Below are 144179 nucleotides of genomic sequence, written 5' to 3'. Positions count from 1 at the left end.
CTCAGTGGTCAAGAACGATAGGCCGATCTGCTAAACAGTGGGTGTGCAGGAGCAAAATGCATTTTCAGTCAGCGCCACCTGTCATGCAGGCGTGAATTAGCCAAAAACAGTCAATCGTTTTCATGTTCAGTGTGAAAGCACCATTCGTCTGGGATTCGCTTCACTTTATTGTGTCACACTCAGTGTGAAAGAGCATTTAATCGTACGGAATTCAGTATTTACTCCACAATCTTGTAAAAAAGCTATTTTGTTTAACTGTGTAAGTATATACTGTTGTTTCACCATTACATGCACACACTGCTTTCACTTTTGCCTACTTTGAGGTGTTCTAGATTATCGATTAATCTTAACCTTTTGATTATTACTGTTGCCTGTGTTGTTACTGTAGTTATTATGAATGCGTTAGCACACCCTTTTGGGTTAATTTTAACCCAGCAGCAACGGTTGATTTAACACAAACCAGCATTGGGTTCGTCTCCAGAATCAAAATGACCTAAACTGAGCTGTTTTTAAACTAGCGTTGGTTGTGCATTTGCAAATTGTTTTTTGCAAATATAAATTATGTTATGAGATGTGAAGGACAACACAGAGGTGAATGAAACTCATTTCATGACACTTGAATTTTGCGCTGTTATCTGACCTCATGCATAATGCAGCGCAGTGATTAGATGGAAATGAATAACGTGAAGAAACTCTCCGAATCTAAACGACGTGAACACACTCTCCTACCATCAGCAGCTCTTTATGCCTCGTGATATGCTTCAGCTGGGGTTTTAACTGAAAATACTGGTAGTTTAAAAGTGTTAAGATTTAAAATATTAAAAATTAAAAACAAAAAAACAGACTTATAACAGTAAAGAAAGCACTTATTTACATTTCCTTTCTTCCTGATTCAATTTAAAATAGTTTAGTCCTGATTTCTGTTGTTACTCTGTTGTTAAACAAGCTAGGCGCTCAATGATCTAAGGCACTTCAAGCTATTTGCTCTTTTTTCTTTCAGAAGCCAACGTCTCCCGAGTCACTTCTTGTTTGGCCTGTCATATTGGAATATAAAAATATGGAAGGGCCTCTTTTCAAGACTGCCAGAGAAGGACTGCAAGCTGTGCGCAAGGAATCGGGCCACAGAAATCAGGAGAGGATTTTGCTGAAGCTTACAGTGATATAATACACTGTCCAGGGAGGAGCTCATGTAGGGTTTGAGGTCCAGCCGTGGTTTGCTGGAATTCAGCTCCTGATATTTCCCTCCATCTGTCATGTACACAGATAAAAACAGACCAACACTGGCCTCACAATCTCATATGAAGGTCCACAAGATCATCTGAAACAAATCTCTAATTCATTCAAGTGCGTTTCACAAAAAAAAAAAAACTATTTCTGTCTTTTTACTTTCAAAATTGTATGTTTAATTCAATGTGTTACTTGCAGTTTCTTTGTAATTAGTAAAATTAACCAATAATTTCTGAGTGAATTTTTTTTTTTTGTACAGTTTTTAGTGTTCTGCCCTGAAATTATGACTGATGTAGACTTATTGCTATCTTCAATAATGATGTTGTATTGAGTCGATCAATGCACACATAAAAATATTAATTTGAAGAGTTTTAAACTAGAGATCTTATTTAACATTAAAATTAATACATAAAATAAGCTTTGTTTTGACAGACAGAGACACAACCTATAGTTATTTTCTCTAAATAAAGTTAAAAACAAAAACTAAGTGTGACATTTTTGCGAGTTTGTGACATTTGTAAAGTTTATTTAAATTAAAAATCTGTTATAAAAGTTCATAAATGATAAACCAAAACACTAGCCTAATAATTAGCACTTTATACCTATTAAATATTACAATTATGGTTTTCAAAATGCTGAATGGCTATATTAGTCATTTGACCCTCAGAAACTGAACCAAAAAAAAATCTATTTAATTGGAGCATCAGTATTAGTACTAATGAACACTTAAATATATTCACTGGGTATTTAACCTTTATGATTAATCACAAATAATCCTGATTAATGTCTTATAATAATAGGCCAAATGACCTTTCAGCCACCTGCATCTCAGGCAATGACAGGTAAAGTGGGGTTTCCCAGCAGAGAGCTGAATCATAATGAAGAATATACTCATAATCCTCAAAGGATTACAGCAGTAATCTATAATAAGGCTCATCATAACACAGAGGAAGAATTTACAATTACTGGACGTGTTCCAGGAAATGAGATGGCTTTAAAACTAATTGTTCAAGCTTACTGTAGTTAAACTCAGTCAGTTCGATAAGTTGGCCAAATTATGTGCAAACTTTTAAAATGATCTCTAATTATTCAAAATGATATGGAACGCTGTCTGACTTTGCAGAAAGTCGATTTAAAAGTGGCAGTAACCTCATGTCTTTCCACTCAAAACAGAATCCATTCACTAGTGATCTCTCCCTGCTACTGACAACCGGCTTAGATACACATTTGCCCACAGCTCTACTAATGCAACGAATCATTATCAAATCAACTCACATTTCCATTCTGCAGAATTATATCAAATAAATAAATAAAAGCATACTAGGAATGCATGTAATTAACTCAATGCATTCAGGTCCAGTTTTACCCAGAAGAGATTTCTAAAAACTGGATAGTTTTCAGCATGGGAACAAAACTTTGCAAATGCATTAAGACTAGGGTTGAAAAGGGACGGAAGCTTTGCAATCCAGGAGTTTCGGAAACTTTGCAGGATTTTTTGGAAACATTTAAAGAAAATTTTCCACCCCTTTGCAACCGTAGTTGAGACCTTCAATGTACACACCCCTTTTTTGTCAAAGATAATAGTATAAATATAGCAAATATAGCCATGTACACACTCTGCAGATAATTTCAGTAATTCATGTGAGTGATAAACACATTCTACAAAAGAATTAACTCTGTTATGATGCATGTATCATGCATCAGGGACTTGTCTCTCTTTTGTATGTGTTTTGCAAGAAAATGACAGGGAAAGAGGTGCAAATTTTAATTGCGACCCCGGACCACAAAAGCAGTCTTAAGTCGCTGGGGTATATTTGTAGCAAAAGCCAACAATACATTGTATGGGTCAAAATTATACATTTCTCTTTTATGCCAAAAATCATTAGGATATTAAGTAAAGATCATGTTCCATGAAGATATTTTGTAAATTCCCTACTGTAAATATATTAAAACTTAATTTTTGATTAGTAATATGCATTGCTAAGATCTTCATTTGAACAACTTTAAAGGTGATTTTCTCAATATTTAGATTTTTTTGCACCCTCAGATTCCAGATTTTCAAATAGTTGTATCTCAGCCAAATATTGTCCAATCATAACAAACCATACATCAATGGAAAGATTATTTATTCAGTTTTCAGATTATGTATGTGTGTTTTGACAAATGTAAATGTACCCTTATGACTGGTTTTGTGGTCAATGGTCACAATTAATTCACACATTTTGACAGGTCTGTCTCTCTCCACAGTTGTGAAAATAACTAAGATTTAGTTAAGAATTTGTGGTAACACTTTATTTTAAGGATCAGAAATTAGACAGTAATTAATTACTAATAACTGCATTTGTAAGTGACTAGTTATGGACGTGTATGCCATTACAAGCTATTTACAAGGCCTTTATTGGTTGTTGTCGTATTTTTGTCTTATAGACCCTTTATACTTGCTTCTGTCCTAACAGTGTACTAATTAGCTAAAAATAAAAACTAATAGCTTGTATTGTGCAAATTACACACTTTATAAATTCTTAGTACACTGTGTGAATGTGTAGATAAGTATGAAATAAATATAGAATAGACATTTCATCACAGACATTTAAATTCACTGAAAAACACTGATGTTACACAAAAACAAAGTCTTTCTAGCAGTTGTTCTTTACTAACAAATGATTTATAAACTGTATTCCCCATTCCCTGAATTTGTTAATAGCTAACAAGCACAATTCTCACTAATAAATGCAGTATTACCTCAGATTATGTTCCCTGTTCTAAAGTAAGCTTTTTCTGTTTTCCAATAAGAAAAGAGACATGAAATACTGCAGTGAAGAATTCGGTCTTAAATATAAAATATCCTGTGTGAAAAACTGCAGATGTTTGGTTTATTCTTTGACCGTCATCATTTGTGTTAAAAGCAAATTTGTCAATGAACTGTTTGAAAATTGATTGTGATTATTGAAGATGTGTCTCATCTGTAGTTTGTTCTCTTGTTGAACCATAAAACTCGTTGAACCATAAAACAATAAAGACTGAATTCTTCACAGGGTCATGACCTGAGAAATCAAATTTTCCCACATTATTTGATGTGTAAGAGGTCTTTGTAACATTATTACTTCCTGCACGCGTCATAAGTTAAAACATCCTCCTCAGTACACACACACACACACACAAAATGCATTTATATAACCAATCTCCAAAAACATCTCATTTGGTGTTCACTTTTTTTTTTTTTTTTAAATATATACGTTTACCAATCAAAGATTCATTACATGCATAATTGATAAATACTCTTCACTGTAGTAAAACACTGTGGTCTTAATTGTGCCATTCTTTCTACTTGCATACTCAAATAAAAAAATAAAAATTATGTTTTCTTTTTAAGCATCTCATATTTCCAGAAGTCATTCAGAACACAAGAAACTCACAGAAATATGCGTCTCGCTGCTAGAAGATGAATGCCAGATGAGAACAAACATTGATGTACAAAGAGCTGAGTGCAGATCCAAACCTCCCAATTCCCAAAGTTATAAAAGATAAACCAAAATCAAAACATAAACATTGATTATGTGTCAGCTGATAAAAGCAGCACATTTTAAGGAAAGAAAACTCTTCTGAACTCTTCTTGGAGGGAAAAAAAAAATCTTTCAGCTGCTAAAAGTAGTAGTAGTTAGAAAGACCTGCGACATGCAAGACATTTCTGGAGAATTAAAGTAAATTAATATATTAGGACCTACATTAAAATCCAGATCATATAAGCAAATATGTGTTGTTTTGAGAAACATTCTTTCTGGACAGCTTTTGTGGCTGGAGATATGGCTTGTTTCATGGATGACTGAAATTGAGGCAAAACCGTGTAAGATGGATAAATCATATCTCTGGTGTGCTTCACACTTTTCCCATGGCAATGCAGTGATAATTTATGATATCTGTGTCACATATTCATGATTCAGGCATGAGCTAGCAAACACTAAAATAAAAGACAAGCACAGCATGAAACGGTTTCTCACACACAATAAGCCTCACCAAATCAGACTCATCAGGACTATGAGAACTGTCACTCCATTGGAAAAGATGCACAATACATGTAACACATGCTCAGAGTTTGTCAGCAAATCAGCAAATCCAGTGAAAAATCACAACTGCTGGTCTGACATCTATACAGATTGCATTCAACAGCTATTCATTTTTGGCTTTGCCAGTTTTATTCATAACATAGTACAGCAAAAGAGAGTAAGAAGAACAGGAAATGATGGGGAGAAAAGGGGGCAGCTAAACTAAACTAAAATAAGACATTGGCTGAATCTGAATATGCATAATTCCCTACTATACAGTAGCGGTGAAAAGTGTATTATGTCCAAATTCACAGTATTCATAAAACCGTACAAAGTTACGGTAAAAAAACGTCAAAAAAAAAAAAACTGTGGTTGCCGGAATTCTACTGTAAAAAAATACAGTAACAACATTTTAGGTTTTATCTTAAATTTAAGGTCATTGCACACGAGTCTGAAATGTTCACGTGTTTTTCCATATTCCTCATCCTTTCCTATCCAAATGCATGCTACGGATGCAAAAATGCAGAAAATCGAACCTGATACAAATTTTTTTTATTACGGACGAAAGTTTCGGAGGCAGTGCGTAAACGTGATTGACACAACGTGAGGTCGTATTTATTTTCTAACGTGCAAAAATTTCGGACTAAGTGTGCAATGACCTTTACAGTTAAATACCGTAATTTCATTAACTGATATAATGTTAATATACCAACCTATTGAAGTACTGAAATCTGTTTTGTACCTTTGTAATGCACTGATAACCACCAAATGCAGGTGGTGATGAGAAAGTCAAATGATGAACCAAAGCCCATCACAAGCAGCTTTTAAATAATAACATATATAGAAAGAAGGTGCACAGTGTCATTCACACAAGCACTAAACACCACCATGGTGAGACTCATTAAACTGAAATATGCAATAATCATTCATTTAACAACATTAGATGTAACATACAACCCTAATAAACATAACTGATAAGAAAAACTAAGAAGAAACAGTTATTTCAAAGAAAAAACATCAAATTCAAACAAAAATTTAAATGCAATGCAGGGAATTCTGGAAACATCAGTTTAGGGGTTTTCCCTGTAAATAAACAGGAACTTACCGTTAAACATTTAACAGGTTTTTACTGTAGCATGTTCAGTTTTTTACCGTTAAATTCACGGTCAGTTTTTACAGTGTAGGCAGACCTACTAATTCCCAGAAGATACTGAATTGTGCATCCAAAGGACACTTTACTATCCCATGAGGCCATGAATGACAGCAAAGTGACGCAACTGACTGTGGTAGATCACATGACATTAACAACATGAAGAATGTAGCACAGCTGGATTGCAATCATACTACATAGAACATACTTTTTAACAGCCATGAGGTAATTATGGTAGCACTTTATTTTACTGTACTGTTACTAATGTACATACTATGTACTTATGATAGTAATTATAATAACTAGGTACTAACCCTGAACCGAACCCTACCCCATGTAGTTACCTTATATTACCAGTACTTTCTTAGATAGGTACACTATAAGTACTGCCAAATAAAGTGCAACTGTATTTACTTATTCAAAAGACGCACCTGCTCAGAGGGTATGTGAATGTTTTGATTTGAATAGTTTTTCTTTTAAATAAATTCTGTAGAGCAATAACACCTTTATTTACAAAAGTACAATGTCTTTTCATCACACTAAAACTTTTTTCAAATTAAAAGCAAGCATCCGAGGTACTAATAACTTTACTTATTGTAAGAGATGGGTTGTTTTTTGTGTTGCGCTCAACGGATGAACATTTAGAGACTGAAATGCTAGGGGCAAGGTTGCAACTGGTGCAAAACAACATCACAATCTCCTGGGAAAGCACAAGAGAAGGGGTACATTGACCTTCAAGATAAGGTTGGAAACTGTTGTCGTTTGATCATCTAGGTGCAGAATTCTGGCACAATACACACTTATTGCGAAACCTCAGAGATGTTGGATTTCATCTTTTGGTAACTAAAATGAGTGCACCCAACTGGGAGGGGGAGCGAGTCTGGCCAACCTGCTTTCTCTCTCACTTGGAGGGTTATTCTTAACCTGCACCTAATTTTGAAGTATAAAACATGGGGTTTCTTTCAGAAACAGTGGAAGCTCAGCCGTAGGATAAGCGCGCGTCGCCCAGCATTTCTCGGACAGGTGTTGGTCTTCCACTGTGACTGAAACGGGCTCCCTCAGTCGTCTGAAGAGTGAAGATGATGGCACAGTTCTGAGGTTGTATATTTGTTATAATACTTTGCTTGGGGTTTAGTTCTAGTATATGCTCAAATTTGTGTATTATTCATTCATAATCATCATCTTTTATCCATTTATTCATGATCATTCATATATTATGCACTGGCTTATGATTATCCTTCTTTAATGTGTTTATTTTTGATTAATCACTATTATTTTATGCATTTGCCTATATCATTATCTGTATTATTGATATCAGCTGTGTGAACCAACAATTAACAGTTGTAATTGCTTGATTAGTATGGTGTACGGACCTTTTATTGACACCTTCTCTCGCCGAATTAGCACCTCACTGGTCTCACATTAGTTTTGAAAACCCCAAAAAAACAGAAACCATACTAAAACACTTATCCATCATGAACACACTTTTTTTGTTACATTTATTTTCTGTCTTTTGATTTTGAAGCGAAATATGACTTGACCTACACTGCAAAATGAACTATTTACATCATGTTCATACCTTGCTGTTATAATGAGAGGACTGAGGAGAGCACACATCTCTGGGCCCGTATTCTTAAAAGATTGTAAGAAACCTTTTAGAGAGCTCCTAATTTAGCTTAAACATTTCTAACAAGGAGTCTTAGCTTAAAAGTGATTCAGGACCAATCTGAGAGCAACTCTGAGCGAGGAAAAGATGAAAACTTTTATCTTAGTGAGGAGGCGGGACTGACCCCGTTGCTATGTATGACACAATCTTTTGAAGACTGTGATTGGTTGGTTGTCCAAGAAGGAAATAAAAGAGCGCTTTTAAGAGTAGGGTATATTATAAGCCTTCACTTTGAAATTACAGCCTTAATTTTTCCTGTTTGACCATACTCTCTCTTATTCTTTATTTTTTATTTACCATGCTGTCAAACTTAACATTTTATAGGAAGTGAACAAAGACACAATAAGGTTCTGAAAGTGCTGTAATTGTTTGTGTGATCGCTTTGCTTATAGAAGGTTGTGACAGACCCAAATCATCACTGCTGCATAGTTGCATTTTTCCAGTTTCCAGCCAAATAATGCAGTTAATGTAGTGATTACTTCCAGTTCTGGCGGTATGGCATTTCAGCACAGTGTCTGAGATATTAGCGTGTCTCTAATAAGAACGGTCCTAAACATGATCCCTGCTCCACCTAATGTGTAGCATCTTACAAACGTACTTCACAATTTATTTTCATCACACTAAATCGTTTTTCAAATAAAAGCAAGCAACTGAGGTACTAATAACTTATCCATCATAAAAACTTTTTTTGTTACATTTATTTTCTGTCTTTTCATTTTGCAGTGAAATATGACTTGACCTACACTGCAAAATTAATTATTTACATCATGTTCATTCCTTGTTGTTCAAACTGAGGAGATCACACATCTCTGGTGCTTTGAGTATTGAGTGAATTCTGACTAACTTAAACAACTCTGAATGCCATTCGAGGTTATGCGCTCAACAGACATGTCTACAATTTCAGTATTGACTATGCAGGACTATGAAATAACAGAATCAAGGCAGAACATATTCAATTTGCAAACTAAAACCAAACACACCAACATTTCAAATTGATGAACTTCACACTGTTATTGATTTGCACTGACATGAGCTGAATGATGACACTACTAATCTGAACCGCCTCCATTAACATGTTTAGCTGGAAGGCGCACTATATTCACTAAACACAGTTGTACAACATGATTACAGCAGGTTATAGTGTCTATAGAGATGGTCTTACCTTCTGAAGACTGTATAAAAATCACAGTTAACACAAGTCCATGCAGCAGCGGACATTTCCACAGTGAAGTTGCCATTTTGGTTATTCAAGAGCGTCTCCAGATGTTGGACAATGGTTTAGATTGTAAAGAGGATCTAGACAGTATGCAGGCCACGCAGACATCAGCAATCTGCTGTTCTCCACCTTTCACCATTCATGCTCCATCTGAAAGCACATTAAAGATGAAATAATTAGCAGTGTGAAATGGGATCACGAAAACAGAAATCATATCACATCAACATCAAGCTGTAAAAGCTCAAAAGACTCTACGTCTGCAATCGAATTGATGTTTTGGGATTGACGGCTCAATATGACTGTATTGATTCTGATTGGAGGAGGTGGCGTAGATCTGAAATAATCCAAACAAAAGGGGGGGAAATGCACGTAAATGCTTAAATCTCGCTATTTTCTCAATCCTTTTTCAAAAATGTTACACATATGAACTCTCAGAATCTGAAGTCACATAAGTTATTAATTGCATGTCAACTCAACCAGAGGTCCCTGGCTCAAATTTTTGATTTTGTCAATATGTATAAATATTTTTTTGAAGAAAGATAAACATGTGTAGTGATGAAAGGCAGTACATATTAATTTCTAACATTTAATGAGTAATCCACTGTTTTGTAGAGGAGGGGTCAAAATTACAGTTTTCACCTGAGATTCGGAGCCAAACTGCAGGGGTGTAAAAATGACTTCAGAAAGATTGTAGCATCATTAGACTATTTTTACACACAGATTGGTAGGTCTGTTAGTAAAATCTGTTGACTTTAACAATCCATGTTGCATTATAAACCAATGCTGACAGTTCAAAAACGGGAAAAAGCACTTTTCAAGTTTTTCTTTTCTAAAGTTTGGATGCCTGTAGCTCAAGAAGTATTAAAGATATCTTAATGCCCTTTTAGATTTTGGGTCAATTTTTTTTTTTTTTTACTTTTCATTTTCTAAGTCCCTGTTTGGTTCAATTCCAGAGATACTGCGATCTCAATCTGACTCCAGGAGTAACCTTTTAAATTGTACAAATTTTCAGTGATCAAATCAGAATGTGGGTCACTTTGCATACAGAGGACACTTCTTTTTAAAGAGGAATGTCTGAAAAACAAATAATGTTGGAATCATAAATGTATATTCTTTCCCTCAATCAAAACATCTGCATTGAACTCCATGTCCAGATTGTTGAATTAATAATACCCATCAGCAGTTGAAAACTAAATGTTGGTCACTTTGCATGCAGCTGATGCTTATTGTATTCAAAGGGGAATGTCTGAAGAATAAACAATGTTAAAACTAGAATTGTAGCTTGTTTCCCTCTATCAAAACAACTGCATAGAATTTGAAGGTCCCGCCCCTTTGTTTACACCTTTCATATTCGGTAACACTTTACCTTGATAGTCCACTTCAGACATTCTACTAGCTATACTAATACTCTAATGAGAGTTAGTTGACATGTAGCTACAAAGCTACTTCCACAGAGAACGATTCAGCCAGTGCAATTACGCTTTCCAAGTCTGGCACGCAACCTACTGCAGAGACGAGGCGGCACAAAGCTAATCATAACCTCCAAACGTATCCGAGCCATTTGAATTCTACCCAGAATATTCTGTTTTAAATTGCACTGGAGAAGATCAAACATCTCAAACAGTTAAACATCATCTGCATTATAAACAGCACTGACAAAAAGAGCTAAGACTGATGCCATGCAGACTCGCTTATCAAACTACACATCATAACCATTACTAAAAATGAGCGCTGTTTAGATGTAGTAACAGTTTTATATCAAATCTAAAGAGAGAATCTAACAGGACTGTGGCTGTCACAAGCTATCGAATGCAGTTTTGCCAGGCTGTAAATGTAAATGAAATACTAGATATTTTAAAAAAGGGACGAGCTCTTCGAAGTCCCACTTCAATCAGAATTACATTAACACATCAAGGTTTAAGAGTGAGCATTAGATGACTGTAAAGATAAAATCTACTTGTAAAAACTGAGGATATGTGCAAAATTAAATATCCAACGCCAGTGATACAGAAAAGCGTCATTACCAGCCAAAAACCGGCATGGTTTACAGGAATAGACCTTGTCAAATCAACTCGTCAACCAATACAACAGAAGCAAACAAACAAAAGAATACCGAGACTCCAACTTGTTTTACTTCACGCAAGAAGAAAGCAACTGTCTCGTATCAAGCCATCTCATACCAAAATGTTTCTGAACTTCAGCTGAGTGTGAGAAAGGCTTGCCTTGGAGAGAGTAAATCGATCTCAATTACAAGCCAGATTTTGGTTTGATTGTGCTGCTTGTCTGTGCAAAACTCACAGCCAAAACACTAGGCTGTTATGACTCAGAAGAAGAGGCTGTTTTACAGAAATACCCTAATGCAGAATCATTTCTTATCTGTTTTGGAATCTGTTTATACCGCCAATTCAAATTTGGAATAGTTACTCATTTTAAATGTTTTTAAAAGAAGTATTTTATGCTCACAATGGCTGAATATATTTTATGAAAAATGCAGTATAAGCTGTAATATTGTGAAATAATTTGTCTATTTAAAATAACTCTCTTTTCGGTTTCACTTTATTTTGATGGTCCCTTTAACACATTATGTTGACTATAAGTAACATTGCATCTACATTTCTACTAACTCTCATTAGAGTGTCAGTAGTGTATTAGTAGACCGGTAGGGTTAGAATAAGTTGACATGTACTTGCAAAGTTACTTACAGTCAGTAGAAAGTCTGTTGGGAGACCATCACAATAAAGAGTTAGTAGATACGAAGCAGACAGTCTACTAATACTCTAATGAGAGTTAGTTGACATGTAGTTGCAACATTACTTAGTATCAACATAATGTTCAAAAGGGACCACCAAAATAAAGTGTTACCCTCTTTTCTATTCTAATATAATGTAAAATGTAATTTATTGCTGCAATCAAAGCTGAATTTTCAGCATCATTACTCCAGTCTTCAGTGTCACATGATCCTTCAGACATCTTTCTAATATACTGATTCGCAGCTCAAGAAATATTTCTAATTATTATAATTGTTGAAAACAGTTGTGCTGCCTAATATTTTTGTGATAAGTGTGATAAACTACCATTTAAAGGTTTAGGGTGGGAAAGATTAATATAGCCTATTTATATTCAAACAAGGATGCATCAGAAGTAAAGACATTTATAATGTTGCAAAACATTTACATTTTAAATAAGTGCTGTACTTTTGAACTATTCATCAAAGAATCCTGAAAAAATGTATCAGTTTTCACAAAGATATAAAGTAGACATTTTGAACATCAATAATAATAAGAACCATTATTAATCGAGTATCAATAATTATTAGAATGATTTCTGAAGACTGGAGTAATGATGCTGAAAATTCAGCTTTGATTGCAGGAATAAGTTATATTTGATCATATATTGACAGAAAACCATTATTTTAAAATTGTAATCATATTTTACAGTATTACTGCTTTTACTGTATTTTTTTGAGCAAATAATGAAGTTTTTTCTGCTCACCAAGGCTGCTTTAATTAATAATTAAACCTTTTACCAATGTTCTGGATCTTACTGTAGGCCTCAAAATAGCCTTCAGTCGTAATCCTAATGTGCAACATTAATACCATCTTTTTTTCCAGGATGCAATGGATTTCAAGCTTAGTAACTCTGGATCTCTGAGTTGCATTGACATATCTGGTCTACCTTTAAACTCTGTGTTTATGAAGATTACAGGCAGATCTCTCGTATCCCTCGGCTCACCCTGAGGTACATCATAATTACTGTGGCAACAGGTTCAGTTGATAAACTACTAAAATCACCTCTCTTTTGCGTGTGTTTGCATTTTCCTGTTATCTCACGGGAACAAACACATTCAGACTCTTTGCCCGCTTTGGTAGAAGGCAATATCTGAGACATCAGGGAGCCCGAGCTCATTATAACACAATGCCAAACGCTGAAGACAGATGACATGTCAGGCTCACTTTGTTCAAAAATTCATTCCCACTGACGTGTGCATGTGCACAAACACACATACACCCACCCGCAAACTACATAATGCTTTCATCTTCCTCAAAACATCCACACTGCACTGGCGCAGCGTTTACGGCACAGGTAGGGAATCCTGTGCAGTGGTGCACTTTGAAGTGTGCTTCATCAAAGCGCCCTCATCATCAAGTGCACTGATTATTTTATAATGAACCCAAATATAAACACTGTGCCAATTTCACTTCTCTACAGATATGGATGAAGAGAGACAGAAAAAGTTTGAACAAAATGTTCCATACAGAAGACAAAATTAATTATGTCTCAAAACAGGAAATGTTCTTGCAGATGCATTTAACATCAGACACTGGTGCAGAACAAAAACTATTTTGCACAGCGTCAACCTTGGCATGCAGAAGCAGTGCTGTTTTAGAAATCAAACACTTGTACTTAATTAAACACGTTTATTGGTAAATAATTAGCAAGGGCACATTGAACACTAAATAACAACATTGCAAATTCTGAAGCACCCAGAGAATTAAACAGATGCTCCAGCCAAAAGTTTATTCTCTTGTAATTTAATCAAACTCTTGCATCCCAAATGTATGAATTTCTTTCTTCAACTGAACTCAAACTGAGATTTGGTGAAAAATAATCCATCTCGGAGTCCCTATAATGCAAGTGCATTGTTTCCTAAAAGTTGACGCTTTAAAAACCACACAACAGTAATCCATATGACCCCAGTTGATGAATCAGTGTCTTCTGAAGTAAAACAGTAGGTGTGTATGAAAAAATGATATTGCTTTAAACTTTTTACACTATAAACCATCACTTCTGGTCAACTGGCATGTGTATTTTTTACACACAAATCCAAGGCTGCATGATAAATCGTATTTTAATCGTGATAATTATTTCTTCTCTTAATTTCTTAAGCATAATTGTCTGCATTTCATTTTAATGTGGCATTGGCGTTGTCTTGACATGGTAACAAGCAAGCTTTCATGGTTGTGGTTGCCAGATATCAACAGTTCAAATCCCCCTTTCAGAACATTTCTCTTGAATGAATACATATTCGGTATTGATCGTCCCAACCTGGCAACCATACAGACGCTCTCTCTCTCTACATTATAGAAAAAACACTGATGATATTCTGCTCAAATAAATGTGTAATACAGCCAATCTGTGACTGTGACTATATCTGCAAACAAACCATGCATGATATTCTTGATTTGTGCTTATGTAAAAAGAGCAATAATTCTGAAAAAAAAAAAATCTAAAATGACAATAATTGTGATTAATAATCTTAACGATTTGAGAATAATCAATAATGCTTCAGAAGACATAAATTCATCAACTCGGGTCATATGGATTCCCATTGTGTTTGTTTTGTGTGGTTTTTGAAGCATCAGCTTTGAGGGATCCATAAACTCGCACAGAGCTGGGTAGATTACTCACAAATTGTAATCCGCTACCGTTTCCAGGTTACATGACAAAAACTGTAGATTTTACAATTACAACAATCAAAATAAAACACTTAATAAAAAATATGAACTATTATTCCTGTTTACATGCACGCTGTGTGACCACGTAAATAATATGTAATCAGTAAAAAGTAACTGTATTCTGATTACAAGTATTTAAAAATATATAATTACAAGTATTTCATTTTTGCAATCTGACCGTGTAATCAGTTACTAGCACTGCGCTCGCTTTATATGGACTCACAGAAATGGGTCATTTTTATAAAAATATGTGGGTTTGTGTTCATCTGAAGACAGAAAGCCATACACATCTGGGGCGGCATGAGGGTGAGTTAATGATTAGATAAACCATTTTTGGGTGGAGTATTCCTTTAAGGATGAATATTTACACATCTCACTAATACACTTAATTATGTGAATCAAGGCCTAATCATATAAAGATAATCAGCCTTATCTCTTACTGTGCATTCATGTAGGAAACCATTTAACGCACTGCATTATGGGATTAGGATTCCAAATATCCCACTTGTAGATTCAGGGAGCGTTTTAGAGAGCTTCAGTGATCTGCAATCTCGGACGTAACCCGCTGAGACTGAAGACGCTGATGCTGGCAGACCAGCAGCGTGGAGGAGTCTCTCAACATGCTTTATTCCTCTCAAACCCTCACACTGCTGGGAAACATGCTCACTGTACGTCTGGAGGCTTAAATCACAGGAGCCCAGCATTATCATCCCCATAAACACCATTTTGTTTTGCAGATTTCAGACTGGATTTGTTCTGACTTGAAATAAAAGGATTAAATGATTAGCTTTAGAGAGCTTTGCACCATTCCTGACGGAGGCCAGATTTTTTGCATGAAGGAGAGATATGAAATAACAGAAACATGCACGGTGAGACAATATCAAGCATTTGATTCCATACCAAGGAGACACAATACTGGACATTTTTTATAATGATTTTTTGCAAAGTTTTGAAAATTCTTGGTTAAATATGACTGGTCATAAGATCCACTTTCCATATTAATAATAAAATATATTATATTAGACTATCTTTTAATGGTTAAATTCAATTTTAATAATCAAACAGCACTTATAAAATTTTAACAAAATTGTATTAAAAGGGTAACACAAAAAATATGTTTATGTCTAAATTCTGTGACTTCTGTTTTAATTTTTGGGGCTCAATTTGAACGGTTTAATTCAATTTTAATTAACAGCATGTCTAATCAATTGAAGCTTTAAAACACTAACACATTTTTTTATCAAATTAGGCACTATGAAATGTTTATTTATTAATTATATTCTGTGTTGTGTGGATTTATGATTTCATAAAGATGCATTCATTAAAAATGCTGGTAATCAAATTAAGGCATATGAAAATTTAATCAATTTACTCTTAAAAAACAATTAAACGAAAATCAAACAATTCCTTTCATTTTTAGGCGAACAAAGTGCAGCACAACAGAGGTTTACTGTTAAAATTAACTGTTAATTAATAATATTAATAATAATAATTATTATTGTTACTATTACTGTTGTTGTTCATTTTGCTGTACAATAGTAATCAATTTCTTCAAACTAAACCGACCTTTTATTTTGATGGGTTGTCGGGTTTAATATGCGTCTATTAAGTGTACTGACCTACTTTTGATTTATTCATTTCAAATTTGCCAAGTTTCATGACATTCGGCGTTATACAGTAAATTCTGCTGATTCTGTCTGTTTTCTTGGCTCCATAAAATGAAGAGGTGGGGGAAATGCAGCCAGGAGGACTCGAGATCAAATATGGCTGTGTTTGTGAGTGTGACATTCATCCCAGAGCTTCCTGTCTCAGAGCCCACCGAAAGAATGCCTGAGAGTTTCTAAGACAGGGAGGAACTGAATGAACGGGGAAGAAAAGAATGGAAAAGCAAAAGAAAAGGGTGGGCGGGTCAACCAGGAAGATTGACAACTAGTGAGTGTCGCTTGACCTCTCAGGGTTCGTCTCCAAGTATTCTTGACAGGCTTAAAGAAGCAGAACATAAAGAGCTGGAATGTTAATTCATTTTCAATTGCCAGGACCAAGATGGGAGAAAATAAAGAATGCACACATGCATGCATAGCAAGCGAAACGGGCACAAATGAGATGTAAAGCTGCATCCAAAATTGAGCTCAAATGCAGCTAATTAAAGACATGAAGCGGTATTTTTAATTTGTTTTCAAACGAGGATTATAAAAGTGTCAAAAAAGTAACCCAACTGCCATAATACTGACACGATAACTTCATTTTTGAGAGAACACAGATTCTGTTCAAGACGCGAATGTGATGAAATTTCTTTCTCCATCAATCATGGATTTCTAAAATTATCACAACTAATCCAAAACATCAATGGGATTTTGATCAGTGTGTTCAACACATTATGGTCTAAAGATGTAGACAGTTTAGTTTATTTTTGCCAATGGTTAATTGTATCTCATTTTTCTTTATTTTTAGAAAGAAAAGTCTATACATTTAACCAGGATTGTCTATCCCTGGTTTATTGTTTGTAGGTTAATTATATTAAAAAATATTGGTTTATGTGATTAGAAGAATTTACCAAAATGTGCATCTCCTGTGCATTTTCCTCAGAATAAAATCTTTCCTTTATGCATTATTGCTTTATGTATTTTAACACCCTTATGCTGCCACAGAGAACAATGGAAAGCTGGTTTTGTTGTAAAAGCTTGACTCATAAACCAGCTCAGTAAGTAGTGTTTTCCCAATGGTGGACAAAACACGCTTCAGCTAAAGCACTAAACACCCTAATGAAATTACTCGTATATAAACTTGTTTTACTTTTTAAAGTGTTAAAGTAAAAGTATTGATTGGTGGATCATTACTCTTTTTTTGCAGTTTTATAGGACAGGACATGATAGATAGACATGCATAAATAGACTAAACATCAATCTGATATAATGTTGTCAACTATCCAGCATTAATCAATAAGTAAGATTAGTGGATGCAGGCAATAAATAGGCTAAGTATTGATCTGCAAGTAAGCAAATGTTTAATTACGAAAACCTGTCTCACACAGTCAGAAACGGAGGTACAAGAGCTGACATGGGCAATACCCTTTCAAAATGTACCATTTAGACATTAAAATGTATCTTTTTGGGGTAAAAAGGCAAATACTTTTGAAAATGTACCACCCTAATGACAGTGCACTTGAAGAAAAAAAGCTACAAAAGCTATTAAATATTGACATAAGGCCTTAAATATCAAAGTTACTGATAGTGTGCAAACAAGTGAAAATAATCAAATATACCATCAATAAAACAATACTGACGAAAAATGTGCAATAACTACACAAACCTATAAAATAGATGGGTTATACTTTATTTTGATAGTCCACTTTAGACATTCTACTAACTATAAGTAACTTTGTAACTACATGTCAACTAAGTCTCATTAATTTGCAACTACATGTCTACTAACTCTCAGTAGGGTAGGTTTAGGGTTAGTAGAATAAGCTGACGTATACTTGCAAAGTTTCTAATAGTCAGTATGTTGTGGACCCATCAAAATAAAGTGTTAGAAGATATGAAGCAGACAGTCTACTAATACTCTAATGTACGGTGGCCGAGAGATCTCAACGCGCTGCAACTTCAGAAGACACATGCAAATAGAAAAAGCACCAGCAAATCATTAAAACATCTTTATTAGTTTGACAGCAGGTGCTGCAAATGCTCACAACACAACCAAATAAATTTTATTTGCAGTGCGTTTCTTTGTTTTGTTGTGTTGTGAGCATTTGCAGCGCGTGTGTTGTTAAATTGACAAAAGTTGTTTTCTTAATTTGCAGGCATTTTTTCTATTTGCAGTGCGTTTCTTTTTTTGGGTTGTGTTATGAGCATTTGCAGCATGTGCGTTGTAAAATTGAGGAAGTTGTTTTCTTTATTTGCAGGTGTTTTATCTATTTGCAGCACGTTGAGCTCTCTCGGCCACCGTACTAATGACTGCTAGTTGACATGTAGTTGCAAAGTCACTCACTGTTAGTAGAATGTCTAAAGTGGACTATCAAAATAAAGTGTTACCAATAGATGCCACATGGAACAAAATGTGTTTAAATTGTAAGAATAATGCACAAAAACAGTTTAAAATGCTGCAGGGAAATTCTATTATGTTAATGTCATTTGTAAATTTCATATAGTTATACACAAATGACCACATTCAACAGTTTCACACAATGGGATCAACAGAGAACCTTTTAGTTCACAAACAATATAAACCACCTGACCTACATATGAGTTTGATTTAAAATAATCAATACTAAAATTCAGCATTAGCAGCACCATCAGTCGTACATACAGCTGCACTCTCAAGCTCGATATCGGATCATGCTTTGTTGTTTTGACAAGTAAAACGGTACTTGGTCCATGGCATTAAATTTACCTTACCACAGTTAACAAAGCTAATACTGGGATTAAAAGTGAATGAAAGGAAGAAAATAAACGTATAAATAAATCCCTCCCAAAAACACAGCTGGTGAGATGTGAGTGTGGATTGTGGAAGAGAAATGAGAGTTTCCATGCGCAGTGCAGTGGAATAACTCATGAAATATTGCTCGATTCGTGGGAAACTGTGTAAGCAGATCGCAAACAGAACACAAAGCTGACTTAATCCAAATTTATGAGCTCACCTGTCTTATTCAGCACAAATTCAAGTGGTTTCACGCTGGTTATATAACGTTTGGATTCTAACTGTATTATTTCTTTTGTAATGCATCAAGCATGGCGTTAAGTCTGGCAGGCCACATTATTCATCTGATGCGTTCCAATCCGTTTCAGACGCTTCTTACAGTGGCCCTTTAAATGTACTCCTCCTCATTCATCAGCCATACATTATGAATCCCCAGCTCCACCTTAGCTGATGGACATCAGTGATTTTTGGCAAAGTCATTGTAATGTTTCCAATTGTATTAAGCCATGGTATTTATATTTGTGCGCAACTATGGACTCTATATACTACAATGAGTGTTGAACTTGAAGATATATTGAGGTTTTATGAAGCAAAACAATCAGTTATTTACAACATTATAACCTGTAATCCAGAGCCTCAGGAAGCAAAGAGCAAACGGGAAAATCTGATTATTTTCCACAAACTGGTTCTTTTAGACGGTCTGTTTTAATAAACTGGTTCAATTCTCTAGCTCACTCCCATAATCAAGCAATGATGTAATGTATACGCAATTATATTATTAAAGCACCCAATAATGATGACAAATGTGGATGTTTTACATGTCTAAAGCATATAAAATGAATAAACTAAAATAAAAAGAAATAAAAAATATTTAATGCAGACAAATATATTTAATCGCACAATTATGAAAGATATTTAATCGCACAATTATGAAATCGAAGAAATCATTCGTAATAATGACAGCTGTTAGCGTAGCTTCTCGGTGAACTACGGCTCTGTGTAGTAAATGCTGCTCCGTCTGAAAGCATGTGAAAATACCAACATGTTTTTACTCCAAACCTACTTCATAACGTCAGTCGAGTGTTTGAAATAAACCCCTCAGTGAGATGATGTGGCTTCTTACACAGAATAAGGCACACAATTTTTCATAGTGTTCCAAGCAATGCATTATTATACTTTATTATAAGGAAAATTATAAGAAGAACTCAGATAAACCATATATTGCTATAGTCGTGACTCGTGTGTTTATTAATCACTTTGAATCAATGAAAGCAGTTAAATCTGTTTATTTAGCTGGGTTTCTTCTGCGGGGCGTATTTGGAGTTTCTCTGGCCTTCAGATGGAGATTTACTACTGATCACAGAAAGATGCGCATGACAATCAGCTTTTGGCTAATCACGATTCCGATTTCATTGTGATTTATCATGCACACCTATATCAGCAGCTCATCAGTCTTCGGTCCAAGTCGAACGGTTTCCTCAGTTCAGTGACTGTTGGAGGAACTGGAGCTCTGAATCAGTTCAATCATCACAGGATCAGATTAGCCGCTGTTTTGGCTCATTTGGAGTCGGAGTGACTGTCAGGCGTCTGAAAGTGAGTTTTGATCGAGTAACTTGTAGATCTGTGCTGCTCGAGCTGCAAACTGTTTCAGACGCTTCAGTCTGATTTGATGAACTGATTCATCCAGTTCACTAAAAAGAACCGGTTCAAAAGAATGATTCACTCGTGAACCGGACATTTGTCTGAGGCTCTGGATTACAGCTAATAATGTTACAAATAATGTTCAGTTTCTTGCACAGACTGATTGTTTTGCTTCATAAGACCTCAATATATCGTCAGGAGCTATGGGTGTTCATTTTGTGTTGCCTGATATGCTTTCTTTGACTCTCAATGTGACAGTAGCAGTTAACTTACATTTTATGAATCACCAAGGATCACGGTTTCAGCTAAAAATAGTCTTTATTGTTCTACTCAAGAAAAAAAAAAGTCATTTTGGATGGCCTGAGAGTAAGTACAACAGCAAATGCATGTTCTGGGTAAACTATCCTTTAACAAACTCAGATTAATAAATGCTTTAGAAGCATTTTTCATTGTCAGTTCATGTTAATAAATGAAACCTCTTTGTAAAGGGTTACCAAAACTTTCTTAACATCTTTAAGAGTGAATAAGCAATGCATTACATTTCACATTAATAATGAAGACACTACTCTTTCAAATGTACTTCAGATAGTTTGCTCTTTTTCCCTTTCAACAATGTTCTGTTCATAAATGCCAAAGAAAAGCATAACAAAAGTGCAGCTTCATTAGATTTATATCTATTGAACTGAAATTCAAAAAGAAAGAAAATAACTTTCATGATAAATGGACAAAAGAGAAGCCTCTGCTGGATGGCAAGACTCGAATTCATTTTCTGCTCCCAATCCTCCACTCCTGCTTTTCCCTCTTCTGTCCCCCAGAACACAATTCCTTCTTGTGTCTGCACAGATTCCCTGAGTTACCGCAGAGAGAACAAGGCAGTGCAGCGCGCCCCAGTCAAAAACAAATAATTCAATGTTTCACACTCATTAGTAGCATTAACTAAAAGAACTATTTGGTTGTTAGCATAGCCTGTGACAGCTCAGGAAAAAAGCAGTATAACAAACCCCAGATGAGTAAGACATGATGAGAACAAGGTCTGTTTTTTTGTTTTTTTGATCGGAGCAATTCATTATTAGACTTTAGAGCAGACCCACACATATACAGCTGTGCAGTCAATCGTATTTTAATCGTGATCATGACTTCTAATAACCATTTGCGATATTTGCCTGCTGGTTATTTATCCTGAAAACACCATTTTAATTTGGTATTTGTGTTATCTTGCATTTGTAACAAGCCTCCACAAGCTTTCATGGTTGTGGTTGCCAGATTACAAGATTATAAATCCTCCAATCAGAGTTTTTCCATTTCAAATGGATATATTTTCTGCCCAGTGGTTTAGTTAATCTTCCCAATGTGGCAACCATGCGCACGCTCTCTCAACATTACAGAAAAAGCACTGATGAGCTGAAAACACTGTAAGTTGGAGTTTAGCGATCTCTACTGAGATATTCTGCTCAAATTAAAGAGCACAGCCAGACTGTTGACTTTCATGTTGTCGTTTGCTGTGACTAAATCTGCAAGCAAACCATGTTGATGTTCTCTTGATTTGTGCTTATGTTAAAGTGCAGTAATTCTGATGAAAAGGAAAAATAAAAATACAAAATTTGTTTTTTTTTAGCAAAATTGTCATGATCAACGGTTTAACCATTATCATGCAAGCTTAATATTTAGTCCTCTTCTAACCTGATGAAAGTCTGTATGACCAAGACTGATTACACTAACTTGCAAAGTAATTAAAATGCCTGACTTAACATTTTTTAACTGAAGAGAAACCATCCCAAGCACCTGTCTGTATGAACCCGCTTCAAGAGCTTTTTCAGCAATGCAAAAGGAGGATGCATTTTCTGAAGAGAAAAACACAACAGCTAAATAAAAAAAATAAAAAATCTGCCTGAGAGAGCTTTTAATTAATCTCGCTTTGGGAAGGGTGGTAAAATGCTGTAAAATAGCATAAAATTGTGTTAATATGGCATGTAGCAATGCTAAAATCTGATATGGATTTTTGATTACCGATATCTTAGAGAGCAGGGCTGATATGATACCACGCTATTTTATTTACAAATAGTAAAAATATATGCATAGCAATTGCTTAAATTCAATTAATAAATGTATTTTACGTAATATATTTTAAAAATAATTTAAAAAAAAAGAATGCAACTTTTGGATTCTGTAAGCCTATTATAGAATTTTCACAAATAGAGAAATTGTTCAAATAAAAAAAAAAAAAAGGAAGCAAAAGCCACTTACATTATTGATCGATGCCGATAACCACAAAATGCCAAATATCGGCCGATATATTGATCTTTGCAGTGTATAAGTTGACAACCAATTATAGGTGACAGTGATAAAGCACACAACCTATATTTTCAATACAATTTATGACACATAAAACAACGGCGACAACAAAAAAGCTTCCTGAGAGATGTTTAAAGCAGTTTTACAAAAATGGGGGAGGGGCATAAATGTATTAATTTGTTCAATAACAGGTATCAGCTGCATTCTCAGCATCTTGGCTGTTAATGAAGCTCATTTAAAATCACAATACACCAAAAGAATTGCAACAGTAAATAAGGGAAGTGACCCTAAAAAGCCCATATTAATTTTTTTTTTTTTGGGGGGGGGGGGGGGGGGGGGGGGGGATTTTTCTCACAGCAAATGAACATTTGTTACTTTTTAATAGGCTACGTGTTTTTGTTACTTATTACCTTTACTTTATAATATAATACGTTGTCTGTAATTATAATCCAGAAACTGTTTTTCAATTCCAAGTATGCTAAATGTTACTATATACAACCACAAGCATGAAACAAATCTCGGACTGTAGTGTAGTGCAACAAAACTCAGTGTACTATTTTTATGACTTTCACCATTAGCAAATAGCTCAAAGCTTTGAGCACTCTTAACAGCTCATGATTTCCATAATTAAAACCCCGAGCAATCAGCAATCATGCTCCCGCTCGCCTCGGTGATCAACACACTCGCTTTAGCATCGCATCTATAGCAGGACGGTCATGCCTCCTTATTCACACGCTTGTTCGAAATGGAACGAATCAGCACCAATCAAGAGGGAGGGAAGGAATTAAACACCACAGCCGTCTGGCTTTCTGCATCTGTTCATCTTCACATACATAAAGAAATAGGGGACACCTTAGATTTACGCATCAATTTAGGGCAATGGAAAAGCATAAGTGGCAAATAAATATCTGTATAAAAAATAAGTCACAATTAAAACATAAAATGCAGCCAATTTTGCTCGACACTCTCAGAAAAAGAGGTACACTTTTGTATCTTTTTACCCCAATATTGTATTCTACTCCTAATATTATATTCATATTACTATCGTTTGAAAGGGTACCGTCACAGTGGCAACAGCTTTGATAGAGAACATGCACAGACGTTGCAAAACATCTTTTTGAAGTTTTTTTTGCATGCCCTAAATGCTTGTATGCGGTTTTTCTCCTTTTTTATTTTTTTGTCAGACGGGTTGATTAAGGTCCTTCTCACAGCCATTAGTACCGAGACGATGATTCATAAGCGTTTGGCACAGCACTTCAGAACACTGTCATAAAATAATGCAGCATGTGTTAACACATCAACCTGTGTGACTCCACATGTGCTTTCTACTTCGAGCTGGGCGATAAACCATATCAAGATCACAGTAAACATTTATGTGGATCACAATGATAAGCTCTACACATTTTTACTTGATATGGATTCATCTAACAGCAGAAATAAATGCGACTAGAGTCGGTCAGCTCATTTAAGTCTGCATGCTCTTTGAGTCTCTGTGTGAATGATTGCCGTAGTTTTGTCCATTACACACAAACTGAAACAGTGTTTTATGTGTCTGTGTCTCAATATATCTCCAGAGCTGCTCTGACTATCACTACAGCAGATTTACACCATTTCATTTGATAAAAACTACCATCAAATATACACTGAAAAGCCAAAATAAGTTTAGTTTAACTTGGAATAAATTATGACAGAAACATTACAACTGTATACTAAAATATTAAAAATAGATATTTTAAGGAATGTCATGCAAATTGCAATGAAAATTGCTATTTTGATTGTTTAAATAATTGTTTGTTTTGTTAAGTTTTATGAATTAATTTCACACAAAAAATGTTTTATTTGCATTAGATTAAATCAGAAATTTGTACTTGAAATTTGTATTAAATCACACAAAATCCAGAAAATAAAATAAAATGGAAAACAAGATATTTTGAATAATGTTGGTAACCAAACAGTTGCCGCTAGCCATTGACTTCCACAGTATGGAAAAAAATACAAAATACACTGGAAAACAACTGTTTGGTTTCCAACATCTTCAAAATATCTTCTTTTGTATTCAACAAAAGAAAGAAACTCATACAGGTTTGGAACAACTTGAGTGAATAACGGTAATTTTAATTATGGGGTGAACTGGGTCGCGCATGATTTTGGGAGCATGCGACCAAAACGGTCACAATTTCAAGCCCTGTTTACCTTTAATGGTAAATAGAGATTGTGACAGATATCAATATGGACATGAAAAAAATAATCATGATAAACATGGCATAATCAGAAACTACTATCTTGACACACACAATATATACAACATTCCCTGCCAATATCTGTGTGTGCTTGCTCTCAGCTACAACATAATCAAATTAATTAGAAATTCCCTCAGAGGAGCACAAATATATTATCGCTCTAGCCTCTAGCATGGTCTCTCTCCATGTTAATGCAGGCGTTTGTTGTGGCGCAGGAGCCTGGGGCCGCCGGAGTCTCACAGGTCAATGTTAATCCCTGATAGATGGAGCTACAAGACCTCTAACCATTCATCACCCTGCTATCCACAGAGCAGAAAGCCTCTCGCTGCCATCCATCACTCAAAGCTGGCAGCTCCAGCAGGGTGTGCTTAAAACACTGCTAATGTGTCCTGTTCACCAACACAGCGTTAGGTTAGGTGTGGAATACAGCTTCACTTAACACACAATAGCTGTGTTTCCATCCAAACATGGGAATTTAACTTATGCACAAAATTTGAATATTGCATAAAACAAAATTGTCACTTACTGGTAAACTGGCACTAAATATCACTAAGAAAACCACTGATTATAATCACTTTCATGTATTATAAATTAGTTGCACATCAGAGCAAGCAGACAAAGCACATTAAATGCAGTCATTTCTATCAGAGAACACGGTAAAAAAAAAAAAAAGTTGAGCAAGCTTAAAAAGTTAAAGGCAACCAGCTTCAGCAGATTTTTTTGTTTTCTCAACTTGTTTTAAGTTTATTCAACAAAAAGTTGAGAAAACTCTAAATCTGATGAAACTGGTTGCCTTTAACTTTTTAAGCTTGCTCAACGTTCAGATGCTGTGCAACGAGATCGGTCCACTGGTTATTCCAGTTATCCTGTCCCATCGTGCAACATCACATGACGCGCATGATACGCATGGTGGAATTTATTCAGTACATTTGTTTCCATCGTAGTTTATGCACATTTTTTCTACTACTCAACTGCATTTTTAGAACTCATGCACATCTTGGCATTTCCATCCAACATTTATTTATGTGATATTCCCAAATGCTCATAGAAATAGGTGGATGGAAAGACCTAATGTCACTGTACATGACTTAAAATCTTCAAATCATAAGTAGAAGGGTTTAAATCATTAGCTGAAGCTTGCTTTTACACTTACGTTTCTTTGTAATCCCCCAAGCTCATCTCACTAACATGGTTTATTGGTATTCACAGATATTTCATATGAATTGTCGCGTTAATGCCACTGAAGTGTACTGAAGAAAGCAAGCAAGAAAGCAAGAAAGAAAGCAAGAAAGCAAGAAAGAAAGAAAGAAAGAAAGAAAGAAAATTGGGGAAACATCTTATAGAGAGAATAATAATTATTGTTGTTATTATTATTAACTTTGATTATAAAAATGGAATCAATAAGTACCACTATAACACTACTGAACTATAAAATATTTCATAAATGTATATATAATTATCATTATTAATCAAATTCTAAAAAAATCGAATCAAAGAAAAATCACTATAAAACTATTGAATTATAAAATACTTCTTAAATTTAATTTATATAATAATAGTAAATAAAATTAATTATTATTATTACTTGTATATCTGCAAAACTACAGTACTGTTAAAAGTTTTAGGTAAAAATGCTGTAAAATGAGGATGCTGTCAGAAATAGATTTTCTTTATCAATTAACTTCTATTCAAATTAAATCAACATTTGGTGTGAGCGTCCTTTGTGTTTAAAGCAGCTTTTGCCTTCGGTGAACTCGAGCATTGTTTTTCTTTGCAGGTAGGTTTCTTGAAGCATAAACTGATATTTCCTACTGACACATTACAGCAAAAGATAGAAATAACCAACTTAAAACCATTTTTAGCTGCTGAAAATACTAGTGTTCTCATCATTTTGGCCACCTCTGTATAAACCGTACAATTACAATACTAATACGGATGTCTGTTGTTTTCTCCTCCAAGCATCTCTTGAAATGGCTCGTTTGTTGACAAATTCATAAGCCATTCTCATGCTAATTTTGGGAAGATATTTGGTGCATGTTTTTTGTTTTTTTTTCTAATGAACATTATATGCGACTCAGAGATGGAGTTTATGTGGAGCCGTATTTACTCTGAACAAAACACTGAAAACACTGTTAGAATGAGCGGCTCATGAATTGTTAGAATTAATCAAAATAAAAAATAAAAAGTCTTATCAGCCAACTGGTGAGTGACACTATTTCATACTCGCCAACATTGATTTTATTCACATTTTGAATTTGGCAAGTGTTGATTTTAGTCCCTGCATATATCCATCTAGAGCAAAAATGACTTTCATTAGAAATCCCATTCAAATTTTATTTTATGAATAAATCTGCCATTAAAAACTCTTACATTTCAAGTCCAAGCAAGCATATTACTTACAAATCCAGCTTCACCAAAATCACTTCAACTCTTAAAACACTGAACAAAAGCATTCCCATCGTCTATACAGCACTATCTTCATTTCTCCCATCTGTTTCACACACATTAGCAGCTGAGAAACACTTCTACAGGAACACACACTTTTTCCTCTCCAACATTTTAGCCTTCATTAGTGAATCGCTGAGTGACGATGGCCATGCAAACAGCTTGTGTTTTCAGAGGAATCTGTGGCATTCTAGCAGCATGCTTTACCAGCTGAACGACAGCGGCAGGAACGCTAGCGCCCTTTCTGTCTTTTCTCTCTTGTTTTGTAAGATCAGAAAGAAATCTGACCTGTAGAGCTTTGTTCTGCCTCTTGCAATACAAAGCAGTCTAATAACCAAGACAAGAGAGCTTTTTGACAGAGCTCTCTTTAAAAACACTATTTTAACAGCCTTTGTTCACAAAAAAACGGTGTTAGACGATCAATATTTCTCATCATTGTCACTCAAAAAGCTCTGTTTTTCAAAAGCATCTCTTACAATTTTATACTGTTTTTTAATGAAAGTTAAATGATTGCAAAATTATTTGCACCAGCAAAGTAAGATTTGTGAAAGCATAAATATGCACAAATTAAATGTAAATAAATAAATGTAATATATTAATTACATGAAGCTACTCGCTGATAATTAAATGTTTTTATTTTTTTGTAAAATGAGAAAAAGATTTAAACACCAGATCGACATTCATATAAAAAATTATTCTACTTTACTATAAACACGCTATAAAGGTATATTAATATATTAAGCTTAAAGCCGAAGAAAACAGAGACAACATTTTGTCAGAGGAACTATGCTGAGCGAAGCTGTCTGTGTGTAATTAAATCAATCAGATGTGAGTATGATGGCCAAACAAATCCTCATTCAGATAGATCCACCTTCAGCCTCACGCTTTCAACACCAGTGACTGAGAAACTCCTGCCAAAACATCAGCGATGGAGCAAACACAAATTAGATTATATCTGGAAAATATTTTCACCACATACACAATGCATTTGGATTTGAGTTTAAATATTAAATAACAAAAACACAATTGTATGATCTTACAAGGCCAAAAAAATATATATATATTGCAAATGCTATTGGTTGGTAGGCATGCATTTTCATTTTTGCATAAAGTTACTTGTGTGTGCCAGTGTCTTCTATCCATGCAAATTCAACCACACAATTACAGCTTGGCATTTCCTGACCTGCTCCGTTTTTTTTGTTTAGTTTTTTTGTAATAGACTCCTCATGAGGGTCAAAGCACTTTAGCTATATATATTCTGTTGATACACAACTGATATTGTGTTGTTTCCTGACATAAATATGATTTGGCTCTCATAGCATTTCATTTGGAAATATTACATTTTTATACTCCATACTACAAAGTATCATTAGCAACTAAACTCGGGGAAAAAAAGGTACAAAAGCTGTAACTGGGGTGGCATCCTTTTCAAATGGTACAAATTTGTTCCTCATTTAACCCTAAATGTTGCATATTGGTACCTTAAAGGTAAACAGTAGTAGCTAAAGTGTACATATGTGACCCTGGAGCACAAAAGCAGTCGCTTAAGTCGCTGGGGTATATTTGTAGCAATAGCCAAAAATACACTGTATGGGTCAAAATTATTGATTTTTCTTTTATGCCAAAAATCATTAGGATATTAAAGGAACACTCCACTTTTTGGGGAAATAGGCTCATTTTACAACTCCCCTAGAGTTAAACAGTTGAGTTTTACCGTTTTTTTATCCATTCGGCCGATCTCCGTGTCTGGCGGTAGCACTTTGAGCTTAGCTTAGATCATTGAATCGGATTAGACCATTAGCATTTGGTCATCAAACAAGACTAAAGAGTTTAGATCATTTTCCTATTTAAAGCTTGACTCTTCTGTAGTTACATCGTGCATAAAGACCGACGGAAACTTTGCTGCCGTACCGTGGGTGCAGAAGGCCTGATGATATTACAAAGCACATGTAATGTACTCATGGTACGGCAGCAAAGTCCCTTGATTATTACGCCGGAATGAGAGTATAGTTCCTAGTCATATCGGCCTAGAAAATTTCAACTTTTTATTTAAAAGTGCTACCGGCAGACCTGGAGATCGGCTGAATGGATAAAAAACGGTAAAACTCAACTGTTTAACTCTTGGGGGGGGGGTTGTAAAATGAGCCTATTTCCAAAAAAAGTGGAGTGTTCCTTTAAGTAAAGATCATGTTCCATGAAGATATTTTGTACATTTCCTACTGTAAATATATCAAAACTTAATTTTTGATTAGTAATATGCATTGCTAAGAACTTCATTTGGACAACTTTAAAGGTGATTTTCTCTTTTTTTTTGCACCCTCAGATTCCAGATTTTCAAATAGTTGTATCTCAGACAAATATTGTCCTAACAAACCATACATCAATGGAAAGATTATTTATTCAGCTTTCAGATCATGTATAAATCTCAATTTTGAAATATGTACCCTTATGACTGGTTTTGTGGTCCAGGGTCACATTTTTACCTTTGAGTGAATCAAAAAATAATCACTTTTTTTGTTTTTTTTTGTATAACAAGACTTAATTGTAGCAGCTTGCTTGCATGCAGCATCACGAATGCAAGTTTAAGCAGTAATGCGAGAAAGAAACAAGCCTTTCTAGGACAGCAGAAATAAGATACACCAAGCACTTGAGCATCCGGATCATTTCTGTGGGGATTTTAGCAAACTAGAGATCAATCTCCATTCATCGACTAGACTTTAAGGAATTTAAGGAGTGAAACAAATTCAAAGCGCATTCTGGAAACTGTTATTACTTCAATACAATCAAAGGTTGTTGTGAACACATGTACGAGGACAGGACTCACAGCCAATTTAGGACAAGAAATCCTCATTCACACGTTTGTCAATTCATAATCCTAATGATTGTAACTAACGATCTATGGCTGCAGTTCATTTTGATGTAATATGAGAGGCATTTAAAAATGATCAACATTCCTTATGCATGAAGTGCATCAACTGAATTTTTCCACTGCAAAAACATCATTGAACTTTTCCAGATGCATCGCTCCTCATTGCAGACGGCTCCATACCATTTTTTCCAGCAGCTCCGAGTACTAACCCCTTTCTGCCTTTCACCCCAAGTTCTTGAGCCGTTATTGCTTTCGACAGACAAAGTCTTTTGGCGGATGGAGCCGGTAAATAGTGGTAAAAGAAACCAGTGGTGTAATACGATATAGCTGAATGCTCTTTTCAATGCAGTTTTCTTCTGAACGGCCATGTTCAAAGCGTGCATATGCATTTTGGCATTCTTTGGCTTTATTTTGACAGGACGGTTCAATGTGACGGGATCAGGAAAGGGACCACAAGCCGGGACTTGAACAAAGTGCAAAGTGTGGGAGAAATACCCACAATGCTACCGACTCTGACAACAGCCTTCTTTCAGAAAAAACAGTAAGCGGCCCGTTTTACACCTTCAGACTGTGAGACTGCATTCAGCGTGAGCCACAACTCATTACGTGTGTTACAGAGCATGATTAAGATCAAAACATCCAATCAATAGACTAATCATCCCGGTGGATTGCCGAAAGAGAATCAATCAGGTCAACTGCTGCTATTAAAACTGTCTATATAGATAAAAACTTACACATTTCTCAGATTACTGTTGGTCTGTTAGAATTACAAAAACACACCATGGTAATCAAAGTTTCCACCAACAACTGTAAAATCTAAATTTATAATTAATAAAAGTTCCTTCAACAATCAGTCATTTATTTTCTTTTCAGATGAGAGTAGCGAAGTACCATTGTTTTACTGTAGTAACTGCCTGATCGCTTTTATATCAAAATATGCTATATTACTGACCAGCTCTAATCTGCTTGCAACTATACAGCATGAAGATATTAGAAACATTAACATCATGTTTTTTTTTTTCTTGTAAAGCTGCTTTGAAATAATGTGCATAGCGAAACATGCTATACAAGGAAATTTGAGATGACTATACTGGTGAAAAGTGTGGTTACAGTCTAACAGATCTACTACAAGTAAACTGCAATTTTATTTTTCAACTACAAATCGCGATAGAGCAGCCAAAGAGTGTTGGTGAAGCTTTAAGAATCCACAAACGACAGTGAAATAACTTAAAAAATAAAACCTTTCTTAGAACATTCCAAGTCAAAACACCCTAAAACCTCTGACAGTGGATATCTGGATTCTGTACACAGCCTTTAAGACTTTCTGACTAGGAATTTCTCAGGGATAAAAGAATGGTTAAGCAACCAGGATAAAACTAATTACATTTGGGAAAAATAAAATGTAAAAATTAACTAATTTATTCAATGAAAAACCCAATCACTGTAAACACCTTTTTTTTTTAAAAAGGCTTCCAAAAAGAGCGTTTTCACAGTGATGTTCTAAGAACATTTTATTAACAGTTTTTAGAACATTTAAAAAAAAAAAAAATTCTTTTTCCGCTATAAAGTGTCTTTTATGGAATGAAAGAGTTCCACAGATGCTAAAGGTTCTTCGTGGAACTGTGGATGACAATAAAGAAAAATTATTTTTAAGAGTGTATGATAAATGGCAAAACAGTATGTTTCAAAGATGTAAGAATACAACTGTTTAGCCATACTTTGGGAGGGAATGCTGGTGGCTCAAGTTTTTAGCAATTGAGATTCAACCACTTTGTTATGTAGATGCAGGCTTGGAGACGAAGCGCTAGAAATCACAGGCAGTTGATGTGAGCGGAGATGGCACTTCCTCTAAAGACATGCACAACAAATGGAGCGCGCCACAACTGTGCATTTGTTCATGTGAGTTCACTCTCTGCATTCAAATGAACGAGCACTAAACAATGACTCATAATACAGATCTGAGGCTGAACATTTCAAATGTAAACTGCGGGGGTTTCCACGTGGATGAGTCCTTTATTTTTATATCTTCAGGTTATCCACATACTTGATGCATTTCAGTCCTTTTTTAAAATGATTCATACATCACGTCGTTGTAAGTGAAAGCTTGCTTTCAGGTTTATTTCGCTCTGCTCCAATTTACCGTTTTTCATTGTCCTGTGTGAACACCTAATCCGAATTCAAATTTGACAACCATATTGCGGTTTATTTAAGATTCAAACTGATGCTTCCATAAGTATTTTTTTAAAGTAATATAATGAGGCAAAATGTGAAAATGCTTCCATTTCCATTACAAATTTGATTGTGTGTTATTTATTGCCTGTATGTGGCACTCAGCCGAAGATACACTATCAGTTGCTCCGCACAGATTCAGATGACAAACACGAGCTCCATGAGTGTGTTTCTCATGAGCAGCTCATAGCATGGTTAATAATGCATGTGCAGTAAAATGATCTTAATTTAGCTGCTGTGCATGGACCTTCAAAAGGCAAGCAAAAACAAATTCAACTGGGCTTGTCCCAAAATATCCCATTCTGAACTAGTCTTAACAAACCAGAGTGTTAAACTACTCTATTCCTTTATTTTACTGCTGAAACTTCTACACACTATGCTAGTTGCTTTGGAAATATTGTAGTAGGCTAAGGCAATCATGCATATCATGTATATACACACACACACAATGAAGAAGGAAAGTGGGCTTTTGTTTTTTCCACCTATAGTTTGAGAAACTATACTGTCCCTCATAGTGTTTTTGCACCATAAATTTTCGTTTTATTGCACAGGTCTCTATATTTCTCCTATAGAGATAATTCAACGACAGATAAGTAAGATGTATTGCCTCCTACGAAAATCACATCTGGCCCTCATCCTGTTCTTTTTAAAGAAAAAAAAAAAAGTCTTACTAAGATAAAGTGCCCCTTTTATGCATTACTGAAACAATGCACGCACAATTAGTTGACCCTGCATGCTTTCAACCCTTAAATTAAATCTTTAAAAACTAGTAGTCTAAGTGAGATCTTGATCCTCCAAATGTTTCGTTTAAAACCCTGCAGTTTTGCTGCTCTCTGTTCCAGTGTTTTAACACCCGAGTCTGTGGATGTGTAGAAATGCAAAAACACGGTATTCGGACGCGTAGTGCGTAAAACGGTGATATGGATAATGTGAATGATACTCACGGATTGAGGAATAGTCCCAGCAGATCTATTGACGCAATAAAAAGCGAGGTTTTCTAAGTCACCTCTAAATCAGCGCACAAAGACTTTCATCGCGCGCTCAGGTAGATCGCAGATCCGCGCAGTCCAGAAAGCAAACCACATTAGGCCTACGAATATAGAAAGCTGAGACAAGCGAACACCCAAGTCACGTTTGAAAGGAGCATTTCGCCGTTTTCAACAGCCGGAGTTGTCCCGCTCCATGCAATACTCGGTTTGGAGCAGAGCGCAGTGAATGCGCGTTTAAATCAAAGCCATGCGCCCTTTCGTCGTCGCGATGGCCCGACCGGTTTCCCTCTGAACGCCCGTGTGCAATACCGAGACGGGACCCGCCGCACACTCAGATGAAGGAGTGCGCTTTTTCTGAAAACTTGAGGAAATTCCACTCGTTTGGTACTGCGGAAAGCGCACCGCGATCCCGGAGCAGAGAGACGGCTTGCGCGTCGAGCCGGCTGCGTGTCTCACTGCAGAGGCGCGCTGGAAAACCCGGACTGGAGAGGAGCGGCACCTGGCCTACAAACTCAACCCCATTCGAGGGGCCATAAACCTCATGGAAGTCTCTCTTCTCAACAACTGTCCAAACACTGCCAAAAGTTTGCCTTGGGACGGTGATATAAAATCCGACTTCCTCCAAAACACTGCTCTGTGTACAGAGCCAAATATTGAGATACTTCTTTATATACAGAGCTGGATAGATTAGGCTACTTACAAATTGTAATCCGTTACTGATTACAAATTACATAATTGTAGTTTGTAACATAAATGCATTGGATTACACAAATGTGACCCTGGAGCACAAAAGCAGTCTTAAGTCGCTGGGGTATATTTGTAGCAATATCCAAAAAATACATTGTTTGGGTCAAAATTATCAATTTTTCTTTTATACCAAAAATCATTAGGATATTAAGTAAAGAACATGTTCCATAAAGTTATTTTGTAAATTTCTTACCATAAATATGTCAACATTTATTTTTGATTAGTAATATGCATTGCTAAGAACTTCATTTGAACAACTTTAAAGGAGATTTTCTCAATATTTAGATTTTTTTGCTCCCTCAGATTCCAGATTTTCAAATAGTTGTATCTCAGACAAATATTGTCCGATCATAACAAACCATACATCAATGGAAAGATTATTTATTCAGGTGATGTTTAAATCTCAATTTATTTTTTGTGGTCCAGGGTCACATATTAGGCAATATATTATGAACACTTGTAAATTACTTTTGATCTAATTCATGTAAGAAAATCTATTCCATTCTTTGTTATCAACATCATGAAGTGTTTTTAACATTACAGTATGCCAGGGTTTCCCAAACTGAGGTTTGTAATGTAGTATGCAATCTAATAAAAAAAAAAAAATCAACTTGAGCATTTTAAATGTGATATAATTGATTTAGTACTTACTTTTTGGAATCGGATTACATGAGATTATATGTAATCAGTTACACTGTTTTCATTTTAACTTTAGTTAAAGTTTTAGTTTTATGTAGTTTTTGTTTTGTATGTGTTTATGTAATTTAATTTGCTTATTTTAATACATCAAGTCAAGATAAATTAAAATGAGAAATGTTTACTTGGCAACAAGCTGAAATATACAATTCTTTGATATTTTATTTCAGTTAATGTTTATTTTACTTTTTTTGTGGTTTTAATTTTAGTTTTATTTAACTGTAATAACCGTCTGTACAGTGTATTTATTACATAATAAACAACAATTATGTAATCAGTTTACAATTATTTTAGCATAACACTAACAGTAATGGGCAAAAATGTTGATTTGTATGGAATCATCTATTATAAAAGTGAGATAAGGTACTATTTATTTTAATTTATTTTCAATTCAACCAATGCAGTTAGTTTGCGAACCGTTTTTCATGACAAACACCCCATGCTGTCGCCTAAAGCCTCAAGCATTAACATCTAAATATACTGGTTTTAATTCAAAGTCAGAGTATTTACTTACATGACTACAACTAAAGCATTTTAAGATTAGGTACAAAAGCTCTTTAAAAAATAAATATCTACACTTGTCCACTTTTTACAGTGCAATGAAGTGACGGTTCACATGGATTTATATTAGTTCAATTATGGTTGATAAGCACAATCTGTTTGTGTTATACTGTAACATATTGATCCCACTGTCCCTTTGATTCGGAGCTGCGTGATTTCTCTTGGATTAAGGAGGAAATTCGGGACAAATCCGTGTGTGTGATGAATGAGGTTTGGAGAAGAGTGGGATCAGCAGGAAGTGGGCAGCAGAACGGCAGAGATGAATGAATCAGGCAGACTCAGTGGTAACTTGAGCCGCATGCAGTCATCTCAACACTTCACCCAACAAAAAAAATGTTTGTCCAGCCATTTGTTCCCGGTGGTGTCAGTAGTATCTCCCCTGAGTAATAGCTCTGGGGCCCCAGCCCGCCTCAGGAGAGCCGAGGGAACAAATGACATGTGCTGCAACTATAGTCAGGTTATTGAAACATAGCAGAGGCTTTTATCATTGCGATTCCTGTTCAGACAAGAATTCCTCTGAAAAAAAGCAAGAACGGTTTTCATTTTGAGAAATGAAGCCCAGTCTTAGCTGTAAAGAGAGCATGAGAAAAGTAAAGAGATTTGTTTCAACACACCATCTTCATTTCCTCACCACTATATAGCTGAGATTTTCTCATTTGAACCAGAACTCATTTTGCTACTGCGCTTATGTAAATAAAACAAGTTTTGCTTCAGAAAAAAGATGAATTTCCATATTTTTTTCATCACAAGAACATAGGCAGGTCAGATCTTTTATATGCGGCGTCAATATTAATAATATTTTGAAAAAAGGAAAGCAGTGAATTTGGGTCAGATTCACAAGGTGCAAAGCGAGTGGATTAGTGGTGTGCACGCATGTATTAATAGACATCATTTTACATAATAAAGAATAAATTAAAACAGGTGTAACATTGTAATTTGAGAAGAAAAAAGCTGTGTTTAAGCTGTAGGTTGAACAAACAGAAGAAAATGCAAAGAGATGGTGACATTCATTATATTCAGTTTTACTGTATGATGTGTGTCTTATTTGCATGATATATATAAATCTATCTATTTTTTTTTTTTTTATGTATCCACTGTTATGTAATCTACAGTTACACAATTAGAACATTTGGAAAAACTCAATTTGATATGTAAGCATGTAAGCAAATGAAATAGCAACAGAATGTGAAATTGTGAATGTCAAACAAAATAACTAAAAACAACAAACAAATATATATTTCAAAATATACAATACATTGTAAACAATAAATAGTTTTACTAAAATATCTCAAAATAATTTCTCAATATCTCAAAACAAATAAATTTTATGGGCATTTTTGTGTATTTTTAAAAATATATTTTAAAGATATATTTTTAAAGGCATTATTTTGACTTCCACATAAAAGACACTTCAAATACATTTGAAGAAAAACCTTATTTGTTGTCTTGCACGTGTGAACATATAAAACATTTGAAATCAGCGAGGAACATATACTTTAAAATTTTCCAAAATAAATATATATATATATTGGAAAAGCCTTTTCTTGCCCCAAAACACATTTTGAAATATATTTATGTATATGAAGATTGAAACTAAATATATTTTCAAATAAAAAAATAAAACAGATTTCACTGTTTTCCGCACTATATTTAGCATATATTCAAAATCTATTTTGACCGGAATGAATGAATGCATGCATGAATAAATAAATAAATAATCCCTGCGATTGGGTTCACATTCATCTGTTCCTCCATTCACAATTAGACATTTGATGACTTGGTTTTCAAATAGTAAAGTCTAAGAAAACAAACCTTAAAATAAGATTTAAAATTATAATTCAAATGTGTGCAGATGTAATCAAGGTATAAGGGAAAAATATTTCATGTTTCTTAATTTTATGTGATGGTTTCAGCACTTTAAACCAAACAAACAATAAAACAAACGTAGTTTTTCTCCCAAAAATACGGTAATAAATAAAAATATATATCACTTCTAAGAACTTGTCACATTCATATAAATTTGCTTTTGTTTTTTAAATAATTTAGAAAAATTATAACATTTTGAAAAAAATGTTTTGTCACTAACAACCAGTCAAATAAGCATAGATACTGATTGTATTCTGTATATGTACGCATTTCAGTTCAGCTAAAGACAGATTCCAGCAGGCAAATATCTAATGTTTTCCATTCACATGCACAGGCTTCAATGTTCTCATCAGCCTCCTCTTTGTACTCTCTCCATTCGTACATGTGTTTCCCTTTTAGACATATTGTTCTCTATGCTGAGAAAACCTCAAAAAGAACTGAGAACTTGTCAGAAAGTGTCACACCGCTAATAAGAGAGCGCTGGAGAAGAACTGCAGCAAGATATATCTGCGGTAAAAGAGTCATTGGTTTGATGGGGTACAAAAAGATGCATGCACTGTTGTGCGGATGACTCTCCGTCAAGACTATGTTTTTTAATGAAACACATTTCAGGGCCTTTTAATGGGAGACAAAGCACATGGCATGCAGTCCACCCACAAGCTTGCTTTCATAACCCACTTCTGAAATCACATTCTTTGCTGCTGAAGTCGACTCTATCCTTCACCCGCTGCTCAGATGTCTATGAGAGACTGAAAACTGTGATGCTGCACTCAACACTAATTAAACCAGACAGTGATTCATCTTTTCTGAATCAGTCAAATATTAATGTCCACGACACCGTGAGCTCAGGGACTTCAGCGTATACATGTAAGGATTTAAAACCATATGTGCTGTAAATGAACCGTGCTCATATAAGCATCTCTTGAGAAAAGAACGGATTCAGCAAGACTTAAACAGATTTGGGCTCTAATGAAAATGAGGGACAGTGCACAGGCACTGCAGTTTTCTTAAAGAATCATTCTGCAATTTAAGGTATGTTTATAATAATACAAATTTTATCCATTAAGGGAAAGAATATTGTAATCTCAAACAAATATTTTGTTTGCCCCAGTTTGTTTGAAATTTCACTGATGTTCCTGAGTTATGCTTATCCTGTGAATTTTCCCGTATTAATTGCTTTTGATTTCTGATGTGTGACAAACTTGTAATGAAACTTAAAAAACAAGAACTTCCCCTGTTTCCTATGTTGTCTATGAAAGCATGAAGTCTTAAAGGATGTGTCGTTTATGCACGCTCCGGAGAGCCTGTCTTCTTCCATTCAATGACACATGAAATAAATGCTTATAGGCAACAATGTTCAGGTTAATGCAAAGTAAAGGGATTATTTAACTAGTCTCACATAGAGAGATCTAGTGTCAAATATACTTTATAATATCATAAAAGTGTAATTTAAATGACCTTACATGTCCACATTATTCCAGTGATTTGTAAAGATATTATCCACATCGTAGGAATGTAAGGGTATTATCAATATCGTGATATCGCGATAGCAAAACTGTCTCGATATTTTCGTGGTCACATGACGATATGAAACGATAGATAAAATATATTTAAACTTCTTATTCTAACACAAAAGGTCTTTACAGTTGTGTTTTGGGCCATTATGATTTGGCATAGTATCTGTCAAACGAATTAAAACCGAAAGCACAATATGTCTTAATCCCAAATCGATCAGCTCGTGATCTGGTGCCTCAGAACGGCTCCGTTCACGGTGAACGAATGCAGTCAACTCATGAGTTTAGCTCAGTTATGCTTTATTTTCGTGGTATGATTACAGCATTTCACTAGATTTGTAGTGAGGCATGTTTCGGATAAATAAAATCTTAAAAGTGCAGTATAAATTGCTGACAGCTAGCGGTTTAAATGCAGTCCAATTCAAAATATCTCTTTCAAGTGAAGAAATTAGAACCAGCTAAATAGAATATAATATTCTAAAATACGGTTTTGAACATTGTTTTGGTGCTTTGATGCATTTTGACTTCCCCCATCACCCCTACACACTTCTCTTTGTTTGATAAGTTTGAGGGCTTATGCATACAAATAAAAGTGAAAGCCAGTGTGGATCTGTCTGACAGACAGCTGGGACCTGTGGCATATGGGGAAGCAGGCTGGACGCCGTCCAGAGGCCTGGAAGCAGAGAGACAGAGAGCACAAGGAGAATGACTGGTGTGTGGGGTAAAAGAGAAACACAGAAAGCGAGAGGGAGAGACGGGGCCCCAGGCAGCCTGCCCTGTCTTTGTTTACAACAGAAAGCCATTGTTTGATGTGGCCGCAGACCCTCTGCTTCAAACCAGGCTTCTTCTGCTACAGGATGTGCCGTGGGTAAGATGCCAGACGCAGACCGAGGACTGGAAAACTTGTACACCAAGGAAAACGCTCGGGACACTGGATTCTCACCGCTCACTATCCGCTCCTCCTGGGACGCTCATGACTGCTGCAACAAAAGCTGGATTGTTACACAGCCAAACCTTTCTTTAATGTTTTTTCTTTGTCCTTATTTAGAATGCAACCAACATGGTTTGCTAAATACAAAATGCCCACAGCAATGTTTGCTTTGGTTTGAGGGGCAAATTAAGCTGGTGACTAAGGAAGTCAAATGCATGAAGATATGCTTAAAAAGATACTCTATTATAAATATACTCTGTTCTGGGCAGCAAAGATGAGTTTTAGACTAAAAGTTTTAGTTTCCTGAAAATTTTAATTTCATCCGGGTGCTCCAGTTTACCCCGCAGTCCAAAGACAAGCAGGACAGATGAACTGGAGACACTAAAAAGTGTGTTGGATTTTCAGTATTTAATCATGTGCATCAGTTCCACATGAATCAATTACAGCAAGTAACACAAACGTGCTCCACATAATTGAGAGTAACCTCTTTGAGTAGTCTCAAAGGATTTTATATTGGTTCCTGGACAGGACTGAATGAATTTCATTTTTGCACTAAATAATGAGATATAAATTCTGAATGTTAAATCTGCTGCTTAAAGCACCAAATAATAAGAAAAACAGCAAATAATCTGTCCTCAGCCTCATCAAAAGCTTTTCTTCTCCACAATGTTTACCCAGTGAAACTGAAACAGTTCTAAATCTCAATATAATTGAACCCCTTTTCTCATCTTTCTAAAAACACAACAAAATAATACTTAATTAAAAAAAAAAAAATGTTATATATATATATATATATATATTTTACAATAGGTCCCATGCAAAACATGCTGGGAACTACAGTTTCAGTTACAGTATGTCATTGAAAATGAACTGTTTACATTTAATAGACTGCACATTTTAGAGAATTACATTAATTGGAAAAAAAATCACATTCAGAACAATAACACAATTAGGGGAAGTCGTGGCCTAATGGTTAGAGAGTCGGACTCGTAATCCAAAGGTTGCGGGTTCGAGTCTCGGGCCGGCAGGGATTGTAGGTGGGGGGAGTGAATGTCCAGCGCTCTCTCCACCCTCAATACCACGACTGAGGTGCCCTTGAGCAAGACACCGAACCCCCAACTGCTCCCCGTGTGTGTGTGTGTGTGTGTGTGTGTGTGTGTGTGTGTGTGTGTGTGTGTGTGCACTTGGATGGGTTAAACGCAGAGCACCAATTTCGAGTATGGGTCACCATACTTGACAATACGTCACAACTTTTTTTTTTACTTTACTTTACAATTCTCTTGTGTAGATCACAAATAATATGATTTAGTAAACTGGACAATCTGCGTTTTTACAATTTTTTTCATTGTATACATTGCCCTCCACTAATATTGTCACTCTTGGTAAATATGAGCAAAGGCAGCTGTGAAAATAAATCTGCTTTGTTTATCCTTTTGATCTTTCAGTCAAAAAAAAACTAAATTCTAACCCATCATTGAAGTAAAACAATTGAAAGTGGGGGGGAAATCTCATTGTGAAATAAATGCTTTCTCTAGTTCATGTTGGCTACAATTATTGCAACATCCTTTTCCCAAGATAACAGTTTTCTCCTATAATGCCTGATGAGTTTGGAGAACACCTCATAAGAGATCAGAGACCATTCCTTCATACAGAATCCCTCCAGATCCTTCACAGCTTCTTCTCTTTAGTTCACTCCACTCATTTTCTATAGGGTTCAGATCATGGCCATGGCAGAAGCTTCATTTTGTGCCCAGTGACCCATTTTTGTGTTTATTGTGATGTTTGTTTTGGATTGTTGTCCTGGTGGAAGATCCAAACAGGGCCCGTTATAAGATTTCTAACAGAGTCAGTCACTGATTGATTTTGTATCTGTTGGTATTTGATAGTATCCATGATGCCATGTGTCTAAACAAGATGTCCAGGACCTCCAGCAGAAAAACAGACCCACAACATTTTAAAGATCCAGCAGTATATTTAACCGTGGACATGGGGTACTTTTTATGTTTGCACCAAACTCATCTGGTGGATTAGCTGCCAGAAAGCTTTTTAGTTTTAGACCATAGAAGACAGTGCCATTTGAAGTTCCAGTCGTGTCTGATAACTGAATATGCTGGAGATTGTTTTTGGATGTTTTTGATTAGGCTTTCTGACCCCAAGACTCAACTAATCTCTGCAATTCTCTAGCTGTGGTCCTTGGAGAGTCTTTAGCCGCTCAAACTCTCCTCCTCACTGTGTATTAGGACGATAGACACATCCTCTTCCAGGTAGATTTGTAACATCTTTAGTTGACTGGAACCTCTTAATTATTACCCTGATGGGGATTTTTAATGCTTTAGCTCTTTTCTTACAGCCACTTTCTATTTTGAGAAGCTCAACGATCTTGTTCTGCACATCAGAAATATATTCTTTGGTTTTTCTCATTGCGATGGATGAATAAGGGAATTTGGGCTTTGTGTTCCTCATATTTTTAGTCCTGTGTAAGTCATAGCTGGACAATTTCATTCACTCTGCTGTGCTAAAAAATGTAAATATGAATGGGAATATACTTCAGAGATATTTTACTCATAAGAATTTCTAGGGGTGGCGATAATTGTGGCCAACATGCATTAGAGAAAAACATTTATTTCATCATGAGATTTTCTCCCCACTTTCAATTGTTTTACTTCAATGAAAGGTTAGAATTTTTGTGAATTTTTTGAATGAAAGATCAACGATGTAGATTTATTCTCACAGCCGCCTTGGATCATATTTACCAAGGGTGCCAATATTAGTGGAGGGCACTGTGTATATATATATATATATATATAACCCACAATAATGTCTGCAGCCAGTAAAGCCAGTATTCTGTTCGAACACTCAATCGAAAATACTATTTAAACAAAGATGTGACTGTTATATGTTTTTAGACAAACTGAGCAAAACAAGTTTAAATCATGGTTTTTGATGAAACCAATATAAAAAATATATAGTTTAAGTAAATGAATGGTTGTTTCACTTTTTCCAGTTTACAAGCAGTTCACAAGTTGGATGGATAAATGGATGGAAGTTTCCACTCGTGTAGATCTTATTGTTTTACCTTTGTCCCAGACATTCACTCTTAAAATATGAAAATCCATCATAAACGTATTTAAACCCTATGATAAAACAATGACATTAAGTTTCCCAGACTGGTTTAAATAACTTACTGTAATGTAAAAAGATCTTATCTTAAAATAAATAAATAAATGTGATAAATTAATGTACTCACAATCAAAGTACTATTTAGGCTACTAGAAAATTAGATTTCACAATTCACAACCCCTTTAAAAGCACATTTTCACTACATTTAGCAGTCCAAGTGTGATCCCAAGCCTCTGGTTGTAAATGAATGTGCTCCAGGGACTGCAATCTATAGTTAGCTGTAATCACTAAACAGCTTTATGTGCAGAATCCTGCTGGCCTAGTTTATAGCACACTAAACACTGCAGATTTGTACGGAGCAGGTCAAGCTTTTATCATTTAAAAATCGAACTTAATGAAACAACAAGTAGCACTTTTTCACAAATGAATAAGGTTTACATAAGAAAAATAATATTTTATTAAGTAAAACTCATCATGCAAATGAAATAGCCTATTAAAACTATATGATAATTTACAAACTATAAATATCTCATATCTCTAATCTGAGCACAGGGTCAAGCAGGGTTTCGTCCTAGAAAGGTGCAAGGACATCATCTTTTGACGCTCAGGAAAACGAAGAGAACGAAAGGTAAGATGACAAGCATTTCTGAACATTCCCCTGACAGAACATTAGAAAGCATGATGGATAAAAAGTAGACTACTTTATTCAGTAACAGATCGTTGTCAAGGTTATATTGAATTGTTGGAAATGAATGCAGTCACCGAGGTTTCAGACACACACGTATGCTAAATAAATGCATGCGGCTCCGGTTGTTTAGAATAGAATTGGAATAGAATGAACACGTGCTGTGAGGGACTGACAGACTCCATTCAGCAGCACATTCAACTTTGAAGAGCTGAAAAGTGTAGGGTCCAACATAATGGTCACTTTGAACGCCCTTGGAGTTTTTTTTTTTTTTAGAATCACTTTAAAGCTCGACGATATGATTGACTATAACCCCTAAAATGCCTTCCGAAGCCATCAAGAGTCAGTGCTGCAGTCATATAGGCTACTTCGACTAATGCCTAGATTTTTATTCTCCTCGTTTATCCTCCCCAAAGATTTTTTTGACGTAACGTTTAATTTATAAAGCCTGTATTTTGATAAAAATGTTTTTAATGATAGACAAAGTTTGTAATCATTAGCTATATGATGTTAAATATCTATAGCATATGCTATAATTTCTTCTTCTTCTTCTTTAACAAATCAACCACTGGACCACAAAACCAGTCATAAGTGTCAATTTTTCAAAACTGAGATTTGTAGGCTACATCATCTGAAAATCTGGAATATTGAGAAAATCGCCTTTAAAGTTGATCAAATGAAGTTCTTAGCAATGCATATTACTAATCAAAAATTAAGTTTTAATATGTTTACGGTAGGAAATTTACAAAATATCTTCATGGAACATGATCTTTACTTAATATCCTAATGATTTTTGGCATAAAATAGAAATCAATAATTTTGACCCATGCTATGTATTTTTGGCTATTGCTACAAATATACACCAGCGACTTAAGACTGCTTTTGTGCTCCAGGGTCACATATATAAATTAGCCAATGCCTGAAACTGATAAGGGAAAAGAAAACACTAAATGAAGCGTGGAAAGTGATGGGCATAAGTAAGTAAATATGTGGAAAGTGATATGGGCATGAATAAATAAATACATGTATACATAAATATAAAAAGACCACTATATAACTAGAGAAAAAAAAAAGTCAGTGTCCCCTATAACTAACCCCAACACAAAGTGGGCAGCACATATGGGCCAATAAGGTTTATTTCTGAAAGTGAAAGTAAAAAAGAGACCAACACACACACACACACACACACACACACATACAAAATCATAATAGCATTTGTCTTGATAGGATGCTGAAAATAATCATCCAGCCCAAGCTAATGAGGTGATCAGAGCTGATGATGATGATGATGATGATGGAGTGACAACACAGTCATTTAATGTTGTGCATGATTATTTATGATTAAACAATTCTGCTAACGTTTAAGTGATTGCTACAATTCCTGACCATCTATTTTGAAGGCATGTTCTACCAATTGTCAATAATCATCCAAAATTCATATTAAACAATCGGTCATATTTTTTCTAAATCAGAAGAAACACTTATCATTGTGTTTGTGCTGTGTTTAGGATTTTTAAGATTGTTATAAAAACAAACAAATGAACATTATCAGTCATTATAATTCATAATCTACACTTTTTTTAATGTCAATAAATTACTTTAAAAGTCAAATCTTACTTGCACTTCTATCTTCATTTGCAGTTTTAAACAAAAATAGATTAAAATGTTGATGCCATTAGAAGAAACAATCCCCTGCTCCCTAAAAATACTATATATTTCTTCCAATTTTTATTTTTTTGTCTTTGTACAAACTGCCTTCTGTTTACTTCACCCACACATTTTCTCTGCTGTGTTTCTTCTGCATGTTTATATGTAAATCATAACAACATTTTTGGTTGGAAGAAGTCTGTCACAAAATGGCGCCTTAAAAGCGGATAGTTTCTGTCAGTAGTGAGAAAGACATTCATGTAGCGGTGACTTATAGAGTCGCTCAAACAAGCTTGACAGAACACTTGATGCTAATCTCAGTAAATGGGAGATAGTATTTTGTGACATCCTTGCTGTAGTCATTTGGTTTAGCATCTTGCTTGCATTCCTTACATTTTGTTTTTGTCTCGGCGTGGGGTGTTTTGTGTATATTTGTGTACTGCCCGCAACAATCACACTATTGACTGCTGTATTTACATGAATCCTGACCGTTTGGCAGATTTAGCTAGTAAGCGATGTCAGGTTGAAACGCAGCGCAGAGATTGAGGAGTGGATGCTGACAAATAGATTATGTCACGGCGAACAATACAGCGGCTGCTGGTGTGGCATGAGGCTTCCTGGAAATTATACAGCATGCAGACGTGTAACGATACGGAAGGACAGGAACAAGCTGCCAGGGACGCCTCACAATCCGGGACAGTCCCCATACAAGACAGGATCAGTGTCAAGAAAAATTTGACTCACAATTATTGTGTTTTGGTCACCATCTCCATGGCCTGCAGCTGTGCTCCACATCCCAGCGCAATGAGCCATTTTATTGTGTTTATGCAAATGTTTTGATGGACAATTTTCAAAACTGACACTTTAAGTTTTAAAAGTGTCATTTTAGTTTGCTAATCTCCCGTTAGCTTAGGAAAACCCATTTGTTCAAGTGCACACATTTTCTTACTTCCTGAGAACTTTGGCTTAAGAATGCACCATAAAATCAGATTGTCGGTTCAATAACATAACCTTTTCACACATTTTTTTTATATATAAATGTTGTATTATAAACAAATAGCATGTACGAGAACAAATCACATATTTCATCAAGGAAACATTTCACATGCATCATATGTCATGAAATCAAGAGAAGGATTCAATAGCGGATAATCACAGTTTATTATAGAGAAGAACAGAGTCACAAGTAGCCATGAAGCTCGTGCACAGCGTAGATAGGAGACTGATGCAGGGACGCAATGGGCAGCCAGTCCGACTGCAGAATCCTCCGAAGACAGGAACAACGAGAAGCAACACAGTGATACTCTGAGGATCTGACAGTGAGAGTTAGCAGATCTTAAATAGTCCCCAGTAACGAGTAACAGCTCGTACAGCTTAGCCCGTAATCACGAGCTGGCCACATCCACTCATGCCACACACACCACAACAGACAAGCAGGCTGAGACAGTGATTATATGAACCGTGACAATTTTTTTTTTTTTTTTTTTTTTTTTATTGTCAAGTATGGTGACCCATACTCGAAATTGGTGCTCTGCGTTTAACCCATCCAAGTGCACACACACAGCAGTGAGTAGTGAACAAATGCACACACACACACACACACACACACACACACACCGTGAACACACACCCGGAGCAGTGGGCAGCCATTTATGCTGCAGCGCCCGGGGAGCAGTTGGGGGTTCGGTGCCTTGCTCAAGGGCACCTCAGTCGTGGTATTGAGGGTGGAGAGAGCGCTGTACATACACCCCCTCCACCTACAATCCCTGCCGGCCCGAGACTCGAACCCACAACCTTTAGATTACGAGTCCAACTCTCTAACCATTAGGCCACGACTTCCCCTCCCCTCCGACATCATAGCACAGCAGAAAAAAAAAGTTTTTTTTTTTTTTTTTATTAAAATAAATAAATTAAAGAGAGGGCACATTAGTTATATTATACTCTAGAATGATTTCACATTTACATAAGACATTATAATATAATTATTATATAAAAATGCACATGGGTGATTAAGCACCATTAAACATTCTTGTCATGTAAAAAATGTTAAAGGAAGAGCATATTGCACCAGTTATAGTTGCTTTACTGTTTTTACATTTTTATATATGTGCATCTATGCATATTTTAACCTCTTCTCAAGTACTTAAAAAAAAAACTTTTGCATATGGAATTTACACAAAAATAAATTAAACAGAATAATTAAACCAGGATTTCTTCTAGAATAATTTATAGGATAAATGAAATGCTTTTAAAATATTGTTGGCAGTAAAACATTTTTTTTAAAGAACGCTGCATCTTGGCAGGACCAAAAACAAATGGGAAATTGTTTCAGTGGAACTTTTACAGAAAATATCACTTTTAAATTTTGTAGAAATTGTCTGGTAGGAGGAATTATTTTGAATGAGATTTCCTTAACCTTGTTTGTAAACTTGAGTCCAGTTTACATTATTAAAGAGATAAAAATCACAGAAGGAGCAGTTATACAAGAGAGAACATTCATTATAGTGAATGTGTGTGGCTGATTCGTCGAGGAAAATGAAATGCATTATTCCCACACGAGAGAGCTCTCTGCAGAGTTTTGATTTCCTGCTTCCCTCATGCTTGAAATTTATTCATTCGCCATTACAAGCAGGATAAACAGACTCTCTGATTCACTCACTCTTGCCTTTCTCTGGACTGCAGTTGTGAGAGTTTCATATTGTTACTGGATATTGTCTGTTTATTTGGATTTCTGATTCTCGTGATTTGGACTGTTGTATGAGTAGTTTGTTTTGGTTTTGATCCTCACTGGTTTTCAGACCCCAGTCTTGCCTCATCATACGAATTTGCTCATCCTACAGCGTCTTCTGTCTCCTCTGAGTTTTTATTTGTGGTAGAACACAAACAATCGCTGGCCTCTCTCAACATGAAGGCAAGACGTACCTCATAATTAAATCTCAGCAACATCATAAAGATCATAAAAAGCAAATTATCCACGAGCGTTTCTGATAGAGCGGCCTTATATCTCTCATGGGACGAAGAGGATTAATAGAATTATCTGAAATATCTGATACAAACCCGAAAAATGCTAAAAGCAATAACTGACTTTTAATAGGAATCATTGCATCAACAATAATGAATGAAATTAAGTTGTTGGACACATGCTTAACTGAGAATTGATGGCATACAAATGTGTTTTGTAAAATAGAAATGTGACCCTGGAGCACAAAACCAGTCTTAACAGCAAAAATGCATTGCATGGATCAAAATGATTGATTTTTCTTTAATGCCAAAAATCATTAGAATATTAATTAAAGGTCATGTTCCATGAAGATATTTTGTCAATTTCCTACCATAAATATATCAAAACTTAATTTTTGATTAATATGCATTGCTAATATTGTGAGCACATGGCTTTTTACCTTGTTCTCTCACCATGTGCTCTGGTAGGCTACAGTATTGTGTGTTGTTTTTGTGGAGCTCATGGCTTGTGGTTGTTTTCATTGGCCATGTGTTCTTGTATAGGCATGTTTGGTGTGAGCACATGGCTTCTGTCATGTTTGTTTCTATGTGGCATATGGTCTTCCTGGACTGTGTTTTCCTCTACAGCAGTGGTTCTCAAAGTTCATCCAAAACACATTAATAACAAGTACAAAAGTGGCAAAATAATTAAAGTGTCAACATTAGAGGGTTTTTCTAGCAATCGATGGCCAATATATGATACTGATTGTTTTTGGCCGATATATTTGGCCTATTCCCCCCTCCCCTTCATTACATGAAAGAGAGTAGAGTAATTGTTTATTGCAGGGCACAAGATGGTAGTAGTAGTAGTAGTAGTGGCCTAATTCATAGTAGGCTAATAATACATAGCTCAAAACTTAAGCACCTTCTAAAAACAGTTCTGAAGCGTTTTGTTTATGTTTGCTGACAGACACCAGTGTTTCCCACAGACTTGCACATGCAAATTGAATCATTGCCAGCAGGAGGCACTGTTGGAGCAGGAGATATAATGGTTTCCCCGGTAACAGCTAATCAAATAAGCACTGCTCTCACAAATGCTACATTAAATGAAAACGACATCAAGCTTTTCTGAAAACAGTCAGTTCTTTTCAAAGATACATTCATATAAAAACCACTGCACCGCATTTTTATTTTGAAACGTGCAGTGCTCATGTTTCAACAAAGCCTTTTGGAAAATCTCGCTAGGCTATTATTTGTGCCGTCAGTTTTGATATAGTGACGGGCTGCCACAAATAACTCAGTTTATGGGAAACACTTGGACACTTCTATAAGTCAAATGGCCATATAAGTGTTAACAAAAACCCAAAATTACTCATATTAGTGGTGAAATGTCACCCGATTACGTCATACGGATGTCATGAAGGAAAAGTTTGAATATCTCGACTTTGCTTTCATTTCGGACCATCTCCAAAAAGACATTTAAAAAACTAAACAAATGATGTAAAAGTTTAACATGCGTTTATCAAAGTAGGAAATATAATTAGTGCTCTTGAGATATGAAATGGAGACGGGTCCGGATTGAATTCCCTCCGGATCCAGAGCCGGACCGGAGTCGGAGAAACACTGCTCTACAGGGAGGTTTTTCTCACAATTTAGTTTAAATTATGACCGGTTTCCTAACAAATCACAGGTGCATTCGTTGTTATTGGGATTCTAGTTTGGGGCCTGTATTATTCAAAATAGCAACACAATTTGTTTTTTAATACTAAAATTTGATATGCATTGCATGGCTTGTTGAAATAAAAACAATATTGCAGACTAAAATACAGCCATATGAGATTCATGATGTTATAAAGCAAGTAAGAAACGAAAAGGATTTTTATTTTTTTTTTAAATATAGGCTACATGCATCAGCTCAGTAGACAGTATTAGTGCACCATCACCCGACCGCCCAGAAATATCCCGAGAAAAGACTTCAATACTAACCTGCAATAGTCCAGCAGGTGGAGGCATGTACACTCCGAGACTGAGATCAACAACAGAAGAAGATCAGTGAAGAAGCCAACGCGTGTGTTTAACTGAATGAGCAGTGCTCAATGGCGGGGCTCGAGTTGCTGTCGGATCAGGGATACCGGCTCGATGGACGGAAAGCGTCCGAGCTGCGCAAGGTGCAGGCCCGCATGAGTGTGTTCGCGCAGGCGGACGGATCCGCGTACCTGGAGCAGGGCAACACTAAAGCACTGGCCGTGGTGTACGGACCGCATGAGGTCAGGCCTTACATCAGCGCATCATGTCTGGCACATAGACCAGTATATCACCATGTATATCATTTAAACTGTGTTTTGTGTTTTATATAGCAGGGCCTGAACACAATTGTAAATTAATTAACAAACACACGTCACCATCCGGGTGATGCATTAAAAAAACAACTAAAACTACAATTACATTTTCAACAATTAATGTTACATCTGCTGAAAGCAGATACAATGCTGTGCTCAAAATGAGGCTAAAATGCAAAATTGGCATAATTAGTTTGAGTAAATTTTCATTTTCTAAAGCACAAACATAAAATAACGTTTAAAAAAGTTTTAATTGTTGCATACAATACTATTGTAAATGTTAACATGTTTAAATAGTTTATTTAGCCTATCATATGTTCTTGTAATGTTTTGTAAACTCATAATCTTGTTATAATACTGCTCGAATCTGGTATTTTCAATGGTTGCAATTTACTATTTTTCATTGTGATTTGACATTATAATAACACTGTGATTAATTATTTAAAGCACACACAATACTCAACAATTTAAAAAAAGAAAAATCTGTTGTCCCTGCTTTTTAATTCATGAAAAATAAGTGAGATTTCAATGATATTTTAAGCACAAAACGAGTAGTAAATGTCCTCAGTTTCCTTTTCATAAATCTGGTCGCCTTGCATATTGATCGATCAGGAGAGTACTGGTTATTAGTTATGATGGGAGAACTTTTTGAAGATTCGAGGATTTGATCAACTACTGCAACAAGATTCAAAGCTCCTCGAAGCAGTGTTTCGAACGCACCGTCACAGTTATTGGCTTTACTATTTAGATGTTTTTGTAATTTCTTGTTACCAAACAGCTAGGATTTAAGTCTTTCTCATTTTCAGTATTATCCATGATGACAATGTGTCAGCAGCTACTCAAAAACAAATGAAGAAACCTGCTGTTTGGGTCATTTATCCATACTGTCCTCACATTTGATCTCTCTGGCTCCCTGCAGACGCGAGGCTCTCGCAGTAAATCTCTGCACGATCGTGCGGTCATTAACTGTCAGTACAGCATGGCCACGTTCAGCACGGCGGAGAGGAAGAGACGTCCACACGGAGACCGCAAGTCCAGCGAGATGAGCCTTCACCTCAAACAGACCTTTGAAGCTGCGGTGCTCACCGAGCTCTACCCACGATCACAAATCGACATCTACGTCAAGGTAAGAGCACTCAACTTAAAACTAAATGTAATCTAGAAGTACAGGTCAGAAGTATTACAGGTTATAAGTATTTTATATTAAGATTTTTTTCTGCTTTCACTGAATGTTTTTTTTTTTTGTGTGCGAACATCAGTCCTGTAGGCTACCTACCAAAAATGCATTCATTTTTCAGCATTTTAACCCTTTAAATATCAGTTTGTTTATGTAATGCCACTGTTGTTGTTTTTTATGAAAAACACAATATATTATATATATATATATATATTCCATATGCTCCATGCCAAGCATTTTTAGGAGTTATTATAGTCTTGGATATGTCAGTGATTTGCAACAACATTAATTTAGATGCATTATCATTTCTTGTGCATTTTTCATTACTATTTTTGTACCTATAGTAAAATAGATTCTTAAAGGAAATGAGGGTGAAATATTAGAATTTAAATAAAAAAATACACATTTGACAATTTATGCTGTTTGCATTAATACAGCCAAAATTATATATATATATATATATATATATATATATATATATATATATATATATATATATATATAAAATAAATAAATAAATACAATTAAAAGACAAATGTCTGTAAGGAAGACACAAGGCTTAATGCAGAAAAGTTTTGTCCTTTAAGAACTGACTCACTGTGGTTTCCACAATTTCTCCAGAGCCTATTTTCAGAGTCTTTATTCATTTATAATACTTTAATTCACCTCCCATCAACTACAGCAGCACTGGTTGGTTTGTAGGTCTTTATCCTAGAGTGTATTTTCCAAATTCTTTCTTTTGATGCATTTGTTTGTTTAAAAGGTGACTGAAATCGACTAATCAAACAGATCTTGTAAAAGATTACAAAGAAATTTCTTCCTGTAGATTTTAGCAGCTGCTCTCTTTCCAGAGTCACTTAAAATACAAAGTTCAGATCATATTCACATTTTATTGTCTATAATATCCACAACCCCCGTCTCTCGTCCTGTGCTGTAGATTCTGCAGGCAGATGGTGGGAACTACAGCGCTTGTGTGAATGCTGCGACTCTGGCTCTGGTGGACGCTGGCATTCCCATGCGTGACTATGTGTGCGCCTGCACTGCCGGCTTTGTGGAGGACACACCGCTGGCCGATCTGTGTCACGCAGAGGAGAGCGGAGGAGGAACATCTCTGGCGCTGGCCCTGCTCCCCCGCAGTGGAAACATCGCCCTGCTGCAGATGGACGCCCGGCTCCACCAGGACCACTTGGACGCTTTAATAGAGGCAGCCATGACGGCATGTAAAGGTCTCAGCAAAGTCCTGGACGGCGTTGTGCGTCAGCATCTAGAAGAGGTTTCAGTTCTGACCAGAGATTGAGGAGGAGAGCAGCTGTGATGGTAAAACGTCCTGTTAACTCCCTGAAACGGACTGTTATCATTGTAGAATGAAGCCTACGTTTGGCTGAAGTGACCGATGAAAGGCCATATATAATGTCTACAAAAAACTGTTTTGTAATAATAAAGATCTCCATTTTGAAAGAGTTTTCATAAAAGGTTTTGGTATGTTTCTAAGCAGGTGACAACTCTTTTTCCTTTTGTGTACCTCTGTACACTATCAATTTTGTTTCCCCACTAATGGATTAGAAACCCTTATTCCACATCTGTTTTGTACTGCCAGTATTTTATGTGTAAAAAAACATTGTGACTAAACGCATACAAACCAGGGAATTTCATGGGGTTTGTGAATTAATGAAAAGCTAATAATTAAATGATTTAACAAATTCAATTTAAAAAAAATCATTTTAAAATCTTAGGTTGAAATGCCAAAGTCCCTTTAAGACAAGTCATTTCAATTGGCGGCCATCTTTGAAATGCAGTTCATTGTGCAGCTCCTATCTCTTTGAATGGGGAAACATCAAATTCTCCAAAACTGATCACCAAGATTACGATTAAATTGCATATTTGAAATCACCAGTGAAATCTGACAACCAGTTCCTCATAAATGTTGTTCCTTATAGTGTAAAAAAAACAAACGTTATTTTCATTCTAGACCATGCACAGTACTGAGCGCACGTCTCTGAACGCTGACTTCACCGATTAGTGATTGGCTCTTTCATTCAGAAGGCGGGGCTTCCTTTGATAGAGTGGCCATATTGAGTGTTGCATTGTTCCCCTTTCAAAACTATACGAGTGACCCACGTCTTGGGTATTCTTACTGCTGTGTCCCAATTCTCCTACTTTATACTGTGCCGTAAAAGTGTGTACTTTTTTTTTTGTGAAGAAAAAGTACATACTTTTGAGTATTTAGCAGAATAGTAGGCAAGCTTTGGGACAGACTACTTCGTCATAGCTGCATCTTTAAAAGATGCTCTGTTGCTTAGTTACGAGCATCCCGTCACTAAACTGCCCTGTCAATCATCTTGTATTGGAGAGAAATAAAGAAGCACATCGCGAGTCGTTCATGCCGAGAACTCTGCTCATGTTTGCATAATGATGCATTTAAAAGTTAATGACCAAACATATCGTTATAAAAGTTCACAGTGTTTCTGCAGATGAAATATAACGTGGAAAACATTAAATATTTTTTCATCAGGTTAGACTGATTATTTATCACTTAAATCTCTTTCTCTACCAGTCCGTCGGTCGCGCATATCTGCCATGTTTGTAGCTTTAACTTTTTTTTTTTTTATGCGTGTTTAGCCGTTAGAGTGAGCATCGATCTGCACTTCGAATTCTAACCAGAAGTAGTAGACCATCCGGAAATCTTTGGCATACTTTTTAAAACATACTATGATTTGGGACATACTAATTATATTTTCGAATACTATTTAGGACGGATAGTATGCGAATTGGGACGTAGCATAAGTTCTTTGTCTTGGGTATTCTATAGTCTTTGGAAATGCTCAGCATTTACAGCAGTTACCATGGAAACTCTATTTCTGATAAGCGCCACCTGCTGTTAGAGAGTGGATTTCCATTTATTCAGCCTGTCTGCTGTTTTTGTTCAGACCAATGAGAAAGCAGGACATTTTGTTTTAAAACCGTTAGATGAAAAACAAACTAATGTGCTTTCTAAAAATCTGAACACTTCAGTACTAAAGTAGCCCATGTAGAATTGTTTATGGAGCAGATAAAATCCTTTTCTTCAAAAAAGTGAGGTTTATTATTTTATACAACTTTTCTCTGTCAAAATTCGTTTGAATATATATATAGTACATGTTAGTAGATAACATATGTTGTAAGTCACCCAACCAGTATTTTTAATTTGTTTAAAATCTGTTGGTTTTTAATATAATTTCACTGTGTGTAGTACTTATTGAACATTTCCAGCACATTTTAACAATACCATGATAATATTGATAACTGATTATTTTGGTCACAATAATCATATGAAAATTTCATGCCATTTTATCTCTAATAACAATAGCTGTGTAAAATTATTCTGATTAAAAACAACAAAAAAAAAACTTTAGGATTAATTTATATATATATATATATATATATATATATATATATATATATATATATATATATATATATATAAACATGCAAATGTGCCATTTTACATTTTTGAAATTTTTACTCAATTCATTTAGGCCAAAGGAGTTTGGCTGACAAAAAAGTCTGAAAGCCCTATCCTAAGTGATTATTGAAATGCAGTTTATCATAGGTGGCTGCAGATTCAAATATGTGCATGTTTACTCAAATATCTAAGCAAAAATTGATGCAACCATACAGTTTGTGTGTTCATTTTAGATCTGTTTAGTGCAGCGATGAAAAGCACGTCATTTGTTGTTATTTTTGTTTTCTTTGCACACAAAAAAGTATTCTGGTAAAAATTACGGTTGAACCCCTGATGTCACATGGACCATTTTACAGATAGTCCTTGCTATGTTTCTGGACCTGGAAACATTTCAGTTGTGTTGCTATGCAGGATTTGAGAGCTCTCGGATTTCATCAGAAATATCTTAATTTGTGTTCTGAATAAAGGTCTTACGGGTTTGGAACGACATGAGGGTGAGTAATTAATCACATAATTTTCATTTTTGGGTGAACTAACCCTTTAAGAATGGCCCAGTGCACATTTAATTTGTTGAGATGAAAAAGTGGCTATGCTTTATTTTAAGGTGGCCTTGTTACAGTGTAATTATACATTAAAGCACTGAATGATATTAGTTAACTACATGGTTAGGGTTTGGCTTAGGGTTACTTGCATGTAACTATGCATAATTTATTATTATTATAATAGCAAGTAAGGACACCTTAAAATAAAGTGTTACCAAAAATGTTAATGCATGTAACAATAAGGTGCTAATCTGTAAGTGTCCTATTTAACCACACTTGGATGAAAGTGCTTGAATATTTGCAGATGTACTTCAACATTTCTGCCATAATGATTTGAGCATGGTCATATCTGAACTTTTGCATCACATTTGCATAAATGCTTAAGCAGCTATGCTTAATTCAAATAAAAAATTATTAAAGTACAATTATAATTTAAAGAAAGCACTGTAACACGTATGCATAATTATTTAAAAATAAATTAAGCATTTTTATAAAAAAAAGAACAGATAGAATTATCAGAAGAACATTCAGTATCAGAAAAATCATCAAATGAGTCTTCATATGATTCGTGATGTACAAAAACACACTCATTCAGTTCTGGGAGAGTCCTTTTATTCAGCTCGGTGAAATGTTGCGGAATAAACCGTGCATAACTTGTTATGCTGCACTTCACGTGTAATAGTTACTCCTCCATAAAGCGCTGCCCGGTGATGACGCGCGTGCGCCTGTGCGTGCATCAAATCAGGAAGTCTGAGATCCGGTAGTTCCCCTTTACTTTAAGAGAACTATTAGATAGTTCGGTCAAAAAAACAGTTCAAGCTTCGCCATCGCATGTTCAAAAAGTCTAGCCTTTTCATGCGTTTCCCGTCTTTAATGTTGAGTTCGTAGTCAGATTTTTTACCGAAACTAGTTGAAAACTCAAAAAAGGTGAAAAGCAGACAACAGGATGGATGTTACTCACCTGACGGAGGACGAAATGGCCGATATAAAGAAGGAAGTAAGTATCTTGAGTGTGAAAGTGGGTTAAACCGATCAGAGATGTGAACATGTTAGTGGGTTTGCCAGGTGTTGCGCTGGATTGAGCTGGAAGTGAAAGCGGGGCCAGTTCTCTATGGTTCCGCTGATAAACACGACCGAACCGATAAATATGGCAAAAAGACTAATATACACCACTTACCGCAGAATCTGTTTCTGGAATGTGGATAATCTATTAAAAGTATCATAGGCTACTACAAAGTACACACTTAAACTTTCAGGTATAGGTTACTTGGGATATTAAATAGGCCTACGCCATAAATCATGTATCTGATTATTAGACATAAGTTATTGTGTGTTAAATGTTTCACTCTGTACATCTGCTTTCAAAAACAATTGCCTATACTTGCTGCTAATTATAAGAGCATTTCTCCTGCTTCTCTTATAAGAAAAGAACAGTTCTAAACTGCACTAAACGATGGTTATCGTGTGAAATCTGAGCAGGCATCTCACAGTCTCCCAGTGTATTCAATTACAAAGCCTGGAGACCTTCCTTGTCATACTTCCCTTCTATATTGTAGACAGAAAAGCATGAGAAATGAGTAGTAGGACTGAATTCATAAAATAGTAGACGGGAAACAATTGTAGTATGTCTGGATTGCATCCATTTTATAGAATATAGTTTTTGAAGGGATACTTCACCCAAAAATTATAATTCACACAACACTAAAATAATGCAATGAACATGGATAGTTCACCCCAAAATTAAAAATGTTGTTCCAAACCCAAGTTTCTTTCTTCTGTTGAATCCAAAAGGAAATATTTAAAGAATGTGGGTAACCATATTGACTTCCATGGCGTCAGGGTGAGTAAATGATGACAAAATTGATCATTTCTGAGTGAACTATCCCTTTAAGATGACTTAAGAAAACTTACAGCTAGGCTATTTTTTAAATGATATGTTAAGTGAGTTCATGGTAAATAAGCAAAACTATAGACTTTTCTCGTTTTAAGCGATCAGTGTACTAGCTCAGCTTGTTGCTACAGTTAGTCTCGCCCTCGTGTCTTGTTGTCATCAGAGTTATATTAAAGATTAGGAAGGCGCATAAATAAATAATAAAAAGAATAGTAATGATATGCATGGATAGGCCTACATCATTTATAATAAACACAGCAATATTTCATTAAAAAGACACTTTCATTTGATGCTGACTTTAAATCTAATGTTATCTTGGATCAAGAACAAGTATAATTTGTATACTGTTGTGCAGTACAGCATACAGCAGAGCTATCACGTTACTAACACAACAGAGGACTGACTAAACGCCTGTGTCTGGCTAACCTACAGTAACTGGACCTGATTGATTATGACAACACCGCTTACCAAAACTGTGAATCTGGAACAGGAGTCTGTCAAACGACGGAAAACAGGGGTAACTCTGGGAATGTCATTTGCCCATATGTGTTAAAAACTATGGAAACTTGTTTCACCACAGGATAGAAAAGGTAGAGACTTTTTATCTCAAAGGCCAGACTTTGTTTTTCACAATTCAGACTTTTCTTCTCAGAATTACCAGTTTTCTTGCAAGATATAAACAGCATTGCTAGAAAAAAGTAACAGTTACCGTTTTTTCTTTTTTTATCCTGTGGTGGATGGTGGAATAAAAAACAACAAAAAAAATTCTTACCACTAAATATTTTGTCTTCTTTTTCATCGTAGGCCATAGACAGGTTACGACCATACCTGGTGGATAAGATCATCGCAGAGCGGCACTTTGATTACTTGCGCTCGAAGAAAATCCTGACCAGAGAGGATACAGAGGAGATCAGCTGCAGAACCACGAGAGGGAAACGCACTAGCAAGCTGCTGGACATCCTCGCAGAAAACCCACAGGGTTTAGACATGCTTATCGAGTCCATCAAATGGGGCCGAACGCTCAACTTCATCATCGCAAAGATCACTGATGAAGTGCAGCGCGTGAAAAATGAACGACTGGAAGCTTTAAAAGGTAAAAATATATATTTGGATGCATGTATTTGCATGTATATATTTATATTCATATAAATTATATCATACATAAATATATTTAATATATAAACGTAACATTTTCCTTAAATATATACATGCATGTGTGTGTATTTATATATTCATAATAAATATACAGAGTACACACACATATATTATGTAAACAAAAACTCGGATGCGATTAATCACGATTAATCGTTTGACAGCACTAATATTTATATATATATACACACACATATTTTAAAATATATACATTTATCTATTTTATTATAAATAATAATAGAACAATATATCACCCTTGACTCCCAAAGCTTTGGACATCTGGAGACTGCGGTTAATAAAAAAGTTGGCTTTAATTCACAAGTAATATTCAATAGTTTGATGAGAGTAATTTATAAAGTGTTTGTAATTAGTTTCTTGTTTTCTTCTGATCAGTGTTTTCTTAATATTTTCATGAATTGCAGCAGGGTCCTCTGCAAATTCAGGTTATTCAAGCACAAAAGGAGCAACCAATGACTTCTCCAAAATGGACTCGGACTATGACAAGTACTCCACTATATGCTATCATCCAGAAGGAGAACGAAGCCCGTCATCTTCTGTCGCTACGGGATCCTTTAACCTGCGTTATGGCTCGGGTCGAGGGAACGAGGCTCTGTCGATCTGCGGAGGCGCTGGGAGCATGAATGTGTCCTCCACCGTCTCATCAAGCCTGCCTAAACCTGGAGACCCTGGAGCTCCAGCGCTACCCGAGGAGCCTGATATGGACGTTCAGGATATAGATGCTGCTGTTTGTGGAAGTTCAGGAAGTAGCGGGGATGCTAATTTCCAGCCTCTGCGCTCACGCTCTTTGTCTCCGATGTCTTCCGTGTCGTAGCGCAACCTTTCGACGCATTCCATCAATGTGTGAGATGCAGAACATTCTCCAAAACAATACTCTTTCATGTGTCTCACTGCAAATCTGTTTTTCTGCTTGTTAAATATGCTTAATTAAAATGAGTTTATGCTGAACATTTTGTTTCTACTTACTTTAAATGTATCCAATCATGTAGAACTGAATTTTATTTCATTTAGTTAACACTTTACTTAAAGCTTTTATTTATAATGCATTAAAAAGGTATTCGATCATAAGGTATGTTGTAATGCATTGCCATTCCATAAATAAATAAGTTAAAATGCATAATATTTGAAGGCTTGTTTGTCATGTGTTCTACTTTCTAAAGGTGTAACAATAAATAGAAAAGCATTATATTATAACTGGTTACAATTATTCATGAAATCATACAATGCATTATAAGCTGCATTACAAGGTGTAAAGTAAAGTGCTACTTTTTTTAGCATTAACTCAAACTGGGCAGGGGATTTTTAGTTCCCTGCATGTTTTGCATAGGGCTGGATCAGGACAGTAAATCTTGTTTATTTGATAGGAGAGTAAAATGTGTTATTCTGAGTAAAAGCAAAAAGCTGTTGGTGTTTAATGCTGTTATGCTGACATTTAAAGAGTTTCTATATTGTGTTTTTGTGGTTACCATTGTTCTGAAGAGTAAAGCTCGTGGTTAAGTTGTGGGTGGATCCATGATTTAAGGTTTATAGTATGATGTTCCACTCAATGAGCAATAATGATAACATCAGTGTAGAGTTGCTCACTGCAAACATTTGCTATGCTGACTACAGAAACTGTTTTAAGCCTACAGTAAAAGTCCCGAGTTCCTATTACTCACTCTTACACGTAAACAGGTGTGTAACTTATGGACAAATGTTAGACTTTAAGTAGTGTGCTGTTAAAGTATGTAGTGTGCTTTGGGTGGATTTTACATGGGATTAAACCTACCCAAACAAACTGAGTGCAAATTGTTACATCAGTTTTTACAGTGCATTACTGAGGATCCTTGAAATAATGTAATGATAAAAGCTGGTTATTGCTTAACTTTGAGCATTTTTGTTAATGTTGTCTACTCAACTAATAAATTATATAACTCGTCTGACGTCTGGAAATCCTGAAGAGTAGTTCAACTGCGTACAATGTGTAGTGCAATTTAGTCATCTATAGCCTATATTTTTTCTTTAAAACTGGCCTTAAGATTTTTATTGAGTTCATAAAAGGACAAGAACAGCTTGAAATACCAAGTGATTGCATTAATGCATTACACATCAAGCCTAATGAAGCTTTGCGCGCGGAAACGATTGAAATTTAGGTCACTGTTCACTAGTCATCCACTCTACAAAGAAGAACAGTCTGAATATTACGCTATACTTCATTTAGTTTGATAAAAAAGTGGAAATCATAAATCTGAGTGTATAACTTGATTATATTAGGTGGCTTTAACATTAAATAGGACATACAAGAATATGGATTTACTGTGTAACTGCATGTTGTTCTGGAAAATTCCCACATTTACTGCGAATGTTTGAAATATGGTTAGGTTTAGGAGTTTGGGAAGGTTAGGGTTTACATGTAAAGTAGCCTACTCCACCTAATATAAAGTGCAAACACTGCATTTGATCGTTACATACAAATACAACCTTTTGGTTAGCTATTTCAAGTGTGAAAGCCCTTTTCGACTTGTTTTACTCCACTCACCATTACAAAACGTATTCAAATATGTTAAAGAGAATTATTTACCTCTTATTTAAAGATGAGACATCATGTTACTTCAGCATTTTCTTATTGTTTTACATCCACACCCACACGTAGTGGCAGACAAATGCAGTGAATGCTGCACAACCTGCTCAGAAATGTTTTATCTGCATATGAGCATGGGAGCGATTTAAAACATGTGAAATGATCTGATAAAACTTTTAGCAGCACTTCAACTTGAAGATGAGCTCTGGTTCTTCCAGTTTGCAAACACGAGATAACAGCTTCAGTTCCTCAAACATAGAAAAACCCATGTTAAGTGCCGAGTCAGTCCGTCCTGCTGATTTCAGAGTGAGCTGGCACAATGTCTGACGGACAGATTGTTTTGTCTGGTGGTCCAAATAATCACCCAGCATGCCACAGGACAGCTAAATCGCACATGGACCCTCAGTCTGTGGAAAACTTCAGGAGAAAACTGAAATATTTCTTCATGAGTCCATGCCAGAAGTACAGAGCCAGAGGTCGTAAGCCATGGAACATGTTGCTGCAGATACTCAAGATTGCCATTATTACCTTTCAGGTATGTGATTTACTCCAGAACTACTGCATTTTGAATGGTCGGTATAAGCTAGATTAATGCTGAAATCCATGTTATTATAAATATTTACTCATAAGTAATCAATTTTTTTTAGTAGTCTGTTAGTTGTAGTCAGGAGAATCTTTTAAGTTACACAGATTACTTTTTTTTCAATAACCATTGAAAATCTTTTAGTTTTCAGAGTGCCTTACACTTAAAATGTATGTGTCTCACCATCCTAAGATTTAAATTTGTTTCATAAAACTGGAAATATGACCGTGTCCATGTGTCTTATTTCAAAGCATTTTAAACAAGCTCAATTACTCACTTCATTTATTGTCAATTTGTTAGTATATAGCAGTGATATTGATTATAAAACTGATTATGATCTGCCTGCGTGTTGTATTTGTTCCACAGTTAGTTTCTTTTGGGTTGAGCAACGAGATGATGGTCACCTTCAAAGAGGAAAATATCATCGCCTTCAAACATTTTTTCCTGAAAAATTACCAGGACAGAAATAAAGATTATGCCCTGTACACAAGACACGAGATTCATGACCACATCCTGTACATAATCAATAGGGTAAGTGCTTTGGTTACACAATGACAAGAAGCATGGACCAAACTTCAAATAAATCAATTAATTAATTAATTAAAATAAAAACTCTGATTTAAATCATTTAAAATAGAGATATAATTAGCGTAGCTGATCGAAGCAAAAATGATTTGTTCAACCCAAGCTAAAGAATAATAATAATGTACATTTGATCAGATATAACTGCAGTACAAGATTATAAGATGCATTATGTGAATGCTTGGCTAAAGAGATGTGTCTTTAATCTAGAGTTAAACAAAAATTTACATTCATACAAAGAAGATTATTTAATATAAAACCATAAACTTAATTTATTTTCTTTAGATACAAGCCAAAATGTTACTTAATGTAAATCCATATATATATATATATATATATATACACTGCTGCTCAAAAGTTTGGGATCAGTAAGATTTTTAACGTTTTTTACTTTTGCTCATCAAGGCTGTATTTATTCAATCAAAAATACAGAAAAATCAGTAATATTGTGAAATCTTATTGCAATTTCTAATATTGGTTTCCTATTTTAATATACCTTCAAATGTAATTTATTTCTGTGACGCAGCACTGTATTTTCAGCATCATTACTCAAGTCTTCAGTGTCACATGATCCTTCAGAAATCATTCTGCTTCATATTGTTTTTTGTTCTTTGATTCTGCGATTAATACAAAGTTAAAAAGAGCAGTGTTTGTTCAAAACAGAAATCTTTTCAAACCATAAAAGTCTTTACTATGACTTTTTATTCATTAAACACATCCCTCCTGAATATTAATTTCTTTAATTTCTTTACAGACCCCAAACTTTTGAATAGCATTGTATATTGTAACACAAAATTTCTTTTTTAAATAAATGCTGTTCTTTTGAACTTTTTATTAATCATCATTAAGAATCCTAAAAAAATATAGCACAGGTCCCAAATAAATATGAAGCTTAAATCTAACGCCTCATCTCCTATGCAAACGTTATGTTGGAATTTGCTGAAATCATGCTGGATAACATTGTTCTCTAAATTAAGATTTACACAGACCTGTGGAGTTTGCTAAATATTAATCACGAAATGCATACATTTGCAAAACAAGCACTATATGCATCTGCATTTCATTTGAGTAAAAATTAAGTTTCATAAAGGTGGCGTGATTTAATCTCTTTTATTGTTTGCATCTGATTCATTTTAGTATCTACACCTACCAAACCTGACGGTTGATAATCACGCGCTTGAGAGGATTGATGACGTGTTCACTCCTCTTTCCATCTGTCAAGAGTTATATCGACATGCAAGCGTTTTACCAGCCAATGAGACTTTTGATATTGATCCACATGTAGAGACAGGTACAACATCATCTGTCATAATAATACAGCTATATAGCCTAATTACTGTGGTGAGGATGACAGAAGCGATGCAGTTATTGCACACAATTTTCTAAATAGCAATCATCCACTGTCACATTAAGATGAAAAACCAAACGCTGTATGTGAGAGAAGTTAAATGTGCTGTATTAATATTATCAAAATGTTTTTTCTCTGGATTTATAGCTTTTGTTTGTTGTTTATTTATTTAATTTGCAGAATGTGTTTCTATTTGCCCCATTTCACTCTACAACAAGAATGATTTGGAAAATGACATGAACCTGACTTTAGATTTTCAAAGGTGTGTACGCTACATTTGTCTTTGAAATCATTGATCGGTTTAATTGAATTCATAGAGTTTGCGCCTTATTTTTGGTTCTTTTCCAGGTTGTTAGCAGTAAACATCTATCTCAAAGTCAAGGCTATCAACCTTCAAACAGTACGTCATAAGGAGTTACCGGACTGCTATGACTTTACCATTAATGTAAGTGTCAAATTTCACACATACATGTCTTTAAGATAACACTTTGTTTTGCATGTTTGCATGTCAACCAGCAGTCATTAGTTGATTGTCTGCCAACACTTTATCTTGATGGTCCAACAACACACATATACTGACTTTGCAAGTATGCTATTCTACAAACCTTAACCTAACCTAACAGTCTACTAATACTCTAATGAGAGTTAGTCGACATGTAGCTACAAAGTTACTTAGATAGTAGAAAGTCTAAAGTGCAACTGTCGTGAAACTCTCTGTTTGCTTAACATCTAAAGCTGCTTCTGCTTTAGGTTTCAAAAAGCACATTTCCAAAAGTCCATTTACTAGCCATAACCACAGTTTCCAGGACTGGTTAATAGAGGTTTGTCACATGAAGACTAGACATTTCCCTCTTCTCCTTCTTTGTAGTTTTCATTTCTTTCATGTCAATCATTTTGTTCCTTGATTTCATGCTGTTTTGACACGAGCTCTCAAGTTCTGTATTTCTCGGTGTCAACCAGAGGATGTCTGAGTCAGAGCTGGAATTCCCTTTGGACAGGTTAAAGTTAATTTGATAAAGTGGGTAATCTGCTGCGTTCGATTACAGATCAAGTTTGACAACCATGCACACAGCGGAAAAATCAAGATATCTCTAAACAGTGATGTTCAGATAAAAGTCTGCAAGGACTGGAATGTTTCTGGCTCAAGTAAGTTGTAATGCAGGACCAAAAATAGAACACACACACACACAAGAACACAAAACCCCCTCTATACAAAATCAGCAGTCATCATAGTCATGACATTAAATCAATTAGAGCATATTTGGAAAGTTCAGTCAGGCTTAAAAATTTATGAAGGATTATATACTAAATATCAAACAACTGACCAATCTGCAAACAACTTTTCTTAGAGCTGACTTCACTTTTATGATCCACTTGCTGTCCAGGTGACCTTATGTAGCTCCGCCCCTTTACAGCACTATTCTTCATTAGCATTTCTATCATAACACAGTTGTCAAATATTAAACGTTTAGCTAGTTACTTACTACTAAATCTCACTTTTTGTCCAATAAAATGGAAGCTTTGTGCTGAAATTCTCACTGTGCTGTTATTTGACAGCCAAAAAAGGTGTCCAAGTACTGTTTGTATTACACCTCGCAAACGTCCTTGAACCATTTTGCTTGAAAAGCACACTTGTATTATCCTTAAGTATACAAATTCTTTCTAGGGCCTCTGTAGCTTCATCCAATACCTCAGATGGACCATTTGTGTGTCCTGTACTTCACATGCCATCCAGCAGGGGGCGATACCCCCCCCCCCCCCCACCTCCTCAACATATTCATGTGATCCACTGTGAACAAATAAAAATGAGGATGATGAGTACATTTCTAGTCACTGATTTCCCTATGTTGTCCATGTAACAACTAACTAATAGTATATGAGAACATGTCTGAAAGTCTGTTTTTCCGTGTTTGTTCCAGCAGACCTTCACTATCAGCTCATCGTTCTGTTCGACTGTGTGGTGATCTGCTCCTGTTTGCTCTCGCTCATCCTCTGCACACGCTCAGTCTACAACGGCATGCTCTTGCAGTTTGTAAGTCTGATATGGCCGTCCCACTAAAAGGATAGTTCATCCAAAAATGAAAAGTTGCTGTTAATTTACTCATCCTCGGGCCATTTGATGTAGGTGACTTTTTTTCTTCAGTAGAACAGTAAAAGAAGATTTATGGCTGAGACCGTGTTCATTGGTGATTCATAAAATGCAAGTCAATGGCTACCGGCACTTTGAGACTCAAAAAAGCTCATGCAGAAAACACTAAATTAATCCCCGTGGCTCCTGACAATATATTGAGGTCTTATGCAGTGAAACGGTTGGTCTGCGCAAGAAACTGAACACTACAGTAAATTAACAGAAAATTTGCGTTTTTTGGTTAACTAATCCCTTAAGTGTATCTCAACAATTACAAGCCCCAAAAAAGCACGGATCCATTCTCTTCTGTTCTCCGTTTAAGTACACAAGAATAAAATAGTAATGTTGTGAAGTTGTAATATTACAGGAATAAAGTCATAAAATTAAGAAATTTGTCACGGTGCACACAGCAAGGATGAACGAGGAACACGGAGATAAAAGAGTAAACTCAAAATAACAGTCTTTAATGAATCCAAACAAGTCACGGCAAGGCTGACACAGAACGAGTAGACCAGACTGATCAGGCAGGAACTTAAATACACAGGCTAATCACACAAACACAGCTGGAACAGAATTAGCTAATAATCGCATTAAACAAGGACAGGAAACAAACCAAATATGGACGCAAGAGGCGGGAACACAAGACACACACGACAGAACCCTGACAACATTAAAGTCAGCAAGTTATGGAAAATACTTTACAACCATATTCTGGGTCACATAATAGTTAGTTATAATTTTCACTAATAACTAATTTAACTATTAATAGCAATATTAACTATGACTTTTGCATTAAAATGTCTTAATTTGCTGCTTATTAATAGTTAAGGTAGTTGTTTGTTTAAGGGATCTACAATATGGTCATGCAGAATAAGACTTTAAGATGTGCTTTATTAATACTAATAAACAGCTAATATGCCAGTAATATGCTTGCTAATAAGCAACTAATTAATAGTGAGAATTGGTCCCTAAAGTGCTACCCAAATTACATATTTTATCCAAAATGACTGCAACCTGTATATATCACTGATGTCAAATGAGTAATTTCATACCTTAAATGAAAAACAATAAATATCTGCTCACGTCATATGCGTGTGCTTTCTCATCAGGAGTACACCACATTTGCATCCATTTACCACAGTAAAAGACTTTGCTGGTCTGAGAGAATGGAGTTCATCAACGGCTGGTACATTCTCGTCATCATCAGTGACACGCTGACTATTGCAGGATCAGTTCTCAAAATATGCATTCAGAGCAAGGTGAGCAAGAGAGGCTTTAAAAGGAAATAAGTCACTGTTTCTGTTCATCATATGAGCTGACAGGCACAATAGTGTAAATGCATCCACTAATGTTCAGTAATTGTCTTGTTTTCAGGAACTGACCAATTATGATGTGTGCAGTATTTTACTGGGCACAGCAACAATGCTCGTGTGGATTGGAGTAATGCGTTACCTGAGTTTCTTTCAGAAATATTATGTGAGTCGCTCATTTATTTGGTGTTTAGACATTAAGCCACATTAAAAAAAATGTTAAGTGGCATTAAAACAAAGCATGACCTTTTCTCACTGTTTTAGTGGATTTCTGTGGATTTAGTAATTAATATTAGACAGTGATGAGTGTTTTTTTCTTGTGTCTCCAGATCCTCATCCTCACCCTGCAGGCTGCTCTTCCTAACGTCATTCGATTCTCCCTCTGCGCTGTTATGATCTTTCTTAGCTACTGCTTCTGAGGATGGATCGTTTTGGGGCCACACCATGAAAACGTGAGCAATATTTAAAATATATATTCAAAACTATAATATACCAAAGCCAGCCTGAACTGGGAAAAGTTTTAACTGTGTTGCTTCAGACGTTGTGTCAAACCTTTCACATGCTTCTGCTTATACTCGTTATTATATAATGTCTTGTCTTTATATAATCACAGTATATGTATAGTGTTGTCATTATTCTATACATGGGCAGTGGACATAAAGTGGACACATTTTTGTTTTTCACAAATAAAATGAATCCTAAACCCTGCCCGATAAGCCATTATTTAAATATATTGCTTGATGTGTTCATTCAATCAATAATTTTGAACCTGCTGTTTACTAATGTACGTACAGTGTGAAAATCCAGAATTAAATCCTGCCTTGCACAGTAAAAATAAAAGAAAATAAATATTGCATAGGTAGTGTAAAAATATTAAACGGCTATGCATGCAGTTACAAATTAATTTTTAAAAGTACATGAAATATTCAGTGTAGTTTATAAATGAATATGAGCTCACAAAAGCTACATGCATAAAAAATAGTTTTAGATGGAGTATGAGTATTTAATATCAGCTACCCATTTATTAAGTGGCTTTAAGCCTAAGCATTTAAATAAAATAAAACAAATACATCCCTTCTTTATGAAGAAAATGATGATAATGCTTATTTCTCCACAGTTTCGGTCATTTAATATGGTAGCTAACTGCCTTTTTTCCATGATTAACGGAGATGAAGTTTATTCAACCTTCACCAAGATCCGAGACAAGAATGATCTGGTGTGGATGTTCAGCAGAATGTATATCTACACCTTCGTCCCGCTCTTTACGTTCATGATTCTGAGCCTCTTCATTGCCCTTATCACAGACACCTATGAAACCATCAAGGTGAGTCCATTAAAGTCTGCTGCTCATAAAGCACATCTATAATACACCACAACAGCAGCTGTGTGTGGTGCAATAAATAGCAAGTAGTAGTTTCGATTTCCTGTGCAAGCTTGCCATCACAATGCTTTGGTTTTATGATAACTAAGTGGTTTTTAGCACATTGCCAGCACATGCTTTGGTTTTGTGGTGAGCTCACACACTGATACATGATTACTAGGATGTGCTGAAGTTTAATACTTTGGCTAGTAGTGAGTAATAGTGATGGGCCTCGTTCACACAGCAGCAGAATACAGCTGTCAGTCCCAAACACTGACTGTGTGTCTTAGCAAGCACAGTGAATGATCACAGATCATGACTCTGCTCTCTTTACCTGCAGCACTATCAGAAGCATGGAGCGCCGCTATCAGAGCTGCAGGCTTTCATAGCTGAATGCAAAGACCCACCGAACTCTGGAAAGTACATGGTGGATAAGGAATCCTCCACCTTTTGGTGCCTTTGTGCTCCTTGTGTGAATTGCACCTGAAACTGAAGAGAAAACTGTGCATTGCTCAGCGTCTCATGCATTGCTGCAAACCAGTGGCTCTCGATCGGTGGGCCGTAACCAGAAATGGGTCACAGGTCTTTTCTTACAGGATCATGGACGGCACGAAAAAAAAAGATTAATACCAATAATAAAACATGCATATTTTGAAAGGGAGGAGGAAAATATTGCCACATGTTGTGTTAACGTGCTGCCTGCACACATTGCATGTAGCTAATGAATTGAAAAGGAAAGAATGATTCTGGGAGGAGCCAAATACAGCTCCTATAAAGGCTGATGTAGCATCCAACTAACTTATGTATTATTATATAATTTATTATATATGCTTCCCTTGGCAAGATGAAACATATAATATGTTATAGCAAGCGTACAATAATAAATTAATTATAATAAATAATTTCTAATAAATCAAGCTACATATGAAATAAAATACGTAAAGCACAATTAAAAACGTGTAAAAATAGTGGTTTGAGTTTTTATTGAGAATAAGGAGGCCTGTGACTGAATGCATTTTCTGCTGTTCATACGGTTTCTGCAAACAGTCGTAAACCCAGAAAGCAATTCAATTTTGTCAATAAACTGATAAAATGATCAAGTTTCTCTGTCAACTTAGATTCTGGTCTTGAGTTCCTGACGTCAGCAGCAGATAATCAGTCAATTTGCTGTAAAACATGGTTAAACGCATGTTATAGGCCATGGTGAAACAGTATTAATGACACAACATTAAATATTTAGGAGCAAAGCCATTAATAAAAAGTTATAAAGTTAAATTAAAATGGGCAAACAATTTTTATGGACAGAGATTATTTTGACATAGTCTATTTGTGTTTATTTAGTTATTTAGTTGCATATTTTTGGTGCTGTCAAACAATTAATCGCGATTAATCGCATCCAAAATAAAAGTTTTTGTTTACATAATATATGTGTGTACTGTGTATATTTATTATGTATAAATAAATACACCTAAATACACACATACAGTATATATTTTATATATTTATATTAATATAATTTATATTATAAATATATTTAATATATAAACAACATATTTTTCTTAAATATATACATGTGTATTTATATATATATATATATATATATATACAGTACACACACAGGCTATATTATGTAAACAAAAACTTTTATTTTGGATGCGATTAATTGTTCGACAGCACTTTTTTAATATAAATCAGTTAGTAAAAGACGATATAATATAACAAATAAATGTTTTAAAAAATCAAGTAAATTGAGAAATCAATAAAGTTTCTTTGTGTGTTTTATTGTTTTCAGTTAGTTGTCTGTAGGAAGGCGTTAAACACCTGTTGCGTGTTGTAACAGACAGGTAGGACGGTCCAGCCAATCAAATGGCGAGTTGCTGGTTGCTTGACAACAGGCTGGCCAATGAGAGTCGTGCTTGTTTATTTAGTAGCGCAGAGGTGCACTTCAAATCATCCAAGCATCGGCTGCGCTTCAGGTGAATGATACTCGCACAAACACACGGCATCTTTAAACACAGATCAGTCTGAAAAACCTCAGTTTGTTGGATCCGTGGAGCCGCGGCTGATGTAAGTCAACCTGTGTGTATGTCAGCATGAGTGTTTGTGTGTTAGCCGCTGTGTTAACGCTAAAGCTCCGGTCGCGTCTCTAATTGTCGTGTGCTGCCTACATAGACAGCGAGTCTAGGTGCGAGGAGACATGTTCAAATCCGCCTAAAAATGTAGTTGACTGAAAACAGACCCTCTGAATGCTAGGGAATGCGAATAAACTAATGTGTGTGAAATACATAACGTTAATGTTAGAACTGAGAATATTAGAATCAGATTTAACTTAGCAGTGATGGTAAAATCCTTCATATACAAATGTTCATTACTCACAGTGCACGTTTCTGCCATCTAGTGATACTCAATCCGACTGAATGTGGTTGCTTTGCTCTAATGTCATCTCGTTTTGAAGAAGTAACTTATATGTGTCTGAAAACAGGTGCATAATGTCAACATAGAGACTCAGCAGTTCTTAAAGTAATAATAAAACCGTGAGTATGTAGGCCAGACTCCATTTGTATTTTATATAATGTGTGTACATAAACTAAAACTTTTTTGAGATGTACTGGATTTGTGGGCTAATTAAAAATGTATTAATTGTACTCTTTTTGCAGTAAAACTGTTTAGTTTCCTGTATTGCTTCTGTAACTGTGCTGAGGTGATCAATTCTGGCCTTTGTTGAGGAACAGGATATTTGACATGTGCTATATGAGTAATGTTATCTAAGTTAATGCTCCACCCATCCATGAGCGCTCTTGTGAAATCAGAAGAATGCTGCTGACATGGAGATAATATCTACTCTCTCCCTAAGCATGCTAATAACTTCTTGATGAAACCGCTCTCCACCTCCCAAGCCTCTCAGAACAGAATGACCTTGACTACTGAAAGCAATGTTGTCTTTCATTTAACATCATAACAGGACCTGGAAACAAAGTACAGTTTAAAACATAAGGAAAAGAAACCGAGCATAGAGGGTTAATTAGTAACATATTAGTTCACACATCCATAAATCTGTATGCCAGAACAAACAGCATATAAAATCAAAAGCAAAGGAAAAATCAGGTCTAAAACATTTTGTGATCAGATCACTGAAACCACATACATGGGGTAGTCAGAAAATATATTTTTTATTATTTAAAAATGATAAAGATAATGAACTTGGTAATACACTTTTTTTATTTTATTATTAGAAACAGGCCAGGTGTATACATGGTCATTTAAATGTGCATTATAAGAATGCAAACAGTGGAATCAGAGTTCAAGCACAAAATGATGGGAAAAACCCTGTCAAAAAAGCTTAGAAATGCTAGAAATTAGCCTTTTTGTTACTGTGAAATTGATCTTAAATTTCACTAGAAGTGGCATCAAAAAGGTCTTAAAGTTTTAAATCTAACTACAAAACTTGCAGATACCCAGTGAAAATAACATGGTGTTTGCTAAGATAAGCATCTGTTAATTGCTTATATTTTTTCAAATAGGATTTTTCCAAACCCTGCCATTATGACCTCTCATGTTTTATTTTTGGATTAGTTTTGTCTCTCTGAAGAGGACAGTGGAGTATAGACAGGAAAGTAGGGCAAGAGAGGGAGTGGGGAATTGGGATCGGGACCACATCCTTGTTCACCAAACAATGTGTAAATTGAAACACATAATTCACCTTTATATATCTTAAATATTTTACTTTATGTATTTAAACTTCATATAGAATATATTTTGATAAATATGCATAATGGAAACTTGTCACAACAGTAAAAAAGTTAATCGAATGAATTTTACATAATTCAAGAAAAAAAAAATAGAGAGAGAATTTACAGATTGTACCTTGCAAATATCAATGGATTTGATGGTGTGGAATAAAAAGCGTATGAAAATGAATGAATGCAAATGATTTTTCCAGGAGGAAAAAGGGGCAATGTCTTGGGCCTTAGTCATAACTCCTTTGCTTAAAGCTGCAGTCCGTAAGTTTTGCCTCTTTGTCTCCATCTCTGTTTGAAAACCTGGAATTGCAGTTACTTGCGGTATTATCTTCATTGTGTGGGTTGTGCTCCGGCAAAGCTCAAGCGCGGCTGAATCTAATGTTTTGAGGTGAATGTGTAGCTATCAGTCACCGCACCAGTGTGGACATTTACTGTACTTCACGATCACAGATTGTAGCCTGTGTCTTGGAAATATGACCCAAATAAGAATTTTCACCAGATATTGTCATCTGAACAAGTAACAAGTCTACCATGTTTGTTCTGACCAACTGAGATAAAAAGCATTACCATAAATCGCGCTACCAATGTTGATTAAATCTAAAGATCGGTGCATTAGCTCATATCACATGTAACTGTGCAAATTATTATTGTTATACTTGAAAGTTTATTATTAATGTTAACAACATCAGCCTTGCGTGACTGAGTATAGTGTGTTAACGTGTAGATTTTAATTTCTGTACAGTCTAATCTAATTGTCATGTCGTTCCAATTTCATACCAAGAAATTATTTTAACCTAAAAAGCAAATTATGCTTCCTTCGAACTGGTTTTCTTTAAAATACAAATCTTGTGTAATCCCAGGCTATCTGTAATCAGAAACGCATTTAAAACTGGAATATAATTTAATTTCCTTCATACATCAGGCTGTCAGGAAGCTGAACTCCCTCCCGTCCTTGCCCCCCTCCCCTCTTTTACCCCATGCAACACTGAACACTGATACTACGACCCCACCCCCCACACACACACACACACACACTTAAAAACTATGACCAGCACCTGTCACTTGTGCAGCATTGGACTGATCACTACCTCATCCAGCATTGACCGCAAACTACCTCTTCGGATAGTCTGAGAAAAAGAAAGATCTATTCTGCCATGTGCCTTATGCCACTTTATCTATCTATCTTTATTTTTCTACAATGTCCTCATTTGTATAGTTGTATGTACATATGTTTAAACTGTATTATCTGTATTTGAGCGTGTTTAATGTTAACTGTATGCACCAAGGGTCTGAGAGTAACGCAATTTCAATTCTCTGTATGTATGCGCCGTACATGTGGAAGAATTGACAATAAAGCAGACTTGACTTGATGTGTTTCATAAACGCATAATATTTTCTAGATTACAATCAGCCATCAAAATGATACATTTAATTATTCTAGCTGCTGTGAGAAAAGGCTATATACGATCCTCCACCTGCAGGATCCTCACATGTGATAGCCTAGTAGCAGGGACAACTTCTTTGTTTACAGACTTGATGTAATGACGCAGTGCCATGCTCGAATTTCCTGCGAAAACCTACCCGTACCAGAAACATTAAAGTAAGGTGATAGTTTTGAACACTGGCTGCTTATGTACTTGCTCAAATATTGATTTTGGATAATTTTTAACCAGAAAAAAGTTATGGACTGCAGCTTTAACATAAAATATAATATAAAGCATTCTATTGACTATATCCTAGTGGGTTAAGAAAAATCATCTCATTTTCCTTTTGAATTTTATTTTATTATTATTATTATTTTTTTTTATATATATATGGCCATTGGCAGATACCTTTTGTTATTTTAAGCATAGTCACTTAATTTATCTTTATCACTTAAGTAAATGTATCTTGATTTGAAAATGTGTAGATAATTGCACTGCAAAACAACAAAAAAATATATGCAAGTAAAACATTTTTGCAGTGCACGTAATTTTTTTTTTTTATTATTGATTTTTTTAGGATCAAACTAATTTCATTTGTCATGTTAATTGCAGAGCTGATCGTCTACTTCACACTTGTGTTGTTGGTAGCATTCCTCAAAATATTTACTGTTTTTCGCAATTGGATGCATCCATGTTTTTTTCTGAATTCTGAACTGAATCTGTGAAGTCTTACCTTCTCTTGACAAGTGTCTGTGTGTGTCTGTACTTAACCAATGAAATGGGCTGTGGGGTGGGGTTTGCACTTAACTGGTTTGGGGGGGAAATGCACTTGTATAACACATCAATCCTCCTGTGCTTTATGCTTTTCTCGCTCTGCGATCTCCACCCCCTCCGTCCCCACTTCTTCTGGTAATCCTGCAGTGGGATTCCACGGCTGTTTAATCCGGCTTCACAGGCCTTCTGCTGTGTAATCCAGTGCGCCTGTCTTCTATTTCAGGAGCGATGGCCGAGTGCTAGCCTCTGTCTCTGGCCCAGCCACTTGTGTCCAGCCTTGCATCTCCTTTGGATGAGCGGGACACTGGAGAATCCCATTCCAGCTGAAGGTTGACATGGGAGATTGGGGGACTCCTACAATGATGCCAGATCCATCTCTCGGTGAGCTGCAAACATGGAAATGTTGTGTCTGGAACTTGAGTCGGCTTGATCTTGTTAAGAGACTGAGCTAATTTGAGCACGGTTTTAATTAATCTGTAAAGTGTTGCATTATATTGAAGCTAATTTATTAAATAATGTTTCTCCCTGTTCTCTTCGTTTTGTTTTGTAATATGTTGAAAGTGTAACAAAAGAATATATATATAATTTTTTTTTTTTTTTCATCTTTCCAAGCCTGTATGTTCTTACTTTTTTCCATGGACACAAAAGAGTAATTTCTGAAGAGTCTTCATGCCGCTGTTTTCCATGAAACAATCAGTTTATAGTGACCATATCTGCAAAACTTCTAATCTTAATAGATTTGTGTGTTAGATGTTGTTTTAAGTGGGGAAAAAAGCTTGGAAACATGATAGCATACTTATTGGGGAACATCATGAGGGTGAGTAAATAATGTCTGTTTTGGTTGTTTGTAGGGCTGCACGAAATTGGAAAACTTACATTGCAATATTTTGTTTTATTCACATTCATGAGACAGAAAGCTGGAACACTAAACCTCTGTGAACCAATAGCCTATACTGTTACACATCCATTTTCTTTCTCAATTATTTAATTTCACCTAAGACATAAGCAACTGTGTTCACAAGGATACTTGCAGAGACATGCATTTTGACATAATTTTGCACGTATGTGTCATTTACAGGCACAAATAGACGCAGAAGTGAACGGAATTCAGTGTTCGCGTGCATGAGAGTTCCCTGACAGTAAACATCGCAATATCCATGCTGAAACAATATATTGTGCAGCCCTAGTTGTTAGTGAACTATTATTTTTATTAGGTGCCGATCATTGAAGCACAGTCTCTTTCTTATTCTTGTCCTGCTCCACTAATACATCTGTTGCAGCCTGATGGACCATACATGGGGAAATTGAAATTTGGCACGCAGATAGAGGACAGTCTCCACTATTACCATAGCAAATTTGATATCTCTATCTAAAACCCTCCAGCACCACTAACAGGTCAAATCTGCACTCGTCGAGGCTAGTAATGTTTGAACCGTAAGGCCTAGAAACAAAATTCTTATTTTTTCCTGAACTTGTGCAAAGTTGAATGCAGAGAGTCAAAACTAGCATGGTTTAAATTTCAGACTAGATTTTCTGCCATTTTGAATTATCATGTTTGAAACCTAGTTTTTCAAACTTCTAGACTATTGTCTGATATTCACCACATTTCACACAGATCATCAGCAGACCATCTTGAAATCCTTAAACTTCAGACCATTTTCAAACTTTTCCTCAACTTAAACCCTCCCAGGTTAGCTGTTTTGCAGCTACACGACACCATGTTAAAACAGTCATGTGAGACATGTCTAGTTTCGACAGGCTTTAATAACAGGCTCTGCCTTTTCTTTTGTCTTCTATACAGACACCAAAGAGCTTTCCAGTATTTCTGGGATCAGCATGTCTCCCTCCAGGCAAAACCTGCACCATTCGCTGCATTCCACCATGGCTCTGCCCAAAACCTCTTACAGCATGTTAAGTGCTTTCTGCACTGAGGAGAACATATCGCAGTGCATCGCATATATCAATCAGGTACACTACAAGAGGAGTTGCTCACATGTTGGATATGATTGTCACAGGTTAAACTCTCAATCTTTCATCTGATTGGTGATAGAAAAATAAAGCAACATGGATAATGTAACTATTTAAATGGACTTAAATGTATGTTTTACTAGCATTAAACACAAAGCAAAGAGTGACGTTATTACAGCGTTTACTTTGTCCCCACAAGGGTCCATTTATTGGGGTCTTGCAAATGTAACATCAAACGAACAGCGCAAGTGGTGCTTCAGTCCCACTGAATACATTTGAGGGACAGGGCAGATGAACTTGTACCTTTAAGGCACCATAACTCTAGCTCTTAAGATTATTTAGAGTAATGTTACCTGTCTTCGAGTGAACCTATGGGAACACCCTCCAGGTGTGACGATTGTTTGAAGTTTAAATTACATTATATATGTCACAAATTGCTGTTAAAGTCCTCATGAAGTCCAAATTGCTAAACAACGGATATCAAAAGAGAGGACATGCCCCCATCAGACAATTGCCTTTTTCTTTGCAGTCTCTTGAGATTCTGTTCTGTTAGTTTTGCCACTTCACATCTCGGTCGATGTGTTGAACAACAATCTTTTTGTTCTTCAGCTGTAAAATTCCTGATGCCTCTCTGTTCATTTGGCAGAACATCTGCTGAATGTCTCTTGTTGGGTTCTGCAAACCATATAAAAGAGGTGCACTATTCAATTTTGGAATTACCCCCCTCATTGCTCACCACTAGGGCTGTCAATATTTAAATTTTTTTTTATTTTGAATATTCGTCAAATTTAAAATAAAAATCCAGATTTTTAGGTGTGCATCAGGCTGTCTTATCAGTGGCACACAAGATGCGATGACGATGTAATTGTCGTTGCATTTGATTGTTTTTCTTAGCCTATCCAGTTGAACCCACTAGATAAAGAGAACATAAATGCGTAGATGTTGTTTACGTCAAAACTGAAACCAAGCAGTTCACACAGAATGCATATTTATTGTATTTTCTAGAGAGACATCTATCACAGTTGCACTCATGTCTCGCACAACAGAGCCGCATGTTTAGAAAAGCCATGTAAAATTAATGTAAGTTCAACTTTTAAAAAAACCATGTTTATGGCAGTTTTTCCCCATCCCACTGCATCTCATGTTTTTAAATGGAAAAAGTACTCTGTGATTGGTTTTCGGTCCTTTTGTGTTAAATATGGTTTCGAATATAATTTGAATATTGATAATATTTGACAAAATTCAAATTAATTTTTTCAGCCATTTTGATAGCCCTATTCACCACAGAAGCTCAGGAAACTCATATTTTATGGCAGAAAATACACTCCCTGTTAGAAGATAGGCGCTGTAGAGAAAATGATTCCTCCCGAGAGGGAATCTGGTTTCTACATTCAGTATTTTCTAGTGCTGAAAAAGGATGGCGGTTTGTGCCTTTGGGCAAAGTCTGTCACTGCAAGGAGATGATAAATGTCTTGTGCAATTTTTTGAAAAACATCCAGTCTATTGAGTCTGGAAAGGTGATCATCTCATGTGGCACATAAATTACATGGAGGTGATGGTGGTTTTGTTATCCTCGAGCAATTTCCTTCCAGACATTAGAGACTGTCATGTGGTCATCAGGATGGTCAACATCAGTGGTATCTTAGGTAAAACCACTAGGGAGAATGCATTTATGCCCCGTTCCAAAGCTTCTGTTGCTGAGGGCGGTGCATCTCCCAGGTGGTTTGAATCTGGGAGCTGCTCTTTCTCAGTGTACAGGTTGAGGCCTGGAGAATGGAGTTCGCATCTTTAGACCGCTGGTCTGATTCAGCAGTGGTTTGACAGGGCAGTAGTGGATCTGCCCTGTTAGCTTTGAGCGAGACAGTTTCATTCTCTCTGTCTCCTCTATTGCCTCTGGGGATGGACACTTTGGCTTATGTGCTACCAATGATCCATCTGAGTGCTTTTCCACTAAGTCTGCTTTCGGCTGTTTTTATGAGGGTCTGGGAGGACAGAGTGCTGGTATCACCATTTTGGTCATATTGTTCTCAGATTTGGTGTCTCTCCTGGAGGAGCTTCTTTATGAGATCTGGGGAGCATTTCCCAAAAGCATTGTTGGCTATCTATGGTCGCAAGTTCCATGGAACTCTATTGGTAATGTTAGAACCTGCGACCATAGATGCTTTTGGTAAATGCTTGTCCACATACCCACACTTGCAGTCTTGCCCACTTGAGAGCGAAAAAATGCTCTGGAATGGTGTTTGAGGCTAAGTGTATCCTATGATGCATTGTGGTCTGCAAATAAATCGTGACTTTTTGCCGAGATCTCATGAGAGGTTATGGATACAGTTTCAGTGTAATAAAAATATTAATAATAATTAGATATTACAACAAATTGTTGCACATTTTATTGGTGCAAAAATGAGCATGTTAATTTTGTACAAGTACGTTTTATCACTTTATTAGAAGCACCACAATTACTAAATTGTGTCGTGCTACAGAGACTGAACAGATGCTTAGAAGTTTATTTTAAAATGCAAAGTATTGAGAATTAGCACAAAGCTCTGTAAACATTTGCAACAAGTGTGTCCCATCGGGTAATAAAAAGTTCTGCGCACACTTGTGGTCTTCATGCTCACTTGAACACTTGGGCCAAATACAGGAAATGCATCATGGAAGTAGACAAGTGGTCAAGTGCAAAAACCGCAAGTGAGTATTTGGACAAACCCTTACACTCTGAGGCTCAGGGCAGCATGTGGGATCCCTGGCAAGAAATGTGGAAACTACTGGTTAAGTCTTTGAATCGGGTTTTTTTTTTTTTTTTTTTTTTTGACCATGGGTAGTGGAGATACCCTCTACTAGGAGACTATATGCTTTTAAGTGTTGTTGTGTTTTTCTCTCATTGTGTATGAGTACTTAATACTCATACACACTCTCATTGTGTATGAGAGTGTATGAGTACTTTCACAGCCTCATACACTGGCAGACACTCTGTAGTATTACCCTGTAGTAACTCCTGGAAGGTGTTTGACCTAAAATGACATGCTTTAAAGCATATCAGTTGGGGATTTAGTTTTTAGGATATATGTCTGTAAATTAATTGTTCATTCGGACATTATCTGTGGGGTTTGCGGTCGTTCTGCACAAGATGAGTGCAAAATATATAAAAATGGCTAGGATGGTTGTGCCTACTTCACACTTCCGACACAAATAATTGAACTAACACCAAATATGACAGTTAAACGGGGTCCAGACTGGACAATGCAAGTTCTCTGACTTTGTACGTGCATGTCAGTTTGTATAGGAATTAAGTTTTGGATTAAATGTTAATTTAACTCAAATTAAAGTTGATGTCTTGACTGCTCCTGAGACGTGCTGTTTACTCTCATGACAACACCGTTGAATCAATCACACACATGAAGTTACTCTACTAATAAAATTTTAATATATACCATAAAACAATTTCATAACTTGTTAATAACTGAATTTTTCCTGAAATTGGCAAAGCAGATGATCTGTTTGTCTTGGTTGTCCTCAGGAGGTGTGTTCACTGGGCTTGACTGGAGTGAGTTTTGAGTCTAAATCGGGCAGTCTGAGCGCTGTGCCGGTTGTGAACCTGCTCTATGAAGTACTGCAGCTGCAGAGGAGAGCTCAGCATGCCCTACATGAGCTGGAGACACAGCAGCTGAAGAACGGCAGTGACTTCGAGCATCTGCAGCACAGCAACTGTAGACTCAAAGTACTCCGCTTTCTACATTTCCTCCAGACAAAACAATGGCTTGCAAATATTAAGGAATTTTCAAATGTGATTTCCAGGCCTGGAATAGTCAGGGAAATAAGTAAAATCTTCCTGTAAAAGTCTGGAAGATTTGTGTTGTGAATGAGTTTTTATGATTTCGATGATTGTTGTTGTTTTTTAAATAATGCCTTTTCACCGGATTTCACAAAGTTATGGTGTCTTGCTAAAGATGACTTGATTTTAAATGGTAGAAAATGCTACAAATATACAAATTTGTCACTGTTTCAGTTGCAGGCTGGAGTATGACTTGATTTATTTATTTGCTTTTACCAGTAACACATTCACCATTTGCTAAGTGAGATCTATTTTGCACAGTGCTGTATTGCTGAGTTTGCTAATTTATCCATAGAAGAGTGAAAGAGGAAAGTATTGTTAGTAATGTAGAATTTCTATGGCAAAAAAAAAAAAAAAGCCGCCTACTCTTAATTTGTACTACCGTTGTGTAATTGTGTCTCAGGATCAGCTGGACCACACCAGGAGAGAGAACTCAGGCCTGCATGAGGGTGAGCGACAGCTACAGCTGAAGATCAAAACCTTACAGAACTGCCTCAAGTCTGAGAAAGAGGAAGTAAGAGAAACTCAATTCACATGGTCCAACAACTGCACCCCATCATGTTGCCCTATAATGCCCTTTTGGTCCAGCATTTTCTTTCAGCTAAACTACAATTTTGATTCTCAAACCCAAAGTTTGAAATGTAAAATGCAAAAAAGCAATGTATTTTTCACCATTTGTGCCCACTGTGTCTGCGTTTAACCTGGCTAACCTAAAACGAGCCCTGTGTCACTCCTTTCTGAAGTTGTGGGTTATGACACTTCTTTGACTTTTTTTTTTTTACCACTTTATGTTAACAAATGTAATTACATAGGTATTTTTAAAAATATAAGTACAATGTAAAAGCATGCATGTACACAATAAGTGCATTGTATCAAATGATTAATTTAAATGTAAGTACATAGTACTTAAGACCACCTAATATAAAGTGGGACCGAAAACTGCTATGCATATTGGCTGACCATACTTTGGATAAAGTAAAGCGCATCTTAAATATGAACCTGCAAGAAGATATTTTGAAGAATGTGGGTAACCAACCAGTTGCTGGTAGCCATTGACTTCCATAGCACTGATGAAAATTGTTTGTAAACCATCCCTTCAATACCTGCTGAAAACAGATGATTTTACCTTTTACATGACCATGCACTGACTTTAGTGTAGGCTACTGTGTCTATATCCTGCATAGCAATCATACAGCACCCTTACTTCTATGTGTTATTAATATGGTGCAGGTACAGAAACTGCAGAACATCATCTCTAGTCGTGCCACGCAGTACAACCACGACACCAAGCGCAAAGAGAGAGAGTGCACCAAACTAAAGGAGCGTCTCAACCAGCTGCTCATGGACAAGAGAGACAAGAAACTCTGTGAGAGCTTGCATTTCTGTCAACCTTTACATGGCTTTAATATAGTGAAGCAGCCAGATGTCAATTTTATTATTTTAGTTTCCTTTTTAGACTGCAAACATTCACAATTCACATAATCCAGAAAGATTTGAAGTTCACAGTTTTTCTATATTCTGTTTTCATTTGTGTTCAGCCATTGAAATCTCAAACCATGTGGGCAGGTCAGATGGCAAGAGAGGTCTCTGGAAGACGTGCAAGATGGAGGCCAGGTAACCTCCTGTGCTCAATTGACATGGCATTTGTATTTCTCACAGTGAAACGCAACGTAAAACATTTGCTCTTGTGTTGTCAGACATGAGGGTGAGATGTACAGGGCTCTGCTGGGTGATTATGAGACGCGGCAGAGATCTCTGATGATGGAGAACTCTGAGCTTAAGAAAGTGTTGCAGCACATGAAGAAGGACATGATCACCATTCTGAGCCCAAAGAAACCCTGCGTCAGAACCGAGCCAGCAGATGATAGCCTGGAGCAGGTCAGAAGTCTCCTCGCACACACTATGAACAATGTGTAATTGACGGTTTTTATTTTTGGATGAACTATCCGTTTATCATCAGGCTGTCTCTGAGGGTGAGGAGGAGATGGGTGACTCCAGCAGAGAGACTCTGGAGCAGTCGTGTGAACAGGCCCGCGAGCAGCTCACCAACAGCATCCGCCTGCAGTGGAGGAAGCTCAAGAGCCACATGGAGAGACTCGACAGCCAAGGTACAACGTGTGGCTGTTGCTTTCCTTAAATGCATTTTCAGATCTATAAATGTTTCTGGAGTAAATGGCCAAAATAAACCAGTGCAACTACAATAATTGCCTCCGGGGACAAAATACTTTGCAGTGCTGTAGCTTTCAATACAACATATTGAGAAAAACCAGAAGCACGGTGAGAATAATTAAAGGTGCTGTATGTAAGTGTTTGACTCCACTAAAGCATAAAAATACCAAAATATGTTTGCAGATATTTAAGAAACCTGCTAAGTTAACATACTTGTTTATCTGAAAAACAATGCTACAGTCAGTTATTCTCCTTTGAAAATGTGCGTTCCGGGCAGGAATGTCGGTCTCTGTTTTGGTTTGTGAAACCCACCCACTGCTAGTTTACCCAATTGCATTTTGGCACCCCGGGTTGCTAGTTGGTGGAGAAAACGGCGCATTTCATGTCATTCATCGTCATGTGCACTCGTTCCTGTTGGTGTCGTTAATCTGGCAACCTCAAGTCTGAGGAGCAGGGGCCGGGTGAAAAAACCCCCTCTCCAATATTTTGAATTTGGGCTGCAATACCTAGTTCAACTGCTAGGTCAATCCTACATACAGCACCTTTAAGAAGAGGTCTGTTGTAAAATGAAAACCTTCTCATTCAGTCGCTCAGACACTTCATTACAAATAAACTTCAACTGGTATAATCTTTTATTGGTATATGCGTGATTTAGTTTTTGGAGGAGATACTGGGCAGTATCGCTCTTATGATTGGACAGACGTCAGTTGTAATGAGCAAATGTCCTTGATTTACATATGCATATGTAAGAGGAAAATTGTGACACGGTGATTTCAAATCATAATGTAACATTCGGTTTTCATGTGATTTTTAAAATATTAATTCAGTTGACAATGTTTTATGCTGCCATTTGATTACACCACAAAATTATATTTAATATTATTGTAAAAAATGTTTATGAATTCAGTTGATTAGACTTAATTTTGGTTGTTAAAATGTAATTAAATCATGAATTGGAATCCAGAAAAATTAAAACAAATTTGAATTTGAGAAAAAATAGGGTGTGTGTGTGTGTGTGTGTGTGTATATACACACACACACACACACACACATACATATATATATATATATATATATATATATATATATATATATATATATATATATATATATATATATATATATATGTATGTAAGTGATCACTGCTTGTTTGTGTTGCAGCTTCACTGGTGGCGTGTCAGGAGCGCGAGGGAGAGGAGGCGATGTCCAGAAAGGAGCACGAGGAGGAGATGCAGCGGATGAGAATGGAGTTACAGCAGTGTAAAGAGTTCATCCACATGCAGCAGCATCTTTTACAGGTCAGTGTCTGTTCACACTAATATACAGTAGAGGACAAAGTATACTTCACATCACTTCCAATATCAGATTCTGTCAATGGACCCAAAGAGGCTGTCAGTGTATTGCCTTATGTGTGATGATTTATGGATCCTTTGTGTGCAAGCATATCCAATTCAGTGTCTCTGGTCCCTGGCCAAAACATAGATCATATAGTGCGTTTGCACTTGCCCCAAATCAGGGTTTCTGCAGGTTTTAAAGTCTTAATTTGCCCTTCCACATTAAAGCCTGAAAAAGTCTTAAATCAGAGCACAAAGTTTTACGTTTTCTTTGTATTCTTGTCTTTTCTCCCAATATAAATGTCCAAAAACCTTAAATCAAGATGCATTTTGCATTTGAGATGCAAACTGAAGATATGAAGTCTTGTCAATTGAGAAATTAAGCGAAATGTCAACCGGCTATATACACTTGTTTCACCTTGCATTGCATAAATTCACTGCATTTTGATCAGTTTCTCAGAAAACGAGACCTCTTACGTAATTTTTGCATGGTGATTTAAGAATCTTTAGACTTTGTCACTGGAAAACAATGTAAAAATACTGCGGAAGAACATCAATATTTGTAGTGTATGGCTGTATTGAGTCTGGTTGCGGTGTGTGTTTGCAGCAGCAGCTGAGCTCGCCGTGCGATGAGGAGACGGCAGCTCTGCTGAACGACTGCTACACGCTGGAGGAGAAAGAGCGCCTCAAAGAGGAGTGGAGACTCTTCAATGAGCAGAAGAGGAACTTTGAGCGAGAGAGGAAGAATTTCACTGAAGCCGCTATTCGTCTGGGACACGAGGTACTGAATACATACAAATACATTTATTACAATTAACAGGAAAGGAGGCGTGAATATAGAAATCAAATTTTCCTTGACTGGTTTCGAGAGACTCTTGTATGGCAGATGGAATGGGATGAATGCCACAGAAATAAGTACATCTAAAAAATTACTCATTTCAAATCCAAGTATGATCAAGTTGCCATTTAAGTCATACGAGACTTACAAGACCCAAAGCTATTTATTAAAAGGTGAACCACCAGCATCATGCCTTCCTTGTCAAACTACAATGTCTGTTAAACGGGACTGGACTTAGTTTTTTATGTTCAGAGATGGGTTTAGCTGATGTATTTTAAAGAATCACTTGAATGTATTTTAGAATTTTTGTCTAATATTAATCTTAAATATCTTTTTTTATACATGTATTTTTTTTTTGGTCATTTGCCTGACTTGTTGTTTATCTGTTTTTGCCTAAAGAGAGCCTTGCGGCTGATATGGCCTAAATAAATAAATAAGCAAACTAACTCGCTCAATATCTGAGTAAAACATCTGTTCATGTTCAAGTCCATAGCTTCTTCTAACCACAAACTGCTGACATGTTTACCTGTTGCAGTGTGTCAGTGCTGTTTGCATGCCAAAGACACTGACACAATAAAAACACGCCACCCGAGGAAAAAAAATAAGCCAATTAAACCATGGTCGGGGATCATTTTTGGCCCTCCAACACTATACCTTTTTGGTTACAGAAATGTTTGTGCATCATTCTGCTGTTTTTAACTCAAGCAGATGTTCTTTGTGGACGGCCCCTAACTCCTGTTAGTTTCTTCCGTCTTTAGAGGAAAACATTTGAAGAAGATCGAGCTGCATGGCTGAAGACCCAGTTTTTGAACATGACTCCATTTGTAGACCGTAAAAGACCTGCATTGTCTGAACCTCACAGTGTATCATCAGTCGGTGAGTGTCCCTGAGACCCTACAAAACAGTGGATCAGTGGATTGATTCTGTGAAATGCATTGCTTTTCTGTTTGTGAAACTCTTCATTTATTTCGTGGTTGAAGTTCACAGTTCGTGTGTGTATCTCTAGGCACAGAACCCGAGCCCAAACTGCAGTCCACTCCACCGCTCGTAACCAAGTCCCTGTTCTCCACCCCTAAAGCTGCCCCGGTGAAGATGCCCTCCACTGCTGATCTCTACCGCATGCTGCACCTCGTACCAGACAGCAGGTACTCTCACGTGCCACAAATCATTCAAAAATGGAAATTCTGTCATGTATTTACCCTTACATCGTTCCAACCCTTCATACAGGTCGTTTACCTCATAACAAGGTAAAAGACCACAGTTGTCAAGCTCCAAAAATGAGGACAAACACGGGGTTAAAAGCACCATGGAAATGATACATAAGTCTGCTGTGCTACATTCAGTCTTTTGAAGCCAAAGCACCCGTCTCATTGGGCATGAAGACTTTATTATTTTAGTATCATTGAGAGATCAACATTTTGAATTTTTTTTTTTTCTGATTTCATTATAATTTTAAAGTTTTAGTAATTTTGTTTTTGTTATTCTTTAAAAGTCTATATAGGTTTTATTAATTTTCTGTTTCACTATTGGTTTTAGGCATTTTAGTACATGAAGTTAAAATTAAATGAAAAAACAAGTTTTTTTTTATTTGATTTTCAGTTCCTGTTAAATTTCAAGAGCAAAATTCTGTTTTTAGTTTTAATATAACCCTGCTCTCCACTGATAAAACGCTTCTTTACAGCAAAATTATATGCAATATGTAAAACTGAAAGTTTTCCTTGATTCAGGATTTCGAGTTCAATGAGTAAAATCATGTAAATCATGATTCTTTTGACAAATGATTAATCTGTCCGTTTTCTTTAGATTAATTGGAGAAAATTAAATGTCTAACTAATATGGTTGTAATTTGAATGTATGCTATGCTATACATCATGTGCAAAAAAAAAAAAATAAGTTTCATAATATGAAATAAATATTCACAAAATCACAGCAGGACACTTTAAATCACCGAATTTTAGATAAATTGATAACTGGAGGATGTTCTTCTGGCAATCTTTCCTGTATGGTGTGTTTTATAATCCCATTACAGTTACTGTGGTGTGTGTGTGTGTGTGTGTGAATGCACTTTGGATAAGAGTGTCTACCAAATGCATGAATGCACTGTAATCTAGTCTAATGGACATTGAGGAATTCTGTGCTCTTTACTGACATCTGTGGTTGCAACATAGTTACTTGAGGAACATGATGTCAGATGTGCTTTGGCACTGCATGGATGAATGTGGTTTGAGGTTTACCCATGATTTGCCTTTGATTACACCATTAGAGCAGATTTAGCTACACCAGGAGTCACTGATACGGAGACAGTCCTAGAAATGCATACAGGAGAATCATGTTGTCTGAGCAAATAATTAGCATATCTGAATACCACTATAACCCACATGACATCGTAGCTGGATATTCTTTTCTGTGTTAATGGAGCTGACATTTGTTTTCTGTCTCTCCAGAGGCCATGGGAAATGTCTGAGCGGTGAGATATTGACAAAGTCACGGTTGCGTAATTGCTCTACAGACTGCAGTGTCATCTCATCGGCCAGAGACGAGAACAGCCCCATCTGATGGCATGTCAGTATTACACTGCAGAACAGACACTCCATTGTTCGAGCTGTCGTGATAGTAAGAGTCTTCCGCTCATCCCCATCACAGCATGACCAACCAGCTGCTCCTTTACCTCCTCATTGGATTTGCTGTGTTGTCCCTCTAGGGATTTAGTGTTGAATAAAACAGATTGTGTGTTTTGCTGGATCAAATTGATCTCAAGGACAATCATTTGCATTTGCCACCATTGAATCTCATAAATATGTAAAGTGGCCAATGTGCATTGTGTAGTAGTAATGATGAGGTCATTTTAAAATATAGCATAAATCAGGTTGTGTGAGCTGTAAATGTTACATTAATTCATTGAGCACTTTTAAGAGGAGAGCTGTTTAATGTAGCTTTTAAATACTAATATAATTTGATATTTTGATTTGCCATTATTGTTGCAAAAACAGACTTATTTTGGGTTGGGTTTCACATTTAGTTTTGTACTTCTATTATAATTTAGTGATGCTAAGTACTATGTATTGATCACATCATTTTTTTTTAATGCAAGACAAGGAATAGGTTTTTTTCCCACTTGAATGCTGAATATTTATATTGTAAAATCAAGAATGTCTTTGATAGAATTACTTTTAGAACACGTTTACACATTTAAAGATCAATTTCTTTAAATCAGTGCAATAAAGTTTGAAATATATTAAAATAAAGATCTATTTGTGTTTTTAAAGTTGGCATGAAATCATAATTGACCCTATTTTTTTCTGTAACGAATGTTACTTGTCTTCCTATGATATGACTCCCTTCTCTCTGCTGACATATGGAAGGCCACATAGCAGTTGAGCCAGTCACAATCAGATGTATGATGCTTACTTTGCACAATCCAGTCAACAATTGGTGGACAAAATGCCAACAAAATTCCCTTGTTGACTATGTAAATGATACACTTAATGACTGAGGATCACACACTATCAGACTTTCAAGTTGCTCTGAACACAACAAAATCACACAGAAACATGTGCCTCATTTCTAAAATATGCATGGCAAATTAAAACAATATGCATTCTAAATTGTATAAAAATACCAAACATGTCTAGGTGGAATCCTAGCTTGAAGTCGAATCGGTGTTTGTGACCACCTTACACTGTAATTTTCTGCAAAAGTGTTGACTTCGAGTGACCAAAATCTCCTAACTGTCTCTACCATCTGGTCTTCCAGACTGTAAATCTGGGCAAACGTTGTGTAGTGCATTCCAAGCTTAAGTTGTTTGACTAGGATATTTCATAATATGGTAGTAATGTCAGGGGGAGAAGGCTGAATATTTACTGTATTAACCAGGAGTGTCCAATCCTGCTCCTGGAGGGCCAACGTCCTGGAGGTTAGCCAAAACCTACCCAAAGTTTCTAGTGAGTCTTAAGACCTTGATTAACTGGTTCAGGAGTGTTCAGTTAAGGTTAGAGCTAAACTCTACAGTATAGTGGCCCTCCAGGAACCGGTTTGGACACCCCTGGTATAAAGGTATTAAGAGGTAGCCACTAACAATACATGTAAACACGAACGCCTTAAAGGGTTAGTTCACTCAAAAATGAAAATTCTGTCATTACCCTCATGTCGTTCCAAACCCATAAGACCTTCGTTCATCTTCGGAACACAAATTAAGATATTTTTGATGAAATGCGAGAGCTCTCTGAACTGAAAAGTTCCCAGGAAGTCAGAAACGTAGCAAGGACGTTGGTAAAATAGTCTGTTCAACAGTGGTTCAACCATAATTTTACGAAGCTACGAGAATACTTTTTGTGCGCAAAGAAAACAACATAATTTATTCAACAATTCTTCTCAAGTTACTGTCTTCCACCATTTTGAAGAGTATCCCAGAACGTAATCAATGTAATCAGCGCTGTTTACGTTCAGCATGAGTGCTTTCTACAGAACGTAAACAATGCTGATTCTGTTCTGGGGTACTCTCCAAAATGGTGGAAGACAGTAGCTTCGTAAAATTACGGTTGAACCACTGATGACTATTATACCGATGTCCTTGCTACGTATCTGGACGTATTTTCTGCGCTCAGATTTGATCAAAAATATCTTAATTTGTGTTCTGAAGGTCTTACGGGTTTGGAAAAACATGAGGGTGAGAATTTAAATTTTTTGGTGAACTAACCCTTTAAGTGGCTTTCTTGAATTGAGCTATTTTTACACTAAGGTTACCAGACGTGCCACTTTCTGGGCATTATTTCACACTCTTGCTGCGGGTTAAAGCAGTCACCCCAAGAATGCTATTCCTGACGGAAGGGAAACCCACAGAAAAATGTGATTGGTCTAGTTTTGAATGGCAATTGGGATGGTTTCGCTGACCTGACAACCCAGCTTTCTTGTGTGTATGTTTTAAGAAAGGTTTCCCATTAGCCTCCCTCCATCTGCCATTGGTTGACAAACTGGTAGTTTCTCCCCCAAACTTATGCCATTGGTGAGTTGGGATCCTCAAACAGCAGTGTTGTGACAGTCACAGCGTAAAAAATGTAGGGCAGGGGGTCTCAACTCTGGCCATTGAGGTCCATTTTACTGCTGAGTTTAGCTGTAACCTTCAAACTCAAACTCACCCATCAGTAACTTTCTAGAAATCCTGAAGAACTTGTTCAGATGTGTTTGATTTAGGTTGGAGCTACACTCTGCAAGAAAGTGGACCTCGAGAGAGTTGAGAACCCCTGCTTTAGGCGAATCAACCTATGAATGGCTTACTTATAGTCATCCGACTAAAGGTCAGAATTTTTATTTTTTCTGATTGAGTTTAATGAATGAATGTATGTGTAAAATTGAATCGAACCATTTTGACAGTAGACTAATTTATAATAGTGACCACTTTATTTTATTTGGCAACTGCAGATTGAAGCATATGTTGCAAAACACGTCTTAATGTACCCTTTGTTCCCCAAGATGGATTGATCACTGTTCACTGAATGACTGTTAACTTGTACCTTTCCTGAACATCAATTAAACACAGTAGCACCTTTTGAATTATGGCGTAGCGGCACTGTTTGCGTTGCTATGGAAATTTTCAGATCAACTAAAAGCAATGGTTTTGAAAACTACATCTACTTGGCTATCAGCTGTCTCAATGGCGAGCGTCCTCCTCGTCTTCAAGATCGTCCTCCTCATACTCGCCCACTTCGTCAGCAGTGGCATCTTGGTACTGCTGGTACTCGGAGACCAGGTCATTCATATTGCTTTCTGCCTCTGTGAACTCCATCTCATCCATTCCCTCGCCAGTGTACCAGTGCAAGAAAGCCTTGCGTCTGAACATGGCGGTGAACTGCTCTGAAATCCTGCGGAACAGCTCTTGAATGGCTGTGCTGTTGCCGATGAACGTGGCAGACATTTTGAGCCCACGTGGCGGGATGTCGCAGACTGCCGTCTTGACATTATTTGGGATCCATTCAACAAAATAGCTGCTGTTCTTGTTCTGGACGCTCAGCATCTGCTCGTCCACCTCCTTCATGGACATGCGGCCACGGAAGATGGCTGCCACGGTGAGGTAGCGGCCATGTCGCGGGTCACAGGCTGCCATCATGTTCTTGGCATCAAACATCTGCTGCGTAAGCTCTGGAACTGAAAGAGCGCGGTACTGCTGGCTACCCCGACTTGTCAGGGGCGCAAATCCGGGCATGAAGAAGTGGAGGCGAGGGAAGGGCACCATGTTGACTGCCAGCTTGCGGAGGTCGGCGTTAAGTTGACCTGGGAATCGCAGACAGGTGGTGACTCCGCTCATGGTTGCTGAAACAAGGTGGTTCAAGTCGCCGTAAGTAGGCGTGGTTAGTTTAAGTGTGCGGAAGCAAATGTCGTAGAGTGCTTCGTTGTCAATGCTGAAGGTCTCGTCGGTGTTCTCCACCAGTTGGTGCACAGAGAGCGTAGCATTGTAGGGCTCCACCACTGTGTCCGACACTTTGGGGGAAGGCATGACGCTGAAAGTGTTCATGATACGGTCAGGGTACTCCTCACGGATCTTGCTGATGAGGAGGGTGCCCATCCCAGAACCAGTGCCTCCACCCAGGGAGTGCGTGAGCTGGAAGCCCTGCAGGCAGTCACAGTTCTCGGACTCCTTGCGTACCACATCCAGAACGGAGTCTACTAGCTCTGCTCCCTCTGTGTAGTGGCCTTTGGCCCAATTGTTCCCAGCTCCACTTTGACCTGAAAGAAAGCCCACGTGCCCCAGTTTAAACACAGAGGTTGATTAAAATGAACAACTCCGGCTAGTTGGAGGAGCAGGAGGGTTAGTTTCATTCAAGGATCTCCAACCCTGCTCCTGGAGAGTTACCTTCCAGCAAATTTCAGTTCCAACCCCAACCAAACACCACCTGTACCACAAGGTGGTGGTACAGGTGGTGGTACAGAATCAAGGTGTTCAGGGTTACTTGATAATTACAGTCAGGTGTGTTGGAGTAGTGTTGGAACTGAAGTCTGCAGTATGGTAACTCTCAGGCCCTGTCCACACGAACGCAGTTATTTTCAAAACAGCAGCTTTTTCTATGCGGTTTGGCGGTTTGTTCTCATGCAAACGCTGCACCAGGTCACTGAAACCGAACATTTTTGAAAATTCCTGCTAGGGTGAAGATTTTCACAAACTCCGGTTGCAGTGTTATCGTGCAGACAGCGAAACAGTAGTTTTTTGGCTTGTGATGTCAGAGCCTCCGCTGTTATCTCCGCCTACTGGAAACTTTTTCAGGATTCTGATTGGCCAACATGACTTTAAGGTTGAGATTATATCGCTCCCTGTTGGTTTGGCATGCTCTTGACATGCTTCAAAGCATGCGTTTGCGTTTTCATGTGGATGGAGATTTTTTTAAAAATGGAAGAAGGAAAACTCTGTTTATAAAAATACCCATGTACATGTGGACATGACCTCAGGCTACATCCACACAAAGCCAGAGCGTCTCAAGAATTATCTGCGTACACACGAAACCAGGAAACCAACACAAAACGATGTAGTATACATGCCAGAACAGTATGTGGCGCTGTAATTCTGCCACAGAGATACACTAAAAACGGAGAGAAAGGCTTGAACTATGCGCATAAACCTTGCACGCGGTATACAAACGAACATGGAACAATACATTTATTAAACTGTGTTAATGTTAGTTAATAAAAAGACAATCGTTCAGTGTTTGTTCATGTTGTTGTTATTGTTATGTGACATAGCGGTGTCTGACTAGGGTCGAGACGTGGGGTGATAACATCATCGTTTCACAAAATATACAGATTGGCTGTACACACGAGGGTGTCGTTTTCAGATTTATCCAATCTGGGACCCGGTTTCAAAAAATAGCGGTTTCACGCTCCCAAAATGCCGGATCCATCTGGAAGAAACGGCGATACCATACTAAATTTTTACGTATACAGCTAAACACGTCTCCGTGTGGACGGGGCCTCAGTTGGAGATCTCTGGTTTAGTGTTTCCCAACCCTGTTCCTGGAGGCACAACAAAACTACAAATTTTCAAACTTTTCCTAATCAAATACACCTGATTCCACTCATCAGCTTGTTAGTCGAGACTTCAAGACCTAAAATGAAGGGTCAGATAAAGATAACAAAATGCATACAGTTGGTGTGCCTCCAGAAAAAGAGTTGGGAATCCCTGGGTTAGTTGAATTATCATTTACTCATCCTAGTTTTGCTCTAAAGCTATATGACATTTCTCTCTGTGGAACACAACATTTTCTACAGAGTACGGTTTTTCATTATGGGGATGGGTGTGGGACTTAAGTCTTTGAAAGTATACTTAACTGACAGTATGTGTGGATGGACGCATTCAGTGCATGCACACTATCTAGTGGATCCTTCAATTTGACTACTCAATTACTAGCACGTGCTGTTGTTTGTGCATGAGTCCACGAAATAGACAGAAAAATCATGCTGCATTGCTGATGTGGGCAAGATGCTTTTTTTTTTTTTTCTTATACATGTGCAATATTGGGATTGAATGCAAGCATGACTGAGGGTTTAGAGCAACGGCAGTGTAGAATTTTCAGCGAATAAAAAGCAAACTAGTCTGTTTCTCATTTTGTGCTTTTCTAAAGCTTTAGAAGATATGGAATATTGCACACAAATTTTATTGGCTGCTTTTATGGTGCTTTTTCATCACTTTAAGCCCAGTTTATTATTTTATAGACAACAAAGGAAGGAGATTTATAGTTTAAAGTCTTCGGCCTCTTGTATTTGTACAGGATTAATAATGGGATTATTAATTTGTAATAAACATACCAAACACAAAATTATCTGGCCTGAAGATTTGTCCAAATGGGCCAGAGCGGACCGAGTCCATGGTGCCAGGCTCCAGGTCCACCAGGATGGCACGCGGGACATATTTGCCTCCTGTGAAATAAAATAGGTTTGGTGTAAACATCCAAAGGTTGAAACATCCAATCTAAAAAAAAACAGATTCGGTTTCATATCAATGAATTAGATTTTACAGTTGGTGCATCTAATACATATAACTAATTATAAATGAACTTAAAGAATGCATAATTTATTTCCTTACTACTTTGGTATGATGTCTGTGTAGTAAATGCTGACCCTCTTTAAATAAATGCAATATCATCCATCTCCCCTGCCCTGCTCCACCCTTTTGAGGACAACAGCAGCTACAGATAAACGGGTTTCTCTACAACCATAAAAGCACATCTGGGTTTTTCTGAATGATTGTGCTAATATCCCACAATATTAATGCATTCACGTAGGGTGATGACAGATTGATGTTTAAAACCACAGAAATGCAAGTCAAATTTGTCATCTTTTAAGCAAACCGTGAACAAAAAGATGGGCAGTAATTAAGACGGGTGAAACCTAAACCAATCGAAAATCTGTAATGGAGCCTGTAAGAAGGCGGTCAGATGGGCCTCGCCTCTGTTATAGTCAATAACTGACAGCTGCGGTCTATAGTCAGGGGAGCAGAGCTGGCAAAACCATGACATCATAAATGCATACAGTATATCTCATCAAAAACTGACCGGCACATCAAAATACTCAATGCAAATACAGATTAACATCAATGACTCAACTGCTTACCAGATGCCTCATTGTAATAAACATTTATCCTCTCCAGCTGCAGATCACTGTCACCTTGATAACTGCCTGTGGGGTCTATTCCGTGTTCATCACTGATCACCTCCCAAAACTGAAATGCACAAAATCTCTTACAACATAATGCTGAATACATCATGTCCATTCACATTGGTTACTCAATGATGCAGCAGTTTTCCCATTTGAGTCCTGCACAGAGCCACTGCAGACCCTCACCACACCCATTCAGATCAGATGCCACATAAAACACAAGCACTTAAAGGATTTTCGTGCAATTTATAGCAAAGCGATTCGTAAAACGCTTTCCATTCTTTATTTTACAATAAAAATGTAAGATACTGCGTCCACGTGTACTAAAGCTTATGTGATGTATATAATCTTACCTTGGCACCGATCTGGTTGCCGCACTGTCCGGCCTGAAGATGAACGATTTCCCTCATTGTGCTGCTGTGTGTTAGGATGCGGTGTGTCTGCAGCTGATGCGGCTCGGATCTCCTCTCCTCTTCTCCTGTCTCTCGCCGGCAGCCAATCACGAGTCGCGGGTTTGACGCAGTGGGCGACGTGCTGCAGCATCGCCTGTTCTTCCGTCACAAAGCTGACTCTGCGTTTACGTGAAAACGCCAGAAAACACACACATCTGCCACAAAATGTTGATTAAGTTGATGTATAAATTAGTTGTAATCCTAGTTTTGTCTCTATTTCATATTCCAAACTAATAGTTATTTATTGACTCCCGCATCTTTCCTGCAGAGGGCAGCGAGACTCTATAGGGCGACTGCGGGTGAGGCGTGATAAATATATATACAAAATAAACATGAAAACAAAGTCATTTATCATAACTTTTATAACTGACTATAACTGTAGCTTACATGCTCAGTCACGCGGTTAAGACCGTGGTTACCATTTGAAGTCATTTAGTGCTCAGTGCGGCCCTTATTAAAGATTCCGAGAAGGGGTTTAAATCGATTGCTCTAAATGAGTTATTTTACTCTCCATCGGCCAAAAAACAAACCTCCACATTTTGATTATGTACAATGCTCAACAGGAGGTGATGAAATTACAAAAAAACTGAATAAAACGGTCAAACATGGAATAAAGTGTAAATATCTAAAAAGAAAACTCTGTGTTGCTATGGCTAATTTCATTACTAGCATTTAATGTGAGAAATATTTAAATTTATTTTCAGATATTTTGCATAATTTGATTTAGGGAATTTGTGGCCTAATGGTTAGAGAGTCGGACTCGTAATCCAAAGGTTGTTGGTTTGAGTCTCGGGCCGGCAGGGATTGTAGGTGGGGGGAGTGAATGTCCAGCACTCTCTCCACCCTCAATACCACGACTGAGGTGCCCTTGAGCAAGACACCGAACCCCCAACTGCTCCCCGGGCGCCGCAGCATTAATGGCTGCCCACTGCTCCGGGTGTGTGTTCACAGTGTGTGTGTGTGTGTGTGTGTGTGTTCACTGCTGTGTGTGTGCACGTTGGATGGGTTAAATGCAGAGCATTAATTCCGAGTATGGGTCACCATACTTGGCAGTATGTCACTTCACTAAAAAAAAAAAAAAAATTGCACAATGATATATATATATATATATGTGTGGCTGCTAAAGTAAAGCACATGACATTCAGATGAAAAAAGCTTGCTTGGGTGATATATGGACCATAAAACCAGTCATAAGGGTCAAATTTTCGAAATTAAGATTTATACATCATCTGAAAGCTGAATAAATAAGCTTTCCATTGATGTATGGTAAGCATGTATTACAGCTATTTGAAAAATCTGGAATCTGAGGATGCAAAAACAATCTAAATATTGAGAAAATCACCTTTAAAGTTGTCCAAATGAAGTTCTTAACTATGCATATCTGCAGTAGGAAATTTACTAAATATCTTCATGGAACATGATCTTTACTTAATGTCCTAATGATTTTTGGCATAAAAGAAAAATGTATAATTTTGACCCATACAATGTATTTTGGGCTATTGCTACAAATATACCCCAGCGACTTAAGACTGCTTTTATGCTCCATGGTCACATATAAAATAAAACAGAAACCTTCTAAGACTTGCCAACTTAGACTTACTCTTATTAATATGACTGCAAATTAAACCATAAACCAGATAGTGTAAATGATTTTAATTTTCACACAGAGAAAGTTTCCAATATGACTAATGACTGTTAATAAAATGTCTATTGCAGTGATGATTAATTGAGCACATTCATATCTCTTTGTGAAATATGTTTGAGCTGTGCAGCTGTGAGGAAGTGCTTTACAGTCCTCTGTGTCATGGGCCGATGTGTTAGACTGGGGTCAGACCCAGGGAGAAGAGTTCAGGAGCTGAGGAGCTTTGAAAGGCTAAAAGCAGTGAAGAAAGGCTCATATCTGACCCCATGTGCACTGGCGAACAGGAGATATGAATTAAATCAGACCAGATTAAAATGACTCCTCACTGTATCTAAAATAATCTGTAACAGCATCACCTGGACAGATGTAAACTACTCAGACCATTGTTTGATCAGCAGCAAATGACACACAGATCCAGACAACATCCTCTCTGGGGGATGAATTTGATCTTTTAGGCCTATAATGGTTTTATTTCAGGGTATATCATGCTTGCAGTGATTTTATGCAGGTAATGTTGTGTTGCATTGGTATTTTTTGTCATATCTCTTCACAGTCACATCCTATTATGTGAATAGAGCTTAGTCATGTTAGATGCCATATTGAACTTAATGTGGATTAAACCAAGGCTGTGAGGGACAGACTTACTTAACTTGGCTATTATTATTATTATTAAAAGAGATGTTACAAGGCGCAATCGCATATTTATCATATCTTTTGTTTGTCACAATCTTGCCACGCTCTGCGTATCCACTCTAAAGTATGCAGTCGGTTATACGTAAGCATTTATACGTTAATTATATGAAAATACGTAAGATCCTTTACGTTTTTGAAGCTCAAATACGTGTATATAGTACGTATAGACGTGTTTAAACGTCACATGCATACGTTTTCCGTGGACAAATTTTACGTACAAATGGATACGTATTTTCATGAGATCACGTTGGAAGAATTGGCATGTTGTTTAACAACAATATACAATCCATCGAAGACACTGCACTCCAGTCCCTCACAGCCTCATTTTCATTCAAACTTAAACAAGACATTACTCTAAGCCTACGGTATATGCTCTGTAAAACATGTCTTAAATTAATAACGATCCCAAAAGATCTGACCTGTGTTTTGATAGACTTTCTCAGGATCACCCACAATGCTTCACAAGAAACTTGAGAAATTATATCCATTTACTGGAGTATTTTGCATTACTGCATGTTACTGTTGGTTGTTTAACATTTTCTATCGTAAAACAGTTGTCAAAGATAAAAAATACTGGCATTCTGCATCTGAACTCAGACCATTCCCACTAAAACTGATGTGTCACTCTAGAAATCATATTCAGCTTCTCTGTACAATAAAACAATCTTTGATTTGATTGGCCATCTCAGTCATTTCCACATTGATGAACGCTGTTAGACTGCTGAGGCAGACCAGGCCATTTTCACTGTAAAAAAAAAATGCTAATTTTCTAGTTAACAAAACCTTTTGAGTCTCAAATATTCTTGAAACTACATAAAAACCCTTGTCAGACCAACGGAATTACCCTAAATGTTGTCCCAACTAGTCAAACACAGTTGTCTGAACAAAGAATTTCATACTGTTGAAATGTTAAGGCTTTGTGAGTTCCCAGCATGCATTGCAGCATGAAAAAATTATGCAGTTACTGTTATAGGATTATTGTTTTGCTGTTTGCTGACTTCATTTAAACTTTTTTTGTTGTTTTATCATTATTGTACTGGGATGTAAATTGCTCATCTTTTAAAATGTGTTGATTGCCACTGTTCTTGAGGTTTGTGTGTCTAGTTTTGAGGCCTAGAGTATCTGCTTTCTGGATATCTTAGTCTTGTAAGATGTTTTACAAACAGACAATGTTGTCTACTTATTAGATTAAGTTATCAGTAAGGTTTGCCATTTGCAAACAAACATAAATTTGATAATATGGTGACTTTTTACACATTATTTTTTTCTTCCAGGAAACAGATTTTTTTTTTTTAAATCACCTCAATGAGTAAGTGTTTCGGTTGCTGTGACAAGAATTTTTCTATTAGCAAAATAAGACAATCAGCATTGCATGAACAAACAAATGTACATTGGCTAAACAAAGTATCTTTACTGAGAACAACTAAAAAACTATTGTTGAGAGAACATCAAGTTGCCTTTTTTACGTTTTCTCAACTATTTATTTTTTACAATGTAGTGGTTATGACCCTGCACTGACAATTGCTTTGTAAATTAATCAGACATGCATTCAACAAGCAATCAGCCTGTTTGGACTGCTTCTCCATCTGTGGCCGTGCCTAGTGTGTGTATATATAGGCCTATAATTCTGCATTATTCTGTAGACTGTATTTTATCAGCCAACATATTTACACATTCATCAGTAAACCAATAAATATATCAATAAATATATTTTATTCAATAACGTATATTACGACACATATGACTTTATATACATGTGCATTATGTTAAAAAATGTACATTAAACCCCAAAACAATCAAGTTTTTGACATTCATCCTCTTGCCAGTATTCTTGTTTCTTACATCCCGAGGGAATACCTGCATTAAATACCCTTTTCAAGTATATGAGGTATACTCAAGATATCCCAAATTTGAATTTAAAAGAGTTTGCATTGGCTCTAACATTCATTTTTCCTAGATCACATCAGACAGATCAGTTTACTAGCTTTAAAAGAGGTCAGTTTGATGTGGTTCATATCTGTCTATAGTGGTTCATCTGCAGATGTGAAGTGCACCTAATGTTAAACACTGCACCTGTTCTCTTATTAACAGTCGACCTTTGCATGCCATGCATAAGGCTGGCATGTCAAGTGATTCCACCTGAAAACCAGAAATATTGTTCTTGTTAGGGTGACTTTTGTGCCTATGTTATGCCTATGGAAGAGTCGTCACAATATAGCTTTCTTATGTGTATTCTGAAGTGTTAAGACTTTGAACTACGGCATTTAACCTGTTGAAAATGCAGGACTGTGGTTTTTGATCTTGACCTTAATGAATAATTAATTATGTCTAGTGTCAAATAGTGAGCTGAGAATTCAACGTTGTGTAGGAAGAGATTTGACCCAAAACATACCTTCTCCAAGTAAATTAACAAATAATTCTAGCTACACAAGCACAATTTCATATGTGGTTGTTTTGTATTTTGAATTACAATCTGGACACTTTAGATTGCAAGTATGCATTTCTTTCTCAGCATTGCTGCAATAAGCATTATAGCAGACTCTTTCAGATCAACTCTCATGGCAAACCAACAGTCTGAATAATCTTGCTGAGCAAGTTTTGTATGTTTGAAACTAATGTGGTTCAATGGCACTGAAGATAAAACTATTGCTCTCATAAATATCATTAAGAGCAACGTTAAAAGAGCTCATGTTAAGCATGCACTGGCCGAACATTCACGTCAGTATTTTTCTGGCCTTATCTTTCTCCAACATTCTTGGCTAGGATATCAGTTTCATTGAATGCTGAATCCCCTTTGGGAATTAGACCTTAAAAATGTGAGACTTTGTATTGTTTAAACAGTTTGGACAAATCTCAAAGCCAAATCATGCTAACAAGTCCCATTGCTACTGCAAATGTTTTCTTTTGAGATTGTTCTTTTGATGTAACATGCTTGAAAATGAATGACTCATCAATCAGGGTGTGTATATATATCAAATGTAACAACAGTAGCAAAAGCAGGTCACCAGGTACAGCAGAAGGCGGCAATGGTATATTTAAGAAAATGCCCTGTACTTGGAATAACTCGAAATACAAAAGATGTAATTGAAATGAAAAAATAATCAAAAACATTTCTACAAATTTGACATACTTCAGGGCAATAATACTATTTATTGACAGTAAAAAGAAACTAAATATTAGCTGGAATGATTAAGAATATGCCACAATCATTGAAAAACATTCTTTTAATTTTATCCAAAGTAATGTTATGTTTGGTGCCAAGTACATGTCCGAAATTAATCGTTTTAGCCAGACTTATGAATAAGCACACTCAACTGATACCATATTTTAGGGGATATTTTTAGCAATTCAAAACTATTATTAAATATTATTATTCTTTACTAATTTTAAATCTGAAATGTTTTAAAATCATGGCATGGATCGCACATTATAAATATATTATTGCTGTGGGTATAAATGTAGCACAAATGAAAGATGACAATTATAGTCATTCCTCAAATTATTATTTGTTCTCAGTACTTCAACATCATTCATTGAAAGTTTCTTTTTTTTTTTCATGTTCACATGCTTTTTTTGTCACTGTGAACAATAAAGTGCCACAGACATGGTAACAAAATACCAATGGGCATACACTCATTGATACAGACATAGTAACCTAAAATATATTTTTTAAGCAGTCAGTACCACTGTACATCAGTACCACAATAGCATAAATTACAAAAGTTTTCACATTCACAATACATCTGTTGCATACACTTGATTGAGTGTATTGTGGTTAAGACACACAGCCATGAAGTACATCATCTGTATCCCTCAAAATTATTTTTCCCCAACCAGAATCTAGTGATTAGCTTAAAAAAACATTAGCTTAATAAAACAAACCACACGAATACCATTTTGAGCAGTCTCTGTGTAGTGTCTATTTTACATCAGGTTTGGAAATATGCATCTGTCTGCACTTATTCTTTTGTACACAGAAACTGGTGTTTCTTCGACACCTAATTCATAGAGGTATTTGCCTTCCACTACAAGACACATTGGCAAACATTCCCAGTGTTAAATATACAGTGTTTGGGCTTTTGAGAAATTCCCTTCTTCACAGATGCCATATTCCCACCTGAATATTGCAAAAATTAATAGACTTAATTACAGTCAAATGATTGAGAGAAAATGACTCGCAATTAATCACATTTGACTAATGTGATCTTACCTGTTGTTAATTACCATCAAACAAGCAGATATCAGTAATTACTAGACTATATGAAATTCCAGAGTGGGAACTTGTCACTATTGATCTTAGTGTTCGTAATAACACAAGCTCAATGATAACACATGAAAATCTGGATCTAGCTGCCCAAAAAGCAGTTACTGGCACCACAGTAAGGGGCCGTTCACACAGAACGTGTCTTTACATGCCTCCGCAATGTCTCCGTCAAACAATTGCCATGCCAACTTGATATGGTCAACAAAACCTGGCAACTCTTGCCCCACCTCCGGGGTCGTCTGATTGGTCCACTGTTTTGGAACTGACATTGATGAGCGGCACTGTGTAAAAGTTGAAATTCTTTTTGACACTTCATCTTAAGAATGTGGCGATATCCTCGTGGGCAGCACGCCGTCAGATAGCGCCATTGCACTACATGCATCCCGAGTTAGAGTCCTGGCTCATGGCCTTTTCCCAATCCCATCCCCCTCTCTCTCTCACTTTGCTTCCTGTCTCATAATTGTCCTACCATAATAAAGCAAAAATGCCAAAAATCATGTGCGAGATGCGTCATACACATCCGTCTACCGTGTTTACATAGAAAAACAATGGAAAATAGCACTTTGGAATGGAAAAACGCGTTTTGTGTGAACAGCCCCCAAGAAGGCTGTTTAAGTCATTGAAACCAATGGAGAGTAAAAACCCTTTGAGCATCGACTCTTATGGTTGTTCCCTTTCAGTCAAATCCTTTTATACCTTCTCCTTGCATTGCCATTCTTGGGTCATGGCAGCTGGAAAATAAAAATACTTCTAACAATGACTAGCATGAGCCCAAACGACAAGAATTTCTTCTTGATAATAAGGCTGCCCATCAAGTCTCATGGAGCGAACGTGTCCGTCATGAAGACGTCTCCCCATTGGCAGTGTTGGTTTCTGTGATGGGCATGTCAACGTCTGAAGATGTACCTGAGTCAATAGGTGAGGAAACAGTCAAGTTCGTCATAAGTGGGTGGCTGGATTCTGTAACAGAGTCAGTGGTTGTGGCATGAGGTGCAGCTGAACCCACAGTGGCAAGAATAGTAGTACCATTATTTAAGGTTGGCTCCAATATGGCGGGTGAAGGGGGGCCAGATTCTATGGATTTAATCGGAGGTTGGGTGACTAAATGTAACAATGGAGTGCCGGGATCAATGGGTGAAGAAAAGGATTGAGCTGGGATGGCATTAACTTGACCAGACTGTTCCGGTATTGGTGGTAAAGACAGTTCTGTTGGGGAAGAGGGCAGAATTTCAGTGACTAGCTGAACGGGAGCGTCTATTGAGGAAGAGGGAGGAATGATGTTTAAAGGCGGAGTGGGTGATTGTCCAGTGGATGCGCAGAGAGGAAAGGTTTGGGCGGGACCTGCAGCGGCTACTTCAGTTAGGATGTTGATATCATTAGCAACTGGCAAGGGGAATTCAGCAGCTGGTGTACCTATATCTAAATGCGAAGGAGTTTGGCGATTGGAAGAAGTAGGGGACTCCAGGGTAGAATCGGTGATCAAAGGAGTTTCCGCAGTTGAAGGCGGCAGAATGGCTGGCGATTCTGGTTTAGGTGTCTGAATGTAATTAATAGCGATTGGGGTTGAAGTGTTTGGGATAGAGGCAAGGAGAGGATGCTCTATGGATGAGGCAGAGGTTTCCGGCATGGACACAGATCTGGGATACTCTTGCTGGATTTCATCTGGCTCTTGGGTAGAAGTCAATGACTTCATACTGAACAACTGTGCCTGGCCGGTCTCTTGCTGGATGGGGGCATCAATGAGCATCTGAAGATCGACGGCGGATGAGGCTGTGGAGTTCATAGTGGAAATAGCAGTAGCAGCTGCTTCGTGGAGAGGTGTATCGCCTACCCTCGCGTACTCGCGGCTCTCGGACTTGGTCAGCAGAAGGTGCTGCTCGCCCGGTCTGCGAGGCAGCAGTAACGGTTGACGGGTGTAGCTTTCACCGTCTGCTAACGTTTCTGGAAGCGGTTGATTGCGAGTCTCGGGCAACAGCAAGATGCAAATGATGCAGATGAGAGTGCAGCAGGCGAAAATGATGTGATGCAGAAAATAGCCTTTCTGGTTATGCAGCTCCATGATGGGTGCCGTCAGCATGCCAAAACCAGCACTGGCCAGGACGAGGCCTAGACCACCACCCCTAGACAGCACACAAAACAAGCAAGGAAAAGATATTTATCAAAACACTAGCCCCTATTATGGATTTTTTGTAATTTCCTTTCATGCAGTGTGTAACATCCTGCAAATCCTGCAAAGTTGTAAATCTGAAAGTGCACCGTGTATAAAGTTACTGTCTCTCAAAAGAAAGAGTAGACTCTGAATCGCTGAAACGAGTATGGTTTTAAAACGAATCCCAAACCGTTTCATGTTGACGTCAATATGAAACATTAGCATATTGCCCGCCCACTTGTTGCGTGCGGAGACCTGGGAAAACTTGATTTTCGTGTTGTTCTGAATGAAAATGCAAATTAATTATTTGCCAATAGGTGCCGCCTTTGGAGCAATAAAATAGCTGTTTTCCTGGTAACGGCTCACAATGCTGCTTTTATTATGAAATGGAAATTAAATCGACCAATCGGACCATTCACCACAGATTAACGTCATGCAAAAGAGGGGTTTGGAAAAATGAATTGAGCGAATCGTTTAGGAGTCGTTGAGCAAATAAGGTAAAAATAAATGCATATAAATGCACCTTGCATGCATGTCAACCTGTTGTTGGGGACTCCCAAAATCTAAATATGAACCTTTCATGACCCATAATAGGGGCACTTTAAATATCATCTGGCATAACTGGAATAAAATATCCACAAAAAGCAACTGCTGTGGTCAGCCACACTCAGATTTACAAATTGCATGCAAATTACATTACAATACAAACAATAAATATTTCCACCATAATCTTAAAAGTCGCCCATGTGGTTTAGCTCACCTAATCACAGTCGGGGTGATTTCAGCACAAAAAAAGATGCTTAGGTTGCTGACAGCATGGGAGGAGAACATGCCAATGATGGAGAAAGCCATTGAAAATTTGGACTTCAGCGTAATAGCGTAGTTGTCTGTGGGAAGTGAGAAAGACAACATGGGGAGTCATTTACTATTTTAGAAACATCACATAAGCAGCACAATATAAAAATGGTGTATAGCTCATAGAAAATGTTTTCATCAAATGTGCATGTAATGATATTTATTGAAATAATGCTGAAACATCTTGAAAATGTATAATTTTTAAATGTTCAATTAATATTAAAATTTCAATGATTTTTTGTGTCCATTGCACAAGCCCACATGAATTGGCAAAAGCCCACACAAATTCAATTAAACTGTGAAATTAAGTACGGCTTAATCAAGAAAGGCTTGAAGTCTTTTTCCCCCAAAATACTGCTCACTATCAAATTATTATTTACTTTTTTATTTTTCTTCTTCATTGCTTATTTTGTTTTGGGTTATTAATAACAGCAACAGCAACTACACTAATAATAATTTAAATATTTTTATTAAATTATAAACATTAAATCAATAAAGAAATATATTATTATAGCAATAATACTACAGTACTGTAAAATGAAGTATTTAGTAGCAACAATAATGACAATGCTAATGTCTTAATTTGTAGAAGTTCTATAGTTTATATTGAGATCTTATAGCTTTTCTTTTGTTGACAGCTGTTTATTCACTCGCATGGACCCTGGCTGAGACGCTAAGGGTGTTTTGCACAGTCACTAGATGGCAGCGCTAGCTTGTGCAATGCAACAAAAAAGCTACACTATCCATGCGTGAAATTGTTATAAATGTATATGAAAATGCATAATTTCCCCCTTGATTTTAAACAATTAATGCAGGTCATACATCTCAAGTCGGAAAATATAGAAATACGGTAAAAAAACAAAACAAATCACATTTCTGAATACTGTAGATCCCTGTCTGTGTAAAGACAAGAGAACATAACAGTCCCTGGAGTCTGAGGAAAGGACAAATCACTGCAAGAGGAGAGAGACAGACCACAGCTGGCTTACTGAAACAAAAGAATCCTCTTCAAATTAAACGTTAAGACCAAAGGATCATAGGCATCGTTTGCCAACCAAAACAAATAATAATAAAATAAAAAATAGCTTACAGAAGTACAACACAGAAAAAGCACCTTCAATCCGCTATTCTTCATAACTTAGTCCATACATGCGACGCAAAATAAATTAAGAGCTGGGATATATAAACACAGCCATGGATGTATCAGAATTACACACTCTTCTGATATAATTGCATTTTTTATATAATTACAGTCTAGAGTCTAGAACAAACACACACACACACACACAAAGAGTAAGGTTTTGAGAGCACAACAGTGTTTTACACTTATTATTATAGTGTTTTATTTCTTATTATACACAGCAATAAAGAGAAAACTGCTTAAATAGCATAGTGTTTATACTTTACCAATATTCAGGTGAACACTGTACTTCCCCAACACTTCATTCATCATGGACGCATCACATAGAGGGAGGAAAAAAACAAAACAACAACAAATGAAAAACTTAAGTAGTTTCAAGGCTAGTAATGAAATATATGCATTTGTGCTTATAAATATGAATATAAATCTCAGTATGCTTCAAATTATCAGGGATGAAATCCAATTAAGCCCTTTCATTAGTGAAGTGACACTGCTAAGTATGGTGACCCATAACTCGGAATTCGTGCTCTGCATTTAACCCATCCAACGCGCACACACACACCGTGAACACACACCCAGAGCAGTGGGCAGCCATGCTGCAGCGCCCGGGGAGCAATTGCGGGTTCGGTGCCTTGCTCAAGGGCACCTCAGTCGTGGTATTGAGGGTGGAGAGAGCGCTGGACATTCACTCCCCCCACCTACAATCCCTGCCAGCCCGAGACTCAAACCCACAACCTTTGGATTACGAGTCCGACTCTCTAACCATTAGGCCACGACTTCCCATAATATGCCATTAATATGCTCTACTGTCATTTATAATCATAAATCTGATGGGGTACAACAGGTTTAACAGCATTTTAGCACTGGAGACAGCAGTAACCCTATTAAAGTCAGATTGTTTGTGTCCAAAATCACATACTGTCAGAGTACAGTAAGTACTATAGTTGATGAAGAACTTACTCAGTGACCAATAAAAAGGTTTGTTCTATGAATAACGCATGTGTGTAGTATGAACTCACTACAGACATACTACATCCCCATGCTGTCCTGTGACCATCAGTTGCGTCACTGCCGTGTCCTCATGGGATGGTAAAGTGCTGTAGTAATGTGCACAGCATGCAAATCAATGATCAGCTTTTGAGCTTGTGATGCATTCACAATGTTTACATGCACACCAGACAGACAGTAACAGCGAGTGAGCTGCTTAACCCTATAGATCCCACTGTATTATATTTGATACACACATTTCTAAAGCCTCTAACATACCAACATTATCAAAACTCTGCTGGAAAACCTGTTGTACACAATCTGCGTCATGCCTTCTGTCGTTTGATTGAGCGTTTACACTTTTTAGCAAGTAAAATGTCCACCTTCAGCTTCATGTCGTTTTGCTTTGATGTTTTGATCATACTAAGCATTTAAATATCATCTTACTAAGCCATTATTGCAGATATAGAGTGACGACTATTGCGATGATATGTGACCCTGGACCACAAAACCAGCCTTAAGTGTCAATTTTTCGAAATTGAGATTTATACATCATATGCAAATTGAATAAATAATCTTTCCATTGATGTATGGTTTATTAGGACAATATTTGGCTGAGATACAACTATTTGAAAATCTGGAATCTGAGGGTGCAAAAAAATCTAAATATTGAGAAAATCTCCTTTAAAGTTGTTCAAATGAAGTTCTTAGCAATGCATATTACTAATCAAAAATTAAGTTTTGATATATTTACGGTAAGAAATTTACTAAATATCTTCATGGAACATGATCTTTACTTAATATCCTAATGATTTTTGGCATAAAAGAAAAGTGCACCCATTGACCCATACAATGTATTGTTGGCTATTCCTACAAATATATCCCAGCAACTTAAGACTGCTTTTGTGCTCCAGGGTCACATAATTATTTTACTGATCGTTTTATGTAAGTAGTGTGTTATACTAATATAAATATGTAACTGATTTACATTAAAAGCGTCTCAATTCCATCTTACTTTATGGTCATAAAAATATCAGCATCTGCACCAAATTGCAAATTTTTTCTGAGTTTGGGCCTCTGAATAAAATGTATATGTTGTGTTTGTGAGTTGTGTGTTCTCTCACGGTTTAGCAGGCCGAGCTGAAGGAGAGAGGCCAGGGCTGTGATGATCATAAACACGAGGAGTCCCCCGCGCCGCCCCATCATGCCCACAGCAGGGCAGAGTACCACGCATGATGCCATCGCAGTGCCCCCCATGGTGTAGTATTTGACATAGAAATTAGAGAAGACGGTGGTCAGCTCGTCTTCCGTCAGGCTGCGTGCAAAGCAGTGGTGTATCCCGTAACCTGTCAGTCTGAAAGACAGAGACACAAAGAGGTTTTGGGATGCTAGAGTTAAAGGGACAGTTCACCCTAAAATGAAATTGGGCCATCATTCACTCCCCTCGTGGCTTTCCAAACCCAACCCCCCAAAAACCTCATCTTTAAAACACAAATAAAGAATTAACCCTCATAATGCATTCCAGATCTTTTTGCATTCTGAGTGAACTTTTTTTATGTAACTCATAATTTCATATTGTATCTGATTAGCAACTTGTCATTAATGAGTGAATGAGAAAAAATTAAGTTTTGAATTTCAAATCACAAACACACACAAGCATTTTACAGAGATAATTATAGACAATTTTATAGAAAGTATTTCTGACACGTAATGGTAGACCCATGCCAGTATTGGGGAGTAACTAGTTACATGTAACTAAATTACATAATTTAATTACAAAATAAATGTGCTTTATGCATATGCTTTATTTTTTAAGATGAACTGTTTTTTTCCAAGGCATTATTAGATGCCAGTGTTTCCCGTCATATGCATGCAAAGATTTGATTTCAAAAACAGTAAAATAACTACCAACCGGTTTCTTGTTATGGTTTGAAATCTGTACTCAACCTCAGAATGACCTCAAAGTATTTATTTTGTGGTGGCTGTGCTTTAAAATTAAATTATTATGTGATGAAGGACTAATCAGTGTTGAGTGCTGCTGTAAGGTTTATATGTTTGAAAATGATTAACTGTTGAAAACATTAGTAATTTAGAAAAGTAACCAAAAGTAATCAGTTACATTATTTTACTAAAGTAATTGAAATAGTTACACTACTTATTAGGGCTGTGCAATTGAATTCGATTATCATGCGCATCTCGTCAGTAAAGCCGGTTCAGTGATTGGCAGTAAATTGCCATCACCTGCTTTCAAATGGAGTGGGAATTACTACACAGAACCGTAATTTCGCAATTTCGTGTTCATAATCGAAGGCGATTCATCTGCGATTATGATCTTGTCGGTGTACTTTGGCTCTGTGTAGTAATTCCCTGCATCCTGCTTATTAATTATGAATTATTAACAAAGATATTTACGAGTTGACGCAGAGCACTACTATATTCTTCCACAGGGTCCTTGTGCCAACCATCTTCACAATGCATGTCTTCCTGGGTTGCTTTGGCAGGGCTTGGTTCAGCTCTGAAATCAATGCAGAAAACAAAGCTTAAATCAAACATTTTAAAAAAGAAAAATAGGTTTATGGGATAAGAAATGGGATGACATTGCTTTCAATCATTTTGTCAAGAAGTCTGTTTTCTTCACATTAAAATACCACATTCTTGAGGAGAAAGAGTTTTGTATATTAATTGCAGCTATGCATAATACATCACTTCATGTGCAATGATCACCAAAGCATTAATCAAACACACTTAACATGGCTTTACAGGCCAGTATCTCACAGGATATGCATCAGTGTGCTCTACGGTCTTAAATTAGACATGAAAATGAAGTTTACAATGACCGACTTTACTACCATTTGTGATGAACAAGAAAAGTCGGGTTCATTCATTGCTGCTTATAGGACTGAGACAAGTAAGCACTACATAATGAATACACTTATGAATGAAATTGGCTTAGCTATGGCGCACTCTGGAAAACGTCAGCAGATTGAAGTTACATAACAGGAATTACATTTTGATCAAAGATAATGAGGTCATATGCATGGATTTAACTGCATTAAAATAAGCCCATTAACATGCATTAAGAAAACAAATGGGGTCAATTTTGATTTAATGCTGACTTCAGCTCCTATTGGTTGTCAAAAACTCTTGAAATGTTGAAATTAATGCAATCAATGGTTGCAGCTTTCACACGCTGAATGACAAAAATCAAGGTGTAGTTACTAGGTTTTGCCTTTGTAGGGCACTTTTCTCCTGAAATGTTTGCACTGCCAGCAGTAAGAGCCACGAACACAACTAAGTGTTGACTTTAGATTGTGCATGCCTCTGTCTGACGGTGACTCAGGTCTTATAAATGGAGGATACGGGACAGGTTAGCTAAACCGGTTTTGTGTTCCACAGAAGAAAATCATACCAGTGTTGAACAACATGAGGAAGAATATAAATAATGGTGAATCACTTAGATATTTAAATGCATTATGAAAAACAGCGAACAGGCCAACATTTGAACAGTCGTTGTGCAGCCGGCGCATTCCGCTGAGAATTTTGAACCGCAGGCAATTTTGCTCTGATTATATACTGATTTTCAAAATGAAGTTTACACTAATTTGTGCGGATTAACCACACGGGCAACTGAGCAACTTATTTTCCTCCAGTAAGAGAAGCAATGCAGTTATGTGTAGAAATAGCTGTTTAATGCAAACAACACCATTTTGGGAAAATAAGACATAGAATAGTCTATCAACCTTTCTATGAAAGTCCTAAATCATTTCAGAGTTATATAGTAAATTAAAACATGAGCTGAATGATGCTGCACTTTGTTGGCCATAGAATCTGAAGTGCCAACAGTTTGTATTTTGAGGATGCCAAAAACTCGTTTGCATTGCAGCATCTAAATCTAGCAAGAATTCTACACAGATTGATTTTTTTAATGGGAGGTTGGGTTGTGATTGTTTTCTCCGACTGGTAATTATGTTTTTAGTCATTCTGCGATTTTGCAGCATGCATTTTTCAAATATGTATCTTATCTCATATGGTTATTATATTAAAGCTGTAAGCTGTTGGGGTCACTAGTTCTAAACCTAATCATATTTTTGAAATTATAAAAGCTTCTAAAAGTCCAGTGTTTGTTTTCTCTTTGCTTGTATAGGCGACCTGTCATGAGCTCCTCTGCGTCCTCCTCTAGGTTGATGTTGTTCTTCTTGGCGACGCGCTCCATGATCCATTTGGAGCGATTGTACTGCTTCGTCGCAAGCAGCCAGCGCAGAGACTCCGGAAAAATCCTGATGAACGAAAACAGAGCTGCTTTACTATATTATGATAACATCATATCAAACTACAGAGACTAATCTAATCTGTTCTGGGCTAAACACTTAGCAGAAAAACAGAGCATAACGAATTAAAACAATGAAACAAAGCAACTTACACAAATTACTAGAATAAAGTTCAAAGAATAAAGTGAATATTTGTTGATTTGTAGCTTTTCTCATCTCATATGGAGACAAAGTCCTACTATCACAATATCTTAATTTATTTTGTTAAAACATTTGTTATGCAAATTAAAATATGTTAAACATAAGAAATTTGTTATATACAAATGTTACATGTAGTATACTATACATTTAATATATATTTAATATATTAGTATATTACATTTTGTTCATTTTTTAATGCCATGTAAACAGCAAGGCTATCTTCACGGCACAAACCAAGTGAAACAAGTTGCACAATTAACAAAGATTATAGGACAAAAATTCTAAAATACATTCAGGGGATACTTAAAAAAATAAAAAAATGAAATATATAAATATATATATATACACTGTAGTTTGACAGGAAAGGCATGATGGTGGTTATTCGCCGTTCCATAAATAACCATATGTAAGAATGACCTAAACGCCACCTAGTAAGAACAACTTGATCATGTTTAGATGTGAAAGTACTAAAAAACCTTCCTCTTATGCTACGATTATTTCATATAGCATATTGTCAAAGCACTGATCTTATTCCATCTACCACTTGTTAGTAATATAAAAGTTAATTTGCATACTGACATGAGATGATATGCCATATTATGCCGTTTTATTTTACACAAAATCACCAGTTTAATTGCATTATTAGGATAACCTGATTTTAGACAATTTTGCTCACAGAATATATTAATCATGCTTGATAGTAAATAGTGCATTTTTACAATGGCCTCAGTAGCAAAAACGTTTGCTTTTGAGTGAAATACTGTAAGTAAATTTATGATTATTATTGTTTGAAGCATACTAGTTTTGTCAATTTTCCATTTATCTGTGGTGCAAAGCCCATTTTCAGCAGTCGTTACTACTATAAAAACCTTGTGTTATATAATCTTTCTGCATTATCTGTGCAGTTGGAAATAATTCTGCCGCTTAATAAAGTGTGGAAACAGTAGTGCAATGTCTTTTTTCATCAGCTGAAGTCTTGAATGCACTTGCAATTTCAGAGTCACTGTAAACTCACTGTCACAATCATCAAGTCCAATTTTGGTTTTGAGAACAGCCAAACACAAATATATTTTTGAACATCCACGGCACAGTTGCTTACCAGATATAGGACAGCATGAGTAAGAGAGGGCAGATTACGACTGCTTGCAGAATCTGCCAATCGCGACAGAGGACTGCCAGCCCCGGCATGAGCAACTGCCCCGCCAACGCCACGAAGTTTGCCACCATGGTCATGGAGAAACGCCATCCCGGCAGACACAGCTCTATCCCTGCAGACAAGAAAACACATCCAACATTAATAACTGCAACAATTGGAGTGATTTTCAACTGAACTTTTGTCAAATCTAAAAATGTAATAGTGATATAATGCAAGATGCCAATGTATGAAATGCTAATGTTATTAGTGTTGTCACGATACTGGAATTTCTAACTTCGATACGATACCTTGAAAAATATCGATACTCGATACCATGAAGAAAAAAACTGCCACAATATTAAGGGGGTAATTTGCACATCAAGGAAATTATTATTTAAATGTGTTTCCATTCAGCTTTTTTATGCAGTATCCTAAAACACAGATGGAAACAAAGCCATATTAATTTACAGTCTTTTTCTGTAAAAGACCCCAAACTGCTCATAGTGTTCTACAGACACGGTTTCAGAGATTTTCCTTTACTTAAGGGACCTTAAAACAACTATGTAGTGCATGCATGTCATCTGGCCTGTCATCTGTCTGCAGTTAATTCAGTGACTCATTAGTATTCATAACGCAGAAGCGCATGGCAGACAGCACGGGTGGTCTTCAATAACAGACCAATACTGCAATATCAAATGATAGCAAAACCACAGAACAGACAGCAGGGCCTGACATGGGTGAGCGCTTTGGGTTTGAGCTTTCCAAGGTGACAGGACTCCGGCGTGAACACAGTAACTGCACAATCCTTCAGAAAAGCCCAGAATATCAATGAGCAGCACTTCCCACAGGAACTGAATCATGCTCTGTGCTCAAAGACGGAGCTCAGTCGTGAAGCTGACAGGGAAAGCACTTTGTTTCTCAGCCAGATGATGAAGCGCAGCATTACTAACACAGAACCCTATCTGTAAAAACAGAAAATCACATTTTTTTCTAATCAATCATTTCACAAAAATTTTATTTTTTTCATCATATGACAAAAGATATAACCAACAGTGTAACTATTAATTATTTTAGAAGTATGAGCTTGAATCATAGAAACATGAAAAACAGATTGTGATTTCAGCAAAATACAAGAGCTGTTCTTTCTGAATAGTTTGTCTACTGCAAATAGTTTTGCTTTTGCAGAGCGAGTGTAAAGCAGATAATGCACATGTGGTTTTGCAGATTTGGTAGATGAGTTAATGGTTTTTCTGAGTGAGCCTCAAGTACCACTTTCAGTGGAAAAAACTGGAGAAAAAAAAAAAAAAAAAAAAATTATATATATATATATATATATATAAACACCCTGTAATTGTCATCATTTTTATTCCCAGTGAAGGACTTCAATAACATTCTGTGAAAATAAAATAAAGGTTAATGGAAGGGGTCTGACTCCAAAGTGTATGGCTTAATGTAATCTCTAAATCTCTCACACACACACACACACACACACACACACACACACACACACACACACGACAACTATGAAATAAATTAATAATTGCTTGTAAACACAATTATAGCCACACAGCATGTTTATGTGACAGAACAAATGGCAGGTTTGTGCATCAATGACCAGTTTATCATCATGTCAGTTTATAAGCATGTTAAAGTGTGGCCACAAATTGTGTTTTATTGAGAGTGAAGGAAGCTTACAGATGAAGCATCACTCTTGGAAATGTGCAAATGAGTAAATGGCAATGAGTAAATATGTATGCCATAAGTGCTTTTCACCGGTGGGGGTAAAAGAGTCTGCTAAATAAATAAATGAGTAACCAATAAAGCTTAATAAAATATCAGAACGAACAATCAGTAATGCACTCACTGCAACCATATGAGATATGACATCACTGAAGAAATGGGGAGAGGCAAATAAACTGACAGAAAGAGCTACAAATTTGTGAGTACTGTGTGCAAAATCATTTAAAATTGTAATAATATTTCACAATCAGTGTTGGGGAAAGTTACTTTTAAAAGTAGGCTAATGCATTAAAATATTGCGTTACTCCTTCAAAAAGTAACTAACTGCGTTACTTAGGGCCAGTTTACACTAGTGCGTTTGTGTTTTAAAATGAAAACGATCCTCGTCTACACTGGCGCTTTCACTGCATTTCAGAAACAATCTCCGTCTACACAACACAACCGAAAACTGAATGCAAACCCTGAGTGTTCAAACTAAAACAGGGTCTGCAGCGTTTGAGGATAGAAAACACTGAAGTAACGTAAACCCTATGGGTTTTAAAACGGAAACGCACTAGTGTAAACGGGGCCTTAGTTACTTTTTATGGAAAGTAATGCGTTGTGTTACTTTTGCGTTACTTTTCAAATCAGTGCAGGGCTTGCTTGTTTGTTTTTAAATAAAATGTTCTATTAGTAGCAAACGTAAAAGCCCTTATACACCAAAAGTGAAATGAATAAGCCTCAGGCTGAAGGAAAAGTAAATTCATGTTTGTACAGTAGAATGCAGGAGAAGACAGTTCAACTCTTCAGCAATAAGAAAAAAATTAAGCACAAATGTTAGTTCATCTAAAATAATTTTTGATTATTAGTATGGTTGAATTGGATCAATAAAGGTCAGCAGCAAAGACATTGATTCATAAAATGGAATTAAATACATAAAGAATATTTGTGTCATTTAACGCATTTAATTACTGCAGGTTTGTGTCAAATCTGAGTTTGCATTTGACTGTTTTTATTCATTTGGAGTAATACTGAATCTGTTTTTGTGCAAGTGAGATGAATTAATCTAGTTCAGAACTAGTATCCTCATGTTTACTCCGTGCACACAATGCCACTGCCCTTTCTCTCAACACAGGTACAGGAGAGCCGGCAGGCAATACATGGGAAAACAAAGGAACTCAAGTTACTTGAAAAAAGTAATCTGATTACATAACTTGTGTTACTCGTAATGCATTACACCCAACACTGTTCATAATATCACTGTAGTTTTGATCAAATAAATGCAGCCTTGGTGAGCTTACCTTCAGCAAGGCTTCACTAAAAACGTTTAAAAATCATAGTTTTTCAAACGTCAGCGTCTCAACTGACACTGAACCTCTTAAATGAACCTCTTTTCTCTTGCTTTTGGAAAACCTTCACGTCTATCCTCCCTTAAAATGCTGCCTATAAAGGCTGGTTACTAGGTTTTGGAACAAAGCCAGAGAGAGAGAGAGAGAACCTTAAGCTTCTTAACCCATCTGATCCAAATCCCTCATGCACGTTCCCACAGCTCAGCAGCTCCACACACTCTTAACTAGCTAAATGAGGACATACAATACATTTCTATAGTTTTAATAAAGCTAATGACTACACATAATCCTAATCCAAACCATGATGGTATATCAACAGTTGTCTGTTATTGAGCTTGGAGTCTGTGGCTGACTGGTTTTCTGTCCACCAGCAGAGGGCGCCGTGAGGGATCAGGGTTGTTTGTCTGTTTGAGCCTGAGGCTGACATTATGACCTTCCCCTGTCACATGAGTCACTCATGGCTTCCTGCCAGTATGTCACATATTCAAATGCATTCCATGCCAGGACTGCTGGCTTTCTGTGTCATGGAATGACATGAGGGTTACTGATTTTATTTTTTCCCCATCAGTGTCAAACAGTAGAGAATGGCACCAGTAATGCCGTGGCCATGAGTCTGATTCCCAGGGAATGCATGGACTGATAAGCGAAGCTGTTGGTATCTGTAAGCAGATTTATAATGTTTTAGCAGTGTGTCTGCGTCTGAAGAGAGAAACGGGAGAGAGTAATAGGAGAAAAACCAGTGTCACACCTGCTGTTAGATGTGTTGGTCTGGGTCAAAGGTCACGGATAAACAGCTGTTGATGCAGCTCTGAAGAACACAATCTCAGCACAACCATTGAACTTTACTCCAGTCAGCATACAAAACACTGACGGCACATCTTCTCTCGTTACAACAGAGCTAAAGATTTGAGAACAAACAATAAAGAAAACAAGCAAGAAAGAAAAAAGAAAAATATATAAATCAATTCTGGTTTGGTTCGCAAACGAATCATTCTTTTGAACCGGTTCTTTTTGGTGAACTCAGTTCACTGAATCAGACTGAGCCAGTTTGCAGCTCGAGCAGCACAGATCTACAAGTTACTCGATCAAACCTCACTTTCAGACGCCTGACAGTCACTCCGAATCCAAATGAATGAACTGATTCAGAGAAAACAGTTTGACTCGGACCCAAGACTGATGAGCCGCTGATATGCGCATGCGTGAACCAAACACTTGAACGAAGGGGTGATATTAAAGATTTTATGGTTTCTCACTGTTTATGTAAAAAGTTGAGCTGATGAAGACTAGTTTCTTCACTTTAGACATGCAAAACATCCGTGTTTCTCATCATTATTGGGTGCTTTAACAATATAATTGGTATTCGTTACATCATTGTGTGATTATGTAAACAAACTGGCGACCAGTTCACTATAACGAACTATCCGAAAGAACCAGTTCGCAGAAAAGAATCAGAACTTCCCTGTTTGCCTGAATCTCTGGATTACAGGTAATCTTGCACAAACTGATTATTTCACTTCATAAAACCCGAATATCTCGTCAGGAGCCACGGGTATTAACTGTGTTGCCTGATATGCTTTTTTTTTTACTCTCAAAGTGATAAAAATCTTCTTTACTGTACTGAGAAAAACAAAATCACTTATATTTTGGAGAGTAAATTTTTCATTTTTGGGTGAACTATCCCTTTAATTACAAAAGCAACAAAAACTATAAATCTTAAATGATTGAACTGAATTGTAAATGCTTCATTTTTAGATTTGACCATTTATCATCAGAGATGTTTGTTTTCTAAAATGACCCAAAAAGCAGGTTTAAGCAGGTAGCCAGGTGAGTTTATTTTGAGATTTTGAGACAATTCTGGGTTGTTGCTATAACAAAGATCTTTGCTGCATGGCTGATTTGCTCTAATACAAGTTCACTAATCGGCTGTGGGCACAATGATGCCATTTAAAAGTGATATATTAGACTTATTTTTAATTGAAGATGTGTATTATCTAGGAATACAATAATTCATGCACAGCACCAATTTATGAGTTATGCAGGGAGCTGAATTACAGAGAAAGGCCAGTCATTTCTAGCAAGAGCTCAAAATCTACAGTAGGTCTGTATCTAAAAAGCATTTTCACTGGATCATGATTTGTGATTTAATCTGCGAGTTAATCTATAGAAAAAGCAGTCTCGAAATCTGGATGTCTTCAAAGGGCACTGGCATGCTTATTTCATGAGCATCTGTCTTTGCTAATCTAATCTCATAAAGACTGTCGTCAACGATTCAAACTGTCACTGACCCTAGCCATTGAGCTGTTATCTAGGGCATCTCATTATGGATATTAGGACACTGTATGTACATTGAGAGCTCTGTGCACATGCACACATGATTGAATCAGTGCACTCATTACCTAACGATTCCAAGCATGAGAGAAATGTAACACTGATGTGTGAAATACAGCTAGCAGTCGTCTCAGGCACCACAAATAATCAAGTTTGTGACCGATTCCGTTATCCTGGGATATCATGCATCATAATACATTCATGACACCACAACAACTTTAAGTTTAACAGATCAATAGTGAACATTCAAATATGAAATTCAAATTCCCATGAATATGAAAGGATTAATCAAACATTTAAACTGCATGCTGCTAATGATCTGTTAAGCACTACATAATGTGTCTTAATGTTATTAAAGCATTAACAACATAACTTCTATAAATAGAACATTACACCTCACACATGGTTGGAGTCTTTAAGCTGTAATAACTCTCACTCAAGGCTCATGAGTATTAATTATGCTACATGATGTTCATAGGCCAAACATAAAAGCGTTGCTACCACTGATCTATAATAGAGAACTGGATTGCTCATTTATCACCACCATAGCAAATCATATGATTTAAATGAGAAAACATCACTGTTTTCACATCTGAAGTCTCCCTGTACATTCTTACAAATGTCCTAGGCATGTAAATGCTTATTTGTTTAAAGTCTGGAATTTGACCTGCTTATTAAAATGTTACATTCATATTCATCACAGCAGCGAACATCAGAACAGATGATGGACGAGACATCTCAACATATCTTACAAATGTAAAAGTGGGCATTCTGAAATCTGAATAAAGATATATGCTTTGTAATGTATGTGCATATTCACCTTGTACAGTTAATTACAGTGTTTGTCTAATTATGTTGTCCTATAATATAGTTTTTATTCATACCATAGGCTAAATGCAAATGTTTCAATAATGATTTTATTAACTGCATGCATTATGAAGCAGTTAATGATTTCAATTAATTCAAAAACATTCATAACACTTAACTGCAAATATCAAATTTGTTATTCTAGTAAAACTTCACAGAATTTGCATGCTCTTAAAGAGTCTGAAATAGATCAGTAAAATACATACATCATAACGTAACGCTGACTGGGTATGGATTTAAGACATGAAGCTTTATTTCCAAGATCATGCATGGTAAACTTTGATTTTTAATACAATATAGTGCAATTTAGTAACAGAGGCTTGTATTGTAATATTTATTGCACATTTAAATAAATTTCTGCTACTGTTATATGTTCTAGTGCTGTCAAACGATTAATCGCATCCAAAATAAAGGTTTTTGTTATATATGTGTGTGTGCTGTGTACATTTATGTGAGTGTGTGTATATATATATATATATATATATATATATATATATATATATATATATATATATATATATATATATATATATATATATATATATATATATATATATATATATATATATAAATAAATAAATAAATACACACAAGCATGTATGAATTTCCGAAAAAATGTATGTTAAATAGATTTATATATAATATAAATTATATTAATATAAATATATACATGTAAATGCATGCAAATATTTTCAAAATATATACTCTATGTGTGTAACATTTCATTTACATGCATATATCCTAAAAAATCTAATCCTGTGCAACAGAAACGCTTCAAATCGGGTGATTTGAGATTTTTGGTCTGTTGGTAGGGAATAGCAATATGGCTGCTCAAACACTTCCTTTGGCTTCACCGCCTAATGGCACTTTAGAATTATTTGAATGAATTATATTCTATGAATTCTAGAATTCTCTAAGCTCAGTGTTTGTGATAAAAGCCTTACTATTACGAAGGCATAGTTATTGATAAAGAAAATTAAGCTGCTTGATGGCAGAGAAGGCTACACAGCCATGTCGAATCTTCATGTGTTGCAGCATTATTTAATAAAGAAGTGGAAATACAGACTGTCGCTGTCCAGGCTAGATTGGCCCCCTGTGAGTCTGTCTGTGTGCCTTGTCCATGTTTTGTTTCTTACTCTGAGCTGGCCGTGATCACCGCTCCTCTTGTGTGGAGTTGATTCACAGCCGCCTTGACCTTAATTATTCCCACCTGTCCTTGTTCTCTGGCACTCATTTCTCTCTTTTATATTCTCATCTCGTTCTGAGTTATTTGGTGAATCATTCCCTCAGTTGGTCCAGCTCCATGATCTAGCCTAGTCTTGTTTCTCTAGTCTGTTTGAATTCTTGTCTGCATGTTCATTCTGTGGGTGTAGCTGAACAGTTAGAGCTAGTTCCTGTTGGATTCTCTCTCTGCATGTAGATTAATTGCCTAGTACGGTCTAGTCTAGTCCTTGGCTTGCCTAGTTACTCTTGAGGGTTTGTGTTTTGATTTGCTCTTAGCCTCCAGATTTCTCAGCTGCCTATGTTGTGAGCTATTCAATGGGAATCAATCGTTCTTTTTGGACAAATCAATGTTCGATATGTGACCTAAACCTAAAAACAAACAAACAAAACCAAAACAAAGGCTTTAAAGGGATAGTTCACCCAAAAATCTAAATTCTGTTATTTATTAACCCTCAAGTTGGTCCAAACCTCTCTGAGTTTCTTTCTTCTGTTGAACACAAAAGGAGATATTTTGAAGAATGTTGGAAACAAACAGTTGGTAGCCATTGACTCCAAGTAGGGCTCGCTGCAGTCCACAAGATCCAGGGGGCGTGGTTGGATCCACATCTAGGGGGTGGAGATGGGTGGGTTTAGGGATCAGGGAGTGGAGATGGGTAGGTTTAGGGGTGGAGATGGGTAGGTTTAGGGGTGGAGATGGGTGGGTTTAGGGGTGGAGATGGGTGGGTTTAGGGATCAGGGCGTGGAGATGGGTAGGTTTAGGTATATGTAAGGTGGGAGGAGTTGGATCTGGATACAACCACGCCCCCTGGATCTTGTGGGCTGCAGCGAGACGCCCCTCATTGACTCCCATACTATTTTTTTTTCCCCAGACTATGGAAGTCAATGGCTATCGTCAACTGTTTGGTTATCAACATTCTTCACAATATCTTTTTTTGTTTTCAAAATTTTTTATTTTTGGTTGAACTATCCCTTTAAGACCAAGGAAAGCCTTTGCAAGCAGGTTATTTTGGCAGTGGGCAGGACTAATGCGAAAATCAGTGATCCCATTGGCTAGTGCTCGTCTTTCAATGTCCATGCTTGATTTTATCAAATCTGTTTGGGAAAATGCAGACTTGATAGTCATGAGCTCAACAATATGGGAGAAACACTGAGCTGCTGATAACACACAATCAAGTCAAATCAAGTCAAGTCTGCTTTATTGTCAATTCTTCCACACACAATCTACCTGGAGAAAGACGTGATCAACAAGAAGTCATCTTTGACTATAGTAAGTTAATGTTGTAAGTATCACATCATAAACGAGTTATGGAAATGCCACATTTTAAATAAAATCCCTTAATTAGTAAGAAAAGTTTTTACACTCGCTTGAGGCGGTTTTTGACTTGTGCGAAAAAGGGTTAACGAATAATGGGAGATGGAAACACATTAGCCCGATAAATTCCTCCATGCGCATCAAAAAAGTCATGTGACTTTGTGCTGTTAGGGTTAGACTGTCGTCAAAGTATTTCTGTATAATTGCCTCCCAGAACTTTCTGCTATTCCTGCGTTCCCAAACAGCAGGCATCCACCTCAGCGAGTAAAGACCACGTTTATTTGGTTTCGTCTGCTCGCTCTGAGGCGAGAAAATTATTATATTCAGTGGCTTCTCCTTTTCTTAGTGATATATAGTGCCAGTTTATCAGGAAGCGACTGTTTTGTTCTCTTGGATGGAAACGGTGGTTATTCACAAATGTTTTATTCCGATATTCCAATTTTGTTAAGTTTCAAGTTAAATTCACAACTGGATAGTGATGGGTAGCACGAGAGAAGAGCTTCCTGATATTCATGTCTTTTGTATGAGCACTATACAGATAGGTTACATACACTAATGCCTGACTGATGATAAGTGTCCCACATCCCATATTGTGTACTTGCAAAACAAGCAGAAAATTTACAAGTGTGCTCTTTTAGAGGAAACGCTCAATTAGCATGGAAATGCCCTTCACTGAAACACGTCAGACCAGAGGCTTACAGTCTCGCTACAGACATCTCACTTAAAAGTGGCATAATGTACTTGCTTAATATACAACACATATTCAGAAGATGCCTTCCATCTATTGGCCAACATCAATAAATGACCCCGCACTGCCTTCACATCACAGGTGTCCAAATATTAATGGACTGAACCAAATACAGAGAAGGTTTCTATCCATCCTCATTTAGAAGACCATTACTGGAATGACAGGCTGTTTGAATCGGCCAAAGTTTGATGAACACCACACAATTTAATCTGATTGCACTTTTTTTCAACTTCATTTAATAAATAAAAATACTCTTAAGAGTTTGAAATCATGCTGCCTTGCACAATGATAACTACCACATAATACGACCTAGCATCCAACCAGCAACATTACCAGTACAGTAAAGTATAGTTTTAATATAGAAGCATAGCTTGAATGTTGATACCGCACCATATGCAAATTGTAACATGTTGTCAAGTAGTTAATTACTCCCCAGAACTGGCTACTATCAATGCACCACAGTCGTTCCAACTTACCATTACATTCCTTATTATTTCTTTGATGCAACTGGTTGAACCATTTTGGAAATTGGACCGGATCTGATTCTTGAGTTATCAGTTAAACCAGCTGAAATACTGAGTCAGCCACTTAATGTCACCTGTTTCAGTCACGCCAGCTTAGCACTGAGTACCTGTAAATGAGCCTATCGCAGAATACTTGCATTGTTTACTAAGGATTAAGAAAAGCAGTTGCGCTAATAGTAAAAAAGCTGCAACTAATAGCAATATTGGTATACTGTTTAGCTTAGTTTAGTTCATGCAAAATATATTTACAAAATAACAATCAGAGCACATAAGTACGAAACAAAAATTATACAAACATATTAAGAAAATAAAATTTCCTGGTGCAATTAAAAGCCAATTTCATCCACAGGTGAGTTTATTGAACCAAAATATTTAAAGAGTAATTTCTTGACCATTAAAATATCATATAGTCCAATGAATGATTCTCAAACTTAGTGACCAAATAATTGTTTTAAGTGTGAAATAGTAGCAAAAGCACAGAAATTCAAAAAGAACAGACTTGCTGTATAAGGTCCCTGAAATCAGGCTCTCTCTTTAAGCTTTCATTTCCTGATGAGGGATTTTTTTCTCTAAGAAAACAGCAAGAGAAATACCAAGCAAGTGTCTGAAAGTGGACAAAGGCTATGAAAAAGATTGACTTCAGATTGATTTCAGTGTGTGTCTGTCAGGCAACTGCACAGAGGTTTCTTGAGCTTTTACAGCGTATTGGTAAATTTGACATTACTATTGCACAATAAATAAATCCAGCAATTTTTTAAATTTGAATTAAAAAAAAATATTTGTGTTGGGACAGTTCACCCAAAAATACCCAAGGTATTTTACTACTAAAAGAAGATGTTTAGTACAATGGTCGATGGTAGTCATTGACTTGCATAGTATTTTTTTCTCCATACTATGGAAGTCAATGGGTGCCGTCATCTTTTTGGTTACCAACATTCTCCAAAATATCTTCTTTTGTGTTCAGCAGAAGAAAGAAACTGGTTTGGAACAACATGAGGAAATTAAGATTTACTCGTTAAATTTTGGGGTGAACTATGCTTTTAAAAGTTTGACTAGAGGGAATAAAATCCACAGCATATCAAAACAACAATAGTTATATTAATGCACACCAATAGTCCAGGCCGGGTCTATTTTTGGGAGTGCTGGGAAGGCTTTTCAAGGTAGATGGGGTAGAGAAAATTACTATGACATGGGGATGAAGGCCCACCGTACCCATTGTAAGGCAATTACAACATGGACTTAACGCTTTTGGAGGCCATCAGACAGTCAGGTGAGGCATTGCTGGAAAACCCTATTACTGGAAGAGCCACTGCAATGGCAGCGATCACCTAAAGAGGATTATCACTCATCAGAAAATGTCTTCCCTGTTAAGCATGTAGAAGGTCACTGTTAGTCTGTGGGTAATCCATCTGAATGACTCTAACAAACTGAGAAGACAGTACGATAGAGTTGAGAGACCACAATTAACCTCTGTGACATTCTAAGGGCAAGACCTTCATGTGAGACACAAACCAAACACATTCAGGCTGGATGATTCTCTCAAACCCATCACTGGGTTGAGACTGTTGGGTGAGGAAGCAGGGCTGATTTGACCCAATTTAGGCTGATAATCATTTATAATCAGTTTTCCAACAGTGCTGGGTTGGGAATGCAGTCGTGGAAAGAGAGCATGAACTTCACGCAGCTTCAAAAGCAAAGTATGTGCCGACACCACTTTGCCATCCACACAAAATAAATTAAATCGAATCAAAGTGGAAAGGAGAGAGAAACTGACTGCAATATATTCTACTGTTCATTCATTAATTTTCTCCATAGGGAAATTGATTTTTAACAATAACTAACAAACCTTTAAAGCCAGACCTGTTGTGAGCTCTGAGGTTGTTAAGTAATGATATATGAGTTTGCTTAAGTTATTTGTGTATTGATTCAACTTATTTTTAAAATAGTAGTGAATAACTACATTACCCATAATGCTGTTCAGAAAATCCCACCAATTAGAGCTGGGTTGTCAAAATTATCTAGATTAATTCCAGTGAGAAGAGTGGCCAATAATAATATAATACTAATATACTGTATACAAAATAACTGAATGATAACAAATGAGGTGCAAATGTACACACAATTACTGAAATCAAACAAACCCAATGTATTTACTCAAAATTCACTACCTAGTGAATAAAAACACTGAAATCAGGAAATATTTATCACCTATTGAGAAGGCTGATGGTAGATTTCAGAATCAATACCAGGGGAACTAAAACTTCTGAGTAGGAATGATCATCACCTTATGCCAATAATCAAATTTCCCCAAAAATCGCCTGATCATTACACACGACCACCAAATACGAGTCTAGCATTCAGTATATCTACTGTACTTTGAGCACTTTATATTTGCTCTTAATACCTAATAATGTTAAAGAAAAAAATGTTATCAGTCATAGCACATTTGGACTGGAGCGAGTTGAGTAAATCAGTCCTTACTGCCATTCAAAGCTCTCAGAATCCAAAACAACATCCTCAGCCTTTCCTCTAGAGCAGCAATGACTGTCTGATCAAGAACATTGTGAGATAAACCACTGATGTGTTCAGCATCATGTGACTTTCACAAAGCCAGATCTGCGTTACAGCACTTCTCTTTCTCCATCCACAAGTCCAGTGTTTTGTACACAACTACACCCTGATAATTTTTGATGGTTCCCAAACATGTTTGTTGCACAAAGAATGAGGGATAAAGCCTCAGTAAATGTAAATGTCTTCTGGACCAAAGCCGTTTCATCTCAGACGTTATACTTACTCAGAGCATAGAGCGAGAGCGTGATTCCTGCCAAGCAAAAGCCCTCAAAGAAGCGCAGGGTGCTGAACATCGGGACGTTGACGGAGAAGGCCACCGTCATGCCGAAAATTAACATGAAGATGACTGACAGGATCAGGACCGGGTGTCGTCCAAACCTGAAAACACAAAACAAGGCCAATTTACAAAATGCTCTATAGCAGTGATTCTCAACTGGTTTTTACATTATATGTGCTATATTATAATGACATCAAGTGAGTCAACACAGTATCATTGTTTACAGTACAAAAGCAATCCAACAAGTCCTTAAAGTGATAGGTCATTTAAAAAATGATTTGTATTTCTAAAGCTGTGACTTTTTGTTTTTCACTAAAGGAGAAATTTAAAAAGTCCTGAACGATTCCTGGAAAAAAAAGCTGTAACAGAAATGCATTAACATTATCATGAACTGCATAGGGCCCGGTAATATTATTTACATGACATATGCTGAATAGGAGAATGGACTTGATTTCATGCTCTCGGCAGACACTATCCTCACCACACAAAACCCATTGTGCTCGGCACAAACAATACGACTCGTTCAGTAATAACTGAGTGGATGTTTCATATTCATACGCATAAGAGAACTTCTCACAAAATAGTGTGACCGAGGTTAGTAATTTACAGAAAACACACCAAAAACATTCCCATATAAGGGCTTTCTGCATAACCTTTCCTTTACAGCCATTCATCATTCTGGACAAATTATGCTATGCATTTATATTCTAGATCTGTGTAAAAGTTATACTTGTATGTTCCTCTCGATTTATATATGAAGACTTCAGATGCAAAAACCTCTAAGGCCATCTGTGATTTTTCTTTGATAATATCGTTATATAGATCCACTTTTATCATTTGCTTATACCAAAGTTTTGTTTTTTTCCCCCTGCTGCAAGACCCAGGACAGATAAGAAAGACCCGTTTTACCTATTTTTGGGTACCAGTTCAGAACCACTGATCCATATTCTGAACTGCATTACATTGTGTCCTGCAGCAAGATCGTCATAAGTAACTAGTCTCTATAAACTCAATGCAAAAATTGGGCATGCAAAACAATTACTCATTAGTTACTCAGAAAAGTTAGCATTTTCATGACTACCAAGATTTGATTTGACTGATTCAAAGGTTTAATTTAATTTAAAAAAATTGATGCATCCCATGAAGTGAAATTCAATCATTCATGATATCAAATTTAATATAAAAATGAAAAACATGAACACTGCTTTTTAACTGTCTAACTACTTTAAATATTTAATCCATTTATGCACTTAGAATGTAGTTTTGTACAAAACCATGTTGATTTTCATTGAACTATAGATTTGAAACATTCAAGTAAATAGTCAGTAATAAAGACCAACAAAGACACACGAGCAATAAGCAAAGAGTGCTTTAAGTAGTTTTCCAGAAAAGAGCAGTGAGTGATTTGTCTTTTTCCTCTGAATTATTTCTGTTTGATTACAGCACAGACAGCAGCGGGTCTAATAGACTACCAGATGTTTTGTCCATTCTGTTGTAAGATGACTGGTTTTACATCAATTCTGCATAATACAAGTATTCTGATTTCCAAGAGCATTTCATGCACAGCTGCATGCCTTAAAGGAACACTCCACTTTTTTTGAGAATAGGCTCATTTTCTAACTCCGCTAGAGTTAAAGAGTTGAGTTTTACCATTTTTGAATCCATTCAGCCGATCTCCGGGTCTGGCATTAGCACTTTTAACTTAACTTAGCATAGATCATTGAATCTGATTAGACCGTTAGCATCTCGCTCAAAAATGGCCAAAGAGTTTAAATATTTTTCCTATTTAAAACTTGACTCTTCTGTAGTTACATCGTGTACTAAGACCGACAGTAAAACTCAACTGTTTAACTCTTGGGGAGTTGGAAAATTAGCCTATTTTCAAAAAAAGTGGAGTGTTCCTTTAAGCTCACTTTAGAGAGTACGCACACACACACACACAAGGCTCACACAATTATCTGTCACTTCATGGGTTTCATGTCACATCTATTGAATATTTTAGGCCAGGGGTCATGAATTGCATGTTGAAAGCTATAGAGGGCATGTTGATGTTTTACTCAAACATCGAGTTTCAGAGACATGACATCAACCATATTTTATTATGACCATCAGTAGGATAAAGTAATGCTGATGAATAAAATAAAAAAAATGTTGATCATCAGATTTGATCCATACCAAGTCCTTGACAAGACTTTTCTTGATCTCAAGATAACACAGATAGTCACAGCAAGACCGGATCCAGAAAATGATTCATAAGAGGGACTACGATGAGTGGCAACACCAAAGCAAACATCTGTGCAGAGTTCTTGAGGATTTATGGCCTGACATACACACTAGTGTTCATGAACACGAAACCGCTGCATTTCCTCAGAGGGACCACAAAGTAACCAGCTCATGGTTGAAAAATAATTACAAAATCAGTGACGTGATTAGTGTTGATTCAGAAATGTGGGAAAGAAAGTCATTGTTAGACCTATACTCACCAATCTGCCAGAATGCCCAACACCAAATATCCAAAGATGGAGCCCACCAACAGGGAGAATTTGGCAATATGAACCATCCAGGCAGAGTCACCCATTAGTTTCCACTGTTGGGACAGAAAGACAGAGGCCTTTTTATTAATATATGACATATTTCAACTTTTTCTGTCACCATACGAAAGAACAATTATTATTGTCCATACAGAATTTGCTATCGTTGTTGGTGCACTCTCAGAAATAAGAGCGGTCACTGGGGAGGTACCTGTTCAAAAGGTACTAATATGTGCACTAATATGTATATTTTTAATGTAGGGTAAATAAGGTACAAAAGTGTACATTTTAAACAGGTATGGCCCCAGTAACAGATTTTGTACATTTTTCCTCAGTGTTTTTTTTGTTTGTTGTTCATTTGTTGTTGTGATGCTTTTATGGAACAGCTGAACCTTTAGACAAAATATTGGACAAATATTTTTTTTTTATGTGTTGTACTGAGAACATGGGGCTCACATTCGAGGAGGAAAAACAAACAAGTCCCTTTTATTCAGGCCTTTTTATTCAAAAATAAAAGCTTGTAATGTAAATTAATGGGCTTTTATAACAGAATACATATACAAGTCGTCACTTTATCCTAATATCATGTCTTTGTAAGATGATATTTCAATCCTTAGTTTGATCAAAGCTCTGTAGTTTCAAAATATAGTGTGTGACAGAGATTAATAAATAATCGTTCCTCAAAAGCTTGATGATCATAATTGAGACGTTTGAACATGATATTTCTAAAAATGACTCATAACCGGGTAAAGTTTGTTTAAGTGTTCACGTAAATGTGAATCATAAATCACGCTTTACACCATTTCCCGTTTTCTATCTAAAACCACATCAAAACTCGACCGTTCAAACTCTGTCAAATCCGCACTTTTTGCACTTTAAGCTGTAAAAATGTGCTATCAGAGCACAAACACAAAAAATCTATTATGCTGAACAAACACTTTCAGAGTAGGACATACAAAGAGATAAAACAGACAAAACTTAGGCATGATGAATTATGCATCACATTTTCTAAAGGGACATAATATAATCTACTAGTTGTATTGTGTTGTATTGTTTTCTAATCAGGGTTTCGGAACGAGCTCGAAGGTTTCCTGGGTTTCCCCTGCTGTGTTCAGACACAGACTGAAACTAGCCCAGGATCTGTTTCCTCTATTGTGTGATGATTGAGCCGCTCCCGTCACATGCTTCAGTATCACTCATGCTTTCAGATCAATGTCAGCTGCCAACCTTACTGACAAACATTAACTAGTCATACACAAACAGCTAATCAGCAGGTTTCACCGTTAGTTAATCAGGCAAGTCAATCAAGAATAAGTTTCTTCAACAACATTAGGACAAAAACCTAATCTGGCAAACACACTTCTTACATTTCAGCGTATTATCATTTAGAAATATTGTGTAGGGACTGAAAAACTAGACTTTACATGTCTTAATTACCTTTTTAAGACAAATAAAATGCATACTGTATGTCCAGAACAATACAGTAAAGCATGCATCTCAGATTCTTGTTTAATTCAACAGGCTGCAGCACATATTCAACAACTAAAACCGAACTTAAATTAGCATTTAATATTTGATTTAATACTGGTTAAGCAAGTTTAAAATACTAAAGACATGTTTATTCAATCCATGCATAAGTTTTAAAAACTGTTAAGGGTCTAATACATCAATATAGAGAGGTCAACCAATACTGGATTTTGCTCATGTGATAATGTTTAAAGAAAAGCAATAACTGGATTACTGTAACAAAAAAAAAAAAAAAAAATCGATATATTGACAGGGTGACCCAGAGAATAGGGTTTATGTTGAACTAAATCAATGGCAGATATAGTTTATTGTGTAACCAGTAATAACGAAGGAAGGAAGGAATGAAAAGAAAGAAAGAAGGAAAGGTTTTATGTGTAACGTGGGACTTTCACTTATAAACAAGCCAGAAATGAGACTTATTTTAAGACTTTTTAAGGATCCTGTTTCAACCTAGGATTTCATTCATGTTAATTATTGTGTGCACTTGGTGTTTATTAAGGAATAAGGAAAGCACACAAGGAGTTTTTTGTATCCTATCAATGGAAAGTCCTGATTATGGTTTTACAGTAATAAATATACATACATGCATAACCGCACTCACTATGATATTTTAGTGTAAACTACCTGTCATGGTAAAGTAAAGGGAAGTAATAAGGACTGATTTACATTACAAAATAAACATTACATTACAAAACAGGCTACCTCTTCATACTAATGTGAGTTTAAGAACTGGTTCCAGAGAGACATCCGTTCATAAATCATTATTACAGTGACCTTGAACACAGCGAGTCTGAGAACGACGAGTTGATTTCCCATGAGATGACCTTAAAATATTATACAGTAATGTATGTATATGAAGGTTAGCATCCTGCGAGTGTTTCTTACACACAGCTGTGAGAATGAGGAAAGGGAAGACATGCAGAAAAGAATCAGAGCCAGAGAGAAAATTAAAGGCAGAGACAGAGATTGCCGCATAGTTTCTGCCTAGCAACAGACCAGCAGCGTGAGACACACACAGCCCTCGCTCCAACAGTATTTATTACTTTATAGTTCAAAGGAAAGAACAATGAAAGCGGGAATGAACGAGGAAGTGAGCCAGACACACACACACACACACACACACACACACGTGACAGAGAGCATGTCCATGTGTGTGATGCAAGTGAGCGACACGCGACTATATTATAAGGGTGAGATCAGGACACAGAGACCAAAATTCTACCAGTGGTCATTTCCCATTTTTGCTAACAGCTAATATTTAACACATTTAAAACCATTTTGTCAGCACAAAACCCTTTCAAACATGAGAAAATATTTCTGCCAACGTTTGCAATCCGATGTGGATTCTGATCACAATAACAATTATATAATAATAATAAATTAACAAATCTTATACAAAAATCTGACTACATTGAAGAACACAGACAAATACAGTCATAACTGTATGTTAGAGATTGACCAATATCATTATTTTATAACCGTTCCTAATTTTTTTGTTTATGACCAATAACTGATATGCAGAACTTCTCATAATCATGAATTTTATGCTGATGATTAATTGTTATACATATAATTGGGATTAATGACTTAATTGTGTACCGTATTGTCACTTACATTGTAAGCCTATCATATTATATTTTATATTCTACTTTTAATGCTGTAAAAATGATCACATATGAGTTTAAAAGTGACAATATTTTTATTTTTTTCCTGTGTCTTTGGTTTTATTTTTGTCATGACACACGTCATGAATATGAAGGAGGTTTTATGCATGTTTATGACAACTGTCATTAAGTGTCATTCATTGTTAATGCAAAGATGACATTATTTGACCTACCCCTACCCCATAACAAAGACATTTCAAACAATGTCATCTTTGCATTAAAAACTACATAACTGAGCGAATGACACTTAATGACAGTTGTCATAAACATGAATAAAAAACCTTCATATTCATGACATGTGTTATGTCATGATTATGAAGGTGTTATGTCATGATTATGCACACCCCTTCAAGTAAAGTGTAACCATAAATAGAATACTTGCATGGAATACATTGATGTTCATCACCACTGGGAAATGACCTAACTTTTAAAAATGTCTTGTGAACATGGTTTTCTTGCATTGCTGGGTTTGGTTTGCATGTAAACCAGTAAAATAGTATTTCCATAAACTGATTTTTGGTAGTTTTCAGTATATTGGTGCAACTGCAGTTGTCAAAGTTCTGACAAACACTGTTTGCATGGTTACTTACTCATAATATCTTCAGAAAACATAAAAAAAAAAAAAAAAAAAAAATATTTGCTGTATTATTTAAAGCCAAAGATAAGGGGATCATTGAGGCACTTGGACAGTTGCGCTGCATGTGGGATTGGGAATGTGTGCCTTTGTTATGCATAACTCTGTCTTCAAGAGAGCAAGAGAAAGAAAGAGCAATGAGAGACAGAAAGGAAGCGAGAGAGAGAGAGAGAGAGAAGAGACTGTGTGAAGGGTTGAAAGGTGGATTGTATTTTCTGGTGAAACAAGAATGAGGGCAAAAAGGGCCCATTGTCTTTTGATTGTAACGATGTGTTACTACGCCACAGTACAAATCTCATAGTACAATAGTGCTATGAGAAACCATACATTGCATTTAGTGAGATGAATAACTGTAAATGCACAAATGAATCTTTGAATTCATGAGTTCAATCGGTTCATAGAGTTGTATGGGAAAAAACACTTTTAAAATCCAATGAATCAAAGAAATCATTAAACTAAGCAATTATTTAAATGGTTATCATTTCTATATGAGAGTATCATGAGGGAAGGAAATATTACTAAATAAAGCAGTGGTATTTGCATATGGGGTTTTCAATTTATGAGTAAAATAAAACCTATGGTAAACATAACTTGAAGATACTTTGACTACTGCAAATCACATCCAAAATAAAAGCTTGTGTTTACATAATGTGTATATTTATTATGTATACATAAATTCACACATGCATTTATATATTTCAGAAAAATATGTTGTTTATATATTAAATATATAAGTTAAATTAATATTTAATAATAAAATATAAAATAATATTTTCAAAATATATACTGTATGCATGTGTATTTATATATACATAAACATACACAGTACACACACATTATGTAAACAAAAACTTTTATTTTGGATGCGATTAATCACAATTAATCATTTAACAGCACTTTGTCGTTTAGTTCTACAATGTGAACTACACACACCATACCAAAAACATGCATTTTGAAGCAGTTATATATCATTTTGAAAGCCAACAGTATGTTTCTAATAAGTAACTAGATAAGACAGTTTGGGGTGTAAGTGTCTGCAGTTTACATTGTAGAACAAAAAGTATTTTCAAGTTATGTTTACCACAGGCTTTATTTTACTCATAAATTGGCAAAACTCCATCATAAAACCCCACAGGAAGATCTTGAAGGAACCCAGTTGTGTTCTGACTAATCACCTGCACCACTCTATACTGTCAGTATGGAAGAAATAAAATCCCAAATAGGCTGGGTTATAGGTTTGATAGACACTTTTAGTTACACATATTCTGTCAAACACTTCTGTAAGGTCAGTTGTGTCCAGCTCATAAGTCTGAAAGGAAATCTGTGAACAAGCGCCTCTAGTTTCTGTCTAAAAGATCAAGTCACGCCAGCTGATACAGAAACAGTGAGTTGACCTGAACAACTTCAGGCCGGACAGCTGGGTAAATACAACGTGTGTGGGTGGATGCATATGCTGCATGTGTGCAAAAGTGTCTGCAGAAAACTAAAGCTCACATTTCCATGTGTATCACTAGCTCAAACAAACAAAAAGCCCACTCGATCTGTTAGATCACACGTTACAGTGGTGATCTAGCATTGACATCTGGCTTACTAAATGCTCAGTTTGCAATTAGTGTTTTTAAAAAAAACATCACAAAATCTATCATAATGAACAAAACACAAAGAAAGGTTCCAGTCCGTAAAGTACGCAGGAAGTTCTGTAGAACCAGCAGCATTCAGAAAGATGCGACTCACCCCTATCGTCATCTTTTGTCTTCGCTGCCATCTGGGAAACGCCACTGAACTGAACACAAAACTCTACCTCATATCAAAATTTACCTCATTATAATTAATGGGATTAAAAATGAAACATTTAATCAGAATCAGCTTTGTTCGCCAAGTGTGCGCAAACACACAAGGAATTTGTTGTGGTTTTTAAAAAGCTCTTGGTACATTCTCATGTCAGATACATACATATCTGACATGAGAACAGAAACATTTAAATAAGACTTAACAACAATAATAATAATAATAATAATAATAATAGTGTGTAAGAATCTGGAACAGAAGATTTATGTACAGATTTGTGCCTCATTTACTCTATATATACAGCTGTTTAGAAAAATATGCATATATATTTACAAAGTACTAGGGAGAGAGTCAATAATTAGTAGGGCTGGGTAAAAAATATAGATTCTCCGATTTTAATCGATTTTCAGTTTAACGCAACGATATCGATTCGGGAAATCCCCGAATCGATTCTTAATGCCCGTGCTTCACGTAAGAGGATATGAATATTCACCTCTCGTCCTGAAGGTGTCACCATCTTTCGAATTGCTCCACTAAAAAAAACAACTGTGTGCACCCTATTATTAATGTAGATGTGTATTTCAGTAATAAACTTAAGTAGGAGAGTTTCAGTTACCAGCATTTATATCAAAATATGGATCCCATGTCTGCAAAACTAACATTTTAAATGAAATATTGATAGCTAATCGATATCGAATCGAAACCGTAAAAATAAGAATCGAATCGCAGAATTGGTCACAATACCCAGCCCTAATAATTAGGGATGGGGAATGAATTACAGAACACAGGTAATAATTTCTGTGTTAGTGGTTTAGGCTGGAGATGGCATGGGGGAAAAGTGTTTTTATGCCTAGATGTTCTAGTGCACAGAGATCTGTAGCGTCTGCCTGAGGGGAGAAGCGTAAACAGGTCGTGTCCAGGGTGACAAGGATCTGTGATGATGTTACCTGCCTGTTTATTCACTCTGGAGTAGTACAAGTCCTGAAGGCTGGGCAGGTGGACACCAATGATCCTTTCTGCTGACCTAACAGTCCGCTGCAGTCTTCTTATATCTGATTTGTTGGCTGACCCTAACCATACAGTTATAGAAGAGCACAGGACCGACTCAATAACAGCAGAGTAAAACTGTGTCATGTGCGCCTGTGGCAGGTTGAACTTTTTCAGTTAACGAAGAAAGTACAAACTCTGCTGAGCCTTTTTCACGATGGAGTCAATGCGAGTATCCCACTTCAGGACCTGGGAGATGGTGGCGCCCAGAAACCTGAATGACTCCACTGCAGTCACAGTGCTGTTCATGTTGGTGAGTGGGAGAGCAGGGGGGTTCATCCTGAAGTCCACTATCATCTCCACAGTTTTGAATGTGTTGAGCTCCAGGTTGTTGTGACTGCACTAGGCAGCTAGCTGATCAACCTCCTGTCTGTAAGCAGACTCGTCACCATCCTGGATGAGGCCGATGACTGTACTGCCATCTGCAAACTTCAGAAGTTTGACAGAGGGGTCTTTAGAGGTGCAGTCATTTGTGTAGAGAGAAAAGCAGCAGGGAGAGAACACAGCCCTGAGGAGCTCTAGTGCTGATGGTGCGGGTGCTGGATGTGTATTTTCCCAGCCTCACTAGCTGCTGCCTGTCTGTCAGGAAGCTGGTGATCCATTGACAGACGAAGGTGGGGACGGAGAGCTGTGTCAGTTTATTCTGAAGGGTGTCCGGGATGATGGTGATGAAGGCGGAGCTGAAGTCCACAAACAGGATCCTTACATAAGTCCCTGGTTTGTCTAGATGTTGGAGGATGAAGTGCAATCCCATGTTGACTACATCATCCTCAGACCTGTTTGCTCGGTAAGCAAACTGCAGGGGGTCCAGCAAGGGACCAGTAAAGTCCTTCAGGTGAGCCAGCACAAGCCTCTCAAATGACTTCATGACTACAGACCTGTTGCTTTAACGTCTGTGGTGATGAAGTCCTGTGATTTTTGGTTTCTTGGGTACAGGGATAATGGTGGAGTGTTTGATGCAGGAGGGAACTTCACACAGCTCCAGTGATCTGTTGAAGATCAATGTGAAGATTGATGATAGTTGGACAGCACAGGCTTTGAGGCAGGCTGGAGAGACACCGTCTGGGCCTTTGGTTTTCCTTATCTTCTGTTTCCTGAAGACTTTGCTTACATCTTCTTCACAGATCTTAATTACAGGCTGAGAAACAGTTGGGGGGAGGGAGGGGGGAGGTGTTGATGGCTGTGTTGTGACTAGGCTTTTGAATTTCAAATCTACAATAAAACTTCAAGTCTTCAAGCCAGTTGTTGATTGGCCTCGGTGCTGGGGGGAGGGGTCTTGTAACTGGTGATGGCTTTCAGGCCTTTCCACACTGATGCAGAGTCGTTACTTGAAAGCTGTTTTTTTTAGCTTTCCAGAGTAGTTTTTCTTTGCCACTCTCATCTCTCCTTTCAGTGTGTATTTGGCCTGTTTGTACAAGGCTTTGTTCCCATTCCTGTGAGCATCCTCTTTGGCCTGGCAAAGCTGTTTGAGTTTTGTACTGAACCAAGGTTTGTCGTTGTTAAATGTTAAATAAGTCCTGGTGGGTACACACATGTCCTCACAGAAACCAATGTAGGATGTCATGGCATCAGTGAGCTCATCCAGATCAGTAGCCGCAGCCTCAAAAACACTCCAGTCAGTAAGTTCGAAGCAGGCCTTTAAATCCTGCTCTGCTTCAACAGTCCATCTCTTTACAGTTTTTACTACAGGCTTAGCAGATTTAAGTTTCTGCCTATAGGCTGGTAGAAGATGAACCAAACAGTGATCAGAGAGTCCCAGTGCTGCACGGGGGACAGAGTGATACGCATCCTTTAAAACAGTGTAGCAATGGTCCAGTATATTGCTGTCCCTGGTGGGGCACATGATGTGTTGTCTGTATTTAGGCAGTTCGCGGGTGAGATTAGCTTTATTAAAATCACAGAGAATGATAATGAAAGAGTCCGGGTAACGCTGCTCTCTGTGTGTGATTTGATCAGCCAACAGTTCTAGCGCACAGCTCACACGCACGTCAGGAGGAATATACACACTCACCAGAATAAAAGAGGAAAACTCACGCGGCGAATAAAAAGGCTTGCAGTTAATAAAGAGAGCTTCCAGGTTTGGTCAGCACATCTTCTTTAAAACAGTCATGTCTATACACCAGCCTTCATTGATATAAAAACAATCCACCGCCTCTCGTTTTCCCCGACGACTCGGTGATGCGGTCTGATCTGAACAGCGGGAAGCCCGTTAGATGAAGTGTGCTGTCCGGCATAGATCCGTTCAGCCAGGTTTCCGTGAAACAAAGTGCAGAAGAGTTTAAAAAGTCCTTTTTTGTGCGGGTGAGGAGTTGTAGTTCGTCTGATTTATTTGCAAGGGAGCGGAGATTCGCCAGGTGAATACTCATCAACGGAGTCCTTAAACTGCGCTGTCTGGATTTCACGAGCACACCAGCGCGCTTCCTTCGCTTGTGTTGCCTGGAGCGCTTGTATAGGAACGCAGCTCCTCCAACTAAAATGTCCAAAAAAGCGTCGGAATGTTCAAACGTCAGTAAAAGGTTATCTGGTGTGCTATTTCTTATGTCCAAGAGTTTGTTTCAAATTTGAATATACACATTCATAAATCCTGAATATATAGTTCTAAATGCCAAATTTATAATCCAAATTTAATACAAATCCATTTTTGATCAAGCATATCGATAGACAGGTTCTTAATTTCTCCATATTTGACTAAACTGCTTGGTGCAAGTGGCAAGAATTTGTTTTAAGCATGACTATCATAATCAGTAGTAGCTTTGTGCATAAAAACTTCTATTCCAGTTTATTACAGGCCACAGTTTGGAAAGATCCTTTGGAAAGGACAGATCATTCAAAATGGCAAATTATGTGGAACTTTCTTTAGCACACCTGAATCTGTGCACGTACTTTAAGACATCTTGAGGACCAGGACACACACACACACACACACAGAGTTGAAGGGCCACCATCCTGAAGAGTTCAGCTCCAACTTAAGGTTTCTGAAGACCTTGAACAGCTGGTTCAGTAAAATCAAAATGTTTAGTTTAGGCCTCAAGTTTCCTTTGCTGACTAAAGTTGTAAATCTATCACGCTCCAGAAGCAATTTAATCAAACAGCTGCTAATAAGAAATTAGATTTTGGCAACACTGACAGCATCTTTGCTCCTAATATCCAAACAACTTATTTAATTCCATCTAGGATACTTGATTACACAATCCTTTATGGGCCTGTATGAGTTATGGGTGGCTTGAAATGTTACACACAGTTCATTAATATTTTCACTAAATAAAAAAAGCTTCAGGTACAGCACCTACTGCAGTGAAAATGGCTCATAAGAAAATTAATCAGCTTCATCAAAAATGCATAGCGTAACATTCATTTAGATGATTGGTTCATGAGACCAATTTTATCCTACTCTCTTGCTTTTGAATCAAAACCCTTCATGCCTGATCCTGACCTTGTCATCTGAATGCAACACTAGGGCCAAATGTGCACGATTCTCCAGCTCTGTGTCTCCCAGTGATGATATTCTCCTATTCATTTCACCTCATCTTATTAAATAAAAGCCTGTGGGGCCTCCAATACAATTAGAATAGTCCTCAAAATCTGAAAGGGCTCTCCCGATGGAAAATTACTTTCGGAGGCTGTCTGAAGAGATCGGAGAAGAACAAGGATTATTTTTCAGGGTCTTTTCCGACTTGCTCAACTCGATCAGAGGGACTTCTCTCTTTCACAGTGCAGAAGACTCCAGTAAACCATTCAAAGCAATAATTTCTTTACTCTGATCTATTTGCTTGCTTGTTTTGGGTCATTATCACGCCTTACAGTTGCCATCAGCTTCTTTTCTCCCAGTGTGACATTTGACACTGTGACCAAACAAGTCAAAATCAGTCTCATCTGCATGGTGCAAATCGTCCCAGAAGTCCTGCTTCTCTTCAGGAACGTGCCAGGATTGACTATGAGGTCGACAGAGTTTAATGCTGTGCTTTTAATTATGGTGCAAATGCAGACCGAGTTGCTGAGTTTGCTGATAGCTTGCTGTACTTTAGTGTATTAACAGCCAGCATGGTAAAACCCTTCTAGAGTTATTATACTATTAATCTCTCTCATTGACCTAATGAGACTTTGTGAGGCATCATGATCTTTCCATGATGGTACTATCAGTGTTGGGTAGATTACTTACAAATTGTAGTCTGTTACTGATTCCACATTACATGACAAGTCAACATTTCCGGTATTATAATCAGACTACTTTTTGATTAAATAGGATAATCTTGTGTGATATTGATATTAAAATACAAAGAGAAAGAAAATGTATTCAATTCATTGTTATTAACACCACAAAGTGCACTAAACATTACATCAAAGTTTCCCAAACTGGGGTTCGTGAAGCAACTGAAGGGGGTTTGTGAGTTTAATTAAAAGCTAATAATTCAATTATATACATGTTAAATTAAAATCAATATTTTTACAATTACAAAGGAAATAAAACACAAAAATATGAAATATTATTCCTGTTTACCTGCATGTCATGCGACCATGTGTATAATATGCAATCTTGTAGTCAATAAAAGAGTAACTGCAGCCTGATTGTGAGCATTTTAAAATGTAATATAATCTAATTACAAACACATCATTTTTGGACCCCGATTACGTAATACAGATTACAATGTAATCGGTTACTATACAGCGCTGGGTACTATGAACTTTGGTGCTTATAACTAAACCAATCCAGTTTACTGAGGGGAATGACGCCAATTTTCTACCAATTTGCACCTTATTCTAAATGTTAAGCACTTGATGTATATGTAGGGCTGTACTAACTTTCCCCACACAAGATCTGACCTTTCGGTTTAAGATGTACAAATCATTACAAAATGCACAACCGTTAGAATGAAAAATATGAATGCAGGTCACAATAATGAATTGTTGCCAAAAGCAATTGTACATCAGCAGTTAGTGCATAGGATAAATGTGATTGTGGGTAATCTACAAGACCTGTCAAATTAGTTTTTTTTTTTTTTCAAAAAATTGGCACAATAACACAATTGTGTACCAACATCTGAGACCATGTCAAAAAACAAACAAAAGCACACCTCAAAGCCAACCTAACAAATGAACAACCTGAACAAATATTGATCATTCCGGCATTTGCAAGAGTCACGCCTAATGAGAGGAGCTCAAAACTGCCCACGGAAATAACCGACGCAATCACCTATCATTTATGCAAAAATATGGTGCCAGCAGATACAGTCAGTAAAGTCGACAAAAACACCAATAGCCACCACACATTAATCTTTCACCAGTTACTATCCATTAATTGCAGGAGAAATGCAAAGCATGCGTTGAATTAGAGCTAAAGCAGATGAAATACTACAACAATCACACATATGAGGTCAGATCCGTACACAAGATGCAGCATGCAGCATTTTATTAATGAGAGTTTTGGAACAAAAGTAGATGTCTGTAACAACTCACTTTCCCAAAGATCACACTGGAGAAAACCCGTCACAAGGTTCGAAAAAAGAAGCTTTAGCGGCCTGGCTGCATGGGGGATTTGTGGGAAACACAGTGAATGTCTTCACCAGGTCATTTCCAGGCCCTTTCCAGCAAAGACTACTGTATGACAGTGTTTCCTACCTGAAACAAATCTACTGAACTTCTAACAAATCTACTGTCTTCATCTACTGAACACAAAGAAACTGACTGTGGAAGATGAGGACACTGAACTGACAAAAACTATAAAACCCAAATACATCAATAAAAACATTCACGATTCAATGCTGTGATGCCTAAAAATTCACCTAAAATTATTGTTTTTGTGTTTTATTTAAAAAAAATATTATACAACTTTATTATCTCCCATTTATTGACTTATTTTACACTACCCAATACCCATCAAAAGTTTGAGGTCAATAAGATTTTATTTTAATACATTAATTCTTTTATTTAACAAGGATGCATTAAATTGATCAACAGTGACGATATTTAAAATAATAAAAAATAAATAAATGCTGTTCTTACAACATCGACACTGATGCTAAACTGAATTAAAACAACATTGAACTGACTTGAAATGTATGAACTTTGCTGCCTTTTGTAGAACTGTTTCACAGTTAAGCACAACAAAAATATTAAGCAGCACAACTATTTTCAACATTGATAATAATCAGAAATGTTTCTCAAGCAGTAAATCAGTATATTAGAATGATTTCTGAAGATCATGTGACACTAAAGACTGGAGTAATGATGCTAAAAATCCAGCTTTGACCATAGGAATAAATTACAGTTTAACCTATATTCACATTGAAAACATTTAAAATTGTAATAATATTTTACAATATCACCATTTTTACTGTATTTTTTGTGATCAAATAAAGGCATCCTTGGTGAGCATAAGACTTTTAAATGGCCCAAACTTGTGGTAGCATTTATTATTGTGCCTCTACCTGTATGACTTTGACTTAAAGGATTAGTTAAGAAAAGAACACAGTCGTTGTTTACTCGACTTCAGACATGAATGCATCTGCACAACCTGCACCATCTAGTTCAGTGGATCTCAACCCTCTTCCCAAAGCCCCACAACAACCTCATTTTGTAGTTTTGAGTTCATTACAAGTGAGCTAATAAAATGTCAGCTCAAATTAATATACCATGTCCAATTATTTACTTATGTAGCAAGCAGAGGTTTAAAAAACCAAAAAAAATTGTTTTTTTTTTTTTTTTTTTTTAAGTGCAGCAACCATAAATTACACCTCCAAATTGATCATCTGGACAATAGTTCCAATAAATAAATAATAATGATGGCTCACTTTTGATTGCTGGAAATGCATGCCAACACAGCGACAGGATTTCCTTTCAGAGAGAACAGCAAAGCCATGGGTAAATTGATGCTTTTGTACAAGTCTGCTGATTCACTCTCATGGCAGGCTCTGTGCACTGCTTACAGGTCTGTGGGCCTTTTTCTAATTATTTTTTACGTTTTATGCACGTATGGAATGAAGCAGCTCTTAATCTGCCTCTCTGCTCGTACATGATATATCACGTCATAATATGAGCATCTAAACAGAGAAAACCAGATGAAGATTTGAGTCTTACAGAATCCATAACTGTTATTAATAGGGAATAGTTCTCCAGATACCAAATTAGCAGGGAAGGACATAATGTGGCACTAATATGATAAACTCAAAAGGCCCGCGGTGGCTCTCTTATCTCTGTAGGCTGCTCAGAATTACTGGGTAATCCTCAGAGTTTGTTGACCTATATTCACCATATTGCACAATGCACAGACAGGCTAATAGAGGCCGAAGGGCAAGACGCAGATGGTTAAAAGGGTGCTGTTGTTTTTTTAAGCGCAGTTATGTCATCTGGTCAGCATGAGGGAACCCAGTGACATGACACCCGTGATGGCTGGCACCTTGTCAGCTGTTGATGCAGATGACTCATATTCGTCTCAGTCAGCAATGCCATTCTTTGTACGGAGCGCCAGTCCTTTACGCTGTAATGCAGGCCCCTGGATGCTTTGTAAACAAACTCACCTTTCCACATGCATTCATGAGGGTGCTCTGATGGAAATGGCAAGAATGCAACCGCATGCTTGTCTACTATACAAGTCCATTACCAAAAATAACCGTGGTTTACAGTAAAAGTGTTGTAGCATGGGGCACATTTATTACCATTTGTAGTTTACTACAGATACCCTGGTTAAACTATGGTTAGTGTAGCAAGACCACGGTGCTATGGTGGTTTAACTATAGTAATCATGTTTTTTTTATAAGGGGAGCTTGAAACTGTCGGCTTGCCCAATGCTCAAGTTTATCCCTGAGAAACTGAGGGCGAACTTAGAACACACACACACGCGCGCGCACACTTACCTGGGTGACAACATTTTGCTCTAGTCCGACTTGCAGTTCGCATGCCGACTGCATACAGTTGCATTGTGATGACGCATCAGCGGAGGTGAGAGCCCTGTTGACGCTGATATTATATATCGGCAGCGTAACATTGGGCGAAGGATCGCTGATATTCCGCTGCACTTGCACACAAGTCGGCTGAGCCAGGAGAAGAGTGTCCGAGAATTGGCTGAAGCCAATGAAAATGGCTGGGATCCATGTGAAAACGATCAGCTGTTTCTGATATCTCCCGAAGCCGCCCACGCTCGGCAAAACGCCGCCGTCGATCCGCGAGAGTAAATCGGGCGATTTATTAGTTTCGGGGGTAACGAAGCCGTTCTCCGGTGGATGAGGCTCGATGTCCAGCTGAGACACGGCCATCACCGTCTCGCACACACTACCGCAACCCGGTTCGCTAATGCGTCAGAACCGCGCGCAATCCCCGTTCACACTGGATGCACAATCAAACAGCGAGCTTGGTCGCGTCCAGTGCTCAGGGAGTGGTTTGCGTGTCTTCACCCGTTCCAAAGGCGTCACGAACCGCTCGCGATCAATCAGTAGCTTAGACAAAAGTCACCGGCACCACTCCACTATCCAAACACGCTTCTGCTCGGAAAACAAGAACACGGTTCAAGGAAAGCGATGCGTTTCATCGGCACGCAGCTGATCCGTGCCCATTCCCTCCGTTCACAGCCACAGGTAACACACCTGTCCCAGCCACACAGCCCCGCCGCGCGTGACATTACACTCAGACATGCGTCATAATCCACTCAAGAGCTGAGGAATCTCTCCGTTTCACACAAATCAGCTCGTTATCTCAGTTCGCACGCGCTCTATGTGCTCTCTCGTGATCATATGGAGCGAATAAACAGACGAGGGCGGAACGTGCGCTGAACTCAGTCATTGGATCGCATTGATCCCAGTCACATCTACTGCGCTCGACTGCAGAACCTCAGCGCTTCTGTAATGAGCATATTTAAGATACAGTGAAATAATTTTATGCTCTTTAATAAGCGTTTAATCAAATCATTTAGTAGTGTGAGGATGGTAGGTTTCATTTAGCATTAACTGCTGCCATCTAGCGCCCCAAACTGGCAGAAAGACCATTTAAATGACAGGACGTTAGCAAGTCTAGTGTTAAAAGCGACCAAACATGATATGCTGCATTTAACGAAGTACTTCTGGACTTTATATAGGCTCAGAGAAAAGGGTACAAAAGCTGTCACTGGGGCATAACCTTTCAAAAGGTAATATGTGACCCTGGACCACAAAACCAGTCATAAGGGTCAATTTTTCGAAATTGAGATTTATACATCATCTGAAAGCTGACTAAGCTTTCCATTGATGTATGGTTTGTTATGATAGGACAATATTTTGCTGAGATGCAACTATTTGAAAATCTGTAATCTGAGGGTGCAAAACAATCAAAATATTGAGAAAATCTCCTTTAAAGTTGTTCAAATGAAGTTCTTAGCAATGCATATTACTAATCAAAAAGGAAGTTTTGATATATTTACGGTAATAAATTTACAAAATATCTTCATGGAACATGCTCTTTACTTAATATCCTAATGATTTTTGGCATAAAAGAAAAATCTATAATTTTGACCCATACAATGTATTGTTGGCTATTCCTACAAATATACCCCAGCGACTTAAGACTGGTTTTGTGTTCCAG

General features: G+C 36.8%; 7 protein-coding genes across 14 annotated transcripts in view; 4 read left to right on the top strand and 3 right to left on the bottom strand.

Moving 5' to 3' along the window:
- LOC306846542 (adhesion G protein-coupled receptor L2-like) overlaps nucleotides 1-34429 on the bottom strand; it is a 135189-nt gene extending 100760 nt beyond the window's left edge. The window contains exons 1-2 of one of the 2 annotated variants that reach the window (XM_079379988.1): nucleotides 33835-34429; nucleotides 9249-9452 (exon numbers count right to left, since the gene is read on the bottom strand). In XM_079379988.1, the coding sequence (XP_079236114.1) occupies nucleotides 9249-9324 (76 nt within the window). In that variant the 5' untranslated portion in view covers nucleotides 9325-9452; nucleotides 33835-34429. The remainder of the gene's footprint in view (nucleotides 1-9248; nucleotides 9453-33834) is intronic. The other variant, XM_079379989.1, reaches the window with a different exon arrangement.
- A 16185-nt stretch (nucleotides 34430-50614) lies between these two features.
- On the top strand, nucleotides 50615-55469 carry LOC306845647 (exosome complex component RRP41-like). The gene is made up of 3 exons (XM_079378560.1): nucleotides 50615-50853; nucleotides 51845-52051; nucleotides 53040-55469. The coding sequence occupies exons 1-3, from the start codon at nucleotides 50683-50685 to the stop codon at nucleotides 53397-53399; spliced, it is 738 nt and encodes a 245-aa protein (XP_079234686.1). The 5' UTR covers nucleotides 50615-50682; the 3' UTR covers nucleotides 53400-55469.
- A 1326-nt stretch (nucleotides 55470-56795) lies between these two features.
- Nucleotides 56796-61083, top strand: LOC306846262 (B-cell lymphoma/leukemia 10-like). 2 transcript variants are annotated; one of them, XM_079379508.1, is made up of 4 exons: nucleotides 56804-57083; nucleotides 58410-58494; nucleotides 58782-59070; nucleotides 59552-61068. In XM_079379508.1, exons 2-4 carry the CDS (start codon nucleotides 58429-58431, stop codon nucleotides 59959-59961), a joined length of 765 nt encoding a protein of 254 aa, XP_079235634.1. In that variant the 5' UTR covers nucleotides 56804-57083; nucleotides 58410-58428; the 3' UTR covers nucleotides 59962-61068. The 2 variants fall into 2 exon arrangements, with proteins under 2 accessions (XP_079235635.1, XP_079235634.1); XM_079379509.1 differs by lacking the exon at nucleotides 58410-58494 and having other exon boundaries at nucleotides 56796-57083; nucleotides 59552-61083.
- Nucleotides 61084-61991: 908 nt separating this feature from the next.
- LOC306846575 (mucolipin-3-like) lies at nucleotides 61992-70439 on the top strand. Of its 2 annotated transcripts, none has more exons than XM_079380038.1 (12): nucleotides 61992-62242; nucleotides 62657-62821; nucleotides 64010-64163; nucleotides 64401-64482; nucleotides 64569-64665; nucleotides 65267-65366; nucleotides 66140-66252; nucleotides 67458-67607; nucleotides 67723-67824; nucleotides 67988-68110; nucleotides 68776-68982; nucleotides 69359-70439. In XM_079380038.1, exons 1-10 carry the CDS (start codon nucleotides 62027-62029, stop codon nucleotides 68075-68077), a joined length of 1269 nt encoding a protein of 422 aa, XP_079236164.1. In that variant the 5' UTR covers nucleotides 61992-62026; the 3' UTR covers nucleotides 68078-68110; nucleotides 68776-68982; nucleotides 69359-70439. The 2 variants fall into 2 exon arrangements, with proteins under 2 accessions (XP_079236164.1, XP_079236165.1); XM_079380039.1 differs by having other exon boundaries at nucleotides 61995-62242; nucleotides 66143-66252.
- Nucleotides 70440-70905: 466 nt separating this feature from the next.
- Nucleotides 70906-88376, top strand: LOC306845843 (afadin- and alpha-actinin-binding protein-like). Of its 5 annotated transcripts, XM_079378823.1 has the most exons (14): nucleotides 70948-71085; nucleotides 75180-75337; nucleotides 76758-76924; nucleotides 80442-80642; nucleotides 81160-81270; nucleotides 81987-82122; nucleotides 82295-82370; nucleotides 82454-82634; nucleotides 82717-82864; nucleotides 84087-84223; nucleotides 84867-85040; nucleotides 85856-85973; nucleotides 86104-86242; nucleotides 87542-88376. In XM_079378823.1, exons 2-14 carry the CDS (start codon nucleotides 75292-75294, stop codon nucleotides 87651-87653), a joined length of 1746 nt encoding a protein of 581 aa, XP_079234949.1. In that variant the 5' UTR covers nucleotides 70948-71085; nucleotides 75180-75291; the 3' UTR covers nucleotides 87654-88376. The 5 variants fall into 5 exon arrangements, with proteins under 5 accessions (XP_079234952.1, XP_079234949.1, XP_079234953.1 ...); XM_079378826.1 differs by lacking the exon at nucleotides 80442-80642 and having other exon boundaries at nucleotides 70906-71085; nucleotides 87542-88368; XM_079378827.1 differs by lacking the exon at nucleotides 80442-80642 and having other exon boundaries at nucleotides 84870-85040; nucleotides 87542-88368.
- A 2102-nt stretch (nucleotides 88377-90478) lies between these two features.
- On the bottom strand, nucleotides 90479-95174 carry LOC306846467 (tubulin beta-2A chain-like). Its single transcript, XM_079379887.1, has 4 exons — nucleotides 95090-95174; nucleotides 94692-94800; nucleotides 93888-93998; nucleotides 90479-91817 (listed from the first exon to the last, which is right to left on the bottom strand). The coding sequence occupies exons 1-4, from the start codon at nucleotides 95144-95146 to the stop codon at nucleotides 90745-90747; spliced, it is 1350 nt and encodes a 449-aa protein (XP_079236013.1). The 5' UTR covers nucleotides 95147-95174; the 3' UTR covers nucleotides 90479-90744.
- A 4053-nt stretch (nucleotides 95175-99227) lies between these two features.
- LOC306846484 (solute carrier family 22 member 23-like) lies at nucleotides 99228-143371 on the bottom strand. Its single transcript, XM_079379911.1, has 10 exons — nucleotides 142484-143371; nucleotides 127926-128029; nucleotides 125389-125543; nucleotides 112488-112656; nucleotides 111069-111196; nucleotides 109332-109434; nucleotides 108044-108273; nucleotides 106199-106231; nucleotides 104697-104823; nucleotides 99228-103907 (listed from the first exon to the last, which is right to left on the bottom strand). Exons 1-10 carry the CDS (start codon nucleotides 142880-142882, stop codon nucleotides 102626-102628), a joined length of 2730 nt encoding a protein of 909 aa, XP_079236037.1. The 5' UTR covers nucleotides 142883-143371; the 3' UTR covers nucleotides 99228-102625.
- Nucleotides 143372-144179: the final 808 nt, after the last annotated feature.

This window comes from Barbus barbus (genome assembly GCF_936440315.1).
Source record: "Barbus barbus genome assembly, chromosome: 26".
Taxonomy (NCBI): domain Eukaryota; kingdom Metazoa; phylum Chordata; class Actinopteri; order Cypriniformes; family Cyprinidae; genus Barbus; species Barbus barbus.
The sequence above is the reverse complement of the archived record's forward strand: the minus strand, read 5'-3'. Positions and strand labels throughout refer to the sequence as shown.

Coding starts and splice junctions, on each gene's coding strand:
- LOC306846467 (XM_079379887.1), bottom strand. CDS start 95,146: ATGAGGGAAATCGTTCATCTTCAGGCCGGACAGTGCGGCAACCAGATC. Junction 94,801..95,089: donor GCAACCAGATCGGTGCCAAG/GTAAGATTATAT, acceptor TGTGCATTTCAG/TTTTGGGAGGTGATCAGTGA. Junction 93,999..94,691: donor TTATTACAATGAGGCATCTG/GTAAGCAGTTGA, acceptor TTTATTTCACAG/GAGGCAAATATGTCCCGCGT.
- LOC306845647 (XM_079378560.1), top strand. CDS start 50,683: ATGGCGGGGCTCGAGTTGCTGTCGGATCAGGGATACCGGCTCGATGGA. Junction 50,854..51,844: donor TGGTGTACGGACCGCATGAG/GTCAGGCCTTAC, acceptor GGCTCCCTGCAG/ACGCGAGGCTCTCGCAGTAA. Junction 52,052..53,039: donor AAATCGACATCTACGTCAAG/GTAAGAGCACTC, acceptor CCTGTGCTGTAG/ATTCTGCAGGCAGATGGTGG.
- LOC306846262 (XM_079379508.1), top strand. CDS start 58,429: ATGACAACACCGCTTACCAAAACTGTGAATCTGGAACAGGAGTCTGTC. Junction 58,495..58,781: donor TCAAACGACGGAAAACAGGG/GTAACTCTGGGA, acceptor TTTTCATCGTAG/GCCATAGACAGGTTACGACC. Junction 59,071..59,551: donor ACGACTGGAAGCTTTAAAAG/GTAAAAATATAT, acceptor CATGAATTGCAG/CAGGGTCCTCTGCAAATTCA.
- LOC306845843 (XM_079378823.1), top strand. CDS start 75,292: ATGGGAGATTGGGGGACTCCTACAATGATGCCAGATCCATCTCTCG. Junction 82,865..84,086: donor GGAGAGACTCGACAGCCAAG/GTACAACGTGTG, acceptor TTTGTGTTGCAG/CTTCACTGGTGGCGTGTCAG. Junction 84,224..84,866: donor TGCAGCAGCATCTTTTACAG/GTCAGTGTCTGT, acceptor GTGTGTTTGCAG/CAGCAGCTGAGCTCGCCGTG.
- LOC306846484 (XM_079379911.1), bottom strand. CDS start 142,882: ATGGCCGTGTCTCAGCTGGACATCGAGCCTCATCCACCGGAGAACGGC. Junction 125,544..127,925: donor TTGGGCATTCTGGCAGATTG/GTGAGTATAGGT, acceptor TTGTGTTTTCAG/GTTTGGACGACACCCGGTCC. Junction 103,908..104,696: donor ATCACCCCGACTGTGATTAG/GTGAGCTAAACC, acceptor TGTGCTGTCTAG/GGGTGGTGGTCTAGGCCTCG.
- LOC306846575 (XM_079380038.1), top strand. CDS start 62,027: ATGTCTGACGGACAGATTGTTTTGTCTGGTGGTCCAAATAATCACCCA. Junction 62,822..64,009: donor TCCTGTACATAATCAATAGG/GTAAGTGCTTTG, acceptor GATTCATTTTAG/TATCTACACCTACCAAACCT. Junction 65,367..66,139: donor CTGGAATGTTTCTGGCTCAA/GTAAGTTGTAAT, acceptor TGTTTGTTCCAG/CAGACCTTCACTATCAGCTC.